The 105880-nt window shown below is 40.8% G+C and overlaps 7 protein-coding genes across 17 annotated transcripts; 3 read left to right on the forward strand and 4 right to left on the reverse strand.

Moving 5' to 3' along the window:
• Positions 1-2118: 2118 nt before the first annotated feature.
• dhrs7 (dehydrogenase/reductase (SDR family) member 7) lies at positions 2119-7592 on the forward strand. The gene is made up of 7 exons (XM_031278850.2): positions 2119-2394; positions 3325-3477; positions 3694-3800; positions 4189-4428; positions 4715-4837; positions 4963-5178; positions 7171-7592. The coding sequence occupies exons 1-7, from the start codon at positions 2265-2267 to the stop codon at positions 7210-7212; spliced, it is 1011 nt and encodes a 336-aa protein (XP_031134710.1). The 5' UTR covers positions 2119-2264; the 3' UTR covers positions 7213-7592.
• pcnx4 (pecanex 4) lies at positions 7452-18628 on the reverse strand. 3 transcript variants are annotated; one of them, XM_031278849.2, is made up of 11 exons: positions 18605-18628; positions 15533-16307; positions 15245-15424; positions 14533-15071; positions 14300-14400; positions 13736-13858; positions 12337-12697; positions 10195-10298; positions 9006-10111; positions 8694-8880; positions 8257-8508 (listed from the first exon to the last, which is right to left on the reverse strand). In XM_031278849.2, exons 2-11 carry the CDS (start codon positions 16228-16230, stop codon positions 8257-8259), a joined length of 3651 nt encoding a protein of 1216 aa, XP_031134709.1. In that variant the 5' UTR covers positions 16231-16307; positions 18605-18628. The 3 variants fall into 3 exon arrangements, with proteins under 3 accessions (XP_035850547.1, XP_031134709.1, XP_031134708.1); XM_031278848.2 differs by lacking the exon at positions 18605-18628 and adding an exon at positions 17266-17433; XM_035994654.1 differs by lacking the exon at positions 18605-18628 and having other exon boundaries at positions 7452-8508; positions 15533-16230.
• A 2870-nt stretch (positions 18629-21498) lies between these two features.
• lrrc9 (leucine rich repeat containing 9) lies at positions 21499-38893 on the reverse strand. Of its 3 annotated transcripts, none has more exons than XM_031279142.2 (32): positions 38049-38893; positions 37624-37842; positions 37150-37290; positions 36813-36876; positions 36640-36710; positions 35592-35774; positions 34950-35105; positions 34601-34809; positions 34315-34446; positions 34033-34212; positions 33767-33881; positions 33264-33399; positions 33036-33176; positions 32827-32951; positions 32458-32628; positions 32260-32379; positions 30534-30725; positions 30315-30440; positions 30029-30169; positions 29642-29819; positions 29261-29481; positions 29044-29166; positions 28814-28944; positions 28589-28697; positions 28358-28497; positions 27682-27818; positions 27015-27232; positions 26088-26156; positions 25060-25185; positions 23741-23924; positions 23371-23527; positions 21499-23256 (listed from the first exon to the last, which is right to left on the reverse strand). In XM_031279142.2, the coding sequence occupies exons 1-32, from the start codon at positions 38103-38105 to the stop codon at positions 23223-23225; spliced, it is 4506 nt and encodes a 1501-aa protein (XP_031135002.1). In that variant the 5' UTR covers positions 38106-38893; the 3' UTR covers positions 21499-23222. The 3 variants fall into 3 exon arrangements, with proteins under 3 accessions (XP_031135002.1, XP_031135001.1, XP_031135000.1); XM_031279141.2 differs by having other exon boundaries at positions 30315-30438; positions 30529-30725; XM_031279140.2 differs by having other exon boundaries at positions 33767-33884.
• A 78-nt stretch (positions 38894-38971) lies between these two features.
• rtn1a (reticulon 1a) lies at positions 38972-59024 on the forward strand. Of its 3 annotated transcripts, XM_031279148.2 has the most exons (9): positions 38972-39442; positions 46448-47158; positions 47738-48424; positions 56229-56436; positions 56544-56682; positions 56825-56894; positions 57280-57326; positions 57416-57474; positions 58180-59024. In XM_031279148.2, exons 1-9 carry the CDS (start codon positions 39220-39222, stop codon positions 58220-58222), a joined length of 2187 nt encoding a protein of 728 aa, XP_031135008.1. In that variant the 5' UTR covers positions 38972-39219; the 3' UTR covers positions 58223-59024. The 3 variants fall into 3 exon arrangements, with proteins under 3 accessions (XP_031135008.1, XP_031135009.1, XP_031135010.1); XM_031279149.2 differs by lacking the exons at positions 38972-39442; positions 46448-47158; positions 47738-48424 and adding an exon at positions 50774-51075; XM_031279150.2 differs by lacking the exons at positions 38972-39442; positions 46448-47158; positions 47738-48424 and adding an exon at positions 54186-54397.
• Positions 59025-59352: 328 nt separating this feature from the next.
• On the reverse strand, positions 59353-90888 carry tdrd9 (tudor domain containing 9). Of its 2 annotated transcripts, none has more exons than XM_031279146.2 (35): positions 90636-90888; positions 80471-80547; positions 80270-80337; positions 79562-79783; positions 78377-78499; positions 78028-78108; positions 77784-77948; positions 77026-77129; positions 76356-76475; positions 76072-76156; positions 75797-75854; positions 75583-75687; positions 75402-75499; positions 75166-75297; positions 73167-73329; positions 71258-71321; positions 70631-70694; positions 70398-70442; positions 69875-69928; positions 69364-69480; positions 69129-69236; positions 68862-68962; positions 68572-68742; positions 67879-67990; positions 67536-67751; positions 66150-66239; positions 65788-66045; positions 63552-63719; positions 63020-63090; positions 62825-62934; positions 62513-62609; positions 62291-62429; positions 60775-60893; positions 59838-59910; positions 59353-59725 (listed from the first exon to the last, which is right to left on the reverse strand). In XM_031279146.2, exons 1-35 carry the CDS (start codon positions 90776-90778, stop codon positions 59627-59629), a joined length of 4020 nt encoding a protein of 1339 aa, XP_031135006.1. In that variant the 5' UTR covers positions 90779-90888; the 3' UTR covers positions 59353-59626. The 2 variants fall into 2 exon arrangements, with proteins under 2 accessions (XP_031135006.1, XP_031135005.1); XM_031279145.2 differs by having other exon boundaries at positions 77026-77135.
• On the forward strand, positions 83789-87845 carry rd3l (retinal degeneration 3 like). 2 transcript variants are annotated; one of them, XM_035994655.1, is made up of 3 exons: positions 83789-84421; positions 85146-85453; positions 86871-87845. In XM_035994655.1, exons 2-3 carry the CDS (start codon positions 85173-85175, stop codon positions 87235-87237), a joined length of 648 nt encoding a protein of 215 aa, XP_035850548.1. In that variant the 5' UTR covers positions 83789-84421; positions 85146-85172; the 3' UTR covers positions 87238-87845. The 2 variants fall into 2 exon arrangements, with proteins under 2 accessions (XP_035850548.1, XP_031135012.1); XM_031279152.2 differs by having other exon boundaries at positions 83791-84417; positions 86871-87844.
• A 1134-nt stretch (positions 90889-92022) lies between the features above and the next one.
• On the reverse strand, positions 92023-104452 carry kif15 (kinesin family member 15). Of its 3 annotated transcripts, none has more exons than XM_031279144.2 (35): positions 104199-104452; positions 103912-103942; positions 103103-103289; positions 102933-103009; positions 102791-102828; positions 102598-102695; positions 102316-102495; positions 101846-102055; positions 101635-101760; positions 100656-100778; positions 100403-100550; positions 99521-99600; positions 99213-99422; positions 98625-98802; positions 98390-98531; positions 97672-97813; positions 97364-97531; positions 97150-97278; positions 96922-97027; positions 95964-96129; positions 95735-95885; positions 95557-95642; positions 95376-95454; positions 95188-95274; positions 94993-95097; positions 94697-94819; positions 94405-94551; positions 94202-94297; positions 93918-94082; positions 93555-93645; positions 93367-93434; positions 93219-93256; positions 92980-93112; positions 92268-92399; positions 92023-92155 (listed from the first exon to the last, which is right to left on the reverse strand). In XM_031279144.2, the coding sequence occupies exons 1-35, from the start codon at positions 104215-104217 to the stop codon at positions 92081-92083; spliced, it is 4134 nt and encodes a 1377-aa protein (XP_031135004.1). In that variant the 5' UTR covers positions 104218-104452; the 3' UTR covers positions 92023-92080. The 3 variants fall into 3 exon arrangements, with proteins under 3 accessions (XP_031135004.1, XP_035850546.1, XP_031135003.1); XM_035994653.1 differs by having other exon boundaries at positions 93367-93433; positions 93542-93645; positions 98390-98525; positions 104199-104451; XM_031279143.2 differs by having other exon boundaries at positions 93367-93433; positions 93542-93645; positions 104199-104450.
• Positions 104453-105880: the final 1428 nt, after the last annotated feature.

Here is a 105880-nt window from a genome sequence, read left to right on the forward strand (position 1 = left end):
CGTGATTAAATTATTTAATCCCCTTCGTGTGTGCGGGGGACCAACGGGAAGTCAGCTCAGCCGGCTCGACTAGTGGAAGGACTCTTTGAACAACTTTCATGGGAATTAATGGGGCGCCATATTTGAACGTGATATCCAGTTACTTATACGCCCATGGCAAAGAGCCACAGAGACAGGACCCGGATGTTGCAGGTTGCGTACTCGAAAACATTACATCATCTTTGTAGAGTTGTGACTGCTCAGGCTGCAACACAAGAGGTATACGTAAGCAAGAACATGGGCTCCCAAATCAGATATATAGCCTGCACATCATGTCACAGATCTGTAATTGGATTGGTAAAAATCTATCTTGCATCCACAGATGTAAGTATACTCTTCTGTCATATAATGGATGACAGTCTTTTGATTGGGCAGAGTTTGCATATGGGATGGATTTAAAGGATTCATGAATCAAAATGTATATATTTTTCACATACATGTAATGTGTGTATAATGTAATGATTAGTTTAATATATGTTGTAATATGGAAAAAGAAGGGTCCCTATATAAGGTATTGCCTAAACTTCCTTTGTTTTGTTTTTTTGGCCTTAAGATGGTCAAATTTAAGTATATGACGTCTATATAGGCTATACAGTCTGTAAATTAACCATTCAGTGTAAGTTTTTAATTTTAGAATGTAAACTCTCCTTGGTTGCTAAACCCTCAGATTCTCAGAAAAATTACAGAGGATATGACCTAAGTGTTCCAATGGTAGATGCTAACAAGCAATGTTATTAATTACCATGTTATTGTTCTAGCGGTGTTCAGAATTTGGATTAGGATTTTGCAAGCCTACACTGCATACAACCTGCTACAGTATAGGCCTACACCATTAATCCAAGAAAAATTGAAATTGTAAATGGATGCGGCCTGTTTCAATACACAATACAGGAGTCTATATCCTTGATGCTAAGAAACACTATTGTCTGGTAATGGATATGAGACAACTGGCACTTTACAGACTTTGTTTTATGTTGTTATGATGTTTTATGTCCAAATATGCCTTATGTAATAATAATATTCAGGATTCTGCTGTAGAACCATGTGTCTTTTAATAGAGCCCACTGTCACGGTCACCTTTTTTTTAATTTATTTTTTAGCTTTTCCTGCTTATTCTCAGTTGACCTGCATTATTGCAACATTAGAGGCCATGGACACATTTTTCCATCTTTCTATTGGTCTTGTGATGCTTTGTGTATTTGTGTATTGCACTGCTGCACATTTTAACATAGTGAGGGGAAGCTTGGCTTATTTTGGTTTTCCATCTCTGTTCTGAAAGAGAATTTAGTTTTGAAACTACTTTTAGAGAACCAACAAGTTGCTGTGTAACCTGTTGCGGTGATTCATTGTTCATTGTTGCGAAAAAACTGACAGTTACCACAGAGAAAAAAAGGACAGCTTCTACAACCTCAAGAAGGAAGGAATATTGAGAACTGTTATAAAATTAAAAGCAGGTAGACTGACTGAACTGACCGACCCAGTATTAGATAGATACTTTATTGATCCCCAAGGGAAAATTCAAGGTCCCAGTAGCTTAATTACATCACACACAACATTACGACATTATTGATGGATCGACCGACCGACTGACTCATTGATTGATTGATTGAGTGGTAAACCTGCATTACCGGTATATAGGCTAGTAAAACCATTTTAAAAACTGCAAATGGAAATATGAATTACTGAAGCACAATAACATTAGAAATAAGAAAGGACCTAAATCTAATTTAAGCAGTTTATTTCAGATGAAGTTGTGCTTACATGATGTATATTCCTAAATGATGGGGAATATTCCAGCACAGGAGTGTACGGAGTGGGGAAGAGTGGGCGTGTTAATTGGATCCCAGCAGCTATTTTTTGCTCCAGGACCTTCTTGAAGGTTGATCAAGTTATGATTTAAAGTGGTGACAAAATACGGACTAAAATGTATATTACCTCGATAATCCACTGAATCACCCTTATAATCATTTGTTGATCAAAGTTAAAGAAAAAAAGTATATGGTACTAACTTCACACCATTAATGTTAATTTATCTCCATGTTCAGCTAGTGCATCTTCCAAAATTGCCATGCGCCGAGCTTTGATTTTGAAAACATCCTAGCGGAAGTGACATCGATATCCTTTAGCTGCAGTTTTGTTTTGGCTGGATAGTTCTCCTAATACATCAATGCTAGTAGTAGCTACTAAACTTCATCATCATAAATCTATTCATTCATCTTCAACAAATGGACTGTTGCATTGTATCTGCACTGTGTTGTTTTATAACACTTTATTTACTTATTCACTTGCTGTGTTTTATTTTCGCGGATGCAGACTTCACTCTGCTGTGGGCAAGTCTGTTAGGACACAGGCCAGGTGAGTCAGGTTTCTTATTCTGAAACAAGGTAATCTATCCCAGACGATAAAACGGGGACAGTCATTGACAATGTTTTTATTCCCCGATAAGCCCTTAATGGTATCGTTGCTCAAAGTAAATCGTTAACAATATAATTAGCTAGCGTTCACGTTTGATCCATGATCATGATCCTCTGAATGGTCTAAAGTTTAAAGGTTAGACCATTGAAGAGCGCACAGGACCATCCCGTTTCGTTTAGACTCTAAACGAAAGATTATCTATAACTGGACAAACGTGTTATGTTGAAAAAAAGATATACTACCGGCCAATATCACCGGATTGTTTCTGCCAAATCTCAATTTAATAATCAATATCGCCTCAAAAATCCAGATTGTGTCAACCGTGGCTATAATTGCTTCTGAAAGCATTTTTCTGTTGTGGTCAAGGTGGACCGAGTTAACTATTTATATAGAATTTACCATTTTAGAAATGCATCACATTTTTTAAATGGTCGTGTCAGTTTTGCATATAAACAGTCTTCACGGTAAATAATTACTGTAGCTGTCAAATAAATGTAGTGGAATAAAAGGTACAATATTGTTCGTCTGAAATACAGTGGAAGAATAAAGTGACAAAAAAGTGAATGTTATTTTCCACCACTGTCAAGGACAACACGCAGGTGAACATTGGTCACAACAAATCCCTATTACCTTTTTGATGTATGGAGCTCTATATATATATATATATATATATATATATATATATATATATATATAAGCTGTGTTTTGTTAGCTAGATATGACTTTTGCTTCCCGGGAGTTATTATAGCAAAATATATAATACAAAAAAACAAAAAATCCACTTTTTCTATCTTTTTTAAAGGGAGGCTTATGTTGACATAGAGATGTCTCAGACCCCGCATATGACATGACTTGTTTTTTGTTTACCAGAGAATAAGCTGAAAGGGCTGGTGGTGTGGGTCACTGGAGCCTCCAGTGGTATTGGAGAGGAGCTGGCCCACCAGCTAGCAAGGTGTGGGTCACGTCTCATCCTGTCTGCTCGACGCGAGGATGAGCTAAATAGGGTGAAACGTTGCTGTTTAGGTGAGATAATTTTTTTTATAATTTTTTTTGCAAGCTATTATTGTATGGCCTGGCCAAAAGAAAGCCTAAATAAAATTCACTCACTTAAACTGTCAGTGCAGGTGTAATACTGTAGTACAACACAGTAATAATATTGTTAATACTTTGCAATTGTACCTTCATTCAGTCTTACTCAGTTGTAACCAGCTGAATTCTTTCTGTCATTTATTCCTTAAGAGTGCTCCAGCCTCCGGGATGAAGATATTCATGTTCTTCCACTTGATTTGTTGGATAGGACATCGCACGAGGAGAAAACAAAAGCAGCGATTCAGTACTTTGGACATGTAAGGCCACTGCAATTGTTTTTTATAGTACATTTTCATCATTAGTTTCATTGCAACAAGAACATTTCTATTTGATCAACAACTTAATCAGGTGGAAATGCAGATGACTCTAATTTGTTATTTTTAGCTGGTGGTATCATTATAATGTTCCTTAAATTAATGTGTAATAATAAAATAAACAAAACAACAAACTCAGTCACAATATTTAAGTTACTGGTTTTCAGTGACATAATAGACACCCTCTTTGCCTTGTTTGAAGGACACCATATTCAATCCGTAAACATTTCACTTCACTGTTCTCTTTTCATTTTACTATGTACAGATCTAACTGACCAGGCCAACATATTCTGTCCATGCATTGTAAGTTTTGTACACATTTCCTTTTCAGATTGATGTCTTAATTAACAATGGCGGCCGAAGCCAGCGCTCTCTGTGCTTAGAGACCAGTGTTGATGTGTATCAGGCCTTGATGGAGCTCAACTTTCTGGGTACGGTCTCCATCTCCAAGCAGGTGCTGCCTCACATGACGCAGCAAGGCACTGGGAGCATTGTGACTGTCAGCAGCGTAGTCGGCCTTGCTGGGGCACCCCTGGCAACGGGATACTCTGCCAGCAAACATGCTCTTCAGGTGAAGGGAATACAGTTAGGGAATACTGTTTGGATCATAGCTACAATAGTCACATACCATTGTGTTTGTTTTCTCTGATTTCTCTAGTGTCCTCAGACAGTGTTTGCCAACAAGTTGTTGAGTTAATATTTCACAGGAATACTTATTTTTATCACAAAGAAGCATGTCTGGATTATCTGCATCTATCCTTAACTTTTATTATTTTGTGAAATAAATACCTTTACAAGTGATTAGCTGTCAAGGCCCATGGAAGTCCTGTTGCTGATTGTTACTGTATTTTCTATAGGGGTTCTTTAATTCCCTTCGGACTGAGATGACTGACTTTCCAAACATACTCATCAGCACAGTGTGTCCAGGGCCGGTGCAGTCACAGATTGTCCAAAATGCTTTCACAGAGGAACTGAACAAGGTATTGGTAATAGAGCTGTAGATTTAGAACATAGCAATTTTACCTGTGTGGTATTTGTTTGTGATATGACAGTAGCTATTTCTGTAGTATGTTTTCAGTAACCAGTTTTCCTTCCATTACCTAAGCCTGTGGCAGCAGCTGGTAACCAGGAGCACAAGATGCCAACAAGTCGCTGTGTGCGTTTAATGCTGGTGGGAATTTCCAATGGTGTCAAGGAAATGTGGATTGCACAGCAGCCCTTTCTCCTGTTTTACTACGCCTGGCAGTACGCTCCCACATTTGCCTGGTTCATCACAAACATGTTGGGCCGAAAAAGGGTGCAGAATTTCAAAGCTGGCCTGGTATGTATATCATCTCCTTTTAGGAAATCTATGCGTACAAAGTCAATATAGTGTGTATTCAACTAAGGCATAGGCTATATTTATCATCAGGGCGGTCTACCTAAAATCAAATATCGCAATGTTTTGTTAAATTGCAGATACGGTCGCCCATTTCCACTGTTATGTGCAGGGGCGGACTGGGACAAAAATTCGTCCCTGGCAATTTCGTCCCTTACCGGCCCAATTTTAGACGGGGACATTATTTGCGCACTTACAGGCTTTCATAATTAAATAATACACACAATTCATAAAACCTTCAAATAAACTACCATGCCACCATCTTAGAATAGAATGGAAATGCTTGCATATTTAAAACATGTTATGTATATATTGTTTCAAAGTTGGGGGTAGCTATACTGGAAATTTGCTAGGTCACTAAATGTATTGAGCCAAAATGAGTGGAAACACCTGTTTGGGTGTACCATGGGTGTACAGGACTTTTAAAACATCCCTGTACTACTAAAAAAATAATTTCTATATTTAAAATGTATGTACACCTGGTCAAATTTAGACAAAAAGGCTCACTTTAGTCAAAAGAGCTCACACGTGATGGGATTAGTTTGTGGTTTCTGTATGTTTGGCCTTGCTATTGCATTCTGTATAGTTGACCTTGCTCCGTTAGACCTGGGACCAGCGGATTGTCAGGGTGTCAAAGGACTTAAAATACTTGAAAAAAGCAGAACATAGCAGACGCTATACAGAGCTGTGTCTTAACAGCTGGGGGGGCCTCAGCTGTTACTGACCTTGCTTGAGTCTAATAAGAAGAAGACGGTGGCCAGGGTATGACAGTGAGCATGACTACTTCCCTGTGGTGCTGACTGACTGACCAGTGTGCCTGTTGGCCTCTGTTAGACAATGACAGCTGAGGGCTGTGAAGAAAGGTCATGTTCCAACTGGCCAGACATTAGAGCGTCACATGCTCACTCTCAGGAACGTCTGTGACGTAACATTTTGAGAAAAAAAAAAAAACTTGACAAAATCTACACAGTATTCCTAAACAGTGAAGTCACACTGGGTTAATGCAATGTCACGGTCATGCTTGTGACTAGGGTTGCAAAGGGTGGGTACATTTCTGGAAAGGCAAGTTAAGCTCGTGAATTTTTAAAATGTTGCACAATTTCAATATAGAAATCGTACCTTTTTAAACCTTTTATTTGTGGGGGAAAATATAAATATAAAATATATAGAAATATAAAACAGAAATACTAGGTCTTTTAGCATATTTTGTTTAAAAGTATTCACATTCAATTGAATTGTAACCATGCACTGCGTTCAGCAGCACACTCTTCCATCACAGCAAAGTACACGATTAATAACTTCTTAACATGTAGCAAGCTGTTACCATGTGGGATGTAGCTTGATTGAGCATGCTAATTGAGTTTTAATGAATCTATTTCCATTCATTCTTTATTGTAAAATATTTCTTTTATAAGTGAGTTGTTCTGAGCTCTTTAAACCCCAAGTTTGAAGCAAACAGCCGACTGTGCTAAAGTACCTTTCTCCATTATTTAACTTGCCATCTAGCTAGCTTACTCACCTCATGGCACATTTCACGTTGTAGAGTATGTATTTGACTAATTGATGGGTTTATTTGACAAATTAATGTGTTTTTGTCTTCAAAGATCGTTCTGTTGATGAACAAAGGGCTTCAGAGGGTTAATCGATTGTGATTTCTTTCTTTTAAAAGGGTTTACAATTAGGCCTGCTTATGACATGATAAAAAGTTTGTTTCTATCTGTAAATGACATGATAAATACAGCATGGGAAAATAACCGCTAAATTTCCATAAATTCCCATGGAAACTTTCCACCTTGAATATTCCCGGAATTTTGCTCCCTACTTGTGACCACCACACAATAACTAAAGATTTACAAATTTCACCAGGAATAAAATAAAAATGCTAAACTACAGTAGTAGTCAAACATTGCTAACAGCCAGCCCTTTCTTTTGCAGGATGCGGACTCCGCATATTTCACTAAGCCCAAGACCTCCTGAGAGTCACATTGTCAAGGGGAAACACGTTTAGTGCGTTCCTGCTGTTCGTCAAGGAAAGTGATATGGGTTTTCCTGCAAAATATGGGTGTCTTTGCCTCCCATCTTGAAGGAAAACATTTGGCACAACTGCTTTAAAAGCTCAGAGCTCTCAGGGTCTGATAAAAAAATTGGTACACATTTATTTCATTATGCTCTCATCTCTAATGTAGAGTTAATCCTATGTTTTAATGTTTTTTTTTAATGTAAAGAGAGCATCTTCAGATTATATTAACTTCTGGCCGTAAGCCTGCATGAATTGATAACGTGAGGATTATGGAGTCCATGTAATGTAGCACTAGCACTAACCTTTTGAATGCCTAATAAAATTTAGTTTGGATCAATTTTCTTCCCTGTCAAGTTTGTTTAGTGACACAAAAAAACTGCTTTGCCAAGCTATTTAATTATAAGTATATACACAGGTAAACATATAAAAATCAACAATATGTACAAGAGAATATGGACAAATTCTTCAGTTTAAATTGTAAACAATTGAATTGTAAACAAAACAATAGCACTAAACACCTTACATATACCGCAAAACCCAAGGCACATCCTTGATATCTTAACAAAACACTACAATTCTTGTCCTGTTTTTGTGGACATAAAGGGGGGGGGTCACCTGAAAAGTATAATAAAACCAGAGGTATTCAGCAAGTGTCATCTAGAGGGAAGGTGAGCAAATTAATTCAATTCCTTTTAAGCACAAACTTTAATAAACAAACCACAAAACGTTTGTGCTTCGGTGGGAACCTGTATCAGGGACTTTTTTCTTCTTTCATGTGCTGTTCTAGGAAGTAGTCCACATTGTCAGTTCAAATCTGTTAACGGAATTTTACAACTTGTTCAGTGGTGATGCCACTGCTTCTTCCTCTGTGGTGCTTTGCTGTAGTTTCCCCATGAATTTCCAAATACCCATTAACTTTGAAAAAAGGACAATTTGCTGTGGTAGTACCAACTTAAAAGCATCCTACTCCATTCAGCAGAAGGGGCAGAAGAAGCCACAGGTCAGAGACAGGGGAAGTGAAGGGGGGCTGAGGAGTAAATGGGGTATCCTAGAGGGGGATCAGCTGCCTGGACAGTTAGGTTTCTTAGCATGAAAGGGTGAGCCTGGATGCTGTAACGCTCCTCGTCATCATTAGTAGCATAAAGGAGCTCCCAGGAAAGGTTTGCCCACTGGCCTCGCACTCCCTCTCCATTCAGACGGCCTACCTGCACCAGCTGCTCCTGCAGGGACAGGACTCGCCCTGTGTAGGTCCCCTGTGGACAAGGACAGTCAATCATGCAAAAGTAATACACACATTTGCTCTAAATTGCAATTTTACATACCCTCAATTTTATTCTAATGACTGAATATGAATAAGTTGTACGCAAGGTATTAACAGATGTACTTTTATATTTTGTAGTTTAGGCAGGATGTTATAAGGACTGGTGCATGTAATTACCATAGCGAGGTCATGTCCAAGAGAGAATAGGAAGGGTTTCTCCTGAAGGACACTGTCGTGCCAGCCTTTCTCTGTCACCAGGCCAATGTACCAGTCCCTTTCATATTCCTCCAAGGTGCTGAACAATTCCTCAGGGGACTCCATGGGCCCTAGACTTGCTTGATCAAACAGCAGCTTGAAACTGAACCTGAAGGCGAACAAAACCATAGAGGCAGAATTCAATTAAATATACATTTCTTTCTAGCATAAATAATTCCGATCTAGTGATCAGTTACCAAAACCAAGAAACTCTAACCAATCTGCCAATTTTACCTGAAAGCTCTAAGCGCGAGCTGGTAAAGTTCTTTACTTGAGGAGAGCCAGTCGAGTCCTTCCGTCCATGGTATATCTCCACAATAGAGTCTGTAAACGTAACTGGGACTGGTGAAGGCAGACTCTGCTCCCAGTGAGATGAGACATGAAAGTGCAACCTGTGCGTGCAGCTCTTTCAAGGCTTCATCCTCCTTCAGGGCTTTGGTCATGTCCTCTGAGGTCTCGCCCTGTACAGCAGGCCCAAACTGCCCCAAGGTGAACCGAAACCAGTCCTCAGGAAACAAAGGCCTGAGCTGCAGCAAGCGGGATGGTAACAAAGGCGCAGTCCTCCACCCTGTTGGTAGGTTGAACACCTCCGACTGGGGGCAGTTGAAGTTCAGCTGAGGGAGAGCGCTAGCACTCTCTCTGAAGATCCCTGGGTTACAGCCTTTATCCACTGCTGGCATCCCGATGCCCAGACCCAGAGGCTGCAGTGGCTGCAGTGCAGAGAGAGCCATGTTTTCAAAGAGACTGTCCATCTCCACAGAGCCTGGCAGAGAGGCCCCTGTCTGCAGCACTGCATGTCCAGGCTGGGCCTCTGCTGTCACTAATGCCACTGTCCGCCTGGCTGGTTGAGGTCCAAATAAGTCATCCTCATCTGACCAATCCCCAAAGGAGGTCAAACTGGAGCTGTCCTGTCTGAACCTGAGAGAAGACACATTGGATTCCACAATCACAGCCTCAGGTAGCTGGTTACAAGTGGTCTGGGCCAACTGGGAAGACTGGGACTTCCTGCCTCCAACCCCAGGCCCTTCTTCACTGCTCCATAGAAATCCTTTATGCTTCTGCACACAGTATCGGAGGAGCAACCAGACCAGCGCTTTCAGAAAGTCATCCTGAAGTTTCCTCAGGTTGTCATGAGAGTCAATGATGCCAGAGAGCACATTTCGGGCATCAGAGTAGACTTGCACTGCAAGGGCAGCACAAGGGGTGAGGGCATTCCCCCAGTGCAGGTTAAAGCCCTGGGTGAAACCAAGCTGCTCAGGGCGCTCAAAAGCAGCCTCAAACACCTCATCCACCCTCCGTGCCTCCACTGTGTGGCAAGATGTCTCCTGAAGCTCCAGACCCTGTAACAAACCACACAGCACGATGTAATCTTTCTGTGAATGACTGCAGTGATTCTAAATAGACAAGTGAAGAGATGCAGTACCTTAATATTCACTGTACAGTAGCCATGTCCTCTCTCCAGGATCATTATCCAAACCATACGGTCCTGAAAGCGCCCAAGAAAATGAGAGCCTGGAGCTAAAGAACCTACACGGGGGGAGAGAATCATCAGTCATCCATGCATATAACTTGTAAAGAAATGTGATCTGTAAATTGAGGGCAATGAGGTAGAGAAACACAAAATATATGTACATGGTGCACAATTCTTTCATTTTCCATCAGCTGTGCGTACCTCTGCTGACTGTGGATAACATGGCTACTGGATGAGCTGCAAGGAGACGCGTGCCATCACAGTTGTACAGGAAGGTCATGATACTGTTTTAACTGGCTGACTGCACAGAGATCTAAATATTACATCTTTTCTTAACCTTAGCTTTCCATTAGTCTCAGAAGACAGGCGTCTGAGCAGATGAGCAGAAATGGCAAGGTGATGGAGGCTTTTGTTTTAAGTTGACTAGTGCTTGCTTGGCTCAAGAATAATGCCATGTCCCATAACGACATCTCAGAATAGTCCCAGCCGCTACCTCACGATGGGAAGTGACAAGCTGGGCAGACTCCTTTCCCGCTCACTGCTGCACAGCCCCCAGTGTGAGCAAAGCAAGAGAACACTACAAACTGCCATCCTTAGACTGCGAGCATCAACCTAACAAGTGCTTATTCTGAATTATACATCACAGCTACAGTACCCCAAGCTCACAAAAAAACAAGATTGAGTGATGACATCATCTCAGCAGCTTTATTCAGTTTTGAATCATGAATAGGGTTGGGTATCGTTTGGGTTTTTTTCCAATACCAGTGCTAAAACGATACTTTTAAAATGGTGCCGGTGCCTGAACCGATACTTAAAAAATAGGGGAATAGGGAATAGGGTATTTTACAATAACTTTGAATGCACCACGAGACTTACTAGTTTCAAATGAACGCACTGTGTTGTTTTTCCGACAATGGCAGCTGCAGACTGCTTAACGTCCCGCTGTTGGAATCCTCTACAGTGAAATACAGACACACTTTACACCGTTTAGCTGTCAGCATTTTAACCGTGTTGAATCCAGCTACTAGCTAATGTTAGGCTAACCTGCTGTTAAGTGAAGTGTTAACTAGGGTCACGTGCAGCGATGCTCCTGTTGCCTCTAACGTCAGTTTCAGAGCATCAGAGAGCAGCGCAAAAGGCATTTAATTGGCACCGAAATGAGGCACCGAAATCTGCGTTGCAATTTGGTCCGGTACATACCGGTCGTTTAGGCACTAGTGCCGTATTAGCACTGGGTTTCGGTACCCAACCCTATAAATAATGATTCTCTACTTGCACCATTTTTTCTCTTGCCCCCTCCTGATCGAGCACAGAACAAAAGCAGCGGCTCCGTTTTTTTAGAGTATTACACGGTTAATGGTGTGGAAACATTTGAATGTAATGAATACAGATCAGAGCTATTTTTTCTGGGTCACTTCACAGGAAGCTCAACTGGATCATGCAAGCTCACATTACTGCCAGCAATTCCTCTTAGTATTAAAGCATATGAGGTGATGGTTCAATGCTCTTAGATCTGCATACTGTCTGTACTTGACCCATAGGAAAGTTCAGTCACTGCAACTATAGTTAATGTCAAAACACATTGTAGTAAAAATAAGTAAATAAATAACAAGTCAATCTTGTTGGAGCTCTGTAGGCTGGTGTGTGCATTGGTGTATGCTGTAAATAAAATAAGCAAAGAAAAATTATGTAACTGAAAGCAAAATAGAAAGCCTGACACACTGAGTTATTTAATTTTAGAGATTGTTCTGTAGCTTTTAATGAATCCAATTGGGGAGTCAATGAATTAAAAAATATAAATTCCAAATATTTTAATAATTAATAATTTCAGTTATTTATTATTATTATACCAAACATTTGTGAGCTATTAACTGATTGGTCAAACAAAACATTTTTTTGTGTGATAAAAACAATAATTTGCGGGATTATTTAGATCTGATTATAATGAACACTACAATGGATTATTCAGACAGATTTGCAGATCACATAAATAGGAAACTAATAAACAGTGTTTACGTAACAGTATAACACTTGAAAAAGATTAAAAAACGAAGACACTAAAGACAGAAGACATATTAAGCATGGACAACTAACCCAGTGACCCTCTTGCAAAGGCCGTCCTCAAAGCAGAGGCCAAACTTCCGCTCATCTGCTGGTAGAAGATTGAGTCCGGGCAAGGACAGGCAGTACCTACGGGGCCTGGCCAACTGCGCTGAGGCCTGGGGAACCCCACTAGGAAGATAGGCAAGGTGAAGAGGGGCAGCAGAGGGGCAGAGAGCAGGGCAGACAGGGTCACGACCACCAGCAGCAGTGGGCATAGGGAGGCATTCAGAGCCAAGAGGGTTCCAGCCGACTGACGGCGCTGCTTCTTCTCTGTCCAAGATGTCACCAACACAGTCAGGGTGAACTTTAGCTTGGCGAGGAACTGGGTCAGTCTGTCAATCAGGAGGCCCACCTGGATTAGAAACACACAGGCAAACATGAAGAGCACTGATCTACTGAGCCACCATCAGGTCTTATCAGCTGATGTCGGTGTAATATAAGGGTTTTTTGAGTGATTTGTGTGTTTCATTCACTTTTCGTTTTTTAGTTACTTTTTTCTTTTTCAATATCCGCTGACCAAATCGAATGCAATCTAATACAACAGCTCATTCATAAATTCTACCTTTGCCAGGACAATAATGTGCCGTTTTGATTGGCACTGTCAGAGAGGTATTACTTTAACTATATGTTTATTATTGAGGTGGTAGTTTGCTGTGGTGTTGAACTGGACTGTGTTATATTTAGGTGTTTCTAAAGTTGTGCCCCCCATTTCCAAACAAAAGGAGAGTAAAAATATTGGAAACATTTTAATATAATGACAGTCCAGTACAACACAACCACCTATGACCTAAGTAATAAACATATAGTTGAAATATCACATCTCTCATTTTTACATTGTCCTAAATTTGTGGCAGATCTGTTGTATTGGATTACATAAGAAACTGTATATGTGTACCTATACCTATAATTAAGTGGCCATTTTAAATATATTTTATCACCAAGGCTCTGTACTTACCTGAAGAAATTTGCAATATGTTGAAAAAAAAGTGAAAAAATTGTATCAGTACCATTGATGATTTGTCATGTTTAAGTTTTGACAAGATGGTCCCATTATGGGCTAAATGCTTCAGACAAATATGGCGTTTTTCCCATTACATGGTACCTGCTCGACTCGACTCGCCTCGACTCGACTCTACTCGCCTCACTGTTCACCGTTTTCCATTGCAGATTTTAGTACCGCCTCAGCTTGTTTAGGTTTTAGGTTTAGGTTCAGAAATGATGTATTCCATGCATGTTAACAGTTTAGCACGCTGTTGACAGCTTCAGTGTAAAAAAAATTCAGAGTAGTGGTGGCACTGTTTAGGTCAGATTTAAGCCTGCAGATATGATATACAACGTAGAAGGACCCAATGTGGGGTGGAAATAAGGGAAATATTAATGTTGACCTCACCAGAAGAAGCTGAACTCCAGTGCCCAGGTTGTCCCACCCTGGCAGCATTTTGTTTCCAGCTGCAAGTTGCACCAAGACCACCACTACCATTTGCAGCAGAGCATCCTCCGAATTCTGCCACACCTGTACAGCAACAAAGCACAGGCATACAAATCAAGCAAAACACTTAATTATTAATCACAGTTCATTTTTAAGAAGAAAAAAAACTGTGGCTCAGGAGATAGAGCAGGCTGTCCACTAATCAGTAGATTGGTGGTTTGATCCCTGGCTCCTCCAGTCTGCATGTTGAAGTGTCTTTGGGTAAAAACTGAACCCCAAATTGCTCCCGAAGGCCGTGCCATCAGTGTGCGATGTGCTCATAATTGTCATACCTTTCAGTTTTATTTTAAACAAAGATCTGTGATTTGTGCTGGAAATCTGCCTGTAGTTACTATAAAAAGAAGGTCTTTATTGTAATAAATATTTTCTTAATTTTATGTTCACATTAGATTGTGAGCAAGAGTGAGATACCGGATAAGCGGACAAAGATGGATGGATGGATGGCAAGAGTGAGTGTGACCCTACCACTCTAAAGGCTCGTGTGAATCCCACACTGAGGGAAGCCCTGTGAAGCAGCTGCAGAGATTTGTCCATAGACAGGAAAGCAATCATTGCAAATGGAGACACTGTGAAGTAAAACACACAGTAAGTGCAGGTCAAAAACACATTTACATACAGAGCACTGCTGTTTTCAAACCTGAGAGAGATGTTAAGATTGGAGAACATCCAACTTAAAATACACATTATAACAAGCTCACCAAGATGAAGAAGGACTCTTCTGATTGCTGCAGCAATGTATAATCCTCTGTCCCTCTGCTTAAAGGTCTGCACACTGGACATGCCTTTAGGGTACAGGGGATTGAGGAACACCCCCCCAAATACATAGGCCCCCTGGATCTCTCTGAGAGCCCAGCAGAGGCAGAAGAGTACAAGGAGGAGGTAACTAACAGGAGCCTGGGGTCCCGTAACTAAGCTCTGGGACGGAGTTAAACCAAGGAAGTGATGCAATAGCCCTGCCTCTGCCACTGCCACCAGAAACAGGCTCAAATACAGCAGCAGCTCCCTGCAGCCCAGATTCCAGCCAAAATTACTGGGAGGAGGAGGTGGCGACCCCCCTCTGCGAAATCCGCGGCCCCCAAACACTGCCCTGGGACCTCTGCAGAGTGTGCCAACTTGGCTGAGGTCCAGGCTCAGCAGAAATCCCGTAGAGATGGAAAAGAGAACCACACCCAGTGTTGACGGGATGAAGTAATTACACACAGCCACGCCGGCAGATATCCCAAACATTAACAGCAGCCTGTGGGACAGCGTACACACAATAAGTTAGGGCTGATGATACACAGGCTACTGTCACACTTGTCATTTCAATAGGATTATTAGAATCTAATGATAACTAGTTTCCCACATAACATATGTGTTTTGCTCAAATTGCGGCTGTAAAAAACACTGAAGCATGTTCTTTCAATGTACCTGAGGTTGCTGGACATGGGCGAGCCTCCTAAGCCAAACACGAGGGCCTGCTCCATGCCCCAGAGGAGCAGGGCATCCAGGGGAGGCAGTATACCTAGCGCCCACAGCAGAGGTAGGAAGAGGAACAGCACATGGAGAACCTGGCTGGCCAGTTGGAGCTCAGGGACAGGGCCTGAGAACCTAAATCAGAGCAAGATATTGAGATTATGTCAGCAAGTACTGTAAATACAATAGCATTCTATATGAGGATATCTCAGTTAATTAAACTATTGTGTTGCTGTTGCTTACCTTTCAGCCAAGTCCACAGCAATGAAAATAAAAATGTAGAGGGGCCGGGTGAGTGGGGTGATCTCATAAGTGTCCTGTGCCTGGAAAGTGGCTGTCTCTGTGGCTGTATTTACGATAAGGGAATACTCAGCTATACACAGTGTCACCCAACTCAGGACAAAGACGACCAGGGAAACTCCAATGCTGCCGTAGAGAGCAGTCAGTCTGCCAAGGAACACATACCATGTCCCAAAGCCACAGAGCACCCCAGCTAGTATTGTATGCAGCACCACATTGAGTCCAAACCTCTTCCCTGGGGCAATAAATCGGACTGTCTCTGGGCTGACACAGTGGTTGAATTCCACTTCCTCTTCATCAACCAGGATGTTGGGCCCACCTAGTATCTCCACTGTGCCACTCCTGTGAGCAGCATACAGTGCCAGGCCCTGGACACCCGCTGCAGCCCCGAACATAAGCATACCAGAGAGCACTGTGGCATGGAGCTCCTGAAGCAGCTGCAGCTGGCAGAGCAGAGTACCAATGCCCCCAAAAAGCCATGGTGTCAAGAACAAGACAGCCTGATTGACATACACATATGGTGGGGCACAATAGCCCAACTTGAAGCGTGGACCCCCCAACACTGTCTGAGGGAAGCGCTTCCAGAAGAACTCCTGCTTGTACTCATTAAGAAGGGGCACATCTGGCCCCATTCTGACCATTCCCAAAGGGGTGGCAGGTCATCTCCACACAGCCGAAGGAGGGTGTCCATTCATGGTCCCATACACAATGAAGCTGTCTGCAATAAAGCACAACCTCAGTTAGGTAATAGAGAAATAATTATTACCAAACAAACTAGAGATGCCCTAATACAATATATTATCGTCATTGTCATACAACAGTAGTCCCAGTCTGTCCCACTCATGTAGTAACATTACACAAACTGAAGTTAAATAAGTAGTAAAATAACACAACTTTTAAACTACAATACTATCAACTATTTTTGCTGCTTGTATTTGGATGATTTTGGAACTTCTGAGAACTCCCAACTCACTTCTTACAGCTGTCATACTATAAACAGAATACTGGGGGTCATTGCAAGGTTCAATTGTAATGAGCACTCATAGATAATAATAATAATAATAATAATAATAATAATAACCATATATCATTGTATTGCTAATATAATTTTATTCCTAAACAAAATAAATATGTCTGAAAAGCCAAACTCCTTTGGCACTAATTTCTGCATCAATCCGATACCATAACGTTGTCAAAGCATCCTTGAAAGTGATTTGAAGTTTGAGTGAGTTGATATGTTGAAATGTCGTTAGCACCTTATATAATAAGTATCCATTAATAGTGGATGTTTTAATAAAATAATCGCGAATATCCTTTGGTTTATAATGTATTGCACATAATAACATACAACCAGTAGCAACAGCTGCAGTTGCCATGAAAACACACCACAGAAACAATAGCTTGTGGATGCGCTAACGTGGGTTAATCCGCTCAAGCTAGTAACGTTAACCGGACATTTCAAATCACAACTCATATAACCAAACCAGGTAATTGTCGAGAGGTAAAATGTTTTCTGGACCTCCCTGAGACTGTTCTCATATTTTTACGTTAGCTAGCTATATAATTGTTAGCTAGCGAAGTCTTTTCATCTTGACTATCCGTTAGCTTGCTATTACTAACCGGTAAATAACAGCAGGTTGGCAACGTGCGGTGACACTGCTGTGAGACAAACTTACCGTTTGCAGCAGAATAACCAACCGCAGATAGGCTTTGTGTAATTTTTGACGATATAGGTAGTATTATAGGCAAACAGGCGGAAATCGCCAGCATTAACATTAGCTGCGAGCTAACAGCTTGAAAGCCAAGCAACGTCGGCATGATACACAGACAGATTGTAACCAATAGGAGTGGAGAGAAGAGAAGAGCGCGTCCCCTGATTGGCTTGATAAGCATAAGCACCGGCCCCTACACCACTCAACCCCACCCCTGCACACAAGTTGTTAAAACATAAGGGAACACAATATATTTAGTATATAGTACTACTAGGCCTATATGTATGTATACATTCTTATATAATTCTCTATTAATTATTTACAATCCTTTCAGGTTAAGGCAATGGAGAACAGAGATCAGCAGATTAAAATAAATCCCTAATGGCTGGTCAAGGTTGCTGATCTGGGAAATGAGGCTGTTTGTTATGGGGTTAGAAAAAACGCTAAGACTAAGAATTTCTCTGTATTTTTATTATTTACAGTTGCATGTTGGATGTTCAGTAAAGCAGTAATCCCAACCAGGGGCCCACCCCAGGCCTACTTATGCATCCCAGGGGGTACATGGAAAGATTGTAAAGTAGCTCAACTAATTTGAACATTTTGAAATTATGATATATCCACATAGACATTAAGTCAACACCTGAACACGTGTTGCAGGTATGTAAGAGACAATAGTTATCAAGCACAGAGGTTTAAACTGCTAGCTAAAAGTAGGCTAATGGATGGTATAAATAGCTAAAAGTAAATGCTAAACACTTCAAAAAGAAACGTTAATGGACAAATGGTCAAATATTCAGCTTCACTCCAAGTAGCATGTAGCCTAGGCTAGAAGTATTGCTTACTAAACCAACCTTAGTATTGACAGACAGTTCAATAATTAACAATATTCATTTTTATATAATGATTAGTGTTAAACATTTGGAACATACATTGGGAATCGATGACTGCTACCCCAGACTGACTGTAGGCTAACTGTATAAAACAAACAGCTAACAATGAGCTAACAAACAGAACACACACAGTACACAGAGTGATAAGGACCACGTGCGCCACAGACAATGCGCATGCACAAAATTGCCACCGGCGAGCTTGTGAGCGTTTTGACCTATTTTGACCAACAACAACACAATCGTAACCCGGTCAGTTCACCGCGACACAGTTAGCCTAAGTGATATATCAATGCGCACACAGTTTTCAAAAGGCAATTGATTGAAACTCAGATCAGATCATCAGTCAGATGTGTTCAACAACAGCAGTAACACATGGTTTATAACGTGCAGATGCGATAACGAACTGTGTTTACCTTGTAGACCTGTGAGTGGTCACCTCTGCATGGCGCGCGGAGAATACAGAACGGCCAAAAACTTTGGCACATATCTGTTGTGTTCATTTGCTGTTTGACATTTAAACAAAACGGAAGCAGGAGGTGTTCAGTGGCCATCTAGTGTATTTTGGAGTTGGATTAACTAACATTGAATATTGAGAGAAAATAAGCTTTTTTTGAGCTTTTAGAGGCATTTCGTGACTGGCCAATATATGGGGGGGAGGGGGTATTCATCGCAGCGCTTGAAATATGAGGTTTGTAACCATAAAACACATTAAAAAGCTTAAGGATTTATTTTTCATCAGGTCAAAGATTAATTTAAATGGGAATAACTTTGAGTAAAGCGTAATGACTGTACAAATGTCAATACTATATATAGGTATAATATAAAGCAGTGCTGTCAGTCAGGCCCATATAAATCAGGTCACATTAGATTACTGATTGTCAATTTTTGAGTGAGTAGGAATCACATTTAACTGTACGTCCAGCTTTATTAGAAACTGTATTGTATGAAAAGTTGACAAAACTACATGAATGCAGTCAAAATGAAAAATGCAGATATCCCTCCTCAATAAATAACAAAGGATTTTACCACAACTCGCTTTCCACTGAACAATGAAAAGACCATCCCTCTTTGCAATTATAATTACATCAAATGACACATCCCAAGGGCTTTTTTATCCACCTCTACTATATAATTATTTGACCTCTCATTTGCCAGTATCTTTAAATCCTGAATCTAATGCGCTTAGTCGACCCCAAAACTGACATAGGATTAGAAATATTACATTCATATTACATTCTAAATCTGTGTTTTTTATGTTCTTATCACAAAAAGAGCAAATCCTACAAGTATTTTATTATTTCAATATAATGAAAGTGATTGTGGTCAAGTGTATGCCTCTCCAAAATGTTGATTTACTTAGAGAGGAGGGCAAAAAGGAGGATAATAAAGTGATCAACTAAAAAGGCCACAATATCAACACAAAGAAAGATAATAATCTGGCGCCAAGGAGATTAAATTGTTGTTGTTAGTCTTCACTGAGGCTGAGGGGATAAGGGTGAGCAGGAGGTTGTTTCCTTGTCATATTGAAAAAGCAATTTCTGCTCAGTGTAGGACACAATAAAACATGACAGAAAAGCCTGTCAGTCACAACATGTATTGCACCCTGTAATCCTCCCATAGCACCCTTTATTTAAAATATTGCTCCATTTTGTTATGATGAAGAATATCAACTTGATTAAAGACTTAAGAGCCATTAAAGGAGAAACACAAATGCAAATATAATGAAATAAAAAAGGCTGACACCAAAGTGCCTACACTCTACAAAAAGCAGATCATCTGATGGTGCTCTGAAAATTGATTCCAGTTAAATTGACAAGAAAATTGGGTATTTATCTGTTGTTTGGTTCCGTACCTTGTTTTCATCATTTTAACCAAGCGATGCGCTCTGTGTGATTGAAATAATGTGATAAATCACACGCAAGTCCAGAAATGAACAGCAGTTAAGATTTAATGCTTATGTGAAGCGGGCTTTCACGCAAAATATCTACACAAAATGAAAGCATTTTTCCTTTTCATTCTAATTGTCACTCTCACTACATTCTTTTATCTGTATTTCCTCTCTCCATTCATTCTCAAGAGAAGCAATATAGCAAGATTGTTTTTGAATAGAGGATGTATTTGTAGGGATGAAAAATTAACTCTGGGACATAATATGCACCTTTTGAAAACAAATTAATTTATATTTTCATTATTTTAATTTGTTCGCCATCAGCAGCCAAATGTGGAAAAAAAAAAATGTCAACAGCAATTCCAAGTTAAGTGGCGATGTTGGTGTAATTGTAACCTTTACCAAAGCACGTCTTAAGTTAATACAAGCTGGTAAATAAGTAATGCACGTGGAGTTTAATGTTGTTTATCCATTACACATTTGGCGCATAATACTTCAATGAGCATTGCACAAGATGCGGCATTATTTTCAGCATCAAACATCAATAAATGTCCTCATCCCTCTCACTCCACAACATCAACCAACACTGGAACCTGATAGCAGTGAAAACATGGTCCATTCAGCAATTATTCACAGAGTCTTGGACTAATGGTGCTCTGAATGCACAGACACAGCAAATGTAGAGAGTTAGTGGACCAAAAGTAATGGCCCCATACAGAGCATGTGTTTTTCAGTGTGTGTGTGTGTGTGTGTGTGTGTGTGTGTGTGTGTGTGTGTATGTGTGTGTGTGTGTGTGTGTGTGTGTGTGTGTGTGTGTGTGTGTATGTGTGTGTGTGTGTTAGTGGGGATGGGAGAAAGAGCATCATCTATAACTGATTCACGACAAGCACAAACATGTCTAATTATGAATCCAGACTACAACTGTAGAGACCAACTCACTTTCCCCTCTCCACCCTCTCTCTGTCTTTCTCTTTCTCCCCCTCCCCGCCTGAGCCAGGCTCCATATCAGGCAGATGAAAACATAACCTGTCACATTCCATCCCATTAAACCAGCTACGAACCATGTGGTCTACTCACATGGAGGAGCGAAGAGAGGGAGAGAGATAGACAGAGAGAGCAGTGCATCTGGGTTCACTCAGGACTGATGAATTATTCACAATCTTTATGCTAATGTCATTTTAATGTTAAAAATACTGACAGATATGCAAACTTCAACATACTGTATGAAGTCTTATGCTCACTATAAACACTATACACAGACATACAATTGCATTAAAACAGTTATATTTCTAACATATCCATATTACACATACTGTACACAAATATAAAATGTGTAATTATCCTTTGCAATACCTTATGCATTAGTGAGCTCTTACTGAGACCCCAAATCTGTGCATTAGAGGTTTTTTTCTTTTTTATTGTGAGTCCATCAGCTGCCATTTGATGTCAGACAGAGCAAGGTAATGACAGTGCACTCACTTGCACTTGCTGTCATTAGCCCCGCTTAATGCTGGAAATTAACTCAAATTAAGTGAAGTTAAATACATGCATTAGAGGAGCTTGTTTGGGGAGAGCTTTTCACTTTTGCTGCCTAGGGCTGGCTGTTGCCTCACATGTTCAGCAAAGGCCACACAGGCAAGGAACACAAAACTAAAGCATCCACACACGTATGGTATCCGATAAACTACTCCTTATGGGGCAAGTGGTAAATTCATTGAGGACTGATTAGCAGTGTTGTACAGGGGGCGTTAATGGAGCTCTAAGGACACCTAGTGGTGACATTACCACCACTGATCCATAAAGCCCAGAGTTCAGGTTGGTGGAAGAAACATGACAGAAAATGTTGCTGCTTCTGGCGTCAATGGTTTTAAAGTAATGTCCTTTGAGAAGAGTGATCTTGGTAAAAATTAACTCTTTGCTTTTCTTTACAATTTAGGCATATATTTCCCAAACCTGGGTCCCAACTTAATTATACTTGTTGTGTTTTTTAAGGGGTATGTATTATGAAAACGTACAGGTCTCAAGTTCAATAAAAAAAATAATTTAACTTTACAAGAAGATGTTGAGAAAGATAACAAAAGGTCTGCACAATGACAGTGAGCATGGTGTTCTTTCTCTGCTATAACATTTATGCCGAGGTTGTTTGATGGAAACATATGCCCTATCTAAATATTTTCACACAGAAGTTTTTATCATACAATTATTAGTTTGCCTTGTCTTTAGAGTTCCCAGAATGAAAAGGTTTTAGATCACATAATATAGGCTGTATCCTCCTCATTTAAGGCTCAGACTGGTGTTTTTGTTAACTACAGGACTCCTAGACTAAACTGACAGGAAGACAGGGAGGATTATAATCACATGTTCAGCAGAACTGACATCATAAATATCAAGTAGAGCAGATTCATTTCCAGTTACACACGAGATTTGCCTATTAGTCAAAACTGTGGTGGGCTTTTCGAAAAGAGGCTAACATGATGAAACTGACAATCTCTGAAATCCATTTTGGACCTTATTCAAGATTACATTTTTATCTGAGTGACTGCAGATTATTGTCCACAGAGAGGTGTGCTAAAGATGGATTATCCACTTGTTGGGGATGCATTTGACCCCATGGAAGCAGCATGCCAGTCACACACGCTCTTACATCTGTGGGTGTTTTTTTCACTTGTTTGGGGCCAAGGATGGGATAGCAGCAGAAATGACACCAAAACCTCTCATCCTCAGATTACCATGGTTAGTGAACCACATATGTGGATGAAAAATAAGGTCACAGTCATTATAAATGCATTTGAAAGGGATGCACTTCATGCAACCTTCAATTAGCCTAAAAACTATAATTCAAAGAGTGGCAAAGGTGATTTATTGATATGTAAACAGCAAAATAAATAAAAGAAAATGTTTACAGAAAGTTATTTATCGCCATGTCAAAAAAAACAAAGGCACTTGAATTGCCCTATGTTCTGACTTTTTCCTCATTAAATATGCAATTGTATGCAGATGCTCATATACATTAAGGCACAAAAACACCACCTTTTAGATATGATGCCCTAAAATACCCTAAAATATGATATATGACCACAACACAGTCATGGCTGTCGCATCTGTTCACCTTTCACCAGTGTATGCTCCATCTCTTCTGGCTGCTACATGGGTGGAGGTTTGCCACCATTTGGAAATCTGGAAAATAACAAGCGCAAGGAAAAAGTCAAAGAGTATTCTATTATCTTTTAAACAGATCTCTCACATTTTAAAGAAGCATAATCATATCTCTTGAATTTTGGATTTACTAACCTGTTGTCTTGCTCCTGGCTGGGATAAGTGATGATGACTCTGTTCCCATCATGAAGGAGACCTGTGGTTGGCAGGTTGCTTCCTGTTCTTCGAATGTGTCTAAAGGGAATGTCAGCTTGGCTGCTACGAACAGCATTACCAGGCTTGTGCTTCTTGTCTGAATTGGGAATTTATAAAGAGCCAGAATAAGGAGTGTCAAAACAGTGGTCAACTTACAAAGTGCAGTTTTCTGGAATATCATTATACTAGAAAGTACATCATTATTACTATTTAGAACTTAAACAACAGACTGTGTTGATCTAAAGCTTGTTGTTATGCACATTCATATTCATCAAGAAACAAATGATCTTCAAGAGGAGAAATGTCATACGCTTGTAAGTGTAATGAGATTGGGCCTCGTCACTTGGCAGGATGTCATGCCCATGCAAAAAGTTCTGTAGTCCTCCACTCATAGTCATTCCTCTTAGTGGGGTGTTTCGAGGCATGAGGGGTAGCAGTCCCGGTAGGTTTATTTCAGTGGTAGGAAGAGAAGATCCAGGGCATTGGGAGCATGGCTATAAGATAAATATTAAATAGGGAGCATAAGAAAGACAGAAGTAACACTCCAGGACAGGATTACGTTAAAAAACACAGCAGATGTTCAGATAATGTGTGATCCTAGGGCCAACTCAATGTCTTTGACCTACTGACATTTGCATCCAAACCCTGTAACAGTTTCTCTTTTCTCTACCTTCCTATAACCACTACTGTCACTGCAGTGTGTCCACACCATGGTGATTAGATTGCTTATTGTTCCACATATATAAGCATCTTATAGGGGAATAGTAATTACTACTCATCAATAACAATGTTCAAATTCAAACAAAAGCAGAGGCACATGCATAAATTGACAGTGACAACCCGAGATGGCAGTTCGGAGAGTCAATAGGGGGAGGTTTGAGTTTGTGTTTTTAATGAGAAAACCCAGGATTTCTGCTCTGCCATTTCCACATCTACAATTAACAAGCAGAGGGGGTCGTGTTGACCTGGCTATTAGGGGGTAAATCCACTGGTGCATTATCGGCCAGGCACATTTCATCTAATCAGCAGGATGATGCCAGCAGGCTTAGGCTACATTTAATTCAGAGCTGCAGGAGAATTACTGCCTTGGTCTCTCATCACATGAACATTAAATCAGTCAGACTGAAAGAGTTTGATCCAGGCTTTCTTTTCTTTTTTGCTGGCTGCGATTTGGTTGTTGACATTTAGATTTTTCAGTTGGACTGCATTTTACCTGATAAGGCCGATTATAAGCTTTTTACACACACAAGGTTTTAGTTCATACAAAGAGGGAAGTAGAGTGAGAGAGTGTTGGAATGAAAGATTCCTTTCCTGCAAACTAACCTTATTCCTAATCCTACAAACATGTCATAAACAGAGGTCACATGTCCCTCCAACTCTCTCCTCAGCACAAATGTCCCAACCTGAAGGTATAAAGTGTGTTTCAAAGCCTTCTCCACATTACCAGGACTATAAGGTATGGGGGATAAATGCTGAAGCCTTAGTTTAATTATTTTGTTGTCCTTAAATTAGTCAAATTTAAACAAAAAAATGCAATACTACAAATACTTTGGGTCCTCAATGCTAGCTACGACCCTGTATGTGTGTGAGTGTTTCTGTGTGAGTATGCATATTGTGTGCAGCTCTCACTGATGGATCAGCAGTGAGGAGTTCAGCCCTGGTCCTCTCCTCCAGGGTGACCATCACTCCGTCCAGGACCTGCAACTGGGACAGACGGAGCACTACTGCTTGCCTGTGGAGAGAATTTTTGGCCACCTGGAAGAAAGAAAAGCACCTGTTTGATAAAACAATGCAATAATAAATGATATTGAGTCCAGCAATTTTAACTGTGATGCAACAGTGAAGCCTGCCCTGAGACATCTGGGATAAATATGATGCTATGTGGGTCCCATAGTTATCATGTTCCCAACAGCTATTCCAGTGACCCAGCTGACAGCAGCAGATAGCTCCCAGCTGAGGGCAGCCTCACAAACTCAGCCTGTCCAGTCACAGAACTTAATGTTCCTATAGGACCCTGCTGCTGTGATTAAGTTGCGAGTGTGTGCCAATGGATGTCCAGTGCAGAGGAGGAGACAGACGTTGGCTCAGGGACATGGGTGAGGTAGCAATCTCATGCTGTCAACAACAGGAGGTATTGTCTCCAGGGTGGCTGTTGGCTTCTACCCCCTGGCAGGATTAACCCCCCCTATGGGAAGAGAAGGGGGATGGGGTCCAGTAGTATAGAGGCTACTACAGCTGAGCATTGCCCCATGGACGAAAGGGAGGCCCCAGGCTGCAAGCTCTGCTCAGGCCTGATCCATGAGCTCCAGATGGGTGATGTAACCGGGCCAATAGCGCCCTGCCATTTGTACAACGGATTTGTCTCTGATGCTGGCCAGTTTGAGGCACAGCAGATGGTCCATCATGTAATCGCTTAATTTGGAACCATAGAGTTACACTGCGATAGTGTTGTGGATTGTGCAAGTGGAAAATTGAGCCTGTGAGCGTGCTTTTGATAATTTGTTTGCGAGTGAAAGAGTTCAAAGTCGCCTGTGACTGGCAGCTAGTGGATTCACATCACTGGGCAAAGCTTATAATAGGAAAACAAACTTGGATAATATTTTTTCACATCACCTTGATCACCTTGTGTTTAATGCACAAACACTTGTAACACTTACAGGATTGCCAACTACAGAGAGCTCTGTCAGCGAAGGAAGAACTTCTAGTTTGTCAAGCTCTGTGATGTCCTAGAAAAAATAAAGAAACAAAGGATTATATTCAATTATTTTTCATACACTACCCCCTCATTTCACTCTTCTTTCCCACTGGTTGTAGCCTACTGTGTGTTGATAATGGAGAGATATGCATCAGAGCTGAACCCGCCATAATTTTGGTGTAGGGAGGATAGAAGCAGCTGATGGGAGAGATTACATGTGTGAGCTCTCATTAATCTCATGAGAGTTTGGGCACGCAACAGGGTATGGGGTGTTTTCTCTCATTCCCAGGTTTACGGTTGCACTTGGACGTGATTCAAAGACACCCCCACTGTGAGAACTGTTGCACTGGGAGGATTGCTGTATTTTATGTCTTAATTGAATGCATGGAAACATTAAGGATGTGAAGGAACTGTGCACCAACACATACACAGCAAATCACTCGCCCCGGGTGAGAAGCAGATGAAGACTGAGTAGCTGATTACACGTTGTCCTGATTGTTCCCCTCTATCTTCATACACACGGCCCTGACCTTCAATCAATCTTGATTCTCCTTAATGCTACCCCTCGCATGCCACAGTGGGGTGGTAATGACTCATGATTACTATATTTCATGTCTAGCTTTGCAAATGGAGGGAAAAGTAATACAGCTGCACGTAGAATAAAATACATTCTTAAACATCTGACACATTTTTTATATGAACCAATCAGTAATATGTGGTGGTAAATGAAAACGTTCACAGAAGCTTACTGTGACCTTGGTGGTCACCTCAGGAAATCACTGTTTGGCAGTTTTAATACAAATCTGAATATGCAGTTTTATTAAAAATCTGAATATAAACATTAAAATATCCAGCATGTGAGGAGACTACTGCTGCTGGAGGAAAATACCTGCAGCTTGTTCATGCCAAGAAAGAGCTTGCGGAGCTCAGTCAAAGGATCTAGATGGTTGAGCTCCCGGATCCGGTTTTCTGCTAGGTGCAGTTCTAGCAGGACATTCTGGGCTATGAAAGAGTTATCGGCCAGAGCTTTGATCCGGTTCCTGTCTAACACAAGCTCTCTGAGCTGGTGAAGCCCCTCCAATCCTTCCACCTGGCTGATCTCATTAGCTAGGGAGAGAGAAAGCCTCATCAAAACAATAGAAAGATATCTCAAACAATAGTCTACTATTTCTATAGACACAATAAGAGAGTATATTGAACACCCTAAACAATACAAAAAGCAGCATTTAAAGGCAACATAAAGATTTGTTGGGTATTTGTTGGGTGCCCCTAGTGTAAAAAGCATAGCTTCGAAAGGTTTCTAAGCAAAAAAAGGAAGAATGGACAAGTAAGGTTGGTTTTGTTGGACAAATCACCCTTAACAAAGCAAAACTCAATCAAAAGCCAACAAAAGTGGTTGAAAAGAAAGTCAGTCGTTCTTTTCTTCAGGTCTCATCTCCCACCTGGCCTGTGGTCTATGGGAGACTTTGCTCTCAGTGCTTGCCTTTTCACAGGCTCTATACACTGCACTTTTATCAGGCTTTGTGAGTTAGGGGTGGCACATCAACTATACATACCTTGAAGGAAGAGTGCTTTAAGATTGGTGAGCCTGCTGAGCTGCAGATTGGTCATATTGGAGATGCCATTGTGACTCAAATGCAGCACCTCCAGGCTGCCCATCAGTGGCTCCAGACTGCCAGTGGGCCCAGTTTCCCTTAAACAAAGTCACAGAAAGAACCTCTGCGGTTAAATGAACATCTCTTTCTCCCTCCTGCTGCCTCATTTGACTGGTCAGACCTCACAGGGGCAGACCACCTTAAGGCAATCACAGGGCAAACAAAACCATGTGTGGTCACAGCACTGGTTATGTACTGAATGAACGGAAAATGTGATTGGAAGATCATATCGTTATTCCCACAATATACTGACATGTAAAATATATAAACCAAGATTTAAATATTTAGTTTATTTTAGGGATACTGTCTTTAGAGAGAATAAATATTAACTTATTTTGAATGAAATTACAACATCTTAAAACTGTGTTTATAACTAGATTTTATTAAGGATTAAAGGCAACAACTGTGACAAAATCTGATACAACTGTCAAGACACACTTCATACATTGGATGGTCAGTGCTGCCCCCTAATGGTTACTGTCTACACATTCAGTTGAAGTTCATACTTCACACCTGGAAACTCTAACATTATAAAATGTAAAAAATACATGAATTACTGCAATAAGAATTGTGTTACCCTTTGCTTTTGGACGGGCTCTGTTGGCCGTAACCACTGGAGTGAACCTTGCTGTATAGTATCTGTCTGTTTGTCAGAGGAGCCTGAGTCTTCTGTCTGGGCAGGATGGACTCAATGTGGTTGTAGTTCAGACACAGAGCCTGTAAAGAAGACACTGGAAATAATTTATTTGTCCACGGCTCAAGTGCATTTCAAGCCAAGTCGTTTTTTGATATTCAGTGTAATTTGTACTTTGATGTTGGGCAGATAAATGAGGCCTGAGAAAGAGGTGAGGTTGTTGTGGTCTAAGTTGACACTGCGCAGGCTACAGAACAAGTCTGCTGGAGACAGGTCAACCATCCTGTGGGAGAGAAAAAAACACATTATATTAGCCCTTTCAAAGTAAGTAAATCACTATAGTCATGCTAATTTTTGGACGTGTGTTGTGGTTAACTGTCTTTATAGCCAGTCTATTACCTAATGGAGCAGGACTGCAGAGTGAGGTAGGTGATGTCTGTGTAGTTTGAGTGGCCGAGCTTCTCTGCTACCATGTCAGGTGTTAGTCTTCCTCCAAACATATCCTTTGCACTTTCACATTCAGTTACCTCCTATAGAAAACAACAGCAAATCCAAAACACTGGATATAATTATGTCATCATCGCTACAATATCTGGAAGGTTTGACTGGTTGCCGTTGTAGGTACATACCACCGCAATGCCATCCAGAGCTTTTAAGGAGGGTAGGTGGAACACCACATAAATTCGATAGTTTTCCAGTTTCTCCACTAAAGGATTCCCATAAAGATCCAGAATAATGAGGTTTGTCAATCCCTGTAAAGAAAGAGGAACAAATGAGCTCCGACAACACGCATGGAAAATGGTGGGGAAATCTGAAACCTATGGTCCTTATTTCTCTCCTGCTTGCCTTCAGATAGTAGATGTCTCGTGAGGTAGAAATTTGGTTGCTGCCGATGTAGAGCTCAAGAAGGGAGCGAACTCTCTGGATGCCATGCAGGGAACTGATACAGTTGTTCTCCATAGACAGAAAGGTCAGGTTGGGCAGCTGATCTAGGACTGAGGCATCCAGACTAGACAACTGATTCCAATTTACACTCAGTTTATTTAGGCAATGCAGTTTTGATAGGCCTGAAGAAACAGATAGCAAAGACAGAAACATTAATAAGGATGGCTACTGTGCTATGGGTCGGCGTATACAGTAAGACTTGAATAAGAAGCAACCTATTTTTTTAGGAATATCTTAATGCTGTATTTCCAACTTCATTGTCAAGTTGAATGTGTGACTAACCATTGAGTGTGCTTATGCTGTTGTTATTGAGGGAAAGCTCCTCCAGCTGCAAGCAGCTGTCAAGACCCTCCACTTTAGAAATGTCATTATCATTAAAGGAAGCCCAGCGAAGGTTGACCAGCTTATTCAGATTGATCAGTTTGGAAATCCTCTGGCTGTCAAGGTTTAGGGCAGTGATCTGGGAAATATTTAGGGCCACAAACATATAACAAAATGTTTAAATTATTACAGTCGTTAAACATGTATTACAATTTAAATTTATAATTGCCACAGTATCAACATCTTGCAGCCTGGTCACTCCCTAAAGGAAGCATTTTCTTAAAGAATTCACAAATGCACTTTTAGAAATCACACCTTTGGGGAGAAATCTGCATGCCTGTAGCTCACCTTTGCAGTCCAGTCTAGCTCCAGCTCTCGGTAGAGGCCCCAGGGTGCAGGGCTGAGAAGACATAGGAGCTGGGCTGTTGACAGCAGGCTGAGACTGCGGGGTCGCTCACTCTCGGTACGCGAGCAAGCCTGAAGAGATGCCTGCAAGCAGAGTGTCAACAGGTCTGATTGAATTACAGTACATCCTGAAATGCACATACTCACTGCATCTTTCCTTCTTCTTTTTTTACTTAATAAATCAACATTGACAAAAAACAGCAACCAATGATATCTGTAAGATCTCAACCTGGTTAATTTTAGATCCAGCAGCCATCTGAATAGCATAAGCAGCCTCCTCCTCTGCTACCATTACATCATCCAGGTGTGTGAGGGTAGTTAGACGGCCCAGTATGGTCATTCTGACTGCTTTGGACTGAAAAAAAAAGGCAACAGCTTCACTGCATACCCCCTTCATCGTTCCATGTACAGCATATTTCATTAGATTTTATTTGATAGTAGCACGCACCCTGTTCCAGGGATTGTACCGGGTGTCAAGCTTCAGCAGAGCAGGTGTGTGTTTTCTCAGCACAGCCGTATCCTCTCTGGCATTGGTTAACTTGTTCCAGCGCAGGTCGAGCTGTTTGAGCTGTCCCAACCTCCTCAGCCCCTCTAGGGTCACTAGGTGATTATAGCTAGCGTCCAAAAACTCAAGGTTTGGCTGTTATTTAGGTAACAGAGACAATAGATGTTACAGGTCTCCACTCTATGCTATGGTCCACTACACAGTCTCTCCGTATTATACTACCAAATTTCATTCAATATTAGAGGCAAGTTACTATGAAAATGCTGCTTTCAAATATTTGGAGGAACCCATTATGCCAAAGGAGCTTACCAACTCAATTGCAGCAATGCAAAGTGGCAAGGCCACTTTTTTCCAAGCTAGCTCTTCTTCTCCTTGAAATGTTTGAACATTCTCTGGATCAGGGGGCCGCAAAAACTCACAGAGGCTACTATTACGCTTTTATTGAAGCCTGGAAAAGATGCAACATCATGTAGCTCCTATCGGCTGATATGAATGCCGATGTAAAAATATTGGCCAAATTTCTCGCCACTAGATTAGACATTGTTATGACAGACATCATTTCTATGGATCAAACTGGCTTTATTAAAGGTCGTCATTCTTTTACCAATATACGCAGGCTCCTTGGTGTCATTCACTCCTCGGCATCCTCTGAGACTCCAGAGGTGGAGATTTCCTTGGATGCGGAGAAGGCGTTTGACTGAGTTGAGTGGCCATATTTGTTTTTGGTATTGAAAAAATTTGGATTTGGACCAACATTTGTATCATGGATTCGCTTGTTATATGCCTCACCTAAAGCATCGGTAATGACTAATAAACTATGTTCCAAGCCCTTCCCCCTGTCAAGGGTTACGCGGCAGGGTTGTCCTCTTAGCCCACTGCTTTTACCTCATGGCTATATAACACTATCATGTCTCTTAGTGATTTATCACTTAATAAGATCGGAGCAGACTGGGCTGAAGAGTTTGGAATAGTTATATCTGATGAAATATGGAATAATGCCTTGGGTAGGGTAAATGGGTCAACATAATGTGCTCGCCTTGGTTTAATTAAATTTAAGGTTCTTCATCGTGCACATTATTCTAAGGCGAGGCTGTCCATGATCTTCCATAAGAGATGGGATGCTTTTGTGTTTTATTTTTGAAAGGCTCAAGACTCTTCCCGAAAATTAAGTAGGAACTGCATCCTCCATAACTAACCCTGCTCCATTGTTTGAGCTCTCAGCATACTGGAGTATAATGATAAAGGCTGATGGCAAATTAGCCTATATACTTGTGCATCCACAGACACAACATGTATTTTTATTTGTTTATATATATATTTTTTATATTATTACTTTATTTTAATATATATTTTTATTTTATGTGTTTTTATTTACTTTATCGCCTACTTGGTACAATACCCTGCATATATATGTTGGAAATAAGTACTTTTACTTTACTTTTTTTCCCCTGTATAACTATTATTTGCATAGGCAGTATGTGGGGGGTGGGGGGAGCAAAAAACAAAATGTTTGTTGCCAAATGTCTGTAACCAATTGCTGTTCTTTTTTGCAAATAAAAATATTTTTAAAAAAAAATAAAAAAGAAAAGAAAATTCTTTCTAATGATTTCAGACAGGCTGATTAGTTTAACCTTAATAATAGTATAATATTTTCTATTGTCACTTTTACCATGTGAGAAATGTCATCCAGGTGTGTGAACTCATTGAAGCTGATGGTAAGATGCCGCAGACCTGTGAGGCGGGAAACCTCCTTTATTTTACTCAGACTGTTGCCATGAAGGTTCAGCACCTAGAGGTTCAATACATTGACAATTATTGTGAGTGTATGAAATGGCTTCAAAACTCAAGTTGCCATTTGAATACTTACAGTGATTTGACTGAGGACATTGGCTCTGGCCACATTAAGCAGAATTTTGTCATCCAAGCTCAACAACTTGGGCTGTGGTTTCAGCACAGGTTCCATGTTGAGGACTTCCCTGTCTAGGATGATATCGTTGGACGGAGTACCATCTCTGCCTGTGCGTGGTTTCTCTTCATCCTAGAAACAGCATGAAAATCCAGAAAAGAAGATTTAAAATATAATATCATATGTATAACAGTAAGACAAGATTCCCTTTGAACTGAAAAAAAACTGAAAAGCATTTCGAGGTAGAACAGAACTGGTCCAAAAATTACTAATGACTCTTGTAGCATGTGATATGTTATCAAACAATACCAAAATCAATGAATTACTTACCCTTGTGATGTATTCAAAATAAATGATGTACTCAGGCAGGACAAGCTCATGGTCAAACACAAACCACTGTCTTCGTCTGGGAGTGCACTCAGGACCAGTGTGTGTTTTTGTGGAGTGGGGTCTCTCTGAATAAAAACACACACAGACATGCAATGCAATTTTACAAATTCTGACTGAAAAATTGTTGTTTTATTTGATATAGCACGTACCTTCACTTATTGCAGTTCTGTGCTTAGTGTCCACATTGCGATATACAGAGTAGGCTCTGGGATATCTGCTTCTGTCCAACGGGTCTCCCTCTCGGATGGGAGTGCTGTGTCCCACAAACACTTTGGAAACAATAATCTGACCTACAGGCAAAAAACATTAGCATTTTAGAAGAAAAAAAAAACATCTAAGCTAACGGGAATATAATGCTATGAGCAACACTAACTTACCGTGCCTGAAAGGGATTGTGTCCATACTGTGCTTGGAATCACCTTGGCCGACCTGGCACAGTATGTGTTCAATTCTGGGCTGTTCAGTCACACTCAGGCTATTGGATAAAGGTATCGCACCCTCTCTTTCCGAGGCCTAGCTCAAAGTTAACATAGTAAAAGTCAGCATGATTTGAAGTTAATATGAAAACAACATAAGCAATTACAGATCCTGTTCTGTTGTATAGCACTCATGTCTAGTTCTTTATTTTCATAAAAGGGGGACCATTCCCAGATAGGTTACAATTTCACACTTCACTTTTCCCTCCTTCTATTATTCATTGCATTCTGCTTAATAAAAAAACATAATTTATAGAAATTAATTTTTGCAAATGATGTTGTGTTATGTACACAAAGTAGTGAAGGGACTAATCCATGATTTACCATCTTAAATTTTTCTCTCAATGCTCAGAGGAATCAACTCTGGGTGACTGTTGTGGGGATGTGGACAGAAGCACACACACCTTATACTGTTCAGCTGTTTTGAAGCCTTCCTCTAGAATGCACAAAATATCCTCCTCCCTATTTTTTTCAGGGTCAGCTATGTAGAACAAGTGCTCCAGCCGACGTCTGTAATTCCTGCTTGAAAAGTTTAAAGTAGATAACAAATTCTTATAGTAGATGGTGCTGTTTCTGTTACAATGAAGACAATAGTAAGGTTAAAATGTCTATAAATAATTGGTAAAAACTCAATTATGATCACATTTCACTACAGTGTGGTATGACTTACTGTGAAGACATAGCAGACTGTTCACTGGGTTGAAGGGTGTGAAGTTTGTCCTCAAAACAAAGCCTCAAAGCACTGTTGTGGATGTGGACAACTCTGTTGACCTTAATTCCAGTGATGCTGTGAACCTTAAAGTCTGATTGAGAGAAGCGGGAATGCAGGAGGTTGCAACAGGAAGTAAACCTGTTGGGTACATAATATAAAAAACTATGAGTTGAGAGATGTCCTCTGTAACTGTAAACTGCATGATGGTTGTAATTGTATTTAATAATACCAAGTACTTACCAAGGGTTTGTGGAGCAGCCTTCTTCCAAACGAATATTTCCAACACTTTCTAGCTCCATCAACAGAAACTTGACAGTATATTCTATCGTGTTCGTGGCTTGCGTCAAATCCTGCACGTACCAAGCTTCAATCCTGAATACAGTAAAAGGAACATTATTTTTTTACATTAGGACGGTTTCTTAATCAGACACTTGAATGTAGAAAATGAAGAGTGTGCTGTACAGTATGAAACTGAATTCTATAAGCACTGTAACATTTTCTTTGTATTTTATTTAAATATACAGACTCATTCAGCCTCCTTGTCCATTGCACCAGTCTCTCCCTCAGTGCTTCAATCTTGCTGAGTATTTTGTGCTCCATGGCAGGATCGCGACTGATGTCAGTGGTCGGGTCACTTCTGTCGGCTGAACCTTCAACAAGGTGGGTCGATTCGTCCTCCAACGTGCAGGCAGACTTCTTACAACTAGCCCGCACCTTGGAGAGCTCACGTTCAAGCTAGGTATACATCCAAATGAAAACAGTTCTCTTAACTGTGTATAATAACAACAATCTGAAGCTGGAGATTACAGCTAAATAAATGTTCTCGTTACAGCTGCTAAAATAATTTAAAATAATGTTTCAAGGATTGTACATACACTCTTGAGGGCATGATTGAGTGTTTTGATGCATTCTTCAGGCAACTGTAACATAGTTTTCTTCCTCTCTATCAGACTGAGCCGGATCTCTGCCAGGTTCCTCTGAGCAGTGTGTACACGCATGTTGTAGTACATCATTTTCTTCATTACTGTGGACTTGAAGGGGCAAAAAGGCAAACAAAACGCATAGATGTAACAAAAGTATTACATACTTTTTTATATAGACAGCTATTGTTAAAATCTACAAAACCTCATTTTATGTTACTCAATATTTCAATAAGGTTTCCAAGCACATTTAATTTATGTCAAGCTATATTACAGGGAAATGTGCATATGTGATGCATGAGACATCTAGAATTTTGAATTTAGGAAATGCATTAAGAAATGATGTCTTGAATTTAAATATTTGACTCGTAACTCCACTGAAGAACAACCAAATACAGAAAAATTTGTGATGTAATTCTTTATTTATATATATATATATATATATATAAGCTAGCTAAGGATTTTTTTAAAGGAACTTAAAGCAAATCATTAGCATTCCACATAAATCAAGAGAATTCGAAACCTCTCAAGAGCCAAACAGAGACTCTGGTGAGCACAATTGGTGTAACTCCGGGGTCCTGCTGGTCTTCTCAATACCTCAGCTGCTTCCTTGACTTGCTTGCTCGAGACGTCATAGGTGTCAAGTCGCTGGAGGCCTGGCATGTGGTAAAGAACGTGTGTGGCGTAGTTACACAGCAGACACACTGGGTTTGGGGTTGAGGTGGGGTCCTTCAGTGCCAGTTCTCTCAGATGGGGTAAGCGGGCGAGCAGAGTCAGCTCCTGTTACACCACCAACAACAGAACACACAGGCAAGTTCATCAATAGAATCTTTATTCTATGACTCAAGGTTGTGCCCTAAAAACACTACTGTTTTTACTGTACACAAAAGTCTTTCCATATACAAATCAGATGTATTATGGCAACTTCTACCTACTGATAAAAATAAATATTAAATGTGTGCATAGTGCTAAATGAACTGTCTGCAGCCCCAGTCTTGTTGGAAGTTTAAATATTAGACAGATGCAATAATAACACTTCTTTTGGAAATTCTTGTTTTTTTCCTTCCATACTGTGCACATGCACAGCATACTGTGCACACTGCCCATGCACATCAGTTCAAAAGAAATGTCACATTGTAATGATAAAGGAGCAAAGACCTTTTCTTTGATTCCGCACTAGTTGCAATATACTGGGAAATCTGTGCAGTGAATGACAGAAATTGCATTCCTTAGAGCCAAGCTGGGTTGGGACAAAAAGTGGATTGCAGGAATATGATCGAGGTGTTAATCATCCCATCAAAACTAGACTTGTCAGAATGACCTTGAACAACTCAGTATATATGTCGTAATTGTACTACTCACTAACACAAACCCACACCCACATACTCTTTTAAGATTTCTTTTTAATAGATGCAGTCATGAATGTATATCATTGAATCCTGAATGACATAAATTGAAATGATCCTGCCCAGTACCTCATTGAAGGTATTATGCAGCCAGCCCATTGTAGAATTGATTGAAAATCTGAACTGACGACATTTCATAAGAATTTGGAATAGCCCTTTTCAGACCAAGGATTTTACAAATAAGTAGGAAAACTTTTTACAGAAGAAATTTCAAAAGCATATTCTGTTTTTAATCTTACCTTAAAGGAGTTGATCTTGTTCCCGGACAGATTAAGATTCTGAAGGCTGACATTAGGATCAAGGCTATACCCTGAAAAGAAGTTAAAAAACGATTTGATTATCTTTTTCGAACAGCTCACGGAATCTAAATCAAACTTGGCACAGAAAATACAGAGGAATCTGAAAAACCTACCAATCTTTTCAATATTGTTGTCAGCAAGGTTGAGTTCTTTGAGATTTTGAAGCGTGTTCAAGCCCTGTAGGAAAAAAAGCACATAACAGACAACTGATCAATAATGGGAGCATGCTACTTTGACATAATATGTACAGTCATGATTACTGATATGCTAAATTGTGTAAAAATGCCACATTTGTGAGACAAATCAATAGATATTCAGAAATACAGTACACAGGTTAACACATATTGTAGAATGTTGTATGATAAACATGCATCAGATATCTAGCTAGATAGATAGATAGATAGATAGATAGATAGATAGATAGATAGGTTCATAATTTACAGTTCAAACCTGTATCTGAGTTATGCAGTTGTTGTTGAGCCACAAGACTTCTAGGTTGATCAGCAATTCTAAATTCTTTATTTCACAGATCTGATTATCATAAAGGTAAAGTTTCTCTAGCTGTGAACAAGTCTGTAGTCCTGATATTCCCTGCAAAATAAGATGCGATACATTATTGTTTAACATATATGGCATATATGTTGTACAATTCATTTATACAGTATACTGTTTTGCTTAAACTATGGGTTGTGATAAATAAATGGTGGTCCATGCATGCAAGATTTGTTGTCATTAGATGCCAGAGGGGAGAACATTTAAACAGTGTGTAAGGTTTAAGAACCTCTGCAATAAAACAATAAATTGCAATCACTTCCAACAAAAAACATAGTGGTCTGTAATGATTCAAGGCCTTACATACTGTATTATTGTTTTCAGCAGTGCCAGCATTGATTAATAGAAATCTTACCAGCATAACAAACTTACTGTCAGATAGCACTGGACTACCCAGAGCTCCCGAAGCAGAGGACAGCACTCAAGTCCTTCAATGTGTTTTATATTCTGTCCTACTATGGTAAGCTGGCAGAGCCCTGGGAAGAATGAAAGCCCAACCATGCGGGGAAAACCAGAGAAGAAGATCTCCAGGGAGCTGACATTGCTTCCTTCTTGTGCAATTTTTTCATAGGACACTCCATTGGCCATGCACTGTTGAGAAAAAAATTCATGTGAATCATAATTTGGAAAGAAAAAAGAAAAGGCAGTGAAAATAATAAATATATATAGGCTATATAGAGTTGCATTGCAACATTTGATTAATCAGGTGTTGGAAGCTGTTACAAGTATTAAAACTGGACATAAACCTAGATACCATTGATCATTTTGAGCCAAATTAATGTGAATTTCATACTCACCAGTTCTTTGACCACCTCCTCATCACCTCGGTGTTTTTGTTTCTCACTCTGCATCATAACTTTTCTGCCTTGAAATTTACTGCAGCTAAGAAAACGCTAAGCAAAGTATTTAATGTGTCTGTAATGAATATATGCTGCTTTATTCTAAGCTGCCAGATAGGGTAAGTATGGTAACAGCTAGCTGAGGTTAGTCCGGTAACACACACACTGAATGTCGCCACACATTCATGCTAACTTACCAGCTAGCTAACGATAGGCGCAGATGTTGGAACTGTTCGCTCACGTCAGTTAAGTGCCATGAATTGCGGTAATAAGATAAATTAATATTTGTAATTAACCCTTGCATGGCAGACAAAATTAACACAATTTTCCACGGCGAATTACATAATACCAGCGGACTTCTGCTCAAACACAAACTATGTGGCCCATCTGAGTTCAATAATGTTTGGCATCAGTCTGTGTCCAGGCAGGAGCGTCTGGTTGCTAAGGAGCCATGTTGAAACTTTTGCGGTCCTGATCATATTTCGAGCTACCACACGAGGGCACCACACTGCAAGATACATTTTCACAAAACCATATAAAACACACCATTGTTTTTGCTTTATTTTTAGGCGCACTTTTATAAAACGTTACAGTTAAAATTCTTGTTTTTTGTTTTTTTTTAACATCTTCAGTATTATTAATTAAGAAATTCCGCTAACTGGGCCATGTGTCCAATTTCACTGACTTAGCTATAGCTTTACATATAGAGTCACTGCCTGTTTCATCACACCAAGCATCATTTTGCTGTCACTTACTCCGTCAATGTTAAACACTTGACGACTATATTTATGAAAATAAAATGCCTCAATCATATTTATCTCTTCCCCAAATAAAGTGCCAACCCTGAGCCTCGCGGATACCATGACGTCACCGTTGGAGCAGTGAACTAAAACATTCAACCTCACTCCTCTCCTCTTGCTCCCCGACCGACCGCACCGCCTCATCTGTGGCGTCTACAGACCCCAAGGCTCAGTTGACATACGCCAAGGAGCTGCATTGTTGTGTGTTTGTCTCCGTAACCCATTCTAGCGCAAAGGGTTGCCACCGCTCATTTGCAGTCACAGCCCCGGTACATACGGTAGAGAAGAAGAAGCCTTAGCTAGTATTCTGTCCGATAACAGGAAAAAGCATGTCTACTCAGCCCGGTGAGGAGCTAGGCTCGGAGGGGAGGTGGTTTGGGGATGACTATGAGAGAAACGGCCTGTTTGGTAACACACAGAGCCGGTTTGACGAGCTACGTGAAGAATTTAAGCCGAGAGGCGGCGAGGTGGCGGGCGACCTGGATCAACAATTTCATCTTTTCCAGGACGACGGGAAAAGGCCTCCCGTTGCTATGGAAACTGCATCTACAGGTAAGGCGGACAGTAATCGCAGTTAAGTCTATATATAGCTACCAATTTATAGTATTTCAGCCACAGTAGGTTTAATTTTGTATATAGCTGTATACGGTATATAGGTGTAAATACAGCGAGAGAGACGCAGCCGAGTCCATTGGTCACAGGCTAAGCGTTAAGACAGACGGCCTGTCTGTCGGCTGAGTTAAAAACTTCTGGGCTTGAAAACACAGAAACAAAGATGCAAGAGAGTAACTTCCACAGGATGATGGTAAACCAGTTGTCACAACAGTGATGCTGAAGGGAAAAATATTAGACATCTCCAAAACTAAATTCATTCAGACTTGGTTAGAGCTTTAGCCTTTCATTGCTTTAGGAAACATCAATTACGACTCCTTCCACTAGTCCAAACAGTTCTTTGGTTAAAGAGAGTCTGTAGGGAGGATTAAGATGGGATGCATCATGCAGCATGCATTAACAAATAGCCTGTTGAACTTTGAATGGCCTATGAGCGTACCAGCTCCTACATGTAGGCCTATAGCTTATCTATAATAAAATACCTGCATTTTAATATGATGAGGTAAAGGGATGATAAATAGATTACAAGGCTAAGCCCCCTAGCTTTCCTAACCACTGGCTTGGTTGAAAATGATTAAATCTTACAGTTTATCAATTGAATGAGACTTGACCAAAATATATGTATTTATGTTGTTCTAACAAGTACCCTGAATGAGGACATGATACATTCCTTTTTTGGTATAGTTGATGATATATATATATATATATATGTATATATATATATATATATATATATATATATATACTATTTAAGGCTGGAGGCAATGTTTTTTGTGGGAACATCATGCAGACCTCTGATCTAAGTCCGTCACTCTCCTCAGCAAAGCTCGTCTCATGCGTGCTATTTTTAATTCTGAAGGAACAGGGTTCACTATTCGCTTTGCTAGCAAAACTAGAGCCCTGTACTTTCATTCACGGATTCACTGAAAAATTCATGAGATGATGTTTTAAAAAAGAACGGCGCTCAGGCATTTCTCTTCTTTGCTACTGCTAGTGTAAAACAAGAAAAAAGAAAACAAACTTTGTCTTTTTGGTATATCTGTTAACTACAAGAGCATTATTGAATGCATAAATTAGACTTTAATCATTTGAGGCACATAATTTAACATGAAAGTAGAACTTAAATATCCAGAGCTAAAAGAGTTGGAAAGAAAAAGGCATTGCAACATGTATATCACTTACAAAAGCATTTTTTTTCAAGCAGACTGCACATCAAATATAAAGTGACATGATGAACTGTCTAGTCGATGTTTGGCCTCGCTTTCTAGAAAAAGAAAACAAAGCATATGCTCTACTTTCATAACAGTGTGCCAGACAAGCTCCGACTTGTGACACACACACACACACACACACACACACACACACACACACACAGTGTATGTTTTGAGTCCTAAAATTGGAAAGAATAGCAGTCTCTTATTGCTGTGACTTCCATTGAGCCATGCCCATACCAGTGAAATAATCCACTCTGTCACTTATGTTCTTGGGAACAGTGCAGATCTCATCACATCTAGCAGGGCAGACTGGACATTTTCCTCTTGACCAGACAAGTTATAGTCTGTTTTGATCTTTGTCAAAGACATTCACTACCAACAACAATCGCAAAATAATATTTCAAGTTTTGGAAACTTAAAGATTTGTTTTATTACTGAGGGAGAAAAGAAGTTTGGCCTTTTAACAGTACGAACTGTGAAATAGCATCTCTTCAAGATGTCTAGAATTGCCTCTCTAGGTAATTGATCCATGCCTGTCCTAAATTTTGTTCACAACAGTTGATCTACCCGCAGGACGCCAATAATGCTGATTTCAGCTGTATTAAATTACCACAGGACAGAACCTTGGATCACACACAGTGCAGTGCAGTATAGTCTCTTTTATCCTCAAAAGTCCTGTGAAGGTTTCAAGATGCATGAAAAAAAAGTTGTGGAAGATATTGCTGCATCATGACGAGATCTAAATGTGCTGTGAAAGTCCCACAGTTTGTTTTTAGCACATAGTGTGTCTAATAGCCTCCCCTGCTGTCTGGCATAAAAGAAAACAACTAAGTGCATATTGTACACAAACAGTGATACATTATTTGACACCCTCCCCCCAACAAGCTCTTTGTAGTGCATTATAATGGTCACTTCATCACGTCCTGACAAAGTGCATCAGTCATGAGAAAGGTACTCCCACAATCCAGTCCCTGAGAGGTGGATTAGACTCGAGTCCTTCTCCATTTCAGCATATCATCAGTGACAAGGATGAGACAGCATATGTCTGCCTGGGTCTTTTCCATATCTGTCCGATAGAGAAAACACTTAGTGGACTTGCTAGACTGCATTAGCCAGCACAGTGCATTTGTGCCTTTAGCTCCTGTTCCCAGGAGGCCGAGCAGTGCTAGGTCTTTTCAGACTAGATAAAGATGCAAGATAATAGAGGGCTGGAGGAGGAGGGGAGAGCGGCTTAATGGCAAGAGAGGCGAGGCTGTGATGAGAAGGCCGATAGTTCAAATGGCCAGAATGTCAGGGAAAAACAGGAAATACAAAGAAATGTATTTTCCTTCACGGATACTTTTAATTCCATATCTGATTCTGACAAAAGCACTTAAATGTCAGTGGTCAGCTGAGCAGGTCCCAGGTGTAAGCCAGTTTCTGCATGTACAACCGTTAGCGATTGCGGATTAAAATGTGTTGTCCAGCATCTTACATAATTAAATAAGGCTTAAAGGTTGTACAATATGCTCATGTGTCTGCTTTCCAGAATGATTATAGTGCTCATCCCATGTGTTACCTGCCAGGTTTCTGTCTCCAGGAGCAATTAGCTAATGCTGAGTTATAAAAGGACAGATAAAAGCATGACAGACCCTGCCCAAAAAGCTCCACTGCAGGGGACAATAACATTAGCATTACTGCTATCATTATATCAATAAATCATAATTTCTTTTTTTTTTGATCTTTTGATTAAAAGCCAGTATGTGAGATCTGACTCAGTCTAGCTCTCTAGCCTGTGGGCACAGAGTAATCCCTGAGCACAGTATGGCAAAACAGCTCAGGGGATTAGGGCTACTATCAGCAGAGATGCTTTTAAACAGTGTAGTCCATCTAATTTTTTTGTGTTGGTTATTGTAGCTTATACGCACGCCTGCCTTCCTGCCTGCATCTGTACACTTTAATGCCAAATTCTGTCTGTACAATAAAAGTGAAATGCCAATCCAAAGTCCTACTGAATTGACAGCTTTGACCCAAAGCAGATAGCTTCCAGACACTGAGTATGGATCCTCCCACATCCTCTCCATTCATCCATAAAGCTCTATCCAAGCAAGAAAAGTACGATCAATACAGTATAGAAGACAGGTGCTGTACGTACCTCAGCTTCAGAATCAGACAGATTAGCTTTTATTTAAACTGCCTCTACATTGATTTATCTATGACAAAGGCTGCTGGAACAACAATGTTTGTCCTGTGTGGCCTTTAGTGATTTTTTAAGAATGGTGGATACACTGACGTTTCTTACAGTAATTGTGGGTCCTCGTTGTCTTGGATCAATGCAGCTCAGGGCAGTTGAATCCCTCAGCACAGCTGTTCTCCTATCGAGCCCTGCTAGTAGTTTTGTTGTACCTCAGCTCTTAGTATAGACTGTCTTTGTGCTCTCCATTATCTTTTTCTTTAAAGTGGGATAGTTGGTCACTACTATTCATGTATTTGTTCAGCTAAGAACATTGTAATCAATACATTATGAACACACACGTCATAACCAAAGCTTTTAAACCCAGAGACCACAACAGTTGGAGTGGTGCGTCAGTTAAACTGTGACAAATAAGTAAGGGACTTGATATAGGAATCTAATATTATACCACTCCCCATAGAACACATAATATGTACTTCTATGTACTTTCAGATTACATATTTATGTGAACATGTATAAATAAATTGTACACCAAATAACAGGAGAAAGAAAATAAGTACTATGAGGCAAGCCTATAATCTGTGCTGATAAAGGGTGTTTTTTCTCATCTCCCAGGCTTTCTCCAAGTAGTATAAATGGCTGATTTAAATGTTTCATAATATGTGCATAGCCAACTTATGCTTACAAAATCAATTTCTGTTTTTATCTTTCTAAACCTGCGCAGTTCCAAGTAAACAGGACAATGTATACCTAAAGTAATAAAGCTGCAGCATATTATTTAACGTCAAAGGCTCAGATGGCTTTGAAACAAGGGCACAGTCTCGATGGATCGCTTTCTAGAAGGTCATGGAGTGAAAGCGAACTCCTGAAAGGTAACACTACAGTTGAGAGGGTCACGACAGAGTAATGGAATCATTACAGTGCACTGGATTAACAGATATTTGAAAGTAAACCTGAACTATTGATGAGATTAATGATGGTGGGTGCTTGGACGACAAGATAGTTCATTTGAAAGTCAGCTGCATCTCTTCTGTCTTTGCACTGGATGCAAGAAGTGAGACAACACGCAAATCAAACAGCTGTTTGCGTGAAAATTTAGATTTTTAAATTACTTTACGTTATCACATTAGTTTATTTGTTTTATTCCACATTGAATAACTGCAGTGGATCATTAAGTGTCTTCAAGGGAGTAAATCCTGCTGCACACTGAATCCCACATGCAGCTCAGTAAACCCTTAATTTCAAAGTGGTAATATATTCATTTTGCAACTCTGGCTCTTTTGATATCGTCTGTGCTCACATGTTTTTGTCAGATAATTAGGAGCCCATGCCTTGGCGTAGCACAGATTGTCAAGATGCATTAGTTTCGGGGCTGCACTGGCTGCACAGAGGACAACAAAAGGACTGCCCCTTCACAGCACATCCACCAGGACTTTAACTGCACCATGCTTTCAGTGACATGATTATGTTGTGTGGCTACAGTGTGAGCTGAGAATTCATCTGTTGTCACATCCAATCCCATCTGAGCGCAGCAAAACATTTGTTTCAGCCTTGTGGGTTTTTTGCCCCAGTGTCTGGGTGCTACGATATATCAACAGATTCAAAATACCCTCACTCTCAACACACCAACTTTGTCAAGTAGCTGCCCAGAGCAGCTACCCTCATGGCAGTTAAAGACAAGCACCAGTCTCTTTATTGTTACAGATGCCTTACGCAACTGCTGGTGATTTTATCTGTGTTGGTACATAGAATGGGTTGATAGAGAGAGAGGGGGTGTGTTGCCTACAGTCAACAGGATTACTGGCAGTTCACAGCCCTGGAGATCCCCTGTCTTCACAGTTTGTAGTAGCCCTGAGTGCTTCCCACATCGGCACAGTAGGTATTTATACAGTGAATCAGTGAGTGCCAGATTATGATGGTGTTGCCAGGGTGATGGCTGATGGGACCTATACAATAATAGTACACTAAGAGGATTATACATTGGTTCGCTTTAGCAGTACATCAAGGGCATTCATGTTACTGTACTGAACTTGGCTCAACAGCTGTGCCCATCCATGTTGCATACGGCTTGGATCCATCTGTAGTTAAGATGTTCTATAAGACATTTGAGTCTATTAGATACAAACAATCTGAAGCTCAAGAGTGTGGGCCTGCTTTGCTTTTCCTCCATGTCATATCAGCCCTCCCCCTATGTCCTAGCATGGGTGTGTAGTGTTTATGCCATTGTACTGCGGTATGATGTATTGTTAATGACTGAGGGAGCAGCAGTAGGAAGGACAGCAGAAGGGAAGTGTGGTGGGGCTTTTTAGAGGAAGCGAAGGGAGGGACGGGACGTCCTGACCTGTTGGGTCTTCTGTCAGTCAGTCTGCATCCTCAAGAGCTAACCCTAAGGCTGCTATTTTAAATCTTCCCCCCTCATCCAGCCCAGCAGCTGGACCTAGCCTATTTATAGCACCACCGCTGCCCTGGGAGAAGCAGGGCTAGAGAGCAGGAGGAGGAGCTCAGTACATTGAAGTATAAACTCTGACTTGTACATAGCACAACAAAAGAATCAAGCATTAGCATCAGATGTGTGGCGGTGTATAGTGTGCGTTTGTGTGTGGGTTCTGTGTTTATGCTTTTGTATTTGTGTATGAAAATGAGACCGTGCATGCTTGTTGGTGGACTTAAAGACATAAAAGTCAAGAAATCTGAATACTTGGCTTGACCATGACTTCCGACCTGAAAAGTATGAAATAACATCGATATCAAGGCCGTTCCATTGTTTCTCAAGTCATGTGTAATATGAGCATCCTTAATGTTTCCCTGCAGCACAGTAACAAATTATTCAGTGGTATGTTGAGTGATATTTTACAGCAGAGTACACACAAATTCACAGCTAACATCTTTTGGTTTTGAATTTTGAATTGTAATTGAAAACTGCAATAGCACTACAATTGTATATCACTGTAATTAGTATTATTTTCATTGTGTTGAATACTACAGTGAGCGTGCTGTGTTTGAAGTATTTATTTTATACGTTTACCGCGGAAGAGTTTTGTCAACCTAATGTAGCCTAGCTTAAGCCTTTTAGATTTTGGAGAGGGTACATACAGTATATCGTTCATATCGTTTGTGAGTGTATTTGTTTTTATGACACTAATTTGTTAGGGCAGATGCAGGATTAGTGATTACAGAGCAGAGATGTGACTAGAGAAAGCCCTTTGCCTGCATGATTTAGAACAGACTGGTTGTGGCACCAAGTTTTTTTGGGGTCTGAACAATCCCCCTTTGTCCTACACTGGGTACAAGTACCCTCTGTTACTGCTGCCTCACTGATCTTCACAGCCGAGCACCCAGTCTGACTGTGTTGCCCTCACAGTGCCACAGTCCCTCTCCCTGGTGGCTGCGCCAGCTGAAGCATAGCCTTGTTTAACTGGATGTTTTTATTAATCAAACAGCTCAGGCACAGGCTGATTTTATTTGATCGTATTACACAGAGTCTGCTGTCATTCTTACTTATCGGTTTCCTGTGTGTAACCTCACTGAGCTTCAGTTCTTTCTCCTGCCAATCTGTAGATGACCCCATGTCCGGCCTGTTTAGGAAGCCTATGAATGATGATGGTGATGTCTACACTTCCCTGATGTCAAATCAGAGCTTCACATCGGGTCGAGAAGCCTCCTACCTGTCGGACGACCTGAAATCGTCCAAGCCCTCCTCTGGCTCCTCTGGCCTGGATCACTTCTCCAGCGACACCTATAGCTTCAGCTCCAACACCAAGATGACTTCCGACCTGGCTGATGACATGCCAAAATCTCTGTTTGGCTCAGATAAGACAGAATCCTACAACTACATGGACATCAACTATGGGGATGAGCGCCGTGACCAGCACAGCCTGGTGGACACAGGCTCAACTGGTCATGACTCATTGGTCAGCTACATGGATAAAAACCATGGAAGAGATGAGGAGGAGGAAGAGGAAAACCTAGGTCCAGCACTGGGCTCCCACTCCTTCCCGTACGTGGAGGAGCCATCTGATGAAGAGCTGTCAGACTACCGCTCCTACCGAAACCTGGGTGGCACCCCACAGACGGCCAGCCCAGTGAAGATCACCTTGACCGAGTCCCAGCCTCCAACTGCCAAAACTGAGCCGCTGCAACATCCCCCTCCAGTCAGTGTGCCTGATCGTGAAAACGTCCTCAGTGTGGGCTTACAGGGGGTTCCAACTGTGACGCTATCAGAGCCAGAGGATGACAGCCCTGCTTCCACTCCCAATGCTTCACCAACACGTAGGCACAGCACACACACAAACACCTGTCACTTGGTCAGATATAGACGTTGGTGATGTAGATATCATCCCCCATCATGGTATATGTATTTCATTTTGCGATACCAGTATATATTATATTATAGTACATTTTCTGAAAAACTCAATTAAGAAACTGTTTATGGATAAAATAACCAGATTGGAATGTATGTTTTTATCGAATGAAGTGAGTCAAATACTTACACTACACTAGAGTCAGCGCTACTTTAGAACTTGTCTTTAAAGCTAGCCTATGTAGCATAACAGTAGAGAAGTGTCATAAAGTCAGCAAAATGACTCAGTAATAACAACAATAACTATCTAACTATAAGTTTGTTAACATTAGGTAATATTATCCACCATAAGCTACTGGTCATACCAGACCAAGTAAGGCAGTAACAGGAGAATTGAATTGAATAAACATTTGATATGTAGAAGATTGTGTTATTTCTTCTTTTAAGTTACATAGGCTAGCTTTAAGTTTTATGTGCAGATACTTAATGTCTGAATTTATAATGTGAATGAAAACATGAATGCATTTTCTGCATTTCTTTGTGAACAGAAAAAGAATTCACTTCCCAGGATATGTTCAAGGCTGACACAGTGAAGCCTGCAGCTTCCAAAAGCAGTCCAAGCACAAAGGCAGGCAGCAGGGAGCAAGATGGCAGCAGCGCAGAGTCTGGAGACTCAGAGATTGAGCTGGTGTCTGAGGAGCCTCCAAAGGCCACTAGCAACCCATTTGCCCAGCCGCCTAAAAGCAAGGGCACTTCCAGCCAGCCTAACAACCCCTTTGACAATCCCCCAGTCGCCAAGGGTGGTTTCGGCCTAGCAGGCAACCACGCTCCACCCACAGCCTACAGCATTCTGAGGGAGGAGAGAGAGGCAGAGCTTGACAGTGATCTCTTCATTGAGTCTGCGTCTGAAGAGAGCCCAAAGAGAGAGCAGGGCTTCAGTGGCCCCAAACAGGGAGTCAGCCCTCCTTCTCCCCTGGTTCCCAGTGCCACCCCTCCCTGCAGTACGGCTGAGGCAATGCCAGCCGAGCCCCTGATCACAGAAAAGGTCAAGACCCCAGTGAAAATAGAGGAGGATCGCCCCAGCAAGCCCAAACCACCCACTGCTGCTGTGCCCCCAGAGGTGCGATCAGAGAGGCCCCACCAGGACGACATGCACAAGCACACCAATGAGGGCAAAGGAGATCTGGGAAAACCTGCCGCCTCAACCATCCTGCAGGGCTTTGATAAGCAAAAAGGTCAGTCTTAAAAATCTTGTTTTTCTCTTTTGCCCAGAATGTGATGTTTTCTAAAGGAGTTATTTTTCATCCCTGCACACAAATGTTAGAATATACATTGTTACTGCCTCTCTGTGGAGTAATAGATTTTCACAAAACATGTCTGTAATCTTTTCATTGTTGCAGCGGTTTTACCTCGGCTTATAAACTGCTATCTTGAGTACTGGCTTTCCAGAAATAGTGCTGTCAGCTTGTGGAACAGGTAGTGTTGTGTTGTATGTGCTGATGTGCGCTATCACGTCTGCATTTATGTTTAAAACCTTCCCCATCATATCTAGAGATAAAAACAGTTTGAAAATTACTAACAGCTTATTTCTAATCAAATCATTGACGCAGTAAGTGTGTGCATGTGTGTTTGTTTACCTCCTGGTAGCTACCTGCATGGTGTGCTTTGACTGTTTTGTTGACAAGGCCGGGAAAGTAAACAGGATTGCTGAGGGAGATGGGATGTTCCACTGCTGAGTGTGTGTCTGTGCCGGGGTGGAGAGGGAAGTGTTTTCCTGAGGTCTGCTCCCCCTGGTGGTACATTTGAGAAAAAAAAGCAGAGTGGGGATACATTGATTCACATTTATGCATGATGACTAAAAATTAACAACCACACCCGTAAAAATAGCTCTCTGCACAAATTATAGAATTGCAGATGTTGATTATTAAACTCTTTCAGCATCTTGCTACATCACTCTGTGCCTAGATAAGTCAGAAATGCCAATCGCAGTCAGCAGCAGTTAATGCTGTCTAAACTACACATTCATTGGTTGTTCTCTCTGTCCTTGTATACAGTGGGTTTACATAATCCTATGATGTCAAAACTAGGGCACACTCATTCTTAGGGGCTTTAAAGGCTTCATCTTGAATTTCACAGTTACACAGCCGGAAAATATCACATCCTAATGAATGCTGTTTGGCTTTAGTTTCCTGAAACCCACAGCTACTGATGCACCCTGGTCCAGCAGAATGTGACGATTGAGTTGGTTACAAATTTGAAATGTATAACAAAGTAAATAAAAGAGGTTGTCCTTGCTTTGTTTCCTCGGACTGTAAGAAGGTTCTGGAAATGCTAAAAACCAGGTCACGTGTATTTTTTTTTCCACCACTAGAGGGCACAGTGCACCTTTGTAAATGCTGCTATGTTGAAGACCAGCAGATATTGTTTTCATCAGTCGGTGCACGTCAGTTGCCATAGCAACAAGAATTGGGGAGTGTGTTCAGTCTAGTTCAGGAAATTCAGTTTTTTTCCCTTTCCTCTAGTTGGTATTGGCATTGAATCCTGTCAAGGCTGCAGTGAGCAGAAGGTGTGAGGTGTGGCTGTCTGCAGGGGGGAGGACAGAGGAGAACGGAGTAATGGCTTTGATGATTGGATTAATAAATTGCGTAAACTATAGTGGAATTGTTTTCTGCTCAGTGGTGACAACACAGTGAATGTGCTGTTTAATTTTGCACTTCTTTTTTAAGCATCCTACATTTCTTTTGTCAGTCCAAGGTCTCTTTACAGGTCCATTTGCATTACAAATAGGGAGGAAGTCGTAAATCACAAACACATAAACACATCCTGAGGGCACATTGTGCTGTAATGCACGGTGTCTCTTGTTATGAATTATTAAAGTACAAGCACTTTGCCTCTTCAATTATCAGTAAGTAGTAGTGGAAACAGCTATTTCAATCTCAATCTCTGGCTACAACCTTAAATATTGTTCTGTGCAAATAAAGAACAACGGACCTGGATGTTTGCCATATTTTATCAACATGGCCTCAAGTCCAGCTATTTTCAATCTTCAGGAAATATTGCTATTGCACCCTGTCTGATGTGCAACATTACATTTGATTATTAAAATGACTACAGTTCTTCTTACAGGTTGCACATAATTTGGTAACATGCTATATTTGTAGCCAATATTATCATTGCACCAATAAATATGGTCCTGTTACACAAAAAAAATCTAACAAGCTACAAGGGAAGCCAGAGCGGAATGCTTGAAAGTATATGACAAGCATATGTGGGATAACCCTAACAGCTTGTACCCCAACTATCACCAGTCTGTTCTGATGTTCTGTTAGAGCTTTTATTGTGAAAAGTAGTGTACCTTCCATTTCAAGAAAAAAGCTTAGTCTCCAATGATCACCACCCAGCCTCTCATCCCCCGAGGCTCTTAATCATTGCATGGTTGGTTTGCTGCGGTGGTGTGGCGTTTACAATTTGACCCCCCCTTCCCCTCCCCCAGGACGCACGCACACACACACACACACACACACACACACACACACACACACACACACACACACACACACACACACACACTCCCCACTCCTTCTGTTCTAGCCAGTGCTGCTCCACAGCATCAGTCTGTGAGCTCCGCGAGTCGGCTGCACCTTGAAAACCTTTCCTCCCTCCCTCCCTGTCATCTCAGCCTATCTCCCGCATCCTTTTTTCGACCATTCATGCCTTTCTGGGATGAGTGAGTGAGTCGGTGCTACAGAAGAGGGAGACAAAGAAGAAAACGGAGACCATAAAGAGAAAAAGAGAAAGAGAACAGGGACATAACTGATCACCAGCATGCAGGCCACTGCAGACGTTACCAAGAAGGAAAGCTCCTGGAGCGGCTGGAAGGGCCAGGGTACTGATGTGTTTACTGTAATATACTCATCAGTCTGTCTGTGTTTTGTGGCTATGAGAGAGGGACTGTTATCTCTGCATGTAGGTTAACTATTTATGACACTGTAGATGTGTATTTTTGAATGTGTATATATGTGCTTTGCATGTGCACATTTAGCATCTAACTGTATTTGTCAAGTGTTGGGGGATAAAACAGCATTATTTACCTGAGCCTCCTTTCACACAGACACGCCCTGATGATGACGCCCTTTATGCTGCATGTGTGTGTCCCCGATAAAAGAAAAAGAAAAATTAAGAGAAGAGGTGACAAGAGACGCTGGTGGGTGTTTTGGACAATAGGTGTATACACACCAGTGTGCTGAGAGCCATCTGTTTTGGGTATATGTTAATATGGATGCCAGTGTTGTGGACTAAGGCGTGTCATTGTCATCACCCTCCCCACTTTGCAACCGTGCACGGGAGCTGGTTTTTTATGGCGTATGCTCTGTTTTTGTGTAACGAGGCAGCCAGAGTATCCGGACGGCATTGACAGACTGTCTCCATGGTAACCAGGGCACACCCATCCTGATTACATCAGCCCTATCTCCTCAGCTGCCATGACACCTTGCAGAGACTGGGCCGGAGTGGAGCATCCTCCGTCTGTCTGTTTCCATAGCATGGAGGGCTCGTAGAAGGGGCCAAGAGAGAAAATGGCGTCCCTTTCTCCACACTGGTTGTGGTTTATTATCTGCCATCGTTTTTAGGTTTAGCTCAGCAGTGTAAATGCAATAGAATGGTCTGCTTATTATGCCTATTGTATCCCAATAGAGACTGCAACAGTCACTGCTTGTGGATGTACAGCTTTGTAAAAATAACCTTGATGACAAACCCCCATTTGTCATTATTCTACTGAGTCATTGTCCGTTCAAGTTGGCCAAGACTGTGTTACACGATAGCCTATCTGATGGGATCTGTCGACAATCAGGAACACATTGAATTAAGCTGATAGCACAGCAAAGGATGTAATTGAGCAGATGTATTTTCTGCAGTTGAATGTTTGCACATCTCCCTGAAGCTGTAGCCATTTTTATGTTTAGTCATTCTCATTGGACATGCACAGTACTGACTCACTGCCCATAAGCTACTAAATAGTTACCAAACAATGATGCAGACATATCCAAAATTCAGAGTTATGCACAATTTGTTCAAACAACCCGGATGACACACAACAGCCAAGTTTTCTAATGCATGCTCAAAACCTATCCTCTCTGTGTACACTTGATTAGTGTTTCCTAATCGAGTGGCTACCTTTATCAATCTATATTCTTAAATATATGACATATGTCACAGAACCCCACAGATAACAAGATGAATACGTTTTGCTGAATAAATATGGCAGCTACAAAACAAGTCTTACCATATTTTATGTATTAGTTTCTCAAATACATAAACATAGGTCAAAACCTACATACTCTGTTGCAGATTTAGTTGTGTCAACAACTTTGTGCATTAAGAAGACTACAATTTAACTTGCTGGTTGTTTCAAATCCTAATTTGATTTTTATGTGGTAGAAGTTTGCTTTGACGATCCAACTTTGGGATAGTTCAGAAAGAAAAGAATAGGTGATTTGTTTTACTGCAGTGATATTGATTGATAAATGTATTCAAATAAGTTCAATGATATAGAGAGGTCTAAGAGAAGAATCAAACTTTCGAAATACACTTAAGGTGGTTGGATGGCTTAAAATGTTTTGGTTAACTGGCCCCATTTGTTCATTTCTGTTAGACAAGCTGTCCGATTGCCGAGATATCTCCGTCCACACTAGCTCTAGCACGTCCATGCGTCAAGTTAGCAACTCATCCCATCGTATATCACAAGATCAGAACTATACTTCTGCCTATAAATCTGATATTCATAATCGACATGACACCCAGATCTACACTTATCATCCCCAAATTCAAGTTCCAAGTCTGAGACTCAAGTCCTGAATCTCGGCTGTTGGCAGCAGAAGTCCCTTTGCATGTTTGCTCTGTCTGAATGATGGCTTGTTTGAGGCCACAAGGATATCTTCAGTGATTTAATGAGGTCAGGCTAAACTAGTTTCACTACAGAAAAGGAGGAGGGGGAATCATATTATTGTCACTCGTGTTAATCATTTGCTCTGGTTTTTTCAGTGTACGTGTTGAACATCAGAGGCAAGAATCATATCAACAAAGAGAGCTCGGCGTTCGTACTTCTGTGCTCTGGTTCAACATTCTGCGTGTCTTACATTAAACTGTCACCCATGCAGTTTAGTTTTTGCTACTGTCAAAAACTAACTATATTGTATATATTTGGTGCATGCCTTAATATGAATAAAGTTTAAATCAAATGTAAACAATTATAATGTCCCCCCAACTGTCATCTAGTGTAAACAAGCTGCACCAAATGAGCATTTTTATTCTTTTAATCTGTTAGAAATCAGACTAAAATTTGTAAAAATTTGAGTTTGTAACGTGACGGTTAACAATCTTTAAACCCTTTGTACACACACCATCTTTCTCATTTTCTTGACACAGCTTTGACAACTAACTGGCCTCGTGTTAAACCTGCTATTGTCCTTTTGTGCTCCACTATAAAGGGGGAGGCTGTCTTTATGTGGTGGGGTGTAGACACATTATGTGCTGCTGATCCCCCAGATTCGGAGCAAATGAATCTCTCTGTTCCCAAAGGAAGGCTCTTTCCCCTCCTTCCCTCCCTCTCTCTTTCTTCTCCCTTCCACTTTCGACCCCTCCCTTCCTCCCTCTCTCCATCTCTCAGTGAGTGGTGGAGAGAAAATGGAGCACAGTAACTATGGGAACTGCATCAGGCAGGTGCTCAGCAGATCCTTGCCACTGAACCATTTTAATGGAGAAGTAGAATATGGCAACAGTCTGTGCTGTTTATTAGCGTGCAGCGCTATGCTAGTTGTCTTATCTTTGGCTACTGAAGTCATATGATGCACATAAAAAGGACTCTGGTTTCATTTTCCATTTTGATTAACTATCTTATTTTAGTCGCTGCTTGGCAGCCTTTCTTGCGTTAAAAGCCTGAGCATAAAAGAGCTCACAGAGAGAGAAAGAGAGTATGTATGTGTGTGTTTGTGTGTGCTGGATTGCAATGTGATTCTTTGGCAACCGCACCCCATAGTTGCGACCCCCCCCTCCCCTCCCTTCCACAGTTCCCCTGCGCAGGCGGATGCTGATTTGCTGGTGTGCCTGTGGCCCCTCCCCTCCTGTGCAGGGGGTACTCCCCCTTCAGTGCTCTCCTTTTGTCCGTGGATGAAGCAGCTGCTTCTTTCCCTGTTCAGCCATGGGAGCCGCAGGTCAGTACATGATTCTACTGCACTAGCTAAAGCTTTTTCAGTCTGCGTGCAGTCTGTGCAGCACATCACAAGGCACAGGGCTGTCGCCGGTCAACACCTGTCTCTAGCAGAGCTGTCTGTTGTTGATGTATCTGTGGGTTGTTACAGCTGCTGTATGTGCTACCTGTGCCTGTTTGTGTGTGTATGTAAGCATCTCAATGCAAAATAGTAGCCACATGCCGTTGGTTTGTCAGTGGTTGCAGCAACAATGGCTTCTGTGGGGAGTGGTGCATGTACAGCAGCTAGGGCACATGGATCCTGTTCCCACTGTTTCTGAATGAGTAGTGTCTTTGATTTGATAGTGGGAGCGCGGGGGGCAGATAGGTACTGTAAGTCACTATTGGTTACTGATAGGAAATAACAAATACAAAGACAAAGAAAAGACAGATTATACATTTTATTTTACAGTATAGGAAGGTTGTGGGTAGCAGAGAATCACTTAGTCACAATGTCTGTTCTTTTGCCACCCAGGTTTAGTCTGCCTTTTTGGCATCCACAGATGCCTTTTAGTGGAGTAAAGATGGCCGTCATCACTATGCTGCTCACAGCTCTACGGCTAAAATTAGAGCAGGCAGGCAGGCAGGCAGGCGGACAGCTCAGAGAGGAAGAGTAAGACACACAGGAGACCTCAGCTGTGATTCTCTCACGGGCACAAAAGTTTACATTAATATATTGGTTCTGCTTGCCTCCCTTGGTGCCATGAAGAATTGAATCTAGGTGTCCGTAGCAACAGATGAATGGTAAACCCTGGTAGTGCTGTTAGACATGCAGTGGTAGAGGCAGCTGGTTCAGCAGAGGTGAAACAAGCAGCCGACAGTTCTCATGGAAACAGGCCCATGTTTCCAGCCGACACAGACGACTGCCAGAGGAGGACCGTATCAGCTGTAATGGTACACTGGGCTAATCCTCAGTTATTGCTTCTCTCTCTCATCTTTGCTAGTGGCTTTGAATTACAGGCCCCACCACCCAAAGAAGTGAGAAAATGTTAGAATGAAAATGGTGCAGCAAGATGCAAGAGTGCCTGCAGCCATGTTGTATATTTCAACTTGTTTGTTTATAAGTGATACTGTTTGGAGGAAATGCGGTGCTTCACTGCATTAATGAGACACTGCATTGAAGCATTGTCATCCTTCATCACTGACCACAGAGCTGCTCGTCTGGCCAGGTCACATTGAACCGTTATCTGCAAACTGCTGATAGGGCTTCTATTTCTGCTCCTGCCTTCGCCAAGCTGTAGGTCAATCATTAATGCGGTTCTGTTCCGTGTTATACCGTTCCCTCTGGCTATTTGCATGTACTGTATGTTTGTATACGTATGAGACCAGACCAGATGCCACTGGTGTTAAGTACACGTCAGATGTAAATATGAAGTCCCACTGGTCCGGATTGTGGCAACACAGACTGAGACACTTGCTGGACAAGTAAGAGTCAGCTATTATCTTCTTTAAAGGTTGCTCTATATATAGGAGTAAAGAAACTGAACTGACAAATCGTTCGACACCTTCACTCCACCTTACAGCTCCACAGCTCACTCTAACCTACAGTAATGAAAAGCTAGGTTAGAAAGCTGGGTTAAAACAGGATCACGTGACAGCCGAGGATCTCTGAGGACGTTGGGTTGTGAACAGCTTCCAGATATTTGACCCAAATGTGTGGTGTGTAGTGCGCAGCAGCCTAATCCACTTTGAAACGGATACATCCGTGGATGCCCAGGCCTACATGTCAAAGAGTGAGGTCAGATCATGCTGGTTGGGGGTCCTTACCCTGTTTGTCCTTGTTCTTTCTCTTCCAGCGATTGACCTGCTCTACTGGAGGAATGTGAAGCAGTCGGGGGCCGTGTTCAGCAGCGTGCTTCTGCTCCTCTTCTCCCTGACCCAGTTCAGCGTGGTCAGCGTCGGCGCCTACTTAGCCTTGGCAGCCCTCTCTGCTACCATCAGCTTCAGGATCTACAAGTCTGTGCTGCAGGCTGTGCAGAAGACCGATGAGGGACATCCTTTCAAGTGAGTACAATAGAAGATTGTTCAATTATGGATCTCAATAAAAATGTCTATAGCATTTACTCACTGAGAGGTATTGTCTATGTTTCTGAACCTGTATTTGTTACCAGAGCCTACCTGGAGATCGAAATCGCTCTTTCCCAGGACCAGATTAGTAAATATGCCGACAAAATCCTGCTGTATACCAACACCTGTATGAAGGAGCTCCGCAGGCTGTTCCTCGTACAAGACCTGATCGACTCCTTGAAGGTTTGCCTCAAACTCGCTTGTTGCCTTTTAGAATCACTAGCCACGCCATCACAGACAGCAAAACAATCTGGTAGTATGTGTATATACTGTCAGACATGCAGGTTACAAAGATTACAAAATGTCATGTCTGTCTGTGTTTCAGTTTGCTGTTTTGATGTGGCTGCTGACCTACGTGGGTGCTCTCTTCAACGGCCTGACACTGCTCATCCTAGGTGAGGTCATCCAGACTCACTATGTCTCAACAAACTTCCAAGCACTGCTGTCGACTCACACACACACTCAGTGTTTTTGTCTTTTGTGTGTCAGAAGTTCAATAATCTTCAGAGGACTTGATGAATGGAATACATATAACAAAGCTGTATTATATTATGTGTCATTAATGAGAAGTGCAGCATGTCCTTATCACTATGCCAGAACCAATAATCATTTATTGGACATGTTTACTCTACTGTTGAATGTGTACATTATCCGATTACTTTTCTAGTTTACCTTAGATAAGTGTTGGGGTGTGCCGGGGGCAAGTGTTCCTGTTTGAACATTCTCACTGTAGGTCAGAATACTTTAACATTAACCATTACTCTCTCCATGCCTCTACAGCTGTGGTCTCCATGTTCACCATGCCTGTGGTCTATGAGAAACATCAGGTAGGAATTTGAGCTTCATGATACCTCAAGTCAACCCTGGTTGACAAAATGTTGTCCAGTATTTACACCCGTCAATTTCCTGTTTACAGGCACAGATTGATCAGTATGTGGGACTAATACGGACCCAGGTCAACTCTGTGGTGGGGAAGTGAGTATTATTTTACGAACAAATTAAGCTGCAAGCACCAAGTCTGAGAACCGAGCCACACTAGAGGAAGTCAAGCAGTGCACACTGTTCGCAAATACAGTGAGGAGTCTGAGGCAAACAATTACAAGAGCAGCACTCACTGTACCTTGATTAGAGGCATTGATGTGCCCTTGTGCAAGGTACTTAACCCTTACTCCTCTGAATGCAGTTGTACTAGGCAGCTTGCAGGTGTTTGTGTGTAAGCAGGGCATTGCTAAAAAAGAGCATTTGTGCTCAGCAAACCTTCCAAATTGCAAGCTTCATTCACGTCTTGAAAAAACAGTTTGGACTATCAAGTCTGTTTAAGATAAATAAAAAAGGCCACAGACGCTTGCATGTTGCACATGGTGAATAGTGGATCAGCTGGTCTATGTAATTGACTGAAAATAACTAGTCTATATTCATAAGCACTGTGTTAAATTCAAGAGTGAAGTTTAAGGGTTTCTAAAGGGTTAATTGCTGCCAAAGTGTCTGCCTGCAGTTTTTTGGACTGACCACTATCAATTTGCCAATTTTAGTCAAACTTGACAATCAGTTATATGAACTGCCATACAAAGAGAATACAAAAATAGCAGGTGGTTTAAAATGAAGTAGAATAACCACAACTTGATCTAGAATAAATACCTTGTTTGACACGTAGTATTAAAGCCTGTTTTCTCTGTACAGGATCCAAGCGAAGATCCCTGGGGCCAAGAGGAAGGAGGAGTAGACATGTCTGTATCACTGTGAAGCTGACAGTCCAGTCCAGCTCATAGTCAGGCAGCTTGGTCACGAGCCTGGTCGTCATCTGTGGGGCATAGTGCTATGTCATCTTGGTGTTCTCTTAATGCATCCACTGGAGAAACCTTCACCCTGTCTATAGCAGTTTAAACACTAACACAGTCACACGTACGTACATAATCCTGATTCTAGGTAGACAAGTACACAACTCCAAAACAAAAAAAGAAACTGACTTTTTTGTGTTGCTTATTATTAAAGTGCATGAAGTCGAGCCTTGGGTAAATATTTGAACTTTTGTGCAGTTTTTAAAACACGCTACTTTTTCGCTTTGCAGTACAAACCACAAACTGTATGGTTTGGCACAAAAAAGCTAAATGCCCACAGACGTGCTCTGCTGCCAATGTTAAATACTGCTTCATGTTTCTGAGTTAGCAGACAGAGCTTCTCTCAGTATATGTCAATATATATACATAGCAAAAATGATTTCCTTTTGGTGTTTCCAAGCACAACATAATTTAACAATATGCGTCTTAGATGTGGTAATTGTAGGGTTTTTGCTTTTGTATAACCATAAGGAACAATACACACGCTCATGTTTTAGGTACTGTTGTACAACTACTATGAAGACAAGGAGTATCTGGTGATATTTAGCTTGTTTGAATAACTGTCCAACTTTGTACTATGTTCAACTATACTCTGTAGTTATTTAGACCCTGGACTCTAACTATTTGCACTTAACTATGTATTTAATTACAAGAATAATAAAAATAAATGTACCTTGATGTATAACATCTCCTCAGCCACTTTACTGATGAGTTTGCTATTCATAAGACGACTTCAAGTGAGTGAAGATGAGTTGTGTGTGACACCACAGCAAAGTTGGATGTGACAAAACTTTGGATGGGAGACCTGGAATGATGAGCTATAAATACAAGCCACTGAATTCTGGCACAGACAGACCTCTCCATCTCGTAGCAGGAGTTTTTTTTTTTTGTGTGTGTGTGTGTGTGTGTGTGTGTGTGTGTGTGTGTGTGTGTGTGTACTGCTGTGGTGATATATTTAACTTGACTCTTGGGTCACAATGAGATTGTTTGAATGAAGACTGATTGACACATCTCATCTGTTGCAAACTATTTTTAATGGCCCACTCACTACAAAGGATCTCATCAATTAACGTTTACATATCTTCTTAGCTGCCACTTTTTTAAACAGGGAATAACTACTCCAGTGGTAGGTGCAAACAACATAAGGATTTTGCTGTGCTGCTAAAAGCTACAGTCCCATTTGAACTTAATCATTTGAACATTAAATTAACAATTCCAGGCCACTGCTTATGAGTACAACATTACAATCAGTTCCATTTCAAAACAAATGAAAGGAGTACAGTGATATTTTAGCTGTTGAGGAGAGTGACAGGATGCAGCTGGAAGAGAACACCTCTGGTCTTTCCTTCTCCAGGCTCGACAATATCCATCTTCAGAGCAGGATCCACCTTCAATACACAAACACTTCAAAACACACATAGCTAAAATGTGCTCACAAAACAGAATGTGGCAGAGCTAATGATCAAATAAAAAGTATGAAATAATACCATAGTGCCATACCTGGTTCCATTTCTCAGGTTTCTCATAGTACACTTGAGTGACAACTTCCCTTGGTGGTGACTTGGTGAAGAGCCTGCATTACATAACATAAACACAAACAAAGATCAATAACCGCATTCACATTCAGTGCGTTTACATGTAGTTTAACAAAATGATTATATTCGGGTTAAGGCAATACCCCGGTTTTCTCAAACACCATGTAAACTCATAACCTGGTTAACAGACCTAGAGAACTCCTTCAGTAACCTGGGTATCCCTGCATGCATACACCTTAACCAGAGTATGATCGGGTTAAGCGCATGCTCCAACTGCCCCTCCTCACTCCGCTAGAGTGGTTTTTGAACCGGAAATAATCCGTCAGCGCAGTGAATTGTATGGTATCTTAGCAACGACTACAACAAAACAGCTTTGCGCGGGCCATCGGCAGCAAAAAGCCTGCGGTCCATCTGTTTTCCATTACTCTCGGTCGAGGCAGCAGCATACACCGGGAGATGGCTAAACAGATTGTCCATCTCCAGGGCTGTCAACGCTGTGTCTCGGCAAAAAAGTGGAGGGACCGAGCAGCCCCCGCCGCGGCCGCTGGTTAGCGTTAGCTAGCAAGTTGTCAGTTGCAAGAGCACTGTGCTTTCCTACGCTGTGACAAGAGTGTGTTAATGAAACATTGTTACATTTTACTAATTTAGTGGCCGGTAGGTGTTATTTTGACATGGGTCAACCGGAAGAAAAAGCCAGTTGTGCGTTGGCAGAGCGCCACCTACTGTACCGGAGGTAGAGTTACTCCCGTCAGTCTTCCCTGCTCATGTCTACGGGGAGAATTGGCATAACCCGGTTATTCACTTAAACGAGGGTAATACCCCGGTTACTGCTGTGCATGTAAACGCACAGACTGATCCAACTTCATACGTATTACTGATTTCTGTGGGTGTATATAAGTGACCTTATCAGGCGGTCCCGGCAGTCCTCCTGCAGCTGGTTGATCCTGTTGGGCCCCAGATGCATAGAGCCATTGGGCCCTTCACACACCAGACGGTTTATAGCCACTCTCAAAGCATTTATCTGACAAAGAAAAACACAGAACTAATCAGTAATATGCAAAAGAGAATGCTACATCGTGTAATATTGGCATTAAAGTATTACATAACAGTATATGATAGACACAAGGCCCAGGGCTTTCAATCATTAGCAAACCAGTACCAATATCACAAGGTACAAGATGATCTTGAGTTTATTACTGCTATTATACTACAGTCTTATTTTAGATATGTATTATTAGCTGTTGCAATACTGAGAAAATAGTTCCTCAACAGAGTCAATTCCATAAAGCAATTGATAAAACATTGCTCAATCTCTGTAATACTTTGGAGAAACACACTTTAACTCCATATACTACTAGTATACTACTGGTGTTCTTCAGGGAAAAGGACATGCTGCATCTAGGGCTGTACCAAATACCATTTTTTGTGCTTCGAAGTATAGGTACTTATCAACAGCGAATATTCAAGAAAAAGAGAAAGAAAAGAGATGAAGCAAGAGTTGAAGCGACTTCACTTTGTTGTTGCAGGACACCTATAGTCACCTATTGTTACACAATCTCCTCAGCAGTTCAGTGCTTGTGTTTCGTTTTTTACCTTCATAGTGTTTAAAACTTTTTTGTTGCAGCGATAGAGGCAGTGATGTTTCCTGTTTACTGTAACGTTAACGGGACTCTTACGCTGCGATATGGACTGACAAGTCAGATCTCCAGTTACATGATTGTCCACCGCAGGGTGACGTCAGGTTGCTTTTCTCCAAAAGTTGAATTGGTTTTAACTTTTTGCTGCAGGCATTCAAAATAAATGGAAAGACCTGCGTCTTTGCTGGACTGTCTGACGAGTGACGACCGACGCAGTGTTTGTGAATGAATGCTCAGCCAGCTGGCGCCTCACTAGAGCATTAGCGTTATGAACGGCCGTACTATCTTCACCTTTATCAAATCGCCTGAAAAAGACACCAGGCTGCTACAGTATAACCATAAAGACCTCTACACACATCAGACTGCTTGCTTGAAACTCAACATTTCTCAGTTCTTGGCTGAGATGGAGGACAAAGCGCTGCATAAATTAGCCAGCAGCTAGCGGCTTAATACTGACAAAACACCGCAGTAAATTTCAGCCTGCATGCACGTTTTAAAAAAAACAACTAATATTCGAATCCCAAAATTTAAAATTGAATACCTACCCTTCAAACAAATATTCGGATCCAGCCCTAGCTGCAACCCAGCTGTGTTTTTTTTGTCAAAAAGCATGAGGTGGAAAAAAGTTGAAAATAGGTAAACACTTGAGAAAACACAGTACGAATCACTCGTCAAACACCAAGATTCAACCAATGAATGACAAAGAATCTGGTTAAAAAAACCTAATCTTCATCACTTCAGTAAGTCACAACACAGCTGTCTCTCTGGTGAAAGCTGTTACCTCAGTGATGTCTTCAACATCAAATTTGACGTCGAAGGTGAGTTCGATGTCATGCTCAGGTAGGATACCCTCCTGTGTTTGACTGTTCCAGCCCAAGCCACAGAGGGCACCAGTGTAGCAGGTCCTCTCTTCATTAGTGCTACAAAAAAGGGGGGAAAATATTAACATCGGTATTTGGATTAGGCTGCCTTTAAGGTGTGCAGTGATAAGTGTCTGACTCACCGTAACTCCATGATAGGGGTGAAGAGCATGGTTACGATTGCAGGCAGACCGGGGATTTCTGGCATGATGGAGGTATCTCTCAGTAGAATACGTGTCCCTGCAACACAACCACGCATTTAAAGCTGTTATAGTTGATTTTGACATTTAGAAGAACAACAAGCTTTAAAAAATACAGCTCCTTCAAGCAACCCCTCTCATATTACATATAGTCATTTGATCCATTGTTCGTATACAAATACTGATTAGTTAGGCTTTAATCTTTAAATGCATGCCCATGAGTTTGTATTTATGAGGAGATGTTGTATCTGGTACCTGTGGAGTTGACTGACACAGTCCCAGCCACCATCATCCTCTGATGTTTGTGGTGGGGGTTTTCATTCAGGGCCAAGGAGTTCATGCTGCTTCTCTCGATACACACTGTCCTGCAGGAGGACACACATATAAGCAAGGGGGGGGTGTATCACAACTTCCAAGTTTAATTTGTTTTTTGTGTACGTAATTGCTTACTTGTAGAGGGTCTTGTGGCTCAAGCTGAGGAAGCTTATCTTATAAGGACTGTTTGGTCCATGCAGATGAACCTGTGGTGATAGAAGGAAGACTACAGTCAGACACATCACATGACGTATTCATGCATCAGTTATTGTTAGTCACCCTGTCGTCATTGTTCTGCTTGTCAGACAGAATGGGTGTGCCTCTGAATGAACACATGTGAACTAAAATGGCTCCATCTCCTGGACAAACAGAGCAACAGACGTTCAGAAGTGCAGTGGTGATGCCGTCATCCACCCATTACCAAAATATCAGCATCTCAGACACTCAAAGTCTGTCCTATTTTAAATCCATCCACAAAACCTATTTTAATCTCAAGGCTTTCTCTTAATTAATTGTTCAATTATTTAACTGTTTTTTAATCATTGTTACCGTTTCTCTTTATATTTGTAAAGCACTAAAAAGTGCTATGCAAAATGTATCTTACTATTTAGTTTTTAGTAAAAATGTAATGGAATGAAAATATTCTGTAAGCTGCAGTGTATCTTGCCTTTGCCTTGGAATGGGGCTGGCCGCTTTTAGAAAATTGGGCGAGTAAGCTGTCAATGAGCTGCTTGTCCTCTTTCTTGCGATCTTTCCAGGAGCTGCTGGCAGCGTTGGGGACATATGTACCCCTTTCTATGTCCTTGTACAGGGACATCAGTGCCTCATTGTTTTGCTGCAAGAGCACATAAAAACAAGACATCTAGACTGAGAAGGGCACAAAGCATTTGTATGGATCTTTCTGAACCTGTTAGCCTGGGTAAACCCTGACGGACTTCCGGCAAATTTGAGATTTGCTCTGCAAGTCAGTCTGGCAAAGAGCCCATTCAAACCCATTTCCAATGTCCCCAAAATCGAGGCACCAATCACAACCGCTGAGGCGGGCTTTACACCAATCACAACCGTTGAGGTGGGCTTTACGCTCCGACGGTAGCGCAGCGACGGCGAGCAGCTTTTTGTTTACATTCAACATGACGGCTACCGAAGCGCAGCGTCACCCGGATCATTGGTCTGATTGGTTGGACTATCCAATGCGCCCAGAGGCATTTGAGCGGCGTCCGTTGGTGACGCCCCTTTGGAAATGAACCTTTCCCAGACCCACTCTCAGTTACAACTGAGAAGGGTCTGGTGTCAACCAGGCTATGAACCTGTGGTAGCATGGTTGAGATATTTTTCTTTAAAAATCAACTGCACAACAAGGTTTCTTGGTGTGCTTTACAGTTAGCTTGGGCCCAAAAACCCAACAGACTTCTTGATTAATGCATTTATTTTCATTGAGACGAAAGCAATGTTACCAATGATACCAATGTGACATATATTTTATTATGTTTTAACAGCTGTATCCCTGTATGGATGTGATATGATTTCTATCTTTGTTGTCGGCCTGGCTCAGGTTAAACTCTTTGTGAAACATGAACAAACACAAACAATGAATGCCCCAGAACTTTCTTTTATTATCCAGTTTGACAGTCAGTTATAACGGAAAAAGAACATAAACTACTTTAACGTAGATTTTCTTTAGGGCTTTATTACGTGGTATCGGATTGGTGCATTAATTCCAGTACTTCCCGATACCGATACCAGCGTTTTAGGCAGTATCGGAGCCGATACCGATACTGGTATCGGTTCATCTCTAACAGCATCCACAACATCTGCTGGGAAAATCAGTACTGCAAGTACAAGGGGAACATTTGGAGGTGTCATTGCGTGAGCAGTGCTGTGTGAGCAGTGCAGTGTATACATATTATTTAAAGGGACTGACAATCTTTATCAAGGCTAAGCTGTTACTTACAGTTTTCGGGTGATTTGCCATACTCGTTGTAGATTTGTGATTTACTAGTTTCCTTTGGCATATCTGGCTCTTGACTTTTTGGGGGTCATCTTCGCAAATTCTGAAATCATTCCACACGCTTGACTTTCAACATCTTGCATGATAGTTGCAGCCGAGTTGCTAGCCCTCACTTGGTGAAACGTTCATGTGCTGGTCACTAGATGATAGCTCAGGCCAGGCAAAATTAAGCAGGTCGTGACATGTATTTCCATCTGTCCGTCTATCGATTTCAGTAACCGGGACAGCGCCACACCTAGCCTTAACACATGCATCCCTGCCACTACACGCACAACGAACTGCGCTCCGTGTAAGAATAACTAATTATAATATATGTTGATGCGTAACGATACACTACACTCACGATTCGATTCACGAGTTTATGTTCACGATATGATTTTCGGTTGTAATCTTTACACATTTAAATCGATTTGTAACCGATTCACGACGCATCGTTACATCCCTAGGGATTAGTATTCCTTATTTTATGGCCTATTCGAGATCCTTGGGGTAATGCATATATAATAATAATAATAATAACCATTCATCCATCAATCGCCATCCACTTATCCGGGTTCGGGTCGCGGGGGCAGCAGCTCCAGCAGGGGACCCGAAACTTCCCTTTCCTGAGCCACATTAACCAGCTGTGACTGGGGGATCCCGAGGCCTTCCCAGGCCAGGGTGGAGATATAATCTCTCCACATAGTCCTGGGTCTTCCCCGAGGTGGATATTATTAATAATAATAATAATAATAATAATAATATAAAAAAGAATTTAAAAAAAACCCAACGCATTTAAATACTGATTTTGACATCGATTACCATGGCAATGATCAAAGCTTTCGAAGCTTTGGGCCCCAATTTCTATATTGCACACTGCCTAATCTATTTCATGTGGGACAACTTGGTGCGTCACCTTGGAATCGAAGCTCTCTTCAACCTTCACAGCATGTTCTTCTTCCACCAAGATGTCTGCCACACTGGCGTTTGTTGTCTCTGTGTTGATGAGCAGCTGCACACGCATGACACCATGGAGGATGGAGAACAGCGACACAATGAGTGAACAGCCCTTCACCAGTGTGATGAACCGGTCGCGGGCTCGGCTGCTCCACTGGTTCCCCAGGATGATGGACTGGGCTGAGGGACATATTCCAATAACTTGGAACTCTTGAGCCTGAGACCATGAGCATAGTGTTTGTGTGTTACTGTTAGTTCACAGTTTAGACGGTGGAACAGATAAGTGTGCATTAATTTTCTGACTACTTAAAGTATTGCTACCTGAAATGGGTGAGACAGGAGATCAGATGGGAGCTCCCTGAGGCTTTTGCAGGCAACAACCGCTGAGTTGCCAAAGTCCAAGAAGAACACCTGCAGAACAACAACATATCCTGCGTTCTGGTATATGAAGTAACATCAGCAACTATCACATACTGCTGTTAAGAATGATTTCCCTACGTTCTATTTTTAGAGGTCAACACTAGATCACAATGGCTTTAGACAGATTTAGTTCAGAAATCAACCTAAATAACTATAGAACTTGGTGCAACCTGTGCAATACTTTCATAGAATTAAAGTGTTAAGTGTACTACCATGTCAACATTCTGGGTTCTCCAACAAAATAACCTTAGAAAAATTATAGCCAAGCAGGCCATTTGAAGTATGTATTTCGTAGCACAGTGGTGGTCAAAAGGCAATATAAAACCCTGAAATTAGTAGGGGTGGGAATCGAGTCGCACCTCACGATTCGATTCCGATTCAGAGACCACCGATTCGATTCTGAACCGATTATCGATGCATCTCGATGCAAGTTTTTGTTATGTAAATTTCCATGCTTGATTTTTAAAAATATACATATAAATCTGAGTTTGCTACTTAGAGTTTGCTTCCCAGACAAAGCAGCTAGACAAAGCTTAGATTTTGACATATACAATATTTGTCACACACAAGTTTTAATGAAATGTTTTGTCTACTGAGGTTTTTATTTTGTAGTCATTCCATGCTTAAGCCTTAAACATGCTTGTGAAAGTCACCTTCTCTCCCAGTAATCTTCCATGTCAGAGGCCCAGTCATGTTTAAAGGTGGATAATTGCCCTCTTAGAACATGAAACATGAGGTGATCAGATGTCATGTGATAAAGTAGATGAACAGCCTAAATGTGTTTTGCCTTATTTTAAGTATGTCTTATTAGATCATGTGTATATATACAACATAAACTCTAAGTTGTTGTTCATTATCCCATCCTCTTTCAGTCACTCTGTTTTTTGATTTGTACTTGTCTGGAGACAGTAACGTTTAAATAAAAATCAACACATTTAAAAATAAAATAATCAATTATTAACTTATCATAATCGAGCATCGAATCGTTCTAGAGAGAATCGTGATGCATCTAAGAATCCATTTTTTTTCCCACCCCTAGAAATTAGTAATTTAGCTAAAAAAAGAAAGATTCATTCCTTGATCAGTAACACTAAAGAAAATCAAATGTAGAGTATGAAATCCATAATGTTCTGACAATGTCTATTCTACAATGGCATGATCATATAAGAGACAGCTGCAAAAAGACGTTGAAAATCAGACAGGGGAGTAAAGGAGTATTGTTATGACAAAATTGAATGGGTGCACTACATCTTGACCAGAGAGCTGCAGCGTGTGAGCGATATTCACCTCCACTGTATTGCCACGTATGTGCAGGACCCTGGCACGGTAGTACAAGCTCTGATCACTGATCTCAGAGTAAGGAGCAAGACACAGCAGGTTGGGGTAGAGCGACACAGTGACAGGTTGCAGCGTGCGTGTGTTTATCTCTGTTGTCAGATGGCGCTGCTTCTTCAAGCTGGCTTCATCTGATTGGAAGCCCCAGAAATGACCCACCTCCACCACCTGAAGCAGAGATCAGAGTTAAGAGAGGATACATCCATTCAAGATTCAGACATTTAGTCAAGAACCTAACAAATGGCTCTTTTTTGAAAATGTACCTCTGTTTGACCAGATTAAATAAAGGACTGACCTCTGTGATGTTGACCACAAACAAGGGGTTGGGGGGTAGCTTGTCTGGGTCAATGTTCCCGCTCACCACTCCCACCGGGCAGACAGACTGGCTCTGGAAGTCTACATTCACCCTGCACAGCAACAGCACATAGACAGCACATTTAATGTTATGTTTTTATTAACTGTATTTATTGGTTTTGAGGTTGTCATATCATCATATTATTAACAGAGGTCATAGTTAACAGAGTTGCTACTATTCATAAGGTATCGTAAACCAAAAATTAACTTGCAAATATTAAAGTTTTACTACAGATCACAGCAATCGATGCAATGATTTTCCAAGCACTGTTTATGAGACAAGGCTGCAAGTAGAGAGAGGTAAGAAGAACCTGGTGCTGCCTCTGCCTAAAACCTCCCTTCTCTGAGTCCAAGTGATAGCCGAAGAGAGTCATGCAGAGTGCAAGGATGTCAGATTATATTAAGGCTCAACGCAGGGGCACTGACCAATGCAGCCTGTGGTGCAGGTTCCAAAAAGGCAGTCAAGAATAGGACTTTTCAGCACCCAGAATTCAGACACAGTTCAACTGTTGTGCTCTCATGACATGTATTGCTCACTGAGCAAATGTAAGATTTTTTTTAATTCATGCAGCAACTGATTACACTCACTCAAATACGGAGAGGAGGTTTCCATAATGTTTAATTAGAGCTGTACCTTGCATATTTCATGTGAGTTATGTTTCTACTCCCAGCACAGATTTCTATTTGTTCGATGGGGAAGACAGACAGCTCCATGGGATTACTCTGCTGTGCCAGGAGGAGGGCAAGAGACACCTCAGGCAGCACCCCCGAGTCTTGGGAAGTCCTGTAGAACTCCACATATGCTCTGAAAAAAAAAAAAACACAGAATCAGACAAGTATGAGTATATGCATTTCAGTGTTCTTTAAAAATGGTTAGAGCAGATTAAAAAAAGCTGTTTGATTTGCTACAGTGGCTTTCACTACCTGGAGCTCTCAAAAGAAATGGCTTTGACCTGTCCACACAGGCGGAACAGAGACTGCAGCTGCTTGTAATACAGGAAAGGGTATGGAGGGAGGTTCCTCACCTGAAACATGTGGTCTGATGTTATTTTACAATATCCCTACCTTTTACGTAATAAGGCAAAAGACTGTAGCCATAATAATCCCGTAAGGGTGTTGATTGTCATTACACACCAGAAAAGTGTCAGTCAATAAAAATGATATCATGATTTGAACAGTAATGTGTCATACCATCACTGTTGTTCTGGGGTTGAAGCCACTCAAGTCCCTGGAGGCTAAGTCTTCATCTATTTCTCCCTGGACAAAGTAGTTGGGGTAGTGGGCACCAGCAATAACCACCTAAGACAGAGAGAGGTGCAACCTAAAACAAACGGGCATTTAGGTGTGTATATTCAGTAGTTGAATATTTATTCAGAGTGATTACGGGATCAGAAGTGAACACTGTATAGCATGCACTGTCTCTAACCTGAAGGATGAACTTCTGCCTGTGTGCGCTGGTGTAATCCGAGGGCTGAGCACTCTCCGGCACACGCATGTTGAACTGGGACACCCGATTCTTCAGGTCCTCATACAGTTCTGCAACCTAGACAGTGAGTTACTTCAAAAGAGGTCCGAGACACAATATTTTACAGCTCAATTTCAAAATATTAGCTCATTAAGACTGGAAGTTGACATTTTTGATGGTCAACTGTGCACCAAAAGGCGAAATTAACTAGCTAAAATCTGTCATGGCACTTAATGATCAAGTTTAAACTGGCATTATACTGATTACATATTTAGAGTCTGACTGTACCAACTTTAGTAAAGCCTCTCAAACAGCGACTCAACAGAAGCAAGATTCTTTCTTGATAACACATGACTACAAACATGATTAATGCCTGTTGTTTGCAGTTCAACTAGGATGGGTGATGACAATGACATCCTGTAATGTGGCTTGATGAACTCCTGTGACCCAGCTATCTGCTTAACCTCTGTACCTCCCTGATCCTCTTGATCTGAATGAAGTTCTCTTTTCCCCAGTCCAACTCATCCTAAGAGGAGAAAGCAGCAAAGAAAATTTACAATTTAAGACGAGAGTTCTGCACTGATTCTTAATGAATAAATCATTATAAACACATTTAGTGAATAGTTTAAATGTTAACAAAGGCAGAGAGACTTTTCTCCAACTGAGGTGAAACTGAATAAGCCATCTTAATGGGTTATTCAGTTACTCACCTAATCTATTTCCCCTGAGCAACTGCTCTGTAAGCTATAGTGCGCTAAATGTCATTCATAAGGTGCTATGTGAATTCATTACCAATAGGACAAAGCAATTATGTATACTTTATTGCCAATTTTTAAACTAATTTAAGATGACAGTGTCAAGAGGTTGCTCTGTACAACAACAGTAGCAGACTATTCTTATTTTCAACATGTAAAAAAAGAAAATCAGCATATTCTTTTTTTTATATGCATTTGTGTTGTTTTAGGGAGCTCATGTTTGGTTGTTGTTTTATTCACCTTTGGGTGTCTCAGCTGTCCTTTCTTTTTGGATGAGTGCCAGGCCTGACAGTAAGAGACAATAGGGAACAGCCATCAGGCAAATACGTAAATCCATTAAATAATAATAATAATAAATTGTATTTATAGCATGGTACTAAAAGACAATACAATAAAACCAGAATATTAAGCACATTAAAACAAGTGTAGCAATATACCACAACTTGCTGCTGACTTGCTAACAAACACATTACCTTGAAGGCATTGACGAAAGCCATGGAATCACTTGGTGTGCCACGGGCAAAGGCTAACTTGCTCCTGGAATAACAAATTGTATTCAGTGCACAAAGAAAAAACATACAATACACAGAAGCAATATCTGTTTCTGTCCTGCAAGTAGTCTGATGAAAAGATTAGGCATCTTGAGGCAAACTTGTAGGCATCTACATGTGCAATGCCAGAAAAACTATTTGTGCTCTGATTTGCCAAAACATACAAATAACTAATTAGGAAAACCAGATTTAAGGGGAACAGCGCATGGATTGCTGGATATGCTATGACAGAGACTTTAAAGAGACTCTTTAATGACCAAACACTGTTCTCTTTTACCTTTCAGTGTTTTGTATGTCCACAGAGATGGCATCGTGTTTGAACTGTTCACATCTGTTTTCTACTGCAAGCATCTCATTAGCCACTAAACACTGTGATGGCTCTTAAGCTGTAAAAGTGAGTCCATAGTCAATAGGTATGTCTGGACTCCATGGACTTAGTAACATGACAATATAATGCCTCAAATATCTTATGCCACTTTGGTGGGACAGAAAAATGATCTACAAAGCCAGGCAGTCTGTGAATCAGTGCAGCTGTTGGATGTGACTCACCTGTGGCCAGCAAGCTGCTGCATGGATGGTATGGCAAAGAAACTCTTCAGAGAGTGTGAGGCAGCTGAGGACAAGCAAAGTCGTTATTGTTTGTGCAAACTGCCCACAAAAAAAACACATTACTATGGTTTGGTACAGGGTGGGAAATTAGCACACCAGCCAATGGCGGGTACTTTTTCAAAGTGGCGGGTGACTTTGCCTTGTATACCAGCCACAGTGGCGGGTGGATTGTAAAACATTCCTTGTAACGGATTGGACAGCTTTTGTCAAAGAATGCTTTTGCTAAGTAAACTTAACTAAACTGTTCACAGCCGGGGCTTTGACCACGTATATTTCCGTCAACTCCAGACTTTTGTCAAGTAGTTTTCAGCGCTAGTCCGTGACACCATGTAGCTGAGCTGAGGTATAGACGAAACAAAAATTATCAGTTAAAAAAAATGTGGCGACATATCCCCGGTGTTAAGAGGCCCGCCGCGGAGTCAGCAGTAGCTATGAATGTACAAACTGTTGAGGGCGAGGTAAAGAAAAAGAGAAGGTGCTTTTCGAACGAGTGGCGCATTGACAAAACGTACAGCAAAAGACCGTGCAAAACATTTCAGACCATCCTGCCAACCTGTATTAAACATCAATGTACGCTGTAACAATTTTTCAGTCGCTGAAAGCTGCTGTTTTAATCCTGTTGGCTCTCTGCTGCTCAGTTCCCCCCGAGACAGACAGACAGACAGACACACAGACACACACACAAACACACACACAAGAGATGAGACATACAGGATGACCTAAATTGAGGACAGCTACGCTTGTTATTTTAAGTGCAATGATAAATAAGTTAAAGTACTTTATTAAACCGTATGAATGTGTGTCCCAGGCCAGATTAGGAAATAAACTAACAATGTAAAGATCAGCAAGCCACTGACAGAAATGTTCAAATTTGATTAATTCAATAAATTATTATTTTTTGTCTTAAATCCACCAGCCATTTTCATATTATACCAACATTTGCAGCATCCTGAGCCTTTTTGGTAAGGTTACTAAGAAAACTCAGCCCAGAGTAATTTTATTCTCCTCAAAATAAGTTTCCTTTTTATTTTTGAAGAACTATACAAAAAAGCAACTTTCACAAACAAAACAATTTTTTTGTTCATTAAACATGTAGGCCTACAATTACTGTAGAATATGACCAAACTGACCAAACACAATTTTACCATGGTCTTTTTTCACATCACTTTTTATTTCCCTATATTAATAAAATATGTATTTATAATAAAAAAGTATTCCGGAAAAAGTGGCTGGTAAAAAATATAAGTGGCTGGTAAAATTGGGCATCCACCAGCCACTGTGGCTGGATTAAACAAGGTTAGAATGCTGACAGCTAAACGGTGTAAAGTGTGACTGTATTTCACTGTAGAGGATTCCAACACCGGGACGTACAACAGTGTGCAGCTGTCATTGTCGGAAAAACAACACAGACTTTCAGTTCACTTGAAATTGGTGAAAGTTACAAAGTTATTATAAGTTAATACCCTTTTTCCCCATCGAGTGGTTGTTTTTAACAGCAATTTTCTGGTTAAATAAGTTATTGTTATTACATTTTTAATAAATCATTACATTTTGACCATATAGCCTTAGCAATTAACAAGCCGTTCTTTAATGTCACCGACTGCCGTTTTGTGCTCTTCTTTCTTTCTTTTTTTTAAAGTATCGGTTCAGGCACCGGCACCGTTTAAAAGTATCGTTTTAGTACCGGTATCAGAAAACACCCAAACGATACCCAACCCTACACATTATTTATGTTATGTTGTTGTTTCAAGAGTGCAGTCGTGACAGATTTGTTGTATGTTTCTACAACTGTAAACATGTGCATATGCAGTAACTGAGGTCCATTCCAGTAGCGTAATGACAGACTGACCTATAATAAGGCACTCCTCCAGGCAGCCAAAGACGTGACCCAGGACAATCATCTTCCCCAGGCACAGGTCCACGGGCAAGTGGGCCAGAACTCGGCCCAGGAAAGTTATTTCACCATCCTCATTGTGACCCCTGCCATCACTTTTCGCAGATAGTGCGCCCATCTATAGAATGAAACATCCAGCTAGTGTCAAGACAACAGGTTTTATTTATAGCTCCAATTAACTCCCAAAACCTTTATCTCAGAACAACAGATTGAATTTTAATATTTAAGGATTCAAAATAAAAATGGATGAACTGTTAATTGCATTCATTCATTGGAAAATGTACTTATATTTATTAGACATGCATAGATCCAATACTGATATCGGATATCAGGCCAATACTGAGAGAATAGAGAGAGTACAACACACTGATGACACAGCGTATCTTACCGGCAGGTAGCATGCAGCTAAAGACACAGTAATATTAGCTTACTGGTAGCCTGCAGCTGTCTTTTCCAGACACCACGGCCAGTGCCGGAGTCGGAGATGACGGAGAAACAACAGAACTGGAAAATCCTTCTGCTTTCCTGAAGTCACCAGTGTGGCAACATTTTGCCTTCACCGTTGAGTTATGTAAACAAACAGCGAACGTAAAGCATGTGGGCTCCGACGGGACTTCATGGTGCGTTCAAGTGCCCCTCTAAACTCATGGTGTATTCAATTGCACCTCGTAATGATGTTTCCTTACACATAAAAGAATCATCCCAGTCACTTCCACACAGTGAGGCAGACAGCTTATATTAAACATTGGATTGGTACTCGGCATTGGACGACCCAAAGCCCAGATATTGTATAGGTATTGGGACTGAAAAAGTTTGATCAGTGCATTCTTCATATTGTGATGACCCCTCCCACTCTGTGGGTGGCTCTATGGTATTTTTCCATGTCACATATTTGGGAAGAAGTCAGAGTGGCAGAGTGGCACACCTGTATCCACTCCTCCTGATTGACTCCTGGTTACTACTATTTAAGAGGGTTGGAGATGCAGTTCTGGCTCTCTCTATCCTTACAGCCAGACAGGGTTTGTTTTTGGTTTAGGTTGTCCTTTGAGTTCTGTTTGCTTTGTTTTGTTTTTCACACACTCACTTTACAGCCATGCACTCACTACACTACTGATAATACTGATAAATGATAAACAGTATGTTTAATCCTATTTTGAAGTATTATTTATTTGGGTTAAATAAATTGGTTTTAATGTAATCCTTAATTGTGTGTGGTCTCCCTTATTTTGTCAGAACTGTGAGCTGGTTCATGACAATATTTATCACACTTTATGGTTGTACATTGCTGAATTGCTGCTTGCCTATGAGCCAGAGGCTAGCCTGAGATCCTCAGACAAAGATCATCCAGCTGTTTTTAAATCCCCTGGACTAAAGCTGGCTGGGCATTTGCTTATGAGGCTCCTCATCAACGAAACTCTGTCTGAGAATATCCGGCTATATTCAGATTCAGATTCATACATCTTTTAAAATCACCTCTTAAAAATAGTAACTTCTGTTATGAAAACAACTTGTATCTATGTATTTGTCTGGTCTTGTAGTCTGTTAAATGTATTCACATTCCCTAGTTTCACTCATTGTGGTGCTATGTTTAATTGTCTTTTTTATTCTTTATTCTGATGCTGTGTTTTGTAATGTAGTTTAAAAAAAATGGTATAAAATAAAATGTATATTTTGTTAGTGACAGAAAGAAACCAGTTATCATACACTTCTTCCACTTTCCCTTCCCCACACAAATATATAATGACACTGCCCTTCATTACCCTCACCTAACAGACTTTTACAAACACTGACTGATGCAAAGTTTCTGTCGAAGAACTCCTGGTCTAATACTCTGTGACAGAGCTGTGTGGTCAGCTGACTGCCCAAATACATCATTACAGCCACACATTCATAAGTACTTGACTCAACATTAATGGTTCTCATAGAGATGATTCATCAATCTGCACTTATTTACCTCTTTGAGTTGGAGCACTGTCCTTACTATGTCACCAAGGTCAGGGGGTGAGAGGGCTGTGGAAAGAATGGAGCGGGGATCTCCCATGTCCAGCAGCTTCACCTTCAGCATGATGTTGGCCAACGGGGCAAGCTGAGAGGAAGGCAAATAGTATGGCATAGGTTGATTATTAATTAGAGTCAAAGCAATGTTAAAAAAAGAAAGAAAAATCTCTGGTCATGTGCACATTCTCTTACCAGCATCTCAGGGATCATGTAGTCTGGGATTTCATTCCTCCAGAAGTCTTTGGTAACAAGACGGTAACAGTAGCCCTTAGAGACTCGACCTGCCCTACCTGACAAAGAGAGGAAATATGTGTAAAAGGACAGAAGTGAGCAGACACTTCAGAGGTAAACTTCTATATTGTAAGTATAGTACCTCGACGCTGGTTGCAGTTGGTTTTGGATGCCCAGGTGAGACGCAGAGACTGATAATTGGTGTCTTTATCACAGACCATGTGACGGGCCAGGCAAAAATCAATCACTGTAATGACAAAAAATGCACAAATACCAAATTAAGATTTTATAATACTTCATTACAAAACACACATTAAGCTAATAGATAAAACAAGGCTGAGGAAAAAAAAACTCACCATATTTGACATCTGGAACAGTCACCGAACTCTCAGCAATGTTGGTGGAAAGGATAACCTGTTATGATGAGGAGATCATCAGTACAGCAGGTAAGAACACATGAGACATAAGATATATTTTATATGGCTGTGTCTCAAACCGCCTACTTGCACACTTAAAACACTTAGTTTTAAGTATATAGTGTAGATAACGCAAAAAGTCAGTGCACATTAGCAGTGTACTGACGGAAGTATGCGGAATGAGACACAGCCTATATTTTTAGTTAACTTTAAACCTTTCTGTATCCTGGCACAGGGAACAGAAACACACAGTTCTGCTCCTCCAGAGTCACAGTGGAGTGGAGAGGGTAAACCTGCAATCTGAACAGCAGCACATTCATCGTAAAGGTAAAACGTAACACAGGTTAACAAGCACTATACATTTTAAAGAAGTAAATTCTGATAATTATTACTGATACACAAAACTGACTTCTCCTAAGGAAGCCAGCAAAACAGACAAAAAAGACAATAGGTCTTAGCTACAGAAAGATTCAACAAAGAGATAAACTCAAAAGCCCACCTTTTGTGGACCAGCTTGGCCAAGGCCTCCTGCATGTAGCTTATCTCGTGTATACCAGGAAGGAAAACCAGCACACTGCCCCGCTCTGATGCAGTCATGCCATCTTTTCTCTCTGCTTTGCTGCTCAAACACAAACACACATGATCATTACTTTATGTGGCTGCCCATTTGTTAAAGGTATAGCAAGCAATGTTAATCCAATTCACTTTTTGTCAAATTCAGCGAATATCTCATCACGGACACCTAGCTCTCTATTTTCTTTGTGCGCAGTGCACATGAGCCACAAAACACTATTCCAGCCAATCAGCAACAGGCGGCGCGTGCAAGCAAGTGATGGGGGCGAGGGGGTAGGCAGCGGCCGGCCAGGAGTTATCAACAAGAAGAGTTGGCAGATAAACGTCAAAAGAGGAAAAGGAAGAATAAAAATTAAAAAGAAGTTGTATGACCGGGAAAGGAGGAAGAGCCTTGTTAAAATTGGTGAGGCTTTTTAACGCTGCAGAAACCTCCGTGATTTCAAAGGAATGAAAACTGATGAAAGGGGGGGGGGGATTTTGAAGGGGGGGGTTGTACTGTTGTACTGTTTGGGAGGTCAGTTCAAATATCAACAATCTAATCGCAGCATTGCTTACTGCACCTTTAAGTCAAGTGTGCTAAAATACAGAAGCCTCACCTGGAATCTTTGCCCTCCATTTCATCAAAGCTCTGGATGAGACTGATGGCAAGATTGTATATCTCCACTGAAATGTGAGGGTCACCTGAAGGAGGAGACTCAACCTGATAAAGACACACACACACAATTCATACCTTAATAACTATTTGGCTTTAGTACAGAGAACAGTTAGCCTGGATGCCAGCCGAACTTAGCCCCGCCCACAACATTCAAGGTCGGGAAGTTCGGTCTGGACTTTATCCGTTGAGGAGCAATTATGCTCGAACAAGAGCTGTTCGGACCAATCAAATTGTGAGGGTGGGCTTTATACGATGATGGACAGATACAGTAACAAACAGTAACGTCACACACACACACACACACACACACACACACACACACACACACACACACACACACACACACAGCTGATGGTGTCGCTGCGACTCAGCACGTTAACGTTATATGGTGGAGCGAGCTAGAGAGTGACTGAAGAGAGGGAGCGCCCAGCGGCGTTAGAACAAAGCCGTGAATCAGAGAAATTCGCCAATTCATCTCTAGAAATGCAACTGTCACCAACGTTCTCCACGTTCTCTCTCTGATTGGTTGTAGGTCTATCCAATGAGTGCAGAGGAATTTTCTTTCCCTGTTCGGTTGAAACACGCCCCATAATCACAGCCCCATGGAGCAGTTTCAGACTCACATTCTGACTAGAATCTGAGTATGACGATACCAGGCTAGAGAACAGTAGCATCAGCAAACATTTACCGTGGTCTTACCCTGTATGGAAACAGTTTTTGAAGGTCATCCAGATAAAACTCCTCAATGGCATAGGGTGCCCCCTCCACTTCAAACACGTAGGCCGGGTTCATTTTGCCACGAATTGGCGTGCCAAAGTACTCAGCAAACTGTCTGCAGTTAATGGTGGCTGACATAAGGATGATCTGAAAAAACACGGGTCCTATGACAGAGTTCAACTGATGCAAAAGGAGGACAGAAGATTTTACTTGATCTTGCAAATACCTTGACATAACAAGAGTTGGAATGGAGAAGTTTTCTTAAAACCAGCAGGAGAAAGTCCATCTCCTCAGTGCGCTCATGAACCTTGGGCAAAGGCAGAGTAGTTAAATGGCAAGAATCACTCATTGGATAATAGAACTAAATGAAACATGAAACAAATTTAAATTGAACATTTAATACAACTAAATAAAATGATAAACTTGAATTAAAACTGCACAAAAAAAACACAAACTGCATTTTAACTATTAACAAAAAATTACAATACAACAAAATAGAAGACAATTAAAAAAAAAAAAAATTCACTTTTAGGGACCAGCTAACAGAGAAAATGATTTGCCTCAAGTTTATTCACCTCATCTATGAAAATGTGGGAGTACTCTGTGAGGCACTTGGCGGAAACCAGTTTTTGCAGCAGCACTCCTGTAGTCATGTAGATGAGCCGGGTGTGCTCAGTAGCCATCTTCTCCAGTCCAACCTGAAAAACAAATATGCAAAGTTGTATTCATAAATCTGCCACACACACTACTGAAAATGACTATATCTTTTTTTGGCATTCTCACTGGTAACGTCAGACGAAACATACCTGCTTGTTGTTTCTTGTTGTTGTTTTACTCAACAAGAGGATCACAATCTATGACTCCCATCATTTAAAAACATCAGCTCAGCGCAGTTCCATACCATCATCTTTTGGTGTCTTGTTAATGTTAATGTACTGCAGCATTGCACATTGAGTTACAGAGCACACTACTATATTAGTAATTATTTTGTTATTTATTTTATTTTAAGTCATACCTTCCTGCTATTTCTTGTCAATATGTTTATATTCTACTTCCTTAGAAAGTTGAACAGGAGAGGCCACAGTACGCTTCCTCTACAGTAGCCTTAGGTCTTTACTTTTTCCAGTGTCTTATAAACTAATATCTGCAATGCCAACATGACTATTTCTGGTTAGTCTTGGTGAAAATACCAGTGAACTGTAATAAAATCTATTGCTTCCTGGTGTCTGACCTCAGGGAAATATTTTTTGGTTCGCAGACTCAACTCTGAGCACAAAGGAATTTTCCATTTACTGACTGCAGACTTTCACAGACATAAAAAATATGAAAGGGCACAAGGAAAGAGCTCTCTTCTTACAGCAAATAGAGATATTTTCAGAAGAACGATAGACAATCAAATCAAAAAGTACCTTTGAGGTACGCAAATTAAGAACATAATGTTCAGCGTTATATCACTTTCTAACACTGTTTATCATTGCTCCCACTGTCAGTGACATCATCCTTAACTCCAGAGGTTTACACCAAGCAGAAGAGACAACAGTTATTATTAGACATGCTGTTTCAGAACTCTGAACAACACAGCCACACATCCTGGCAACAATGTAAACACAAGAGCTTGTTAACACAAGCATGCAAACACTGTTTAGTTGTGAGAGAGGCGCAATGAGTGCTTTTTGTGCAGGTGTTATTTTTGTTTCCCCTTTTTTGTTAAAAAATAAAAGATTTGATAGGAGGGTAGACAGAATAAATGATGCACTAACCTGATATCCCACCAGACTACCCAGGGTACACTTCCGCTGTGTGGCAACCCATCGGGCAATACTGCTGGCCCCAATTTTGCGTGGTTGGGTGACCACAATGTTGCATGATGCATTTTTCTCATTGTAGTGATCCAGAATGTACTGTGGCACCTGGGTCGTCTTGCCACTGCCTGTGGCTCCTCGAATGATCACTACAGAGTTGTTTTCTATGAGGGAAATCAGCTGGAAGACACACACACACACACACACACACACACATTTATAAAACAAGTGCACAGTTTAAAGAGACAAAGTTAACATTTGTACAGTACCATATCACTGAAATAAACTACATTTAAAAATAATTTATGAAACTGTATAGCAGATGGGTGTGCTAAATGATTTGTCCACACTTTATAATCTGTACTAAGAAAGTGCAGCTTAAATGACTGCATGAGCTGCTAAAATATCTACACACTACTCTTTATTAGACAATAGAAATATTTAGATCAGTGGGTTTAAAGTGTACTGTTGTTCTGCAACATAAAATGACATTAAGTTGATCTTGAGCAACCAGTAAAAGCTTAAGTGCACCAATGCCCTGAGGACATAATGGTCATTTCAGTAAAACTCCAACATGACCAAAAGAGAAAGTACTACAGGCAAATTAGAGAGTACTTTTAGACTATCGGGGTGTGTGGTTTGTGGTGTATGGATGGTACATTTTACCTCCTGTCTGTTTTTGGTTATGGGCAAGCTGGGGTACTCGTAGCTGGCAAGTGGAGGAGGAGCAGTACCTAAGGACACAGAATTTAATGCACAAGAAACAGGGTTAAACTGATTAGGGCAGCAAGCAGATTCCTCTATCTAATCTAAGAAAGGGAGTATGGTGTGTGATAAGAAAAAGCTAACACAAAGTTTAAGACTCACTCCCTGCTGGTTTTTGAAACCACCCTCCAACAGAGTTCACATTTTTCCGGCTGCCCTCATCAGGAACCTTTGATGGGCTGAAAAAAATTAAAGCAATTTTAAGCAATTCCAGCCTTTTTGTCCCATTTTCCCCTCACATTACAAAAACAAAATTAAATTCAAAGACCATACAGCAATCTATTTACTTTCCTTCTCTATGTGATAGACATATTCTGGTAGTCTCATCTCAGAAAGCATAACTGCCAAAGTCCCAAGGAGCATTGTGGTAATAAACAAAAATCTGTTGCATGACACTGATAAGGATTGGCTAAAGTTAAGAGGCTGCGCCTTATAGCAGCTTTAATCAATTGTTTTTTAGATTCTGGATCCATTTTAGATTCATGCAGAAACTGTGGTGCTGGGTTTTATGTCTGAATGTAATAACGTGTAGCGCTGTGAATATGCTAGAATACGTCAGCTGTCATTTAATGCAAAAGCTTAACTCTTTTAATGCCTGTGATACTATTTCATGTAACTTTTGTTGAAAGGCTTTTAACTTTCTCTTTTCTGCTGGATTAGTGGGTTGTGCGTGAAGGACAAGAACAGCCTAAACAGCATAGTGAAGGTTTGCTCCAAGATTATTGGAGTTCCGCAGAGGGACTTGGGCTCCCTTTGGGAGAAACAGGTGGCTGAGAAAGCAAGGAAAGTCATATCAGCCAACCAGACCACATTCTCTCTACCGAGTTTTCTCTGTAATGCCTTCGGGTCAGCGGTATATCACAGAGACATAGGCTTGTTGTTGTTAATTGACCCTTCGCTAAGCCCCGCCCTCCTTAGTTACTGTTGCTACACCTGACAAGCTTTCGTGCCTGGCACGTCCATTACAGTATGTATGCACCGGTGTCAGACATTCCCAAGGAGATAATAAGCAATTTTTGGCGAACAGGTGAAATATCTGAGAGAGCAAGACAAAAGGGTCTGCAGTATGCATTCGAGGGATATATCCACGACATAATATGCAACCGATTAGAGAATAATTTCATCAAAATTGAAGCTAAAGCCATGCAATAATGTGAGCCGCCTCATACGCTGACCATTCAAATGGGAAACACACAAATTGAGGAACAGCTATGTTCATGCACAGCAGGGTAAGTGACACTTGAAAATAATCTAATAATTATAATAATTATAAATCAAACAGCTTATCCATAAATCTTGTGGAATAAACACAAGACATTAGCTTGAACACTTTGCAATTATAACATTCTCCTGCTTATATTTTTAGCGATTAACAAATGCTGAAATATATTTTAAAGTATGTCAGTGAGCCTCTGTCTTGCCTTTAATCATCTTAAGGATGGGTTAATAACAGATGTGTACCCACTAGATCACTCTCTGGGACATGTTTTCAAGCTAATCAAATGTGTTTGGAGCTTGGAACAAGCTAGCGCGGACCGCTGATTAGCTTACAACGCTAGTATTCGGGGCAGAAAGACAGTAGCTCCCAAGACGGCGGACACCTGTATACGAGAATGCGAGTGTCTTTATAATCTATCTTTTTAATAAACTGTCTGTACACTTACAAAGGTCTCAATGCTTCGGTTAACATTTAGGGACCCTCATTATGCTACCGTTGAAGTTTGGTGATATTTTGAGCCTTTTTAGTGGTATAAATAGCTATTTGTTTTTACTTTCCCTGTGCCCCGAATACTAGCGTTGTAACATGTAACATGTCCCAGAGAGCGACAGAGTGGGTACACATCTGTTATTTTTCTATGGTTCGTTTTGCGCCGGAATTGTCTTTATTTTACGTTAAAATATATGCATTAGGAACAAAGAACCGTCATTATTTCCAAGCAATGTTGTGCTGAGCTAACATTAGCGTGTTCTTGCCTTGGAGCAAACATATGCGTTTCTGTTAATACTGTCGACATTTAGCTAGTTGTGAATGGGGCCTCCCACACTGCTTGATCCATGCCCGGCCTTTCTCCCCTTGGGTTTTAGGTTTCGGGAAAAATTCCACCACCCCATCCAAACTTTTAGGATACCAGGTATCGGATTTGCACAACGCTTCGGCGTACGGTGTTTCCCTCGCTCGAAAGCTTGACAGACCTCTCGCGCCTAGTTACGGTTGCTAAGCCACGATTGGCCTGTGGCGGTTTTCGGGTGTGGCTTAGCGAAAGGTCAATTGCCTTTATGTATTGTCTCTTATGTATTGCTTTTATTTAATGCTATTATTAGGTACCAGTCCCCATATTTAACCCGTTTCCTCCGGCATCTTTAACATTTTTAACTATTGTTTGGTGAGTGTTCGTTTGGACTGAGAAGCTGCAAATTAATTGCCCATTGTGATTAATAAAGTGTTTCAACTGAACTCTATAGAAATAGAATAAAAGTAGAACAGACCAACAGTTTGCTGTGGTCATTTGACTAGTTCAAAAGAAAATGGTGAGGGTTGTTAATTGTTATGGTGACAACATGTCAGTTGGGCTGTAAATATCACACTGTTTGAGAACTCGGTTTTGGCCTAATATTTTATTAATATAATTTGATGACTTACCAATAGAAATATGAAGCAATTAAATACAGCAATTCTCAATTCCTCTCCAGCACCAAGGCAACGGACATGCACAAAAACAAGTTGATGCGGAAGTTAGCCCCTAACTTAAAACTTAAACTTAAAATGTAAGTTTACAGTTGGTGAAAATAACAGCAGCTCTGTCCACTTCAACTTCAGGCCCTGCTTGGTACCATATGAAACTTTGCTCATTTGAGTGATAGGTGGTATAATCAAACCTGCATGTACTCAAATGTATTTTCATATTTCATATTCTGTAATGTGTTATTGACATCTAGGTGGGAGGTCATGGTGAGAAGGTTGAGGCCCTATACGTGAGAAAGCTGGATCTGATCCAGATAGTTGGCATGAGAAAATAACATAGAAAGAGGCCCTGATGGAGCAGCTGTCCAGGAGTGTTATGTATTCTGTCGGTCGACAGCGGAATAACAATTTAAGGCACAGTTCACCTATGACCTTTGGTGGGGCCTACAGGACATCTATGTCTAACGGAGCATGGGAACCATACAGTTGTTATGATGAGATCATAAATAAGGGTTTCCAGATGGGAGTTCAGGATCTATAAGACGGTCTGGTCTAGCCTCAATTCGGAGAAGACTTGGGTCTGTGCAAGCTACATGTACCTGTGTTTTCCCTCATGAGAATTTGTTCAATATTGAATAAAGCTGCCTATAATCTGAAATCATCGGAGTCGTCATCTTTCAGCATCTCCATCATCAATTCCAGAGAGAACCATCTCTCATTTGAGTCTTTGCCTCATCTCATCTTTCCCTCTGGTCAGCTCAACTAGGCCCACAGCCCTGCAGCTGGGAGAGCTTCCCAGTTATCGCTGCCTCTCGCTCTCTCTTAGTGGGGGGAGGATTTTATCGCAACAGCAGGCATCAACCCTGACAGTATTAAGAGGAGCTCAAATACAACACACATGGCTTGGCGACACACATGCACTCTGGTCCTCTTCCTTTCTCTCCAGTGCACATATTTTGTGCAAGCTACAAAGCAGCTGACCTTAAAACAAACTGCACACTGCACATAGGAGACGGGGTGAAGGGAGAGGAGAGGTGGCAGCTCTTAGTCAGTTAGCAGTGTGTGACTAACTCTCCTGGAAAAGTCTGCATGACAGGAGCAGTGGGAGAGACGACAGGGACAAGACAATAACTACAACACAAAGAGGAAAAACGCTTCCAACAACCAAGACATTGGAGGATTGCTGCCGACACACAAGTGATGTGTTCCTTTGAAGGCAGACACCAAGACATTGTCGACAGCGAGTGAAGGAATAAAGTTTACATGGACTGACCCATGGAGACAAGGAGCTGGAGGCTGTACTCCTCATATTTTCTATTCAATTGCTGAATATCTCACAAAAGCATCAGCGGTGCAGTTTTCACATGTAAGTACAGATCTTTCCTTTCAATTTTCAGCCAGAGGTTAGTGTGATAATTAATTAATGCGCATGAAGACTGATAGCTGTTTAAGTACTGTAATCAAGTCAGATATTTGAAAAACTCTGTTTTCCAACCTTACGTGTTGTGTGAAGCCACACATATAGTTAGTGCTCGGTGAGGCTGACCTCTAACCCTGAAGGCGCTGTAATCCATCTGAATCCCAGGTAGAAGCTGTGTTGGAACCATCGGTCTGAGAAAAAAAGCCAAACATACACACCTGGGACATCGTCCTTTACTAAGTTTGATTTGAAATGAAGGCAATCAGAGCACCCATCAGGCAGGGACCAGAGGTCAGCTTGGTTAAGGGATGATCATTGTTCACTGTCAACCTTAAAAAAAAATGTTAAATATAATAGGGCAACACAATTATGGATGAAATGAAATTGACGTTGAGATATTCTCACACATTTCTCATTGTGGTATTTGAAGCTGATAATGGTATTACAAGCGCAATATTTTGTCACATTTCTCTCTCATGTTTTTGTTGCATCTGCCTTTGGGCAGTTCGTCGCATGGTCTAATGCTTTTTTGTCATTTGTAGTTGCAACTTAAGAGAGAAATTAGCACTTGATTTGAAGCAACATATATTCCAACATATTCAAATGTGTTAACAGTGCTGTGGGGAAGCCATGGCTTCATGGCCCGGAATAACAAATCATTTTTGTTTGTTCAGTTTTCAGGACTGTCTGCTTTGACTGCCATGCCCCTGTTTAGCTGGATGAAATGGACCCACGAAACAAGAGTGCAGGCTCAGGATGAAGCACCTCTAAAGACCTCAGGGGTCTTACCCAGTCGCATGTTGATCAAAGAGCTTCTGTGGCATGTGGAAGAACGTGAGCGGCTGGCAAGGGAAACTGTGGGTCTCCACTGGTTTCAGAAGTACCCCAGGTTACGGACCCTCATCCCCACATCAGAGCTACATCAGCTGGAGTTCCTGTGTGCCCAGATCCCACCCAGCCACGCAGCCACCGTACTCTCTAGGTGTTTGGTAGTGGCCATGCCATGCTCCGTCCTCACATTAATATGCTGTCAACAGTGGCTAGCTGCTACTGCAACAACACAAGGCCTGACAGCAGGCAAAGCAGAGAAGACCCAAGGGGATAGGGAGGCAGGGCAAGCTGCTAAAAAAGACATTATGCGTTACTGTCACAGAGGCAGGCGATGTAGGGTGTAAACATGTGAAGGTGAAGGATGCCCTGTAAGACTTAGCCAGGGTTTCCACTCATCATCTTTAAGTTAGACATAATGATATAAAAAACGCTGTTCTACATGGTTGAGCACTGTGACCTACTTACTCATTTCCCATTAAACTCACTACTAGGTCACTACTGTGTGCTTACATAACCACTTTACCAAAGAATAACATATTTAGTAAGACTTAGTAAGTCAAAATTGGCCAAAGATTAAGTTACAATATTCCTTCTACTAAAACGCAGATATTCAAACCTATTTTTGTGCATTAGGTCCACAAGAGGGCAAACCAATACAACGCAAGGCATAACTACTTGTATACCAACATGGCATCATGACTTTGTGTAAACATACACGCCACTTTCCTAAAGCCAAATGGCGTGTTATCTGTACGCATTTTGAGCTATCCACGTGTATGTCTACGCTGTATACAGCGGATGTAAACATACATACGTAGCGACGCCACGTGGCGTGTTATCGCAAGAAAGTGCCGTGCTATCGCGAGAACATCACACGCGTGTTAAAAAAAAAAACGGTTGATAAACGCCACACGCGATCCCGGCTCTCCCGGGTGAAAGTCCTGTGTTTTACCCATTTGCCACCCCAACCAACCTCCGTCCTTTTGTACTAATCGCTATGGTGATAATTCACATGTAATGTAGGTCAATGGAGGCCAAACGGCGTTGATAAACACACTAAAAAACGATTATGCGTCTTGATAACACGCAAAAACGGCATACGAATTGGCATGTCATACATACGCCACTTAGTGAGATCAGTCTGTGTGTACATAAACACGTCTTTTAAAATATCTACTTACACATTACAAAATGAACGAATAAAAGTATGTCCTATACCGTAAAACTTAATTTAAAGACTGTAGACCTCCTCTCTAGAGCGTGCAGGAGGCAGGACATGACGCAAATTACACCACAGGATTCTTCATTTAGTCATAAACAACCAAGTCTCTTGCCGTTCCTTGAATTTGTCTGATGATTTCGCCATCAACCCTTACCGACAGAAGTTCCTGAATGTCGTCTCTCTAGTTATAAATTTTCATTGGCATCTTAAATGACTTCTTCTTCACCTGCGGATGTTTGTTTTCTTCCAGTTTACATAAGAAAATGTATGACACTGACACTTTCTTGATGCAAATCCTTGCTACTTCAACAAGTGTTAAATTAAATCTATTGGTGTCTTTCCACAGGTTTCGTGAGGTGCTTGCCACAAACAACATTAGGCCTTGGGAGCTGGCGTCTGTCTTCAAGCAGGTGCTAAGGGACTTCTTGAGCCAAAAGGAATATGATGAAGACCACAACCTCTTAGTGCAGCCAGCACAGCTCCGACCAATGGAGGCTTGGACCAGCCGCTACATAATGAAGCAGGGCTTTGTCACACCCACTGTCGCCAACTGTGGAGACCAACCAAGGGAGGAGATCCCAACAATCTCTGGATATGTGGATCGAGCCATGCGGCACTCTGGTTCGTTTGCAGGGTCCAACAGGGACTGGGACCTTCCATATTACTATCCAGTTTCTCCCAGGCCCATAGGGACGTACAGCACTGCACTGTGAGACGACACACTGCTGTAGTTTTGTGTTAAACTCAAGGAAAACACATCCACAGCATGGAGACGAGATGCAAAAACTTGATTATATGTATTACTGTAGTTGCGGATATATCATGTAGAGATGCCCCAATCACGTTTTAGCCTCCGATACGACTATCGATCATCAATGAGCAGTATCTGTCATTAGAGGGCCGCTGCCGGTTATTTTTGTGTTGTTTTGTTTAGTTATAGCCGCTGATATACTGTAGCTGTGTAAAGTATTGGCCAGTTTGCCTGTTTGTAGTGTATTGGGATCTCCACCAGGTGGTAGTGTAACCGGCTGTATAATGGTGTGTCACTCTTTAAGTAGCCTCGCTTTGCCAGACCATCCACACGCTGCGGAGCGGAGGAGGGTCTGGCTAGTCCACACAGCATTCCAGGATGGGAGAAAAACGTGCTCTGGTTTATTGGCATGTCTTTAAACCAATCACAATAGTCATGGGCGACGCTAAGCTCCGCACAGAGCCACAGTAAAATAGTCGTGTGAGAAAAAAACTCCGATTTGACAGATAGTCTAGCAAGCAGAGATCTGAGGAGCAGTCAACCATAGTCCTCATAAATCCACCGGAGTTTAAAATTACAACACAAAGAAAGCGGAAGGAAACGGAAATCGGCGAAAATACATGCATCCGGCAGAATTTCCTGCTGCACCAGATCAATCCCGGAAGTGGAACGTCAAGGATATAGACTACTCTTAAAGAGTAGTTAGTCTTGCTTCTTAAATCCCTTCCTTTTTTTCTACCAACAAATGTGCGCATATATGCAAGTTTTTGAACGGGAAAACCTGCTAATGATAGATACTCCTTTCCCATTGCAAGTAGACGAGTATGCGTTCGTTTTTTTTCAAGTCAAGAACACGCAGGAAAACTGGTGTTAACTTTTCCTGCTACAGCTTACAGTGCACAAAACTGCTGTACCATTATATATATATATATATATATATATATCCATGTGCTGTATATTCACTTGATTTCTTCGCTACTAAACTTAAACACTCCTCTGCTCCAACCGCCCACTCTGCAAGAAACCAAGTGGGATTCATAATAACGTCTGCTCCCGGATTTCAAAACAGACCATAATGGCGGCTCATTTGGAATACGATCTCTTCTTTTACGAAAATAGTTCACCGAAATGTGTTTTTGAAAATATTGTATGCGACAAATAGGCTATGCAGTTGCTGAATCTGTCTTCATTTCAGATCGACAATGGTCAGTTTAAAAGATTTTCGTAAGCTTTTGAGAGGCGGAAGCCCCGCTTCTCCAAAGTCCCAGCAGTGCAACCAGAATACATTGCACGGCTGCTCCTATAGAAATGAATGGGAAGCGTGGAAAACTAATCACACACTCTATGGCGATTTAGTGAGCATCACGCGGAGGTAACCGTTAAGAATAGGAACCAAAACAACTACTTATCGTTGCCTGTGTTACGATCTGGCATTTGGGTGCCGCCTTTTCAACTTTTTTTTCGCACTCTCCGCTTTGAGCTTAAACTCGCCATGCTCCGCTGGGTGACAACTCTTCAACTATTGTTTTGTTTGTAGTAGCATCGCACATCTGAACAACCACGTGCAGCTCCAGGCCAATAAGGTGGGTGGGAGGCGAACGTGGGAGGACTTCACTTCACATAAACAGGCAATCGGGCACAGGCATGTAGTTGTTTCTCTCGGCCAAGTGTTTTAACTATGCGTGTAGTAGTTTATAGGCAGCTAGAAGAGATTAATGCCGAGCACCCGATCACACGTTTTTAGTAAATATCGACCGATAATGACCGGCAGCCAATCAATCGGAGCTTCCCTAATATCATGGCTTGAGACCAAAAATGTGAAGATGGCATTAGGCTAAGTGTACAATGTATTATACTGTTTTATTACAAGTTTGTCACCTGCTTTTTTATCCCTACTTAACAGACTGACTGGTTTTCTGTAGTCCTGATAATAAACCTTAATTAGACTTTGTACAGCTGGGCATGTATTTCAAAGGTGTATTGTCAGGTGGTGTGAGTGATGTCATAAGGGCCAATGGGTGCCAGTCTTTGTGACTTGTGAGTCTTTAAAGTGAAGCAACGTCTACTTGCAACTGCTCCTCACAGGCTGAAAAGGTCTAAGAGCTTCGGACAAATAAACCAAAGACTGATGTTCCCCTTTAGATTGTTTGATCTGAAAAGGTTTTAGAGCTCTAAACAGGTAAAAACTGTAAAAAACAGGTACAATTTGTTTTTACTATCAAGTATTTGACAATAAAAAAGCAGATTATTACAAACTCTGAAAAAATAAACATGTGTAGTAGATGTTTCGTCATCTCCTAACTTATTAATCATCCTGAGACCCCCAGGTTTGACACTGAGGTCATGTCCTCAGTATTTCATTTTTTGGAGATTTGGGAGTTTAAGATATCTGGGGAAATACATATTAGTTAACCCTTGTGTTGACTTCGGGTCACATTGACCCGTTTTCAATTTTTGTTTTATATCAGAAAATATGGGACGTAGAAATATGCGCTGAAAATGTGTAGAAGAAAAATGTAACAATTTAAAACGTTGGAAAAAGCAAAAACAAACTGTGAAAAAAGGGCGTCAAAAACGTTTTTTTTTTCGGGGTTGACGGGAAGACAACACAAGGGTTAAAAAATGGATCTTTGTGTTGTAGTCTAAATATATAAAAATAAATAAAATGTGAGTACTTTCTGAATTCCTGGTAGTGTAGAGAAGCTAGGATACAGCCCTGAACCCCTTTATCATGTGTTCATTTTGGTGACAATCACTGAAAACGTAGCTAGCTTTGGCAATATTGACAGAATTTTAAGATTGTGGGCAATATTAAAAAATAGCATACAAAAACACCCAAATCTCATCTCAGTTTCACAACTAAGTTGATATTTAAGCATTACTGTAAAGTAGTTAACAGATCATGATTTTGGAAACCTCATTTACACTTTTAGTCAGGTCTTTTAGTTAATACTGTCAAGCTGAGTCAGCTTTCCTCTATTACGGACACACTCCTATATTTTCTGCTATTATGAAGCTAACATTATATAAAATGCTGGAAGTTAAGATATCTCAACTAACGTTATATCATTTAGTTAACGTTACCCTCTTCCCCAGGTTAAAATAGATGCAGTTAGCTATTTACACAAAGTTAGCTAAAACTCGGCAATCACCCTCAAACATTTATGTGCAGTATTTTTTCCAAAAAGCTTAACCAGTCAGGGTTTGTGGCTACGATAGAGGAAGCGACACCTGTAGCCTGAAATATTTTGTCTGTAACCGTTAAGTGGAACAGGTCAGGTAACTTAGGATCCAAGGATGCTAGCTGGCATGAAGCTCATGCCAGCTAGCATGAGGCTCATGCTAACCAGCTAACTTTACCTAGGTTTTTCCCACCTGGTCTCTTTCGACGATGCTTCATCGACATTTCTTTCAACCACCTCTTCTGTGAGTTTAATGTTCGCAAACGTCGTCCCCGAGGTGAACCAATCTGAAATTTGTTCTGCGGTAAACACTTTCTTCATGTTGCAGGTGTTAACAAGTATTGCATTTTCCAATCGAGTCTCTCCTTCCAGCTAGCTACAACGAGATTCAAGTGCGTGAGGCAACACGCAAGTGAAGTGAGGAATACGTGTTACAACGCCCCCTGGCGGTTGGACTACGAATTGCTAATAAAGTGAAACTGAACACTTCTGTTTTTGTACAGCATATATAAATATAGATTGTTGGAAGAAGTATCCCAATAATTTACTTAGGAAATTAGAAGTACCCCACGATAAAATTATACAAGTAAAAGGCCAGCATTCAAAATGTAATTAGAAGTAATAGCAACAGAAACAAAAGTAAATGTACTCATTTTGCAAAAAGGCCCCTATCCCTTTTATATTATATCATTGGATCATTATTATTGATGTATTACGCAAGCAGTACTTTAGTGCTATAGGTGGCTGAGGTGGAGCAAATTAACAATTAAAATACTTCATACAGTGTTGGGCAGTTTAATCTAGAACAATGCAGTATATGTTATAAACCGATCATATTTGCATATAAAATCTAGTGGACTAACAAAGTACATAAAATGGAAATAAAGCAGAATTACCGCAAACTTTCACTTAAGTACAGTACTTGAGTAAATGTACTTCCCATCACTTCTAACATTTTTACAGTTCAATTACTTGAACTGTTCAGAAAACAATACCACAAAATATGAAAAAAAAAAAAGTTTAATTATTGGGAAAATCATCAGGAAAAGTTCATTATGCTAAAAAAGACATTGGCTATACACCTCACCTATGATGGGTAAAATACAACAAAACATTTACCATGGATACAACTCATATGGTCAGTCAGCAATCACAGCACGAGACATAGGCACCTAAATAAGTCTGAACACAAATGTTCAGTTTTCACATTAAGATCATATTTAGCATTGTTGTAACTTCAATGTAGTCTGAGAACAATTTTCCTAGGCGTACTAATGCACATCCAAAGAAACCAAACAAGATGGATGGAGCTGGACTAATGGAAGTTTTGTCACAGTTGGTCTGTCCATGCTGCTTTAATAGCAGATCAATGTAAAGGTACAGTATGTTAGTACAGTATGCCTCCAGGCAAAACTTTGTAAGAGGTGTAATATTATGAACATGTCATGAGCAAAATCATGACTGCACATTCTGAATGAAAAAAGAACAATCATGAATCACAATGTCTTTGTACTTGAAACCATAAAATATACATATATAATAATAATAATAATAAAAAAAAAAACGTTTTCACTGGAAAAGATGCAAATTCACCTCCATTCAAACAATTAAAGAATCAGGGATTTATGTCATCTCCAGAGGTGGACATCCACCGCTGTCTCGTATTAAGATCATCTCCGTTCTGAGCTTTTCATTTTCCTTCAAAACAAAATAAATTGAAAAAAAATCAAAGTTGATTGATGTGATGTGTTGACAGTATGTACATGACCAAAGAGAAATATCCTTTGATGATAGCAAAAATTTTAGTTACCTCTTGAAGTTTGGTGTTGTCCTTTTTCAGCTTCACCAGATATTCAATCCTCTGTTTGTGGTTTTTATGCCCCACAAGTTTTCCATTCTCCTCCGACAGCTGAACATTCTGCTTACGGAGAACCTCGTTTTCCTGTGAAACAGAAATTATGGCAACAATTTTGATACTGTTTGAGGAAATAACAGGCATCGTTTCACCATTTTCTAATATTTTATACACTAAACATTTAATCTATAAATAAAAAAATAAGTTGCAGCCCTAAGCAGTTATTATCAGTGTTAAGTTTGGCAGTTATTCATGCAGGTCACCTTAAGACCAATCATTTTGAATTTTAGTGTCACACAAAAATGCCAGAGTATAACTATACAACCATCAAATGGGCCTGAAATGTCCTCATCAAAAAAGTTGTATGGTGAAATCTGCAACTGTGCACATTGTCGGCCTATTAAAGATGCCAGACTATCTAGTATCATACTTATTACAGTGTGTCACCTTGTTCTCGTAATCATACCATCTTCCAGTGTAAAAGATCATTAACCAACCCCAACCAGGATCTCATTAGCAGTTCCACAGGGGACTGTGAATAGTATGTATACCAATTTTCAGATACTGACTATGTTGCCAGGAGTCAATTTCATCATCCTTGAAAGCTACATCATCCCAAAATGCTTTCTTAGGTGAAAAGTATTCTCATCTACTCCGCTCCTCTGACCTGGATTAGTCTCTCCTCATCCTGTATCCTCTGGCTCAGCTCTCTCAACTCTAGACAGCGGTTCCTCAGCTCATTGGTCAGCTCCTGAACGCAGGTTTGAGACTGGGCCAACATCGACTCCTGCGCTTGCAGTCTAATCCACAGCACAAAGCAAAGATGTCAAGCATTAATGAAGGATCAGAATAACATGCAATAACAAAACGTTGATTAATTTATTTAACTTAACCACAAGTCCTTACGTTTTTTGAGTGTCAGACAACATCTGCATTATTTTGCTCTGTTAATGAATGAAAGAGGAACAAATTATAAATTGATTATTCAATACAGTTATAAAAAATAAAATAAAAAAAAAAAAACGCAACCAGCCGAAAAAAAATAAATACAAACCTTCTCTGATCTCTCCTCTTGTAGCTCTTTTAGTATGGTTTGGTTAATGGCTTCATTCAACTGTTCCCTGAAAATTACAAGATAACATTATTAATCTTATATATGCAATCAACAATGGATGGTACAATATATATTTTTAGGATAGTGGCTGAATGACTGGATGAATAAACTCAACCCATTATTTTTTCCATTATGTGTCTGCTGGCTCTGCTTGGTGTAAAACTGGTCAAGTAAAGTCTGGATCTCAATTTGAACCATATCTTTCTCAGTCAGCTGCATCTGAGGACAGTGAAATCACATTATCAATATTAATGGACTTTGAAGTCCATTGACATCTAAAGGCCATGAAAATGTATGTCATTGCATTTACTCAAAATAAATAAATAATATAACAAACAAAAAGAAAATGTAATGCAGTGATTGAAACCTTTTTAAAATGCTGTTTTATTAAGACACTAAACTAGAAGAGTGTACTATAACCATACTGAATGAATGTTTTCATCCAGTGATGAGTGCCTATAGATTCATTTGACTTATGCACAAAGACATACCTTAAGCCTTTGGATCTCCTGGTTCTTGGCAGTCCTCTCAGCGTTCAGCTCTGTTAAAAGAACCTCCATGGTCATCATGGAGGAGCGTCGATTCTCCAGCTCCCTCTCCTGGCTATCTAGCACCTGGTTCAGGTCCCTGTGGAAACTACCTGGAGTGCAGGGTGTCTTGAGAGACAGAAATAAAAGATTAGCTTATTGTTGCATTTCTTACTGCGAAAAACACACCACACGTCTTATTTGTGAATGCAGAATTTAAGAGCAAATAAACCACAGACCAGTCTTACCCGAGGTAATGATTTAGGTGTGACTGTGGGCTCAAGGTGAGGTTTGAAACTTCCATTTCTGATAGTTCTTTCAATGGCTTCTTGCTGTTGTTGCACCTGGTAGAAAAGTGAGTCATTTTAATAAAATGTTGTTCTTTAGGATTTATTTGACCATACTGGTTATTCATTTGCTCAGTGTTGAGAGGATTAAAAAAAAACTTCACCTTCTGCTGTAGATTCTGTATCATGATGTCCTTTTGGGCGCTTTGCTCTTGAGATGCTTGGAGGAGGCTGTTCTGCTCATCCAAGACCTTAGTGAGTCTCTCAACCTCCTCAGTGGCATAAACAACCTCGTCCTGCAACACCTCCACCTGAGGGACAGACACACGCTTCATTATTTAGCCTATTGTTTCGGCCATCTACTAAACTGGTCAGAGCATTAATCTCTTGCAGTAAATCTACAAAATAATCATACAAAAATGTATGGACAGAGTTGTTTAACATGATCAAACTTACCTCTATTCTGTCGGATGCTAGCCGCCTGTCTAAAGTTTCTTTCAGGTCACAGATCTCTGCCTGCATCTTAGAGTTTTGCTCCCGGATATCCTCCCTTTCAAGGCAGGCAGCATTGTTTTTGACCTGGAAGAGCAATGACATTATTATTATTATTATTATTATTATTATAAACATGCCCTGACTGATTCAAACATTAAACATATCTACAGTATGAGGCGGTAGAGTAAAGTTAACTACAGAAAACAAGAAGTTATTTAAGACAAATAAAGGGTGTAATAGGTGGAGGAGTCAAGTACTGTGATGTCTTTGATTTCTCCAGACAGGTAGGTAATGGTCTGGTCCTTCTGGCTCAGCTCATTGCGGAGGTCTCTGGTTTGGTTGATCAGCTCTAAAACAACATCCTGTTCAAATGCACAGGTGGGATTCAGAATGGTAGCCGAAACACTGCAATTGTATTTGCAGGATAATAATTGAGAGAAATATTCACTTACTTTGTCCTGTTCAATCTTCTGCTCTAAGCCTTTTATCGTTTCGTTGGCAGAGTTTACATTTTGCTCAAGAGAAACAATTTTGGATGCCTTCAAAAACAGAAATCAGACAACCCGGTTTAGCTTCTAAACTGCAATTACTGTTATAATAGATTTAATTTTCAAACATGCATGCTATTCTTAGTACTGACCTGTTGTTGATTTTGTACTGTCAGGTCTGAGACTTGTTTTCTAAGCTGTGTATTCTGCTCCACTGTTTCAATAAGTTCTCTGAAGGCACACACCAAGGTCACTCATGTTACTAAAAGTTATTTTAAAATGTTGAAAACTGTGAGCAACTCTGAAAAAAGAGAAAGCTGTGGACACACTCACTTTGATGTACTGTCTTTGTTTTCTCTTAACTGAGAGATCAGGGTGCTTGTGTGCTCTTGCTCAGTCTGCAGAGAATTATTTAATTCCTACAACAGAAAAAAAATACAGGCAGTTAAGAGATCACAGCTGACATTTCAGGATACAAAATGGCCATAGTTGAGATTATGGGTTCACTAACCAGGAGCTGTGTCTTCAGTGCATCAGTCTCCTGCTGCCTGTCCTGCAGCTGCTGTCTTGCCTGATCAGCCTCAAACTTTGCCTCAGCTTGGAGCTGGTCAAATGAATCCTGCAGTGTCCGATGCTGCTCCAGAAGCTGCTCCCACTCCAGCCTGGAATGAAGACATGGTAGTTGTGGGAACAGAAACACATCAGATCAAGAAGTGCAGAGGTATTAAGTTCATGCTTACTGGACTTTGTCAAGTTGGAGCTGTGTGCTGATCAGACTGTTAGAGAGCTGGCTCATTTCTCTCTGCTGCTGACTCTGGCCATCGCTTAGCTCGTTCCTCACAGCGGCCAGCTCCTTATCGGACGACTGCAGCACCAGGCGCAGGTCACGGATCTCACTCCTCAGCACTGAAAGGAGGGTGAAGAAAGAGTCGTCACCTTGGCACTCTTGTCCCTACCTCCCATCTCACAGAAACTTCCAAGTTCAACACCAGCGAAAGATTTGGCGTTAATGAGGTAACTTCAGGTTCAACCCAGGGTTTTGTGTATCACGACGGTGGATCACTTGTTACCGGGTTAAATCGCCGTGGTAACTGAACACCTAACCTGCTCGGGAGCAGGTCATGTTGGAGATTAGAGATCAACCGGTGTTAAAGCACCGCCTACTGGCCAATCAATACTCGATTGATAACGGTATCACCGTTCTTAGAAGATGAGGTGTAAATGGACTGTATTTATATAGCGCTTTTCTAGTCTTAACGACTACGCAAAGCGCTTTTACATAGTACATTACATTACCCACTATTTTTTTGCCAGCTTTCCTTCCTGTTTAAAGAAGCAGCGAATGTATTGCGTTTTGCCTGTAAAACCGTGTCAGTGTTGTTCATATTTATGTAGAATTATAATTGTATCTTCTTATGTAAAATATGCAGCTCTGGTAGATGTTTGCGATTGGTCATGCTGTGCAAACACCGCCTCTTTTATGTGAACGCGCGCGTTGCTGGATTGGGAAACCCTGGGTTGATTGAACTAGTTGTTAACCACCGTCGTGACACAGCTTATGCGGGACCGCGGTTGTTAGGTTAGGTGAAGCCGGGTAACTGAAATCAATCCAGGGAATGTTGATCTTGATTCGTAGTACATGTCTCTGGTGAGCAAACAGGTAAACACAACAACACAGGAGGAGCACCAGATCCTCACCTTCTGCAGCTTGCTGTTCAGACTGAAGGCTCTGTTGCAGCTCGCTGACAGTTTCCTGCAGGTTGAGCTGATCTCTGTTCCGGTTAGCTCGCTCAGAAGAAAGCAGCTGCATCAGGTGTAAAGAACAATTAGGAACACGGAAAAGTTGACAAACATCAAACAAAATACTTTTTACATAACATTTCAATTCGATAAGAACTGTAAATGAAGAACATGAGGAAATTCTACCTCATCCTTGCGGTCAGACTCTTGTGAAATCACAACAATCTGCTCCTCGAGTTTTGCAATTTGCTGCAACAGCTTGCTGTTCTTTAGCTCCTCCTCATTAAACTGTGTCTGGACATGGCTAGCTTGCTCCTGTTGAGAAATTAGAGAAAGTATGAGACAATAACAATTTGTGTTTTTTGTACACACATTTGCAGGATAATCCACGTTGGTGTACCTGCACTTGACGGAGTTCCTCAGTCAAGGCCATTTCAGCCATGTCCGAAGGAGGCGACTCGGTCCAAATGTTGTCTGCACTATTGCATGTCCCATTTAGGTGGTCCGGGCTAGAGAGAGGCACGAGACGGGTCCGCAAGTTGTATGCTTTGGTGGGCGTGGTGAGAATCTGGTATAATAGACATTTGAAGGATAAAAGATAATTCATTTTCACAAAGCTTTTTAGAGAATCTGCAAGACAAAGGAAAATATACTGAATATAGAGAGGTTTGCTCACAGTAATCTGAATACAAATCAACATCCACTCACCTTTATAGTTTCAACGTGAATTCTGTTCAGCTCAGAGACCTCCTTTTTTTTGTAAGCGTTTGTGGCTTCCAAAATGTTCTCCAAATGCCTGTTGGACTTGTCAAGGTATCTTTTCTCAGACTCCAGCTGAGATATCTGTTTCCTAAAACACAAAGCACCATTCAAAAACCAAATTAAGCGCCGCAAAAGTCTGTAAAGGCATTACATGAAAAATAGCATATTTCATTAAGATCACAAGATACTTTTTTACAAATAAATAAAAAGATATTCTAGTGATGAGCTTCTTCCTGAAGCTAGAAATCAGAGTTGGGCAATACTATTTTAATATATACAAAAAGTGGATTTAACAAGTAAGGGAGAATTGTCACATCATTAAATATATGAAACACAGTAAGATACTGTTTTCCAAATTAACCAGCCCAAGTGTAAGTCAGAACTAACATGCTTTCTTTTTCTAATTATAAAACCGTATTAACGCCTACATACATTTTGCCTCATTTCACTGCAAAGACAGCAGTTACTGAAAAATAAATATATGTCCATTAAAAGAACCATGTAAACTGTGTGTTCACAAAGGTGCTCTACCAGATTTCATGAAGGTAAAAGATATTGGAATATTATTTCTTTTGCTATTCCTAAACATCTGCTAAGCTTTTCTGAATAAAGCCCATGTGAATTTGGTTTAAGAGTGGTTTTCCTCTTTAAATACCCTCCTTACTTGGTGACTTCTTTGTAATCTTCGAAGGCCTGAAAGGTGCCTGTGAGGTCGGACTGTTTCTGAAGCAGCTGAGCCTTCAGCTTCTCAATTGTAGCGGCCGAGACAGCATCTACAGGCACAGGGGTTGAAGAGGCTGCTGGAGCTGTGGAGCAACATGAGTTTGTTGACATGCATACAGATAAAGCATAATACATGTACTTGGCCTTTTCTCGGATGAAGCTGATAATTATCTTACTCTCTGTGAGCCTGTCTGTCTCCATAGCCCTCTGGAAGGCCTCTTCCAGCTCAGCAGCAACTTGGACTGCAGCCTCTTCAGTTTTCACCACTGATTCAAGAGAACGAAGTTGACGGTTCTCCTCTCTGAGGCTGAAGTTCTCTGCTGCATATCGAGTCATTTTTGGGTGATGTTCAACCTAATAGGGCAGAGTTGTGTACATGGAAAAACGGGGTTGAACGGTTACAACATTTCAAGAAAAGAACATATACAGAGGATCTGATGTAACTATACTGTGCCTTTCAGAGTAAGCAATTATGAAGAAACCTATCTTGGATTTTAGAGGAAATAAATAATGTAAACATAAAAAACGCTTTGTACAGCTGAACTATAGGTTCTCCACACTAGCCGTGTAGCCACACATTACACACATGCCTCATTTCCACTGCATGGTTCAGCTCAACTCACTTTTGGTACCAGGTGCTTTTTCTTAATTTTGTTAGCCACTGCAGATAGTAGCACATCAATGTAGGCGAGTCAAGTCGAGCCGGTAACACGCAGTCTTTATCATTGGGTTAGGCAGTGTTTAAATTGTATCAGATTTTGTACCTGATCTCTTAAGACCTTGATCTCTTCTTTCAGCTGGTCAATCAGCGTCTGAGACTCCTTGTCTGACAGTAAGCCTTGGCCCGCCTTCAATTTTTTCTCAAGGCGATAGATGTGGTCCTCTCGAAACCTGACAATCATTCGGCTGGAATGGATGAACTTGTCTTTCTGGGTCCAGGCCTCCTCAAGCTGAGCCACTTTCTTGAGCAGCACCTGAGTGTTTTTAAACATTACTGTTAGTTTCCCTTTGCCAACAGTATTTCCTCACAGCAGCATAATTTCCACAAAAAAATGACAAACATTTCCCATACCCTCTTCTCTTCTTCTCGCTTCCTCCAAAGACGAATAGCAGCCATAAACTTTGCTTTATATGAGACATCATGTTGAATTTCTATGGATGGACGTAATGAGAAAAGCTGATTTAAACTTTGCAACATACCAGATCACATCTGTTTAAAAACATGTAGGGCTGTAACGAAGGTCTTATTTTTTTTTTTTTTTACATTTGAAGATTCTATTGGAGTTTTACAAATGAAGCTTTCAAACGTCTAGTCAATTTTTATTGACATCATCGCCTGAAAAATAAATAATATCCTCAATTTTAATAATGTAATTCATCAGAGTCTTAAATTAAAGATTAAAATCAACTTTGTTTAATGAATATAACTCGTCAGTATCATAAACATAAATACATGTAGGCAGCAGGTTAATCCAATAAGGGCATAAAATAATAACAAAATAATAATCATGCCCTTAGGCTTATAGCAACATTATGCTATTATGCAACAAACTGGAGTTATTGAAAATAATTGGATCACACAGGTGGGAAACAATCCTACGCAACCACCACTGGAATCTAATTCTACAAATACTAATAATATTAGTGTACTCTTTATCTGCAACTGTGTAGAAATACTGTGTTTAAACAGAAATAGACATTGAAAGGACACAAAAAAAGCTGTGCAGCATGCACATGTTGATTTAGAATTTAAATGTCAACGTTACGAACGAAGCTTTGAACTATTTGGTACGGTCCGAAAAACACGTAACTTTGCATGTAATACAGTAGCCCGGATTACTGTATTTAATACATTTGGGTATTACATGTTGAATGTGTGCACATGGTTTAAAGAAGATGCTACTTTGAAGGTGTTATGGTTAACATATACTGTATTTGTTCAGTGTATTGTTACCTATGGGGAGTTGAGGTCCTCCTGGCGCTACATCTCTGGCATAGTCCACTGCCTGAGAAGTTAGAGCCTGTGCAAGCTGCTCCTTCAGCTTTTTCACCTCAGCTTGTAACTGCCTCACATTTCCCTGTGTGTCTTCATTGATAATGGCCTGGCAAAACACAATAATTGCACAGGGATGAGATTATTAAGTGCTCTTTGACATCACCAGAACTTGGTCAAATCTACAATATAGAGTTGTGTAAATAACAGATACCTTGTTCTTGATCAACTTTGCTCTCTGAGCAAACTGCAAGGTGGACAGCGTTTCTCCAAAACACTTTGAACCAGGATGTACATTGGCTATGATATAAGTCTTTGCATTTCCTCCGAGAGAGTCCTGAAATAACAATAATAATTGCTACAGCGGATAATATCTATTCACATTATAGAGTACAATCACATCTTTAAATGTAGTATTATAAAATGTTATATTCTACCAAACGCACAGGAATACAAATGAAGCAAAATTATATATATATATATATATATATATATATATATTCAAATACTTGAATATCAAGTGCACAAGTTGATACTTCCTTGTTTCATGGCCACCACTATTTATTCAACAATCTCGTTCCAATAGCAATTTCAGTAGAAAAACGGCAACAAGAAAACGTGTATTTTACAAAGTAATTGCATCAAAGTCATGCCGCTGAACATATGCCATAATTCCAGTGATTTTGACTCCACAACGATAGACACATAACACATTCTCCACCAAAGCCACACCCAAGATGTATTTTGTATAGGGGTGCACCCATAGACATACAGTCTATGGGTGCACCGATCCAATATTAAGATTGGATATCGGTCCTGATATTGACAAAATAGCAGGATCGGAAAAATGAACAGATCCACGGGCCGATCCAGTTTTGTTCGTTTTTTTCCCTCTGTCGCACGTGTGTCGCATGCTGGAAGAGTTGAGTGTACAAATAAATAAGAATTCAATACATTACATCTGTTTTGTCTTAGTTAGGAAAGTAATGTTCAGTTAGGAAAGTCTGGTGCCTTTAGTCTCTTCCACATGGTGGAAGGAAGGTATAAGGTGGAAGGTGTACAGTGTATTATTAATTCAACAACGGTATTGGATCGGTATCGGTTATCGACAGATACACAAAGCCCAGGCATCGGTATCGGGACTGAAAAAGTCGGATCGGTGCACCCCTAATTTTGTATTTAGAATCACTAACCCTGAGCAAGAAGGTGAGTTTGGAATCTCTGTAGCAGATGTGGCGGTTCTTTCCATTGGACACATCAACCAGTGCCATGATCACCTGACCGAGACACATGAGGGAGCGATTGATACTGCTGGCCTCCTGAAAGAGAAGCAACGCAGACAACAGCTGTTAGCAACGGCTCAAACGTAGTACCTCAGTAAGAGACTGAATAACGAAGCTTCACCTTGAGCCTGGAACCTTCTGTGTGTGTGTCTTTCTGCCTCTCAGACCCTGCCAGATCTACCAGGTTTAACTGAGACATTCGGATGTTCACCACTTCATTGACGGACTCTTTAGATTCCAATGTCATGGTGAACACTGCGTGAGATCTGGAAGATTCTCGGTTCATGGAGGTGGAGGCCACTCGTCGATTACGCCAGCCCATAGATAGCACCTAAGTAGTTTCAAACAAAAATTCTGTACACTTCCACAGTATATTTCTTAGGATGTCACCTGCATTTAAATAATTACTAATTCAATGGGATCTCAACTCTGTAATTTGACACTTTTCAATAAAGGAAACAGACTTTTTAACATTATGATAATGAAACTGGATACAAGGTATAAAGTAATATGAAGGTTTCATCCCCACTAACTAGTTGGACATGAATGTTAGCATAATCTTCTGAGTCACAACAAGCAAGGAAAGCATACCTGGTAGGCTTCAGTGGCCGAGTTGACAAACTTCTCCACGGCTCCCTCAACAAACAAACCTTTCTTGATGTTCTCCCTGAGGAAAAGGCTGGCTGAGGCTGTATCCAGGAGGTCATAAATCTGTTCATTGTAAATCTCTATAAATGAACATTTACAAAGGAAACTCTTGGACTGGCCAGACTTTTGGGAAAAAGAACAAAAAAGCACCAAGCATTAAAAAAAAAAAAAAAGTGAAATATTGGTTTACAAACATCTTCATGGTGATGAAATGTTACGGCTTACCCGTTCCACTTCTCTGTTGATGAGAAAAAACAGGTACTCAAAACTTCGAGGAATAACCCCCCTTAGCTCATCTGTGAAGTTATCCAACTCAGATGGTCCTAGAGCAGGAGAGAAATAAAGTGTCACAATTATTCTGTTGCTGGATCTTAAAGAATTTGTAGTACAACATGTAAATAGTAAGTTGAATGCTCACCAAGCATGGTGAATGTTTTCCCTGAGCCTGTTTGTCCGCTAAAGAAGCAAGAGAGGACTCCAATAAGGAATTGAACAGGTGCTGCACATCAAGCACAACGCATGCGCAATAAAATATTTTAAATAACTTTAAGACCACTTACTAGGCAAATATAGTACCATTGTATCCATTCATGCAAGACTCCACAATATTCTTGGCCACACTGGAGAATACAGAGTCCTGTTGAAGAATGACATGATAAAGATCACGCACCCACCGACCAGTTGTATCCATATCAGCGGTATATTGATGATACAACTGTATGCTCCCAACCTGAGATGTTTCCATGTCTGCAACATGATCATAAGTAAAGGTTCGTGGTTCTGGTTTTGATAGCAGACGAATGGTGTTGGGTGAGGTGACTGTGAGACACAGCTTCTGATCTCCGTCTGTGGTCAGCCCACTACACTGGGTCAGAGGTCGTACTCGCACAAAAACTTTAATGGAATCACTGTCACTGCTGTAGGAAAAATACATACATTTTTTTACAGAAATAAAAAATAAAACCATTAACACTTGTAAAACATAAAAACTGAACATCACCATTAAAAGTAGGTAAGTGTTTGTTACTACAGCTGCCCATTAAGTTTGGAGGACATGAACATGGTGAATCCATTGTAGCTGTGCTCCTCAGTCAAGTCAAACTCACAATCACCTTAGACAAAAACACACACATACATCCCTCACTCTATTAGCCCTGATCCAGGAGTACCACAAACGACAATACGTTAGTATCTGTTAATGTAATGTAATGTAATGTTTACATCCCACTCACTTTACATCCCACTCCATTTGTCTTGATATTATGTCTTATTTGTATATTTGTATTTTTGTATATTATGTTGATATGTGCCTATATGTATATTGTTGTCTCTATTGTACAGTATGTTTCTACTACGTGTCTATTTGTTGAATGTATAGAGAGTTAACACCTACCGAAGTCAAATTCCTTGTGTATGTAAGTATACTTGGCCAATAAATCTGATTCTGATGTAATGTTAACGCAGCGTAACGTCAGTGTTGTCGGTTTTTGTTTGGATGAAACAAGCAAATCGTTCTAAAGGTAAAGCTAGCTACATTACCTGGCAGCAGGTTGGGTTGAATCGACAGATCCTGTAAACAAAATTATAAGATTGTTAACGTTTGTTTAGATGCTAGTTTGGCTTTCTTAAGCTGTATACAAACAGTGTATACACTTACTTTAATATCAGTTAGGTTAGTAAGTAAACGCATAAGTTCGCGTTAAACTAGCTAGGTAACGTTAACGTTAAACTAACGTTAGATGCTAAGGTTATCAAAATAATAGTAATTTCTAGTGTCAATAAGTTAGCATTGCTAGCCGAACAAATGTTTGGTGAGGTAACGTTACCTTTCCCAATGGAATTCATTGTTGACGAAGAAATGTTCGACGTTATGTGGTAAAATTAATGTTCTTCATAGCAGAGTCGACGAAAGAAAACGACGCTGTTTACTTCCTTCGAAATTGGCGGGCAGGTCCAAGTGCTACTTCTTCTTCGTTTAATGTCGCTACAAACCAGGGTGAAAGGTGCATACCGCCACCTAGTGTAGCAGAGAGTGTAACATCATGGCTTTATTTAGTTGTTTGAAATTTTGAAATTTGAATGTCTCTTTTTGAAGATAACGTCCTGTTTATCCACAATTTTCCAAGAAACACTTGGTAACTTACACCGTTTACCTTTGAATGCTGAAAAAATGATCTTGAATTTTTGTAGAAAAAAAAACAATGGTGTAAGAATCATTCGCTGGCAATGGAGCATCTTCTACAAAACTGCCTAACACTTTGGCTTGATTGACATTTGGAGACATTCAGGTTGCTTTTTATCAGTGTGGGACCTTTGCAACTGTGACATCTCTCAGACCCAGATCTACCAGGTTTAACTGAGACATTCGGATGTTCACCATTTCATTGATGGGACTCTTTGGATTTTGGATCATGGTGAACACTGCTTGAGCTTGGGAAGACTTTCGGTTCATGGAGGGGGATGCCACTCGTTGATTACACCTGCAGGTGCCGTCTATGGGCTGGTGTAATCGACATGTAATGACCCTTAATGACGTGTAATCGACATGTGGTTAAATGATGTACATTTCCACAGTACATCTCTATGGCACCTGCATTTTTAATTAGGATTTAATGTAGGTCTAATCCTAACAAACTTCTCCATGGTTCCTTCAACAAACAAACCTTTCTTGATGTTCTTCCTGATAAAAAGGCTGTCTGAGGCTGTGTCCAGGAGGTCATGAATGTGTTCTTGTTTCTTAATAAACAATGACATTTTTGGACTGGATAGTATTTTAAGAACAAACAAGGCATCAACTTAATTAGAAAACATGAAATATTGGTCTACAAAGCCTTCATGGTGATGGAATGTTACAGCTTACCCTTTCCACTTCTCTGATGAGAAACTGGTACTCAAAACTTCAGGAAGTCCCTTCATCTGTGAAGTTATCCAACTCAGATATTCCCAGAGCAGCATTCTCCCAAAGCCTATAGAATGTTTTCCCTGAGCCTGTTTGTCCCTGCAGAAGCAAGAGCGGAATGTCTCCCAGCCTCACCTGCCACTTCACTTTCAATGCCCACAAACAAAACAAATCTCTCCTGGTTGAGCATGCGCCCCTTAGGCTCCGTCCTTACCGAAGTGGCCTTGATTCGAGTCCGACCCGTGGCCCTTTGCTGCATGTCATCCCCCTCTCTCTCCCCTTTCCTGTCTTCAAGCTGTCCTGTCAAATAAAGGCCATAAAAGCCCCCAAAAAAATCAATACCCACAACATTATTCTTCATTGGACAAATTATGTCACTTTTGTCATACATGTGTAATAGGCTTTCAATTTCAGATTTCCACAATTATATTATTCCTATCCAGAATCAACATTCTAAATATCTGCAATAGATTTCTTACTAGGAAAAACTCCCATTTCAGATACCCAATTGTAGTCATAATTTTAATTTCAGATATCCAAAATGAAAAATTGCGATGTATTCTAGTCGTAATTCTTATTGTAGCTTTCTTAAATTGCATTTTTAGTCAT

This window comes from Sander lucioperca, chromosome 18 (assembly GCF_008315115.2).
Source record: "Sander lucioperca isolate FBNREF2018 chromosome 18, SLUC_FBN_1.2, whole genome shotgun sequence".
Classification (NCBI taxonomy): Eukaryota; Metazoa; Chordata; class Actinopteri; order Perciformes; family Percidae; genus Sander; species Sander lucioperca.

Excerpts from the sequence above, each read along its gene's own strand:
- dhrs7 (XM_031278850.2), top strand. The coding sequence starts at position 2,265 with ATGGACTGTTGCATTGTATCTGCACTGTGTTGTTTTATAACACTTTAT. Across the intron at positions 4,429-4,714 it reads CCAGCAAACATGCTCTTCAG|GGGTTCTTTAATTCCCTTCG; the intron begins GTGAAGGGAATA and ends TATTTTCTATAG. Across the intron at positions 5,179-7,170 it reads AGAATTTCAAAGCTGGCCTG|GATGCGGACTCCGCATATTT; the intron begins GTATGTATATCA and ends TTTCTTTTGCAG.
- pcnx4 (XM_035994654.1), bottom strand. The coding sequence starts at position 16,230 with ATGGTCAGAATGGGGCCAGATGTGCCCCTTCTTAATGAGTACAAGCAG. Across the intron at positions 15,425-15,532 it reads GCTGTGGACTTGGCTGAAAG|GTTCTCAGGCCCTGTCCCTG; the intron begins GTAAGCAACAGC and ends GCTCTGATTTAG. Across the intron at positions 12,698-13,735 it reads CTGGAGTTCAGCTTCTTCTG|GTGGGCCTCCTGATTGACAG; the intron begins GTGAGGTCAACA and ends TTTCTAATCCAG.
- lrrc9 (XM_031279141.2), bottom strand. The coding sequence starts at position 38,105 with ATGATGCAGAGTGAGAAACAAAAACACCGAGGTGATGAGGAGGTGGTC. Across the intron at positions 34,213-34,314 it reads GGCTGCTCCACAAACCCTTG|GTTTACTTCCTGTTGCAACC; the intron begins GTAAGTACTTGG and ends TGTACCCAACAG. Across the intron at positions 30,170-30,314 it reads CTGGATCTAAAATTAACCAG|GCATCTCTTCAGGCTTGCTC; the intron begins GTTGAGATCTTA and ends CTCTGCTTGCAG.
- rtn1a (XM_031279148.2), top strand. The coding sequence starts at position 39,220 with ATGTCTACTCAGCCCGGTGAGGAGCTAGGCTCGGAGGGGAGGTGGTTT. Across the intron at positions 39,443-46,447 it reads TATGGAAACTGCATCTACAG|ATGACCCCATGTCCGGCCTG; the intron begins GTAAGGCGGACA and ends GCCAATCTGTAG. Across the intron at positions 56,895-57,279 it reads CCTGACACTGCTCATCCTAG|CTGTGGTCTCCATGTTCACC; the intron begins GTGAGGTCATCC and ends ATGCCTCTACAG.
- rd3l (XM_035994655.1), top strand. The coding sequence starts at position 85,173 with ATGCCCCTGTTTAGCTGGATGAAATGGACCCACGAAACAAGAGTGCAG. Across the intron at positions 85,454-86,870 it reads GCAGCCACCGTACTCTCTAG|GTTTCGTGAGGTGCTTGCCA; the intron begins GTGTTTGGTAGT and ends GTCTTTCCACAG.
- tdrd9 (XM_031279145.2), bottom strand. The coding sequence starts at position 90,778 with ATGAAGAAAGTGTTTACCGCAGAACAAATTTCAGATTGGTTCACCTCG. Across the intron at positions 75,855-76,071 it reads CTGTGCCAGGATACAGAAAG|GTTATCCTTTCCACCAACAT; the intron begins GTTTAAAGTTAA and ends TCATCATAACAG. Across the intron at positions 62,430-62,512 it reads ACCCCTATCATGGAGTTACG|CACTAATGAAGAGAGGACCT; the intron begins GTGAGTCAGACA and ends CCTTTTTTGTAG.
- kif15 (XM_031279143.2), bottom strand. Across the intron at positions 93,257-93,366 it reads AAGAGGAGAGATCAGAGAAG|AGCAAAATAATGCAGATGTT; the intron begins GTTTGTATTTAT and ends ATTCATTAACAG. Across the intron at positions 92,400-92,979 it reads ATGAGGAGAGACTAATCCAG|GAAAACGAGGTTCTCCGTAA; the intron begins GTCAGAGGAGCG and ends TCTGTTTCACAG.